This window comes from Electrophorus electricus, chromosome 15 (assembly GCF_013358815.1).
Source record: "Electrophorus electricus isolate fEleEle1 chromosome 15, fEleEle1.pri, whole genome shotgun sequence".
Taxonomy (NCBI): Eukaryota; Metazoa; Chordata; class Actinopteri; order Gymnotiformes; family Gymnotidae; genus Electrophorus; species Electrophorus electricus.
The window spans coordinates 1,512,226-1,634,121 of NC_049549.1; the positions used below are offsets into that span (position 1 = coordinate 1,512,226).

At 38.0% G+C, this 121,896-nt stretch overlaps 18 protein-coding genes and 1 pseudogene across 18 annotated transcripts in view; 5 read left to right on the top strand and 14 right to left on the bottom strand.

Moving 5' to 3' along the window:
- wdr95 (WD40 repeat domain 95) overlaps positions 1-8,794 on the bottom strand; it is a 16,742-nt gene extending 7,948 nt beyond the window's left edge. The window contains exons 1-13 of the mRNA XM_035534326.1: positions 8,727-8,794; positions 7,873-8,149; positions 4,516-4,569; positions 4,332-4,415; positions 4,050-4,115; positions 3,214-3,444; positions 2,738-2,823; positions 2,186-2,278; positions 1,903-1,948; positions 1,756-1,802; positions 1,233-1,350; positions 1,051-1,120; positions 222-465 (exon numbers count right to left, since the gene is read on the bottom strand). Of these exons, the coding sequence (XP_035390219.1) occupies positions 222-465; positions 1,051-1,120; positions 1,233-1,350; positions 1,756-1,802; positions 1,903-1,948; positions 2,186-2,278; positions 2,738-2,823; positions 3,214-3,444; positions 4,050-4,115; positions 4,332-4,415; positions 4,516-4,569; positions 7,873-8,149; positions 8,727-8,794 (1,484 nt within the window). The remainder of the gene's footprint in view (positions 1-221; positions 466-1,050; positions 1,121-1,232; positions 1,351-1,755; positions 1,803-1,902; positions 1,949-2,185; positions 2,279-2,737; positions 2,824-3,213; positions 3,445-4,049; positions 4,116-4,331; positions 4,416-4,515; positions 4,570-7,872; positions 8,150-8,726) is intronic.
- A 587-nt stretch (positions 8,795-9,381) lies between these two features.
- LOC113589273 (testis-expressed protein 26) lies at positions 9,382-11,619 on the bottom strand. The gene is made up of 7 exons (XM_027028847.2): positions 11,436-11,619; positions 11,241-11,322; positions 10,895-11,057; positions 10,477-10,609; positions 10,076-10,252; positions 9,751-9,912; positions 9,382-9,600 (listed from the first exon to the last, which is right to left on the bottom strand). Exons 1-7 carry the CDS (start codon positions 11,452-11,454, stop codon positions 9,464-9,466), a joined length of 873 nt encoding a protein of 290 aa, XP_026884648.2. The 5' UTR covers positions 11,455-11,619; the 3' UTR covers positions 9,382-9,463.
- An 866-nt stretch (positions 11,620-12,485) lies between these two features.
- hmgb1b (high mobility group box 1b) lies at positions 12,486-15,591 on the top strand. The gene is made up of 5 exons (XM_027028848.2): positions 12,486-12,596; positions 14,213-14,369; positions 14,499-14,644; positions 14,733-14,907; positions 15,010-15,591. The coding sequence occupies exons 2-5, from the start codon at positions 14,223-14,225 to the stop codon at positions 15,136-15,138; spliced, it is 597 nt and encodes a 198-aa protein (XP_026884649.1). The 5' UTR covers positions 12,486-12,596; positions 14,213-14,222; the 3' UTR covers positions 15,139-15,591.
- Positions 15,592-17,775: 2,184 nt separating this feature from the next.
- Positions 17,776-36,129, top strand: LOC113589269 (protocadherin Fat 4). Its single transcript, XM_035534098.1, has 17 exons — positions 17,776-17,979; positions 18,678-18,888; positions 19,704-20,048; positions 20,941-21,851; positions 21,974-22,148; positions 22,793-22,973; positions 23,127-23,377; positions 25,254-29,588; positions 29,688-29,789; positions 29,920-30,221; positions 30,430-30,515; positions 30,689-30,868; positions 31,514-31,641; positions 31,835-32,052; positions 32,189-32,447; positions 32,725-33,852; positions 34,124-36,129. The coding sequence occupies exons 1-17, from the start codon at positions 17,932-17,934 to the stop codon at positions 34,345-34,347; spliced, it is 9,084 nt and encodes a 3,027-aa protein (XP_035389991.1). The 5' UTR covers positions 17,776-17,931; the 3' UTR covers positions 34,348-36,129.
- Positions 36,130-37,029: 900 nt separating this feature from the next.
- Positions 37,030-37,968, bottom strand: LOC113569289 (olfactory receptor 2AT4-like). The gene has a single exon (XM_026997338.2). The coding sequence runs from the start codon at positions 37,966-37,968 to the stop codon at positions 37,030-37,032; it is 939 nt and encodes a 312-aa protein (XP_026853139.2).
- Positions 37,969-41,219: 3,251 nt separating this feature from the next.
- LOC113569454 lies at positions 41,220-42,171 on the bottom strand (annotated as a pseudogene).
- An 853-nt stretch (positions 42,172-43,024) lies between these two features.
- Positions 43,025-50,669, bottom strand: LOC118242552 (olfactory receptor 2AT4-like). The gene is made up of 3 exons (XM_035534327.1): positions 49,900-50,669; positions 43,185-43,242; positions 43,025-43,081 (listed from the first exon to the last, which is right to left on the bottom strand). Exons 1-3 carry the CDS (start codon positions 50,667-50,669, stop codon positions 43,025-43,027), a joined length of 885 nt encoding a protein of 294 aa, XP_035390220.1.
- An 8,478-nt stretch (positions 50,670-59,147) lies between these two features.
- Positions 59,148-60,095, bottom strand: LOC118242553 (olfactory receptor 2AT4-like). The gene has a single exon (XM_035534328.1). It carries the CDS (start codon positions 60,093-60,095, stop codon positions 59,148-59,150), a length of 948 nt encoding a protein of 315 aa, XP_035390221.1.
- A 3,679-nt stretch (positions 60,096-63,774) lies between these two features.
- Positions 63,775-64,767, bottom strand: LOC113569300 (olfactory receptor 2AT4-like). The gene has a single exon (XM_026997345.2). It carries the CDS (start codon positions 64,765-64,767, stop codon positions 63,775-63,777), a length of 993 nt encoding a protein of 330 aa, XP_026853146.2.
- A 2,734-nt stretch (positions 64,768-67,501) lies between these two features.
- Positions 67,502-71,619, bottom strand: LOC118242554 (olfactory receptor 2AT4-like). Its single transcript, XM_035534330.1, has 3 exons — positions 70,654-71,619; positions 67,795-67,856; positions 67,502-67,697 (listed from the first exon to the last, which is right to left on the bottom strand). Exons 1-3 carry the CDS (start codon positions 71,617-71,619, stop codon positions 67,502-67,504), a joined length of 1,224 nt encoding a protein of 407 aa, XP_035390223.1.
- A 4,662-nt stretch (positions 71,620-76,281) lies between these two features.
- Positions 76,282-77,268, bottom strand: LOC113568981 (olfactory receptor 2AT4-like). The gene has a single exon (XM_035534099.1). The coding sequence runs from the start codon at positions 77,266-77,268 to the stop codon at positions 76,282-76,284; it is 987 nt and encodes a 328-aa protein (XP_035389992.1).
- Positions 77,269-80,600: 3,332 nt separating this feature from the next.
- On the top strand, positions 80,601-81,545 carry LOC113568875 (olfactory receptor 6N2-like). Its single transcript, XM_035534102.1, has one exon. The coding sequence runs from the start codon at positions 80,601-80,603 to the stop codon at positions 81,543-81,545; it is 945 nt and encodes a 314-aa protein (XP_035389995.1).
- A 2,771-nt stretch (positions 81,546-84,316) lies between these two features.
- LOC113567721 (olfactory receptor 6N1-like) lies at positions 84,317-85,253 on the top strand. Its single transcript, XM_026995816.2, is given in 2 exon segments — positions 84,317-85,077; positions 85,079-85,253. Coding segments are annotated over 2 exon segments (936 nt in total).
- An 8,107-nt stretch (positions 85,254-93,360) lies between these two features.
- Positions 93,361-94,915, top strand: LOC118242555. The gene is made up of 2 exons (XM_035534331.1): positions 93,361-94,420; positions 94,692-94,915. Exons 1-2 carry the CDS (start codon positions 93,361-93,363, stop codon positions 94,913-94,915), a joined length of 1,284 nt encoding a protein of 427 aa, XP_035390224.1.
- A 3,536-nt stretch (positions 94,916-98,451) lies between these two features.
- Positions 98,452-99,390, bottom strand: LOC118242556 (olfactory receptor 2AT4-like). The gene has a single exon (XM_035534332.1). The coding sequence runs from the start codon at positions 99,388-99,390 to the stop codon at positions 98,452-98,454; it is 939 nt and encodes a 312-aa protein (XP_035390225.1).
- Positions 99,391-102,212: 2,822 nt separating this feature from the next.
- LOC113568942 (olfactory receptor 2AT4-like) lies at positions 102,213-103,172 on the bottom strand. Its single transcript, XM_026997085.2, has one exon. The coding sequence runs from the start codon at positions 103,170-103,172 to the stop codon at positions 102,213-102,215; it is 960 nt and encodes a 319-aa protein (XP_026852886.2).
- A 4,001-nt stretch (positions 103,173-107,173) lies between these two features.
- LOC113569115 (olfactory receptor 1-like) lies at positions 107,174-108,133 on the bottom strand. The gene has a single exon (XM_026997221.2). The coding sequence runs from the start codon at positions 108,131-108,133 to the stop codon at positions 107,174-107,176; it is 960 nt and encodes a 319-aa protein (XP_026853022.2).
- A 3,811-nt stretch (positions 108,134-111,944) lies between these two features.
- On the bottom strand, positions 111,945-112,901 carry LOC113568968 (olfactory receptor 2AT4-like). The gene has a single exon (XM_026997104.2). The coding sequence runs from the start codon at positions 112,899-112,901 to the stop codon at positions 111,945-111,947; it is 957 nt and encodes a 318-aa protein (XP_026852905.2).
- A 2,535-nt stretch (positions 112,902-115,436) lies between these two features.
- On the bottom strand, positions 115,437-116,384 carry LOC113569447 (olfactory receptor 2AT4-like). The gene has a single exon (XM_026997455.2). It carries the CDS (start codon positions 116,382-116,384, stop codon positions 115,437-115,439), a length of 948 nt encoding a protein of 315 aa, XP_026853256.2.
- Between the last annotated feature and the right edge of the window lie 5,512 nt (positions 116,385-121,896).

Sequence of the window (121,896 nt, forward strand, 5' to 3'; positions counted from 1 at the left end):
ATTGGTCTATGTATAACAAGGACTGTAATTCAAAAAGGATACATATATCCCCTCTACTTTAAACGAATCTACTGTACTTAACCTCATTGTTCTTTTCTTTTTAAATGTAATTTGCTGCAGTACATTGTGAAGACAGCACATTTCTGCCATTGTCGCTTACTTTACTCTACATATTATTAAAAGAGAGGCATTACATTCAATGAAAAAAAATTTAAAATTACCCAGGAACATGAGGATTCCACATGCGAACCAGCCTGTCCATTCCCCCAGTCACCAGCAGGTTAAGCTTCTTACAGAGGTCAAACGTCGCAGCCCCTTTATAAATAGAAAAGACGGTCTGGTCGTAGGCTGCCCTCTGCTGAGGGTTGCTGAGGCTGGCTGTTATTTTCTTGGACCTGCCATCACGACAACCCTCCTTAGTCTCCCTCATCTGCTGCTCAATGTTGGTGGATGGATGGATGCAGCCTGTAAGCATGCATCAGAGAAGAACCTTGACATACTGTTCAGGAAGTATATAAATAAATAGCTTCAATATTATAAGAATTATTAAACAGACAAATTAACCTCACACTTTTAGAAATTCTCTCTCTCTCCCTCTCTCTCTCACACACACACACACACACACACACACACACACACACACACAGGGATACACCCCCCCCACATACACCCACCCACACCACCAGCTGACAGATGACTCAGAGTTCTCCATTGCCTCTTGGATCACCGCATGGTATTCAAATCAGATTAACTGGAATTTCATTTCATTGAAGGCTTTGACAGATCCCTCCATTGGCATTAAATATGCTGGATAAATAGATGTTCTCCTCTCTATAGTCTACTACACAGATCTCTCCTCTAAAGGGAGACCAAAGATATGCACAATTTTCAGGTTTTAATGAGGGGAAAAAAGGGTGATAATTATCACTTTGCCTTGGTTTCACCATGTAGAATTTTGTGAAGAGACCTTTTGTTCTTGATAGATTATGCTAGTCCACTCAGCACAAAAGCCCCCACTATCTAATGGAGAGAGGATCATTTGTATGTTACCAATAACAAGAGCTGAGGCTTCATGGTTTGATGAGGACACAATGGCAGGAATGGTTTGGAAATATTTCACCTGAAATGACAGCATGAGGGTTTTGTGCTTCAGTATCCTTTTGTCATGTCATGCCAGTTTAGCATTTGCAAATTTAAAGCAGTAAAGGTGCTTTAAAAAAAAAAAGTTTAACCTTTGTTATCCAGTCTTGGTGTACTTTCCAACTAATGTATGTCACATTTGAGGACTGGACTGCATGATGAATGCCTATGCTGGGCACGGTCTCAACCTTTGGAAGTTTCTTCCACAATCTACAGATAAATGCATGTTAAAGAGGCTTTTAAAAGAAAGCAGGAATAAATCGTATTCTGCCTTAGTGCATCAAAACAAATATAACAGCAAGGGTTTTAATTTGTTTATCATTTGGACCCAAAGAAAACTCACTGATAGCCCATTCCACTGCTCTTGGCTGCATATATATCAGGCTGTGATTAGACTTGTCATTGTACTCCAAACACGCAGGGAAGTCGTGACTGTAATGCTTAGCTTTTCCATATGTGAATCCATGCATGTGGTGTTACTCCACTGATCTGTGTCAGTGTTAAATCTCAAATATTCATTTATGAAAATAAGAAACATATACGCATGACTTGTTTTAGTCATTTAGCTTTGAAACGAGGCAGAAGGAAAATTAAATTATTAAAAAGCTTGTTTACCTCAGTGTCTCCCCCACCGATGTCATTAATATGATATTCACACAGCCCTAGAATGCCAAAAGCCTCATAATTAATCTGACTAATGCCGTGAACTTCCCTGCTCATCCAGCATGCTGATGTAGCCTTGGAGATTGTGCTTTACATTACCTGAGCATCACCATACACGATGGCACATTCGTCAGGTCCAGTGTAGCTATGGAGAGAGAACAGCATGACCATGCTCTCAGAAAGTCAAAGTTCCCACAGAACAGTCATTGAGAAGGACAGGAGCTTCAAAGTGGGGAAACTATGTGGGAAAGTACATTATATACTTCAACATTTGGAGACCTAAAATTGCTCAGAGTTCAATGACATTTTTATCTTGGGTTCTCACTGTATTTTTCTTCTGTGAACTGACCCATGATGTGGATGGTTCTGGGCATGTTCTCACCAGTAGTCTAATTTCAGAGGCACAGTATCCAGGCCATTTATCTGACAGTAAGGCTCCAGCGAGGACACCTCATACAGCTGGATTTCTCGGTCCCTGAGAAACCGAAAAACTTACATTAATATCTAAAGAAGCACATGAAGATGAATGTATACATGGGCCTTTTCTAGGGACATCCTCAAGCAAATAGGTACATTTGATGATAGAAATGTCAAGACAGGCCAATATCACCAATCTCTTTTCAGGCACATCTAAGGCAATTAAATCTGTCCAGGGCTTGCCAGCTAACTGTTCAACAATCTCTGGAGGCACTGCTTCAAAGCAAATGTGGCATTCAGTGACAGTTTGTTAAGCCTCACTGTGAAATACACCCCAACCCCCCAACCCCCCCAATCCCAACCCCCCCCAGCTCATCTAACTACTATCAGGACTAAAATATAGAGAATCAGGACTGAGATTTACAGGGATGAACCAAAATCATGGAGGTTCAGACAAACCCCAGAACTGGAATTGGGAACAATTCCCATGCAATATTATTTTGTGAAGTCAGCTCACCCTGTTCCAATGATTAGCTTGTTATACTGGGGCATTGTGATGAAATCTGTGGCCCACTTAGGTGTTCGTCCAATGGGTCTTTCATGCTTTTTAAAAGACAAAGAATATAAAATTATATTGTAAATACATATCAAAACATATACAGCTGACAAAGGCCCTCTGTCTGAAACGCTGTTTCATTGGAAACCTTGTGTACTACTCTGGAATTTTGACTATTTCTGCAGCTTTATCTCCAGTCGATTGCAGTTACTGTCTGGAATCTCTCTCGCTTTCTCCCGCTCTATGACTATATTCTATAGCCTAGGACTTCTGCACAATAATGAACATTCCTCCTCTCTTCCTTTTCTTGTCTACTCTGTGCCTTGATCTTCTTGTACATAATCACGATCCACAATTTAAAGCCAGTGTTACATTCAACTATGTACTTCTGGACAGAGGAAGACATCCTTCATGGATTCACGGGTAGGATTACTTACAAACACACTCTTGCTTTTCCTCAGCTGCAGTTTGGAGCTCCAGTAGTTGACTGTTCCATCTTCCCTGACTGTCACGATGGTCCCATCAGGAGTTGCGTGAATCCTCAGAACAGGCTCACCATGACTCAGTGCCTTTATGGTAGCTGGCAACGCAAAGGCTACCTGCTTTCCTCGTGCCACTGACTCCTCCTTTTCAATGAACTCCAACTGCATGTATGTGCAGAACTCGTCCTGATTTTACACACCGCAAGTGTAGCTGCATTAATCAAATGTCTACAGAATTGCATTCAAGCAGATGTTTGCTAGGCATGCAAGAAAAAAAAAAATCAACATGAAGGATTTAACTGTGTGGATACAGGAGATACATACAAACCAAAAATTGGAGCATGGATCAGAAGTTAGAGTGACAGCATTGCACATGTATATTAAATATTTAGTATGGTTTACTGGGCCGTGTGTGTTTTCTTACTGTTATGTGAAATATGTAATATGTAAAATAAATGTGAATTTGTTTTTTGAAGTTCATATTAGACCAAGAAATATTTATTTATTTATATACATACATGCATACATACATACATACATACATACATACATACATACATACATACATACACTTATACTTCTAGCAGCTCTGAGGGCTTTGTGGCTGTCTGCACATTTTCACTTCAGTAGGGAATATTTGGTCTTATCAGGTCTTTTCTGCTGTGAGAGTGCTTCAGATTGAGTAATTATGAGAGTGTGTGAAGAATACGCAATACTGCATTAAATTAAATCTTCTGTGTCCTGACTGAGAAAGGAGTGATGTGTCTATAATCAGCTTTGTTTTTCTATACCCATTCAATGCAGCCTCGTCCAGAATAATCGATCTTCATGAAGAGCTCCTGAATCTGAGCATTGCACTGCAACATATAGAGAGGCACCAGAGGGAAACAGTCACTGCGTCAGCATATGCATCGCAAAGGTTATTTTTATGCAATAAACAGTGGAAGTACGAGACCTCATTCATCTGCCTACATAAACAATATGCTTTAATTCAACAAACTTGGGTAATTAAGGCAAAAATGTCTGAATGGGAGAAATCCTTTCAGCGAGGGACTGAAAGCATTATAACTTACATTATCATGTAGGCCCAAACACTTCTTAATGATTAGACTGAACTGAGGGAGGTCAACAGATCTGGTGCCAGCCTTTTCAAAATCCTGGCCAAGAGAGTTTTCATAGTTTATAAGAGACAGCAACCAGGGATCTATTACAATAAAAATTATATTAGTACAGTGTGATGATATTTTGACTGCTTACCTCAAATGCTGACTTCAGCTTGCTGAGATTTTCAAGGGACACCCTCTGCTCAATCTGTTGTAAGGAAACAAATGTTAATGTTGCACAAATTATGCAACACACATTGTAAAATCACTATGGATTGTATGGAAAACCATTAATATCACATCAGCTCATGTGGCAGCACAATTTTCATGCAGAATGTCACGTGGTTGATTCCAGCCATCGTCGTAATTCCTGTAGATTCGTGGGTTAATGATCTTATATTTATTTTGGGATATTTCGAGTCAAAGGTGAGTGGGAGCAGAGCACTGCTAAGCAAACAAGCAAACATGCACTTCAAACTGGAACACCAAACATATACCGTCTCACCAATTAATGAACTGTAAGCGCTACCAAGAAACAGGAGTAAAGGAGAGAGAGAAACATGGGACACGTTTTTAAATTGGAAGACTTCAAGGAGACTGCCGTGTGAGTGCAAATTAAGTGTGATGTGAAGTCTGCTGGTGTGGGTAGAACATGCTGCTATCTTAAACACAAAAGAAACAGGGCACAATCCTGAGACAAGACGAGCTCCCAGTGCAAGTGGGTCTTCTTGACTTGAACATGGTTTCTTAGCAACGTGGCGATCTTTTTTACCTGCGAGAAACATTTGGGCGGCATAGAAACAACTGCAGCAATGAATCCTGTGTGTCAAAATTAGTCCGTCCACATGATTATAACCCACCTGCTACTGTGGCGCTCTGTAGTGACAGAGGGTGGTGGACAGGTGGCTAGATATGCAACTGCAGCTGGATTTTCGAGTTCAGATGCTTCGGTGGCATTTGGTGAAATGACAATGCTCTGGTCTAACTGCACATGCCATTCCACATCAAACTGTCAATTACCAAGAGTTAAAGAATGGAATGAAAACAGGGTTTGTCGTTTACTTTCTAGTGACAATGTGACACTACAAGTGACACACTGTCAAATGTGTAGCGGGACGCATGCTGTTTTGCCCGTCATTGTTCTTGTTACTTAAACTCCTTGAATTGATGCAGAGGTACACTCTTACCACACTAAACCACACTGCTTCCCTGCCACATGGGTAATTTCCACATGCTAGTTTTCTCTCATGCGAGACGTTGCAGTTTCAGTATGTAGTATGTAAGTGACCAAAGTTCATGGTTCATACAATCTGATGACTACAAAGCATATTGTGGAGTGGCTAAAGCAGCTCATACTCTTTGATCCAGAAAGGACACAAAAGTCCTGGCCTTGGGGAAAGGCAACTCTCCGTCAGCCACATCCACTGAATCAAGAAGCTAATAGCTTCTTCAGTCAGTGTCACGTGGGAATTGAGAGATTACAAAATGGAAAAAAAAAAGCGCAAGATTGAGGTCAAATCCACAATGACGAACATGTTTAACCCAATCAGCTCCAGTGTGTAATAAAATATTCTCCACATAAATGCCGTTGTCACAGTGAAAATCTAAGCTTAATGTAAAGCATCTAAAAGGTTTTATTGACTTCATTAATCTGGTGTACCAGTGTATTGAAATGTACAAAGTAGTAATAAAAGGCTCTATACTGCACCTAGTCACATGTTATTCATAAATAATTCACTATAGGTCACACTGCTCATGCAATTAAAAAAAATTGAACACAGAGGAAACCAGTGCCATTTAATGACCACTTCTTAACGTTTAAGTGAAAATTATAAAAAAAAAAGAGCAAGTTAAGATTTAGCATTAAATCTTCAGTATCAACCTGGCAAATTTGGTCTCCTCAGGCAACCTTTAATACATGTGTCCCATCTGAAGAATGCCTTGGCAGTGCATAATGTCTGTGGTCTATGGCCACAGCCTATAGATATAGCCTATAAGTGGAGGTTTTCCTTACATGTACTCTATAAAGTCCTAAAAAGATGGTTGGCTATTTATAAATACAAACTATAAAATATATATGGAAAGCATATAAGGAGATATATATGAAGACCAGTGCTTCATTTGCAGTGTTAACCTACTACATAATACATATAAAAAGAAAACATAGAAATAACAGAAACACTGCAACAGTAAACAAAACAAGAACCACAGTGGCCACTTCTGATGAAATGCAAATCGACAGTCTAATTGCACTCGAAATAACATGTCACATATTATAAAGATTGCACTGGGGGCCATCGTTTAAGAGATTCTTGATGAGAAGCAAAATTCAAACATCCATAGAATACACTCAGTGTAACTTTAAACCTCATTTCAGAGTGCATTCAGGTGGCAAATTGCCTCTAGTATAAACAGCATAGCCTTTAGAAAGAAGCCAATATAGTACCAACTCAAGCACTCTCCTAAAAAAAAAGAAAAAAAAGAAAATGCTAATGTATTGTGCCAGTTGTTCCAATTAACCAACTCCAGCTGGTCAGGCTCTCCAGAGGCCTGTTAACTAATGAATTAAAGAATTCCATCCATACAAGTTCAAGATATAATTTCTGCCAGAACCCAAGAGCTGTCCTAGGATAGCCTCCCTGTTGAATTGTTGAAAGAAGTCGTTGAAGGTTGGGTAAAGGAGTGCTCCTTTGACCCACAAAACACATACCTAGCACTACAGTGACACCTTGAGGTTATAACCATTAAAAAGCATTCTAAACACTTTCTGAACAGGGGGCCAGTGGAAAACAGAAGCTCCTTTAGCCACAGGTTCCCATTACTATCAAAATACAGACATTGATATAATTTCAGGCTTGAATGAATATAATAATTACTGACTTATCATTCTAAAGGATCAATGATTACTGTTTTTATATAAATTTTTATAATAATTTATTTATTGATTATTTATTGGCTAGGAAAGGATTTTTTTTGTATCAATTTATGAAGAATCTCTAAGAAATAATACATCAGCTTTTAAGCTGCTGGTTATATTATACACAAAATAGCACATTCTCTGTTCTGCTTGGGAACAAATACGTTTATGTACTTAAACATTCAGAGGCATGGACAAATATATGAAATATATGAAATGTCCAGCTCTTGTCCTGGAAACATAAACTTACATTCATAGCAGCAGCTCTACTCTAGAACACCATCCAAATTCATCAGTATGACAGAAAACAAGCTGCCTGAGAATCAAACCCATCATATTGGTAATGTGAGCACCTTTCTCATTTTGCCCTACCAGCTGAGCTACAGGAGCACAAAAATGAAGCCTTTTAAAAGAAATCTGTTCTCCACAGTCACTCTAATCAATTCACCATAACCTAGTTTTACAAGATTCGTCACATATACATATACTGTTTAAAGAAATGGTATAGGTGAAGTTGCTTCATGGTAGTAACAAATGCTCATAGACAATCTGACTTTTTGGTCAATGTGGGTGCTATTAAAAACACAACTTTACCTTGAGCTTAGCGAGCGTGCAAGCATTTGGGACACGAATATAGAGCTGACGGCTGGTCAGTCTCGCGCTGTCCCCGAGGGCGAGCGAGTGGCGTCGGTTTTCCTGTCTCAGTAGTTCTCTCTCCAGCCACTCCGGCTTTGGGCTCTCCTCCAGACTCCCCTCACCAAAGTCCAACCCTCTGGGCTGGCCCACTTCGCCAGTGCAGAGCCCCCGACCTGCTTGCCACGGCAGGCTGTGTCCAACGGCTCCAGATGAAGGCCCCAACTCCGTCAGAATACTGCAAAGGGGGCAGATGCTAGTACTATGTGCATGTTCAGTGCTGAAGAAAGCAATAAATACCAGGACCCGAACACTTAAGGTAACTCCATTTCAGTTCATTGACGTGTGGCAGAATGACAGAGTGAACTCATGCACAGTCCAAATTAGGTTTACTTGCTGAATGATCACTGAGCTTCAAGGCTTACTGAATAAAAGTTGACAAAAATATTCCTACTCATTTGTCAAAATACAAATTAATCCGCCCTCAAGGATGCACTCTGATGCAGTTAGAGCTCACTTCACAAGCATCTTCCTGCATGGCGCCGCAGTATGCTACTGATTCCTGGCAACAGTAAACAAATCTCTTAACAACAGAGGAGAGAGTGAGCACACGAAGTGGCTGCTAATGTCTGAATGCACGTGTGCTGCTGACTCTGGTCCATTGCGCCGAGATTAAAGCAAAGGAGACATCATAGACGAACAAATTAAGATGTGCCCCAGGCGCTGCTGGGAAATGGTGCCAAAGAGCCTTACCTGCCTGAAGAAATCCTCATCTCTATACAAGCATTACAAAGGCATGTAGCAAAGTGGAATACCTGGGTACATTTTGGGTTTCAATCCTTCCTTCAGCGGAGTTGGGGCGAGCTTTCTTTCCCAGCGGCATTGCTGGGCATTGGAGTTTGGATAAGTCTTTTGCCGGGAGTGTAGGAGAATCTCGCTCTGTGCAAGTTCCTGGCTTGTGTTTAGCGAAGGCTGTGCTGACACTATGGTTGCACACAGTCCAACCCACAGCTCAACTCAGGTTCATGTTACCTGATATTCAAACCTGTCACCTGACCACCACCCCCCATGCTGAAACCTTGAGCATTGGAAACAAGTAGGGACAGCAGATGCCTAATACAGACTAATATGTTATCATACAGTACTATTTTAACCTTTATCATACAGACTAATATGTTAGTTAATATATTACAAAAGCCCTCAATGTGAAAAAGTAAACAGACCTCATGTACTGAATGTTTTTACGTGGGTTCAGTTTTCAATTATTTTTTATATCTCACATTCATGGAACAATACTGATTACCCCAAACATTTATTTCTATCATTAAATTTATGCTGAATAGGATAACCTAACTATGTCTTCTTCCAAGCCAAAAACTCTTTCCCCTTAGAAAATGTGCATCAATGTAATACCAAAGCATTATATTTCAAAATGGTTTTAATTTCTGGTATAACTTAATATTTGACTTTGTATGAATATCCACCTAAACAACAAAGTTTATTGCTTTAGGAACCTGTTTATTCATTTATGACACATTCACGAATGTTACATTCACAGAGGCCCAGGCCAGACCGACACCCTGTCCAGTAATGGGGAAGCAGGTAAGAGCACCACTGGGTCCTTCACACTCGTTCTATTACTAGTGGGAGCAGGGGATCTCTGCAAGAACATCTGCACCACCATCTTTTCTGTACAGAAAAAAAGAAAAAGAAAATCAAGCACAGGCTTTGTTATCATTTCATATATGCACTTTTCTATAACGGATCGTTAAATACCAAATGGATGGTATACTAAACAATGCCGCTCATGCACAGAGGGCTGCTTTTCCCCTTGCTCACCCTTTTCAGGTAAGTGCTTGTAGAAGTTCTGGACTTCTTCAGGCTTGAGGGAGCGGAGCAGTGATGAGAGGTCAGTGACCTGACCTCCAAAATGTCTGCTGTAGGTGGTCATCTGCTTCCTGCTCTCCTGGGTAGTGATGTGTTTCTGAACAACTGTGGGAACTAAAGCAAAACAAGAGAACATGGTGAACTTCATACCAAGATAAAACTGCATTACAATGCTTAATAATACTTTTTTTTAAAAGAACTTTCCATTTCCATGTGCAACAAATTCACCTTTGCCCAACAGTCCCTTCAGATATAAATGCAGTGACCTAAAGCTCACCTATACCCTTTGGTGCAATCCCATGCAGGACATTACACCCGTAGCGAGAAATATTCCCCTGAAATTCTGTTTTCTGAATGGGTTTGCAGTAGTTGGACCTCATCTCAGTTTGGGTGCACTGAGGGACATCAGGTCGTATCTTAAGAGGATCGAGGATTGTACGGTTCATCACAATCCCTGGAGTGAAACCAGAACAGTGAAACAGCTCCACTTGGGGTGAGATAGCAGGCTGACTCATTGAAAAACAAAACAGCCAAAACTGAAAGCACAATTCTACTATGGTACACAGATGGACTGTCACACCAGTAATCGATGACTTTCACACCATTGACCATCTGGCTTTTCCATTAATATATTTTACATGCTTGTTTTCTTGTATTTAATCCAGCGAGACCTCCCACCTTGAGGTATGCCCAGAAAGTCGGTCCTGTATGTGGATTTGTACTGAGCTGACAGCGTTTTTCGAACCTCCTCCTCCGATGGAGGGTTTTTACAAGAACTCAGACCAGGTTGACATCTCCATAGCATAAAAGCCTACAAGTGAGGAACATGAAGGAAGTGCTGGTTTGGAAAGCAGAATTACACAAATGCTCAAACTCACAAAAAATTAACTCAAGCTTATGTTAGTATCTGAGAACTAAAGAATACTGTTATGATATGCAAAAGGATATATACTCACTATGTACAATGTTTGTTTGTTAACTGTTTAGCATTGTTTTGATTACCATTTTGAAGGATTCCACAAAATTTACAGTAACTGCATGTTTCATTCAACACATGCAAGGATTCCTCCAAACAGCTAAAAAGTTCTCTTTTCACCTGGCTTGGATGTGGGTTGTTTCTTGGGTTGCCAGAGGCAGATCCAGTGCGAATGCAGGCAGGTTTAGATGGTGGCTTCCAGCAAAAGTCCTCACTATATGCACTTACACCCACGGGATCAGCCACAGCGTATGAATTTCCATACGCCTTAGATGTCAGAGGTCTTACGACAGAAGGTATAGGAAACGATTCGTGTTTTTGAGAATAAAACGCACTCCACTTTAGTTGCGTCGTTTATGGGACGTTCTTCAACAAACTACACTACGTCTACAATTAGAACATTAACAAGAGTAGCCGACCAAATCATACGTTTATAATTTCTGTTACTAGAGGGGAGGAGGCCTACCGTAAAACTGGTATCGATGAGTTGGGTCTATACACATAGTCTCTTTTCTGAGAGGTCTCATAGGGGTCCCATTTTTTCACATCTTAAAAATGATTTAGAACACCACTGTTAAGTAAGACCATTTAACACCAACCTAAGCAAACAATTAGATAAAACGCGAAAAAATCTTTTTTGAAATAGCCTAGAACGACTAACCACAGCTTGTCACGTTCATGTCTTGGTCTTAGTACTCCGGTCCTCTTGTACCAGTCAATTTATAAAATACCTCTAGTAAAACCGGCAAGTTTTGCTCGCCGTCATTCTCCCCAAACGCCCTCTCTAGCCAACTTAATTGCCAGGGAACGTATAAATTATGACGCAGTTTTATTGTGACGTTTGACGTTTCGTCCCGCCCTCCCGTAGACTCCCTCACTAACGCGTCCATGTGTGTGGCGAGCTGTTGAGAGAAGTGAGGTCGTTGTCATGGGAGATGCACAACAGTGGCGCTCCAGGTGCTGGAGCAGTGCGCAGCGTGGTGACTGGCGCCTCCTAGTGGCAAAAACGGAAAATGACAGGTCTGGTATTTACAATCACAGGGTAACGTGTGCGCATAACGTGACAGCGAGGACTATGACAGTGTTTGCTTAAGGACTGGCTAATTTCAGAATAAAACCATTTTAACCTAGTGCGTGAAATACCCATTTTTTTTAAAACATATACACATCGAAACGAATGCCATCAGAATCGGCGTTGCATGAAGCCAGTCCTAATTTAATCAACCATTTTCACAAACTTTGCCATTGCTTGTTCTGCTGTAGCAACAATAGATAGCTGGGTATGCAGCTAACTGTACTTGCTTCCTCAAACTTTTGGTGGTGAGCGATTACTTCACTTCACACACTCCCCAAAATGAAAATAAATCATTACATTCCCGCAGCACTCAAGAAGCAATATTCGGATGGCTTTTTTTCTGCAATAAATAATGGTGATGTATAATCCTATTTTTTCCTCCTTTTTCAGTGGTATATTTTCTTCAGTGCCTGCATAGTAGGCTGACCCTACTACAAATCAGTGCCTTAGCCATCATCAGACGTGTATCGCGGCAGAAGACTTTTCATATCAACGCGCCATTCAAAATATGACGTCTCCTCGAAAACTCGACCAATCCGCTTTCCTCTCCGGCATCGGCTATAGACCGCCTGGAGCCAATCGGAAGGGTTCTGGACTTGGCGGTAGCCAATGGGATTCGAGACTGAAATCTGTTTCTCTTGGACAGAAGGACGAACGCGCACTTGGAAGAGCGCGAGACGGTGTTATTGTACTTCAGTCTATTATCTATCTAGGCATCTACACAAGAGCATCGGGGGCTTTTACTTGGTGAGTTTTCAAAAATATATCTAGTGGTTTCAGTTATATGTATTTTAAAAATGCTGTATTTAAAAAAAAAAAATTCCTTTGTTACTGGATATTTGATTTTGAAATTAACCAGACCATCTTTGTCAGGTTCAATCTACTGTTAGCCAGCCAGCCAGTCAGTCAGTATTTATGCTTGTTTTGTTAATGTCGTGATCTAAAACTGTGATAAGCTTTTTCCCCCCTATGACTGTTTGTGTGGGCAGCTCAAAGTTCTTCGCTAGCTAACCCTGGCTATATGTCTTTCAATAAACTGCGCTATGCATAGCTTTGCTATGCTAGCTAAGCTAGCTGGCTAGCTGTTTCGGTTAGCCTAGCGTAGCTGGTTGTCGCGAGCGCTTTGACTTTGGGTGTTTGCTCGTGTGCTAAGCTATTGTGTGAGCCAGCGCTCGTGCAATGGCAATGGCACCGTGTTACGAGACAGTTCAAAACAGCAATGTGCAGAATTTATCGAAATTGCGTAGTATTTCAACGCGCTTTGTTTTTTTTGTTTGTTTTTTTCCTCCGTAAATGTGCTTCATAAAATGGAATGTGTGCTGTCAGTGTTGTAATATGGCTGCATAGGATATTCAGCGCATCATTGCATTTAGTGAGACTGGCGGGGGATGGGATGACGTTTTAAAGCTCCGCTCACCAAGATGTATTTTTTATCTGGCATATTTTCGCCTCTTTTTATCCCACGCATTGCACTTTAATGCCATTTTAAACTTTGCAAATGCTTTTTCAAAATTGAAAGGTTAAAATTAAAAACAGGCCAAAGTGTTACACTAGTAGCGGCCCGTATGTGGATTTGCCTTGCAGACATAAAGACAGGAAGCCATATTAGTCAGCGATGCTAGCTTGCTAATGTCGCTAGTAAAGGGCGACGGCCATTCTAAGACTGAAGGCTGCTAACTCCCATTGCAAACTGCTTATAGTACAGACACTATGTCGATACAGAGGAAGTTCTTCATAGGAAACCTGATAATATCTGCAGGGAATCATGATCACGAAAGCCACCGAAGACGATTTATTTAGGTTCCTAAAATGACTTAGGAATGTGGGAGGAGACGATTGAGGGGGACTTTCTCTCATGAAGACGGCATTTTCAAAATGGAAGAAGAAATATTATTGTTGTAGGGGTAATCATGCTTGCCCTCGCTATACGTGCCTTGACGTGTTTGATGATACTTATTCATATTTTGATATGTATTGCAAAAGAAAACCAAATATGAAATTATCCACTTTTTAATCCAGTCTTGACGTAGTTTGCGCTTTTGCGTTGGTAAAATTAGAGGTCGTCCTTGTCTTTCACCGTAGGATCAAGACGGACATTGTGCCTTGTGTATGGCTTCATGTTTGAGTTTTGTATTCTTTAATTACATTGACGTATCTGCATACATAATGTGATGAGCTAAAAATTTATTTATTTTTTACCAATAAAGGACTTAAAAATCTTTTAGGCTACAACATGAAAATTAACAATTTAGTTAAATTAGTAGCAGGAATTTACATACCTCAACTAAATTGATAAGATTAAAAATGACAGATGACTATCTGCTTATTTTTTTGTAATGTCATTAATATAACTTCTTTTAAAGACTCAGCAAGATGGTTAAAGATCCAAGGAAGCCCAGAGGAAAAATGTCCTCTTATGCCTACTTTGTGCAAACCTGTCGTGAGGAGCATAAGAAAAAGCATCCAGATGCTACTGTTAACTTCTCTGAATTCTCCAAGAAATGCTCAGAGCGATGGAAGGTATTTCTGATTTGTTATGAGGATCTTGTTTGCATACTGTCAGTTGTAGCTGAGTTTAAGTAAATTTTTCCATTCAGATGGAAGTTTTTAAAGACTTTTTCTTTTTACCACTGCACACTCTTTCCGCAGTCAATGACACCCAAAGAGAAGGGCAAGTTTGAAGATATGGCAAAACAGGATAAAGTCCGTTATGAAAGAGAAATGAAGAACTACGTCCCTCCCAAAGGTGAAAAGAAGAAACGGTTTAAGGACCCTAATGCCCCCAAGAGACCTCCGTACGTGCATATCCTAGTCACACAAACATAAGCGGTCTTGTTTTACTGTTGAATTGTCCAGGAACTTGCTTGTTGTCTTGCCATTCAGGTCGGCTTTCTTCATTTTCTGTGGTGACTACCGCCCTAAGATCAAGGGTGAAAACCCAGGCCTGTCCATTGGAGACATAGCGAAGAAGCTGGGAGAGATGTGGAACAGCTCATCAGCAGAAGTAAAGCAGCCTTATGAGAAGAAGGCAGCCAAGTTGAAGGAGAAGTATGACAAGGTGAGCCTTTCAGTGATTTTCAGAATTACCTTATGAGTTACCTTATAAGCATCTTATGAGTATAAAGTTTACAATTTTACATGCTTACTAATTCATTTGCAGGATATTGCTGTATACCGCACAAAAGGAATTGCAGGGTTATCCAAAAAGGCTCCTGGTGAGGAGGAGGATGATGGCGAAGATGATGATGAAGAAGATGATGAAGATGAGGAAGACGAAGATGATGAGTAGAGTAGCTACTGATGAAGCCTTTGTTCTTGTTCATACCATAAACCCAATTGTACACGATTTGCGTCCTGAAACCTAATACAGCAGAAACAAGAATTGTTAGGCTGTGTATATGAAACGTTTTTAAGATGTACAGTGTTATTCTCCTTTTGTAAAGTTAACACTATGTGTCTATAGTCTTTGCTCCCTCCCTCTCCCCCTTTTGGTTAGTGGTAGTTCTTGCGTGGAACAGTTTAAGGTGGAGGAGAACGGCTGTTTCTATGAAGGTGCATAGCACAATTATCTGGTTTCTGTAGATCTGTAGTACATTGTCATATTAGTTTTTAAAAATATTTTTCGTATTTGCTGTCAAGGTCCTTTTAATTGTACTTTGATTACCACTCTAATTACAAGAATGCAGCTTTGTTTGACATTCACGAATGTGTCTGAAATAAACATTTTCTTTCTTTTTTTTAAGAAATGTTTTCAATTTGTTCCTATGCTTGTTAGTATGTTAAGTAGAGAGAATATATATGAATGAAAATATATATATAAATTATATATATATATATATATATATATATATATATATATATATATATATATATATATAAATTTACATATTTTGTTATTATTTTCTTTTTTGTAATGCATAACAAGTGGCCTTAGGTTTGAGAGGTGCTAAATAAATTTTTTTTTATGCATAGTTTTGACAGTTTTACTGCATTTATGTAGTTCTTTGAGATGGATCCTGCAGTAACAGTTAAATGTTTCCCACATTAGTATTAGAGATCATTGAGTTTATTTTAAGTTTGCATGCACACAATTGAATTTAGAGGTGAGATTCCCATCTAGCTCTTTTTTTATTTTTTATTTTTATTTTTTTACAGTCACAAGCTGGTCTGTCTGTCTTTGCCTGCTGGGTCCTCATAAAGGCTTAATGCTGCCTGTCATCTACACAGCACTTACAGCCTGGCCAAGTGACACTGCAGAAGGATCTCAGAATCTACCCACTGTATACAAATATGTCACTATAACACAAATGACATTTAATGGAGCCTGTCTAAGATTAACGTGTTTGTGCTGCCCTTGTGCATTGTTAGATTACTGCTGAAGGTGGGTAATTGTTGCAGGATTGGTGTTAAAGTGGTATTGTTGCATTTGCCAGTGCATCGCAATACTGGATCTGTTGTCCACAAATGAGATCATATTCAGTCTATGGGAGTGCTTTGAGAAAATTAAAAGTGATATTTCACTCCATTAAAGTGAGTTATGTACACATTGTTTTTATTTATGAATAATTTTCTAAGTAGGTAGGCTACAAGAACAACTGCATTCTCAATCAAGAGTTAGAAAATGGTGTAGTAAAACCTAGATTTGGGGTATTGGGTTTTCATATGCACAGCGACATCTCGTGGCTGCGCTTCGTGATAACGTGAGACGCACAAAATGCAGCAATGATGTAATCACAACCGGTGTATTACAACAATGTAAGGATTGCAAGAATTTCGATGATAACTAGACTTATCAGTCTATTTAATATAATTTGTTTAAATATTCAAACACAGGAAATGGGAAAGAATAATGCAGTATCTTGTGTTGGTTTAATGGTTACATAGCACTGATTGTTGATGTGAACTGATCAGACTTCTGTTTGCCACTTTACATTTTGACCTGTTAAATGTGTATGTGCATACAGATCTGTGAGATTTTTACATTATTATCTGTGTTACTCCTAGGTCAGTAAAAGGGAATGTAGTTTTGTTTTGCTTTCAACCACATTTAATAGTAAAGATCATAAACTGGTTGTCATTTTGTCAGTTACAAGTATGCTAAGAATATATTATCTCTGTCTCGCCTATGTTTCATTGCTTCAGTTATATCAGGTTAATAGAATAAACCTTTCACTGAAGCAACCCTCACAGCGACCCTGGCTTCTATTGAGATGTCAAATTCGGAGGACGACCTCGGCAGTAAAATGCTGAAAAACCGCTCGAAAGCAGACAGCCACAGACTCATCTATTAAAGGCCCTCCGTGTTGATGCGGGACAGATTAATATTCTCTACCATTGTGCTTCTCTTTTGGAGAACTGGCCAAAGCCCATCTGCTGAGCTCTCCTTTCACACCCGGCCTCCTCATTCACCTTCTGGGTGAGTGCCATGCTGGCGAGCGTTGAACTGGAGCGCGTTAAAGGAGGGAGAAAAGGGGAAATATTTAAAGAGATCATTGTCACTTCACATTAATTTCGGACAGACACAGGAGTCTGTCTGTAGCTGAGACAACAATTAGGCAAAAGAAAGTACGCAATGCTGTGTAAAGTTTAGGTTCTGGGAAATACATGGGAGTTATAAAACGTGTAAGCTAAAAGAATAATTTTTTTTAGATTATATAATAAACGCTTTTTTTTCTTATTAAGGTGTAGTGTTAAGGTCATTTGATTTAAAGTTTGTTAGTTGAAACGCTAATTAATTTGCAAGGCGTACATTAGTTCAAACATTAATTCTCGTTGATGTCATATCACTTGCGCGCAACAGATTTGTTAGATAACACCCTGCCCACCAGGCTGGCGGGACGGATGAGGCCGAGGGGGTGGCGACCTCCAAGTCCGCTGAAGGTTAGGCGATGCCTACTTTGGAAAGGCTGCGTTCCTACATATTGTTGGTTCTGCCGGTCAGCTCCTCACATCACATCATTCGTGCGACTGAATTTCTAGGTCGGAAAGATGATAAACTCCAGGAACACAAATACATGCTTTCATATTTCACTTCGGAAAACTTTACATACCTGCGTAAAGAGGTAAATGGATACATGCGAACATGGGCTTTTTTGGATTAATGAATTTTGCGTTTCTTGTGCACTTGCCGGTGAGTATTATTATCAAGTGAAATTCAAAATCAGGTTTAATAGCATGTTGCCATTAGCTCACATGTTCAGTTTTCTAGTTTTGTATAATAGGTTGTCAAAATTATAGTATATAGGGTCATTCGTTCTGGTCTGGGACATATTTTAAAAATATTGAACCGACGTTATAAAATATCACAATTTTTAATTTTACTATTATAATATCGAAAGTGTCCTCTAGCAGTACTGTATGTGGAAACGGAGCAGCAAATTGCAGTTGCAATATATTAAATATATAATTCAATCCAAACAATTCAGAATTGACTTTAAACAAATACCTGACCATGTTTACTGAGTTCCTAAAGTACCTGGCTGTTTATGCTCCTTGGATCTCCTCGTACCTTCCAGGTAACTTGGTGATTCAAAGAACATATTCAGGTTGGTGAGGTACTCTGAAAGGGAGGAAGGAACAAGGGGCTCCCAAAGAGGAAAACTAACTAATGCAGTATAGTGTTGCTTCTTTTAGAAAAGCTCCCTCACAAAGAACCTGTTTTCTTCACGTCGCGGGGGAATTAGTGGCCACAATATTACAATGTGTTCTTTGCCACATTGCCTGGCATTCCCTTGGTTTTCTCACGGTGGTAAGGTCAGATTTAACATTTACAATAAATGGTTTTAGTATCTTAGCTCCTGCTATTTGTTTTGGTTCTTGGCTTCTTAGGTTCTCTGCATCTTGGATACACATGGGGTGAAAACCACAGATCTCTTAGATGGTTTAGGGTCTCCCATCAGTGAAAGAAACTGGTTGAACAACTCAGGGCAGCTGTCTAAGAGCAAAGCTGGCAGAGATGGACCACTGAGCAGGGGCATTGCTCCGTTCTCTTTCTCCAAGTCTGTTTATTCTTTTGAAGTAAAAGAAGATACACAGCCAGGTAGGCCATTTCATTTTTTGGTAAATAATTTCTGACAAAATGTTATTGAATATCACCTTCAGTACAGCTTCCTACCTATTCTGAACTGTTATTTGATGAGGTTGTGCTTCTTCAACATTGTACCAAGCAACATATTGGTATCCGTGGTTACTTATCAAGCACGACTAATGCTGTGTTACAGCCCTTAGTTGTATGTGATATTAGCATGAACTCAAATGATTGTTTCCCTGTGAGATGATGTGCTATCTCTTACTCAGTATTATATGCTTTCTAATTTAATTAATGTACAAACAATTGAGATATGTTCCTTTCAGAAAACAAAAGTCTAAAATTACTGTGGGACTGTTGTTGTTATCATTACTTTATTTTTTGAAATATTTGATGTATGCAGTTATATTACAGTATATGTAATAAATTACATTTGTCATTCTTGCTTTTATGGCTTGAATATATATATATATATATATATATATATATATATATATATATATATATATATATATATATATCCCTTGTTAAGTGATATAAAACAGTGCATTTTATATTACAAAATACATGTAACATAATTTATAAAATATGAATTAAGTATAAAATATATAAAACATTGTATCAAACGGAACATATGGCTAAAAAATGGCATATATAAAAATGATAAAATCTGCTTAATAATTTAAATTAATGAGACTATTAGCCAAAGAACTGGTTATTATTTTTTTACCATGATTTTAGTTGCAATTTGAAAGCTGATGAATATTACCTTTCCGCGATTATGAACGCATTCATCCTCTGTGCTCTTAATCTGTCCTCGGATGCAGGAACAATTGTTGGCCTTCTTGAAGTAACACATGGAGAACAGCACAGAAGCCTAGTGTTCTCCGTGCTGGAAGATGATGGAGATGGCCTTTTCCTCCTCAATCCACATTCTGGAGAGTTCCTTTTGTCCCGCACGCTTGATTTCGAGGCAGAGCGATTCTATGTTCTCACAGCAGCTGCTCAGCATGGGGACAGACATCCTCTCTGGGTTAGGGTGTATTTTAATGTGGTGGATGTCAACGACAACCCACCTGTTTTCAACTTGGACGTCTACTCTGTCTTCCTGCCAGAAGATGCCCCCGTAGGAGTATGTTTCCTCACCCTGATTGTCTCAGATGCGGATGATGGTTAGTACAGAGGGGTCTTTAATTATATGATATAATTATATTTTATGAATTTTTATGTTTTCTGATTTTTTTCTTTGTTTTTTTCCAGTTAATATCTTTAAGGAAATATGTTTATCCCCACTGCTCACAAAATACTGCATACCACAAGATAATCCCCTAGTCACTGGTAACACTGAGACCTGAATAACTGATTTAGATAACATTGGTAATACTCAGACCTGAATATCATTGCTAACATTTAGACCTGAAACCTGATTTAGATATTTTTGTTAACACTGAAACCTGAATAACAGATTTAGATTTGTTTTTACAAATCTAAAACTGACTAATTCTAGCTGTATCGTTAGAGAAGCCACGAGGTTCACGTGTTGGGACTGAAAGGCTTAGGCCACCCTGAATAGAAGAAGAAATCTCATTAAGTCTTACGTCACATATCCTTTGTAACCTCCCGGTGAAGCTGAATAGGAGAGCTGCCTTGGACGAACTGCCTGCTACTGCTAATAATGGAAAGGACCCTCTGCCTCCCCTGTGTTGTCTTTGCGACAGAACGAAGACACTGTAGATTTAACTCCATTTTTTTGGATGGACTGATCAGCGGCTCAGCCTGTGGAAATAAGTAATTGAGAAAAGCAGTTAGTGTGAAATGAAATTCAGAAGCCTTGTTTCAGTTGATAATGGGTTAGGAAAGACAGATGAGAGAGGGAAACCGTCCCAAGATAGTAGCTCTCAGCATTCTGTCTGGCTTGCAAGCCAAAAACTGTCAGACTAGACATGGATGCACACAGATGGTCGCTGCATCAGTGGCTGGGATTTTAAGTTTCCTAATGTTATGCATAAAATTCTGTGTCCTATTAACTTCTCTTTTTTCTTTCTTTTATCTTGTTCTTTGCAGGCATAAACGGAGACGTGGATATAGCAGTAATATCAGGAGACAACGAGGACAGGTTTTCAGTGAACCAACAGCGTGATTTATGTTTGAAAGGAGAGTTAGACAGAGAGAGGATTATAATGTACAGCCTTTTAATTCGGGCAAAAGACCGTTCTCTACCTGAAGACACACGTCTTACAGCCACTGTGCGTGTCTCTGTCCATGTGGAAGATGTTAATGACAATGCACCAGTCTTCATATCAGACAGCACTGTTACCTGTCCAGAGGATTCCCTTCTTCAGTCTGTTGTTACAACAGTGCATGCAGAAGATGCAGATTCCGGATCCAATGGAAATATTGTATACAGTCTGGTGAATTCAGGAGAGGGGGCATTCAAGATTAATCACACAACTGGAGTCATATATCTTCAGAAGCTTCTTGACAGGGAACGTGAAGATATCATCACAGTCACACTGACAGCCAGAGACAAAGGTTTACCTCAGCTGGCCAGCAGCATGAACCTCACTGTGATGGTTGAAGATGTAAATGACCATGATCCAGTGTTCTCACAGACCTTCTACAGTGTGTTTATATATGAAGACCATCCTCGTGGCATGACACTGTTGCAAGTTCAAGCACATGACGACGACACTGGGTCAAATGGAGAAGTGCAGTATCAGATCTCTGAGAGTGGCTTTGTGGTCGACTCAGTGCTTGGTATTGTTACCATAATGGACCAAGTAGATAGAGAACAGAAGTCTTTCTACTCTCTCACAGTCACAGCAGTGGACCAGGGGGATGTTCAGAGGTCTGCCACAGCCACTATTAATATCACAATCCTGGATATAAACGACTGTGTTCCTGTGTTTTCTCAAGACCTGTTGACTGTGCACATATTAGAGAATGGGGAAGACCCCACAGGGACAATTCATGAGGTGTCTGTTAATTATTTATTACAGATCCACTGCTTTCAAATATAAAATGTACATGGATATAAAACACACATTCAGAAAAACAGAAATGGCTTCACTTAACCATGCCTATAATCTTTTTACAGGTATCTGCATTTGATGAAGATCTGGGAATAAATGCTCATTTAACATACTTTAAAGAGAACAGCAGTTCAGAGAGATCGTTTTATTTACATCCAAATGGAACACTGCAGATCTTACAAAATCTTGACAGAGAGGCACAAAGTCACCACAAATTAATTATTATCGCTGTTGACTCAGGTAATTGGTTCCTTTTTGGTTGATGTAGCACAGATCATGAATAATAATTTTATAATATTCATTATTATAAATAATAGTAAATAATATCATCAATAACTAATACAAGATTTAATCACACAAACGACAAGTTTGAGCATATAACCCAGTCTATTTACCAAATAGTGCTCAGTACCAAGAATTACATGCAATATAAAGCAACAGACATCCATAGAGGCACAGCTCCAATTCAGTTTAGAATTCCTGAAGAGCTCTCAGCAGATACAGTATAAAGGAACAAGCTCACCAAAATATCAAAGAATAATCCACAGACGGAGTATGTGAGAGCTACACAATCCATGTGAGATGTTCCACCTTATCTGAAGGCATCCCTCTCAAGTTTATTTCTGAATATTGTCCACCAGTATCCAACATAAGTCCTTAGCTGAGGTCCTTTGTTCACAGAGTGTGTTACAACATCATTTATTCATATTGTAATGATTTCTTCTCATATAGTTGCCACCTCAGCTGTATCTGATGTAATTTTAATAATAACAGTTGTGTAGATTGTGTTGAGTGAGCCTGTCTTTATTAATTAAACTGGGATACATATTGCTTTTCTAAGGCTTTTTATGTATATCTTGTTCATAATAGGATTTCCTTTCTAGGTTTACCACCACTGACAGGAACTGGAACTCTGCTTGTTGTTGTTGATGATGTCAATGACAATAGGCCAGTTTTTGATGCTGATGAATTCAGCACATTTATAGCAGAAGATGCGCCAGCTGGAACTGTCTTTGCAAGAATGTTTGCCTTGGATAAAGATGTTGGTGTGAATGGAAAAGTAAGGTAAACTGGTAAACTAGTGTACTACAGACTTGGTACAGTCTACAGTGTTCTATATTAAGGGCTTTTGTTATGAATTTTTAATCCCCCTAATGTAATGTCTGCTGACACTGAATGGTGCACTTACCCTTTTTCTCAAACTGACTTTTGATATAGGTATTTTGTAAAAGCAGCTGATGTGCCATTTTCCATCAATGAAATGACTGGAGAGTTGTTCAGCATGGGTGCCCTGGACAGAGAGACAACAGAATCTTACAGTATGATAGTGATTGCCTGTGATGGGCACCCAGAACATCCACTCTCAAGCTCAGCCACTGTACTTGTGAGGGTCGGGGACGTGAACGATCACTCTCCCCGGTTTGTCAATGGACCATATGTGGCCAATGTTCCTAATGAACTGGCCAAAGGTAAGAGTCACTTATAACTTTTGCTATAATCATTTAATTGTTGTACCTATACATGGGTTGTAGTCCTGACCTGTAAGTCATTCTTAATAGAAATTTATTCAATACAAAGTTATTATTATGGAAATGGAAAAAAAGGTTTTATATAGTTGAAAACTAGGTTTAATCAGAAGAACATGCTTCGATTTGAGGCTTAAAAAACAAATGCTTTATAAAGAAATGAACAGAATGGATATCAATCATAAAACCACACATAGAATGTGAATATTGATGCTTTGCAAATTTGAAGTGTGCACAATCAATTACAATTGCCATACAATTACCATAACCCATGTCCATGAATTACAAATAACCACTATTATGAGTCCCCGGACTCCTGAAGCAGAAGCCTTCCAACATGTCTATGAAAAGCAGAAAAAATATATTTTGATGCAGAAATTTACATTTCATTGAATGAAGTCCATTCAAATCATCATACACAGTGGTGTTTCATGTCCTAAAAAGCATACACAGTGTTTCAGGTCCTAAAAAAAGGCAGCAAATTATATGTGCTATTTCAACTAAGCAGCTTTACAGGATGAGGCCGTCAGAGTTCCACCTGGCCACTGGGACACAATATTTATAACAGTTCACATTACATATCAATTTCATGTTGACTGAATGATAGTTCTTTTTATTTATATATGCAAATATATTATTAAATTATTATTAGGTGCATCATTAGGTGCTTTGAATTGAAGGCATACACAGTCGATAGCCCCATTGATGTTTGGGAAATTTGTAAAGAAATCCTGTTTAACCTCCAGCATGCTGTAGGGGAATTTGATACAGTGAGACATTAGATGAATTGTGCCATCTAGAACCCAGGTATGATGTGAATCACTGATGGCTGAGAAATTCCTGATCTGTCCGCAATCTCCCACTGGACCATTCCAGTAGCTAAGAAGCTACTGGACAGCAAGTGTACAGATACAGGAATAGCATCGGATATACTGGACTCCCTTCTCAAAGCTGCCTCTAAAATGTTGCATAAATGCGAAAGAATGAATCTTGGTAGCTGAAAGTGACTAAGCAGCCAATCATCCCTGCCAGCCAATAAATCTGGATGATCTTTAGACATGTTCTCTTCCAGAGCTCTGTCTGCGACATCCAGCAACAGCTGATCAACCATTTCCACAGTTATTGATCTAAATTATTATACTGAAAAAAATCCAGATTAATTAACTAATTACTTAGCCACATGTCAAACCAAATATTTTATATTATAGCAGATAATTGCCCTGTACAGGCTATTGAAAGTAGCTGCAAATAACAGGCTGTATTAGGGTAACAGTGCTTACTGAGTATTTCATGTAATTATTTGATGCATTATTTAAAAATGCAGTGTCAAATGTCAAATGTTATGCTCACTTATGGAGCATATGTAAAATTTGTTTGTGTGTGTGAATATTTTAAGTTCACAAAGACTTTTATAAATGTGAGCATTTTAAGTTTACAAACCAAGAAACAAATGTAAATTTGAAGGAGCAGATGTAAATTTGTTTGTGTTTATGAACATTTTGTTTACACACACTTTAATGAATGTGAGCATTTTATGTTTACGAACACTTTCATGAACACTTTAATGAACACTTTAATAAATGTGAGCATGGAGAAATAGTTTATGAACAATGTACATTCAAATTCATTCTGCTCATGTTTCATGAATGAGAGCCATTCTTTGTTTGTGCTACCATATGGTTATTGCTATAGCAATTCATATATTATTATATACATTATTAATCACATTAATTACTGTGTACTTAGGTTTTTGTACATTATATTTCATTATACTGATTATTATCTGAACCTTTATGTTTCATGAGCTCATGTCTTTCAGGATCAATAGTGAGTGCAGTGTCAGCCAAGGACCCAGATGAGGGAAAGAATGGACAATTAAAATTTTCATTGCATGGACAGTATGTCCACCTCTTCACCATCAGCCTTGACACAGGAACTGTGTACACTAGGGAGGCCCTTAGAAGAACAAGTGACATCACAGTCAATGTTCGTGTGCAAGATGGGGGAGCCTTCCCCAAAACAGACACCACCACCTTGACAGTGCGATTTCAGAATGCTTCAAACTTCCCCAGTGTTACAATGCATGTACATAAGTATTCACTCTATGAGGATACACAGCCTGGGACTCTGGTCGCTGTAGCTTCAGCAGAGACATACAGAACCAGACCTGTGTTTTTCTATCTGGCATCTGAAGACACTGGAGAAGTATTTGAGCTGCATCCAAGGACTGGTGACATGAATGTGAAAGGATCTTTGGATTTTGAGACCAACACAGAGTTCCATATTGTAGTTGAGGCTAGAGACTCAGGTCTCCCACCTTTTTCCACTTATGTGGAAATTTATTTGAATGTCAGTGATGTGAATGATAACCCACCTGTATTCACTCAAGAGGAGTATAGGTGCGAGGTGTCTGAGAACATTCCTGCAAGCTGGGTCTGTGACGTGTTAGCTACAGATGCTGACTCTGCATTATACGGACAAGTACAATATATCATTTGGTCTGGGAACATTGATGGTACATTTAGAATTGACAAAACTCATGGCACTCTTACAACAACAAAGAGCTTAGACAGAGAGGACATACCAGAGTACAGGCTTACTATTAAAGCCACAGATACAGATGACAGTGGCCATACTTCCACCGCAGTGGTCAGTGTAATTGTTTTGGACACAAATGACCATGCACCGCACTTCTCACAGATTTTCTTCACAAAAATTCCAGAGGATGCACCTGTTGGCTTTTCGGTCCTTCAGATTACTGCTTTGGATGAAGACATTGGTAATAATGCGATCATTTCATATAACATTCTGCACCAAAATGAGTCGATTCCTTTTAATATTGATAAAAATAGTGGATATATAATATTGATGGGTGCATTGGATAGAGAGCAGCAAGAACATTATATTATCAGGGTAAATGCTAATGATTCATCTTGGAGCATCAGCACAGATGTCACCATAGACATTACAGATATCAATGACAACAGACCAGTTTTTTCTCAGACAACATACTCTGTGATCAGCCCGGAGACAAAAGTTCAGGAAATTTTCCTCTTACAAGTTCAAGCCATGGACAGGGATCTTGGACAAAATGCACAAATCCTCTACTTCATAGACCCATCAAGTGAGAAGTTCATTGTAAATGCATCAACTGGAGACATTTCAACAAAACAGCCAATCACTCTCTATGAGTCTGAAACTCAGATCTTTAATATCACTGTTGTAGCAGTTGACTGTGGCACTCCCCCTTTCAACAGCTCAGTCAATGTCATAGTGATGTTTGTTCGGTACAATCATTTTCCACCCACTTTTTTACCCTTCAGGACTCTTTTGTCAGTCCCTTTTACCTTGCCTGTAGGAACAGAGCTTCTCACATTAACAGCAGTAGATGAAGATTTTCCAGCAAAGACTAACAATGTTGAATACTTCATCAGTGGAGGAAATGCATCACGTTACTTTGGGATAGAACCCCACAGTGGGAGGGTGTGGTTAAACAGAACTTTGAGGCAAAGTTTCAACAGTAGCTTAAGTCTTATAGTTACAGCAAAAGACAAAGGCTTACCTCCTCTTTCATCCCAGACTGACATTTATTTTGAAGTAACACTGGAAAATTTATTTACCCCACATTTTTCAGAAAATCATGTTACATTCTCAGTCCCTGAAGATCTACCGCTGGGCTCAGTCATTGGGAAAGTTCAAGCCAGAGATGAAGACGATGGTGTAAATGGATTAGTTTCATACTCTTTTGAAAATGGAAATGGGAATGGATTGTTTTCCATAGGGCTTTTGTCAGGATTAATCAAGATAGTCAATCCCCTTGACTTCGAGAAGGTTGCAAATGATCAATTTCTTATCATTGCTAAGGATGGAGGTTGGTATTCTAAAACTGGGAAAATCATAGTCACAATAAACATTACAGATGTCAATGATAACCCACCAGTCTTTACATCCACTGAATACCTGGGCTTTATTTTTGAAAACTCTGTGATTGGATCAACAGTAATTCAGATAAGAGCCACTGATGAGGACTCTGGAAGTCATGCTCAGATAACATATCAGCTACTGTCTGGACATACAGAGTCCTTCTCTTTGGATTCCAGAAATGGCACCATTACCACTCTGGAAATATTTGATTTTGAGCAACAGCAGAGTTTTGAATTTACTGTCAAGGCCTCTAATCCAGATAATCAGTATTTATATGACATAGCACATGTTCACATTCAAGTTACAGATGTCAACGAATACATACCTTCTTTTCAGAGACATCTTTATAACTTTTCTGTGCTTGAGACTGTACCTCTACAAACTGAGATTGGACAGGTTGTGGCTATAGACCATGATCTTGGGTGTAATGGCCAGATTCTTTACTTAATTTTTGGTCAAGGTAAAAAGGCAGGCTTTGTAGTTGATGAAAGCAGTGGGAAAATATATACTTCCAAGGATTTGAAAAATCAGGGGCAGAATCATGCAGTGCTCCACATTCTTGCCACAAACAGAGGAAGCATTACTGGCTTCAATGCTGATGAAGCTCTTGTTCACATACATGTAATCGATAAAAATGATCCTCCAGAATTTGGATCTGTTTTCTACACAGCAGCTGTACGCGAAGATACCTCAGTTGGGACCTCTGTATTCAAAGTGAGTGCTTTGGACCAGGATGTAGTATTAAAATGGAGCAGGTTCTCCTATGACATTGAAGGTGGAAATGAAAATGAGTCATTCACTATTGATCCTATCAGTGGGACTATTAGAGTAAACCATCAGCTGGACAGAGAGCTATGGTCTCTTTATAACCTCACAGTCACTGCCACTGATGAAGGCTCTCCTCCTGTAACAGGCAGTACCATTATAGCTATTACCATCATTGACATAAATGATAATGCCCCTAAGCTTACATCCACAGAGGGCTATGTTAGGGAAAACCAGCCTCATGGCACATTAGTGGCCACACTGACAGCCACAGATGATGATCTCCCTCCAAACCAAGGCCCATTCACCTACTGGCTAATGAGGCCTGCCACGGGAAACAGTTTTACCCTCACATCTGATGGGGTTCTCTTCACTTCAAGACCACTTGATCGTGAACGCAACCCTCTTTTCTATGTACATATGGTAATCCAAGATGCTGGTGAGCCTCCCTTGTCCTCCACAACTGTGTTTCATGTTAAAGTTTTAGATGAAAATGACAATCCACCAGTACAAAGAAACATCAATATTTTGGTCAAGTATTATGGCAATTCCTTCAATGGAGGGCTGATTGGTAATGTGAGACCAGACGATCTGGATGAATCGAATGTGTTCAATTGCAGTCTCATAAGCGGATCTGTGAGAATGTTTAGTTTTTCCTTTGGTATGTGTGACCTGTGGTCCTATCCATTTCAAGGCGAGGCAACATACAATATCACTGTAGAAACAAGTGACCAATTCCATCCACCAGTAAACAACAGCATCTATGTGAATTACAAAGGCTTCACTAATTTGTCATTGGACAACTGTGTCTTGTTCTATGTGCCTGTGTCAACTCCTGAGGACTTTTTGTCATTGAAGTATCTGAAGTTTGTCAAAGCACTTGATATCCTCTTTAATCTACAAGCATCTAAAACTCACGTATTTGGAATGAGGTTACAAGGAGATGAAATGCTTCTTCTAGCAGCAGTGAAAAGTTACAATGGACTATACCTGACTGGAGAAATGGCGAGTGTCATCTCGAGCATGCATAAGAAATTACTTGAAGCACAGAGCAATGTTAGCATCTCTCACATCACCAGTGACCCTTGCTCACTCAAACCCTGCAAAAATGGTGCTACTTGCAGCAAAAACATCCACATCAATCAGGATGTCACTGTGTTGGAGAGCTCGCGTCTTATATTCGTCTCCCCGCATTATGCTGAAGTGTATAACTGTACCTGCCTGATCGGATTCACTGGAACTAAGTGTGAGTCTGACATAGATGAATGTACAGAGAACCCTTGTGAAAATGGGGGAACCTGCTATAACAGCCCTGGAGGATTTTTCTGCCATTGTACGGAGGGTTTCTCAGGGCTTCGTTGCTCCACTGTTGATAACGAGTGTCAGACAGTAGTGTGTTCCAATGGTGGGACATGCTGGAACATTCAAGGAGGATTCTTCTGTGACTGCAGACCTGGTTATGAAGGTAAGTCAGTCTGTGTCTGGCTTTTTTTAGTCAAAAGTTGTTGTTTTTTAAAGCATAAAGGCGTCACAGGTTATTTAATTGTCTCTTTGAATTTTTTAGGAAGATTTTGTGACTTCATCATAGATCATTGTGCGTCATCTCCTTGTCATGTAGGCAACTGCTCAAACTTCTTAACTGGATACACTTGTCATTGTCCATTTGGTAAGATGTACCAATGTAGTTTTACATAGACAATTCACAGACAATTCATAGACGATTAATTTTCATATCTGGCACTGTTGCAGCCAAGCAGTTACACTGACCATGCACTGAACACCCTGTTCTTCCTCAGGTGTTACAGGAGTTAACTGTGAAGAGCATAGCTATGGCTTTGAGGAGTTGTCCTATATGGAGTTTCCCCCTTTAGATGCAAGATACAACTTAATCTCTCTGGAGTTTGCAACTGTGATGCAGAATTCTTTGCTTTTATACAACCCGGGAGACCCATCAACTTCAGAGTTCCTTGCACTTGAGATTGTGGATGGAAGACTTCGCCTCTCCTATGACCTTGGGTCAGGGGTAACAAGGCTTGAGACAGGAAAACCAGTGGCTGATGGGAGCTTTCATAATATTACCATTAGGAGAACTGGAAATGTAGGTCATTCATCCTCATGCCAAATATTTATTGCATTTATTTCTGTCATTAAAGTCTGCACCATTTAACTAGACGTCTCCAACCTTATCTTTATAAGGGCTTGCGTCTGACCAAGCATTACTTGTTCCCAAACCGTAACAAAGTCAGAGACTTCTGGTCTATGCCATAGATAATTTTGCTCCTCTTAAGTGTTTGCATGTTTTGCAGATTGCTGCTCTAGAGGTAGACAGCTGCTCAGCTGATGAGACCAAAAACTTTTGTTTGGCACACAATGAAGGCATAGGAAGCCAGAGGTGGGATCACATATTACACCCAAGATCAAATATCATTTAAAATTTACTTGGTATTAGTTGTTTATGATGCTTATATAGTCTTAATTCATTCATTTTCCTAACAATTTTCTGTCTCACTGTTCAACCTAATACAACTGACTAAACCTATGAAACTTTGACATTTTTGCATGTAGGACTCTGGATGTTAGGACTAATAACCTTACACTGGGAGGCGTGAAGTCTATGGATGTAGTTTTACTGAGGCCATCTCAAGTCATGACTCATGACTTTGTTGGATGTGTGAGAAATATGAAAGTAAACGATGTCCAGCTTGATGCTTCAAAAGCCCTGGCATCTAGCAATATACTTGACAGGTAGGATTTGATTATAATGAATGACCTGAATTAAAAGTGTATGTTAAAGCCCTGTTAAAAATTTCAGACAGTAAAATAAAGTAAAGTGACAGACTGCAGTGCCTTTTAGAAAATTTAGAAGCCAGCTGAAGACTGTAAGAAATTTGGCAATGCAGAGTAAGGAGACTGTTGATTCTCAGATTCTAAATATTAATTTGGAGAATCTTCAGATCATTTTTTTCCATTAAGAGATGAAAGATGAGGCTGCTTGTCTAATACAGTCAGTGTAACAACATGGGAGTGTGATGAAGCTTACGAAGTAGGGGAGAGAGGAGGAGGAGAAAAAAGAGGGATAGATCGAGAGGGATGGATAGGGAGTGCATTTGATTAGATTCCGAAAGCCTCAGCTCAAAGAATCTGGTCACCTCCTGACCCTGGTGCCTGTTACCGCCCACTGGCCCACTGAGGCACCAAGGCACAGAGATGTCCCGAAAATGTGAATTATGGAAGCACTTAATGTACACTTCAGATGTACATCTGTCAGACATAATGTAAATCAAAATCAGACACCACCAAAAATGAAGCAAGTATATTAGATATATAAGTTAAAGAAATTGGCCTTAGTCTTATTATTTTTATGTGATACCCCTTTTCTGCATTTTATAGATGTCCACGGGCAGATGCTGCTCCTTGTAGAACCAATAAATGTCTGAATGGAGGGATTTGCCAAGATCTCTGGTCCTATCACTATTGCCAATGTGCCAAGAATTTCACAGGAACCAAATGTGCTAGTTGTAATGCCAACTGTTTTTTCTCCTCTGTTTATTTTAATATAGTATAAAAAGATGTTCCAATCATTTCTTTGTATAAAAAAAATAAACCCCTTAACATGTTTTGTGTGTTAATTTAATATGATGTGAACATATAATCTACTGTAACATGCAATCCTTGTATGTGAATTAACAGATATGTGTCTGTATCTAATAGATATCGCTGAGGATCATGCATTATTTCTTAGTGAAGGGGCCTATGTTGAGTTTTTTGTCAAGGAAAGCTATATCAGAAACCAGCTGCTTCAGTTCTTTCTGGATGGAAAAAATGGAGTCATTCAAGGGTTTGTCAGTTTTGAAGTCAAATTCAGGACAATAAAAAAAACCTGTGTTTTCATTTTTTGTTGGGGCAGGACACTACAACTAAAACTTAAGGTAAGCAAATTGCCTTGGCTATAGTAATACTTCTAGGGCAAATAAACTTTTTTTTTTTTATTTCGGTAGGACTGTAACATGTAAAGCTCTGAACATGATTTGACTTTGAATGCTGTTTGGGGTTTTCCCTTCTCAGATATCTGATGGGCAACCTCGCTATGTGTTCATGAATGTCACATCTGGGCAGCAGTGGGAACTTGCTGTGGATAAAAGCGTGTCAGACGGTCGGTGGCATATCCTCCTTCTGCGCAGACACAGACAAGGTGCCAGTGTGCTTCTGGATGAGCTCCCCGTTGTGAACATCACTCACGGCATCATCAGCCAGGCTGTCTTCACAATAGAGATGATCACATTGGGATCAGCGCCATCTGGGGACCCAAGCGACTTCAGTTCAGGTTAGCACTTTCTGCTGTTGCCATTTGCCATTCATTAAACATCATAAATTATAACTTGATATGTTTATGCATCATTCAAAATGTCTTTTTAAATTGCAATCTCTGTCATGCCACTCAGAAATATGTTGCATTCTTAATTTTTTTTAGGTTAATTGTCTGAGAAATCTGCCTTACTTTGTGGATTCTGAGAATATCCAGTTGGCCAGTTGGTGGGGTTAGGTTTGTAATTGCAAGCCTGTTTATAACCATGCCTTCTGCATGCATCTTTGTTTTTCAGGATTTGTAGGGTGTGTGGAGCACATCAAACTTAATGGACATGTCTTACCATTCAGTGGACACAGTGAGATGGTGGACGCGAAGCCCAGTGCTTCTCTTTTCAAAAATGAATGTCAGACTGCAGACCACTGTGTCCTAACCCCTTGCGTTAAGGAAACCTGCCTTGCTCCATCTTGTATAGGTGGCGGTGACTGTATTTTGACACCTTCTGAAGACAGCTGGTGCATTTGTGTCAATAACGTCTCTGCTGCATCGTGTGGAGAATGCTCGCCTGCCACTGAGCACCGAGATGCTTGTGTTCAAACTTCAAAAAGTTCGCCCCTGTGGATCGTTGCTCTTGTACTTCCTGTAACCTTCATCGTGCTAATCTTGATTCTTTGCTTTGTCCTGAAGAGACAAGGGAAACACGGAAGCCACGCCTGCCGTACACCACCCACCAAACAGCTTGGCACGGACAATGTGGTTTTCAGTCTGGACCATGGTGACCGTAGTCATCAGGACATTAGCAGTGAGAGCAGCAAGCAGCCAGATCTGATAGTGGCAGGGGAACTGTTGCGGAGAGTTGAGAATTATAATCATAGCCATCGAACAGGGTTTAGAAGAAGCGAGCTGGAGTACTATGAGATTGATAGTACATACACAACCTGCTGCTCTAACATAGAGCTCCTGCAAAAAGACATAGATGGTCATTGCAATAACTCTAATAATTTACCATCATGGGGGAAAGGAAAAGCTTCACAAAAGGTGAACACTACTGGCCTTGAATCCTCTGATGTAAGACATTATAAATCTCATCTTAAGAGAAGTGTTGGTTGTAATGTGGACCGTCGGTGCAGGGACCATCGACTCCATCTCCTCTACAAGAAAAAACTTCCTGAGCTAGCCGAGGACCCTCGTTTTCTCTCGGAAGATGAGGTTAAGAGGCTGAGCAGCCTGCTAGATCAGGCCTCCTGTCCTTCCCAGGCATGCACTGGACTGCCCACTAATTTACCCAGAGCCTTCAGCTCTGCCAGGATGGCGGAGAACTCATCAGAGAGTCACAGCTCTTTCACATGCTCTGAGTATGAGTGCGAGAATGAACTCCACTTGATCAGTGCACAGGACAACAGGCGTGGCCCTGAGACTGAAGGTAGGGTGACTTTCACGTGTTATAATGTGAAAAAGATGAGCACTGTAAGAAGGGGGATCGATACTTATGGAAAAATATATCAGTCCCATTAATGTTTAGATTAGCTTTTTTGTCTTTGTTAATTAATTGTGTAATATTGTTAGCCAACAGGCTTTACCTATCAATATCAACTCAGCAGCTCATAAAGAAAGGCTACAGTTCAGTCTCTGAATTTGACCTGATCTTTGATCCAGTGCACCTCACCTCTCCTCACTTGCTTCCTGTGTTGTAGACTGGTCCAGAGGACAGCTCGTACTGGCCATCCCATCACCTTTTAGAGACATCGAGACCCCTTCAAATACAACATCCCCTGGATCTATCCAGCAGAGGAGGGGCCTCCTTAATTTAGGGGTCGGCTTTAATACCTACTCAGATGTTTTTGAGGACATAGCAAACCTACCTGTCATTCCAGATTGTGACTGCGACACTCACAGTGATGAAGAACAGATTATTTGAAAATGTATTTAGTACAATTATGTGGTTATATCAGATTATGAAGATTTGCATGCATAGAGTTTCTAATAAAGGTTAAATAAACATTTTACACTCTCTAGTTTGGAGTTAAAGGAAGATTACATGAGAGACTTTAAAAGGTTAATTGTGTTTGTCAAGGTTGTGTCAACATTTTCCACTAAATTCTCATCATGGCAGTTTTGGTCCGTTGGAGAAATCTGAGCAGATCAGATATTTTGATGTTCATTGCTGGTGGTCTAGTGCTATCTGCTGGCAGTGCTCTGAAAGTACATTTGGCGTCGAAAGAATTGTCACAGGATTCATCAAAAGTTATGCATTCTGCAAAACTATAGTTGTATATATGCTGAATGATTTGACTTATTTGCCATAAGCATGTGAGCTTTTCAGATAATGACCCATTTTTATAAAGTCATTATAGTACAAGTTAATTTTAATCTATAATCTTTAAAATATGTTTTCAGTGTCTAGAAGAGAATCTCCTGTTCATGACTTATTTCCTTTACATTTTAATAACTTTAGAACCAAAAATATGCCTAGGTGCTATATAGGCATAGAGTTTTTAGAAAATAAATCGTTAAGAATTTCCTGTAAATAAAATCTCTATATGACCTATTTTGGAGTTAAAATTATGAGAGACTTAAAAGGTGAATAGTATTGGTCAGATTGTGTGAAAATTTTCCTCAGGATTCTCATTATGCAAGTTTTTGTCATTTGGAGAAGTCTGAGCAGGTCAAAGATATTTTGATGCTCATTGCTGGTGGTGTAGTGCCATCTGCTGGCAGTGCTCTAAAAATATATGTGCCTTTGGAGGATGTTGAAATGCTGTTGTTTTATTTTTATTTTTAATCTTTTACAAATTGTACTATTTTTTAAAAATAGTTTGAACTGTCAAGGTAATATTGTACAGGAAGTAGCTGCTTGATACTCAGCCTTAATTTTTATATGGTGTAATTATGTAAAATGACCCTTACAATGTACAAAAAAAAACAACAACAAAAAAACATGCAGAGAAAAAAAAAATCTAACAATGTTAAATGCTTCATTCCCTCTACTGCTTCCCTGTAATGGTTCAGATTTAAAACACTGCTCACTTATAAAGCCATAACTGGACCAGCTGCCACATACCTAAAAGTACTAATGAATAGTTCTGCTCCACTCTGCCTTTGAGTCTCTAGTAGTGCAGCCATCATCCCTCAAAACTCAAAGAAGATGTACATCATGAGTCTTCTCTATCTTGGCCACCAGGTGGTGGAATTAACTTTTACTGGCTTTCCATACAGCTGAGTTACAGGCTGTGTTTAAATGAAGGCTGAAGATGTATCTGTTCACTGAGTCACTAAGCTTTTACAAACACCCCTTTACTGTCTTCCACTTTAGCCAGGGCGTTAATCTGTTAGTATTCTTAACATTGACCTATCTATTCTCAAAGGAGGAAATATATTTAACAGCAACTACAAAGCACTTCTGTAAGTTGATCTGGACAAGGGCATCGACTGACTGCTGTACGCGTATCAATTATCTTCAAAAGATGAATCTAAAAGTTGTAAACATTACAAAAATGTAAATGTATATATATGGTGAAAGGTTTGTTTTGCTTGCCAGAAAGATGTGACATTTTCAGATCATGACCCACTGGCCAATGGCCCAAGTTAATTCTAATGTTATTTGAATGTAATAATTATAAATATAGTTAATTGATAGTGTTTAAAAATGTGTTGTCTAAAAAATGATTTGTTCAGGACACATTTGATATAAGTTTTAATAACTTCAGAGCCAAAACGTTTGTCTAGATTAATAAAATATTTTCTGCAAATATCCAATAGAAAAACACTTAAAACACGAAGTATGAATTAGCAACAAAAGTAGCTTTCTTTATAGTTAGCTACTAATTTAAAAATAACTTTCTTTATAGTTAGTTACTAATTTAAAAGGAACTTGTACCCATTTCCAAACTTAGAATACCAATTTACTTACTTTTACACTTTTATGCCTCTTTACAATATAACATCAATGGTATTAAACAATAAGATTTTAACATGAAAAAAAAGAAATTAATATAGCACTCACATATATAGTTTGAAATAGCAAATTTAAAGATGTAAGATATAACTGATCATTTACTACAAATTATCCTGCTCCATCAATCAATCAAACAAAGAAACAAACAAAAAAACACATGAGAGAGACAGACAGAGAGAGGGATAAAGAGAGAGAGAGTGAGCACAGGAACAGATGAACAGTTAACAGATTTGCAGTATTGTCTGCAGGTCATGATTTTTTACAACACGTATGGCTTCAATAATAGTTAGGCCAAAATGTACAAATGTGTTGAAAACAAGCACTGGGACACTGGTATAGCCCTACTAAACATATACTTTCTATTTGTTCCTGTAGAAAGTACATGTCATTTTTATGTTACTGTAGGGTTCAACATGGCTTCAGTCCTTAATATTAAAAATGATTGATCATTAATTTATATCACTTAAATACTGTTTATTAAATGAATATATCTCTCACACAATATAAAATAGCATGTACAAATTTACAGATTTACTATTCACATGTTACTGATCAGTGATTATGTGCCCTCAAACTATTAAACAAGCAACCAGAAAAACATGCTACTTTAAAACAATATTCCCTGTGTTTATGTAACAGGCCCATCTACTCACAGCTGTCTTTTCTTAATTTTTTTATTAGTGTGTCTTTAATATCTTTTGTCTTAAAGCAGTATATGAATGGATTGATAAGAGCAGGGAACAGACTGTATATCATTGTCATCATAATGCGGATGTCTGTTCCAAAATCAAAGCCGATAATATATGCCAAATATGTAAAGCTTCTAGGTAGATAGTACAGGCAAATTATGAACAACTGAGGAGTACATGTTAGAAAGACTTTGTGTCTTCCCTCTTTACTTGGGATTTTCATCACTGAAATAATAATTGCCACATATGAATACATAATAAAAAATAAGGGACCCCATAGTACTGTCATAGCAATTGAAGTAGAAATGGTTTTTATGGTTGTTGTGTCTGCACAAGCCAGTCTGATTATTGAGAAATGATCACAGTAGCACTGAGCTATGATGTTTGGTCCACAATAAATCACACTAAGGGCCTGGCCAACAATTACACTTAGCTGTATGAGGTTAGCTATCCAAACCAGTAAGCAAAGTATGGCAATAGTGGAGTTATTAATTAGTGCTGTGTATCTGAGTGGTTTGCATATAGCAATCAATCTGTCAAGGGCCATTAATGCCATAAAAAATGAACTGCAAGCTCCTAGATAATGGACAAAATACATTTGTGTAAAACAAACTTTAAATGGCATGATATTATTTGACAACCAGTACTTAGAAATAATTCTTGGAAGAATTGCAGTCCCAAATCCTAAGTCTACTGCTGCAAGATTACAGAAGATAATGTACGTTGCCTTTTGAAGACTTCTTTCACATGCTACAAATACAATAATGAAAACATTCCCAGCTGCCAGTATCAGATATGTAATGAAAAAACAAACTGCTACCAGTGAATAATACTGAGCAGAGAGTCCCGGAAAGCCTTGGAGGACAAACTCATGGATGTTGATTGTGCTGTTCATCTCACAAAAAAAGGAGCAACATGAATTTTACACTTCTACATATATTCTACACAGGATATCTTATTTTCGATAAATAGTGAATTAAATGAAATACTGTCCTCATTTACAGTACAATATAACCACGATTTGTGAGATATTGAAACATACCTTGGTTAAATTATGCTCTGTGCTCTGGTAGTGTTAGCCCTGCACCTACATGGTAGGGGGTAAGCCAGGCTGCAGCTTTAAAACATGTTTTTGGGAGGAACATTAAAACATTCTTTGACGTAGGCTTGCAAATAACTCTGTCATCCAAGCAATTCTTTAGAGAGTTCAGATGACACAAAGTAAACACTCTTGCTTTGTTTATGGATACCACAGTGGTTTTTCTTTTCATAGATATTGTTTTTGTAAACATTTGGGTGCTACCGCTCTTTCAATAGCTTGGCTGTGGTTTAGCAGCATTTAATACTTAGTGCAACTAAACTGTTTAACTTCCAGATGGGATGCTAAATCAACACAAGTGGGAGCTGAGCTAGACTTTATTATGCTGGATGCGTGTAGGCATAATTTCTCAGGCCCCTGCCAGAGTAAAAATCTAAATATAATTTCTGCCTTTATATATACATAAAGTACAGAGATGTTTTAAACGTACCCTCTTCAATGACAATGACAATATTAAATAATATTAATAACAGTAAACTTTATAATAATAATAATAATAATAACACACGATATGAAATCAATACGGAATTTAACTGGTAGCCATTGCAGAGCAGAGAGAATGGGAGCAAAGTGCTCAAATGTTTTGGTTTGATCGAGAACTCTGGATGCTGCATTCTGGACCAACCGGAGCTTATTTAGTGATTTACTGGAACAGTCATCTAGAAGAGCACTGCGGTAGTCCATCCGAGAGGTTATGAAAGCATGGATGAGTATCTTTAAGGGATAATATCATTCATCGTCTGGCAATATCGCGTAGGTGGAAAAAACTTCTGATGACATTACATATGTGTGCATCAAATGAGATATTGGAATCAAAGATTTTTACTTGCCATTTCTTGCCATCCAACATTTAACTCCCTTTACACATTCTTCTATTTTGTTAAGATTGGAAGGGTCATTTGGTTTATCTGATAATAAAGCTGGATATCATCAACATAGAAATGAAAGCTGATGCCATACTTGCAGATTATGGCACCGAGCGATAGCATGTAGAGGAAGACAATGGAAGGCCACGCACTAACCTTTGTGGGACACCATATTTAACCTTAGTAAGATTGGATGATTCCTTATTCAGAAAGATAAATTGAGAGGTTAATGCCTGCAATGTTATCATAGGCACAATACTTTCTCATAGGCCCCAGTTGTAGGCTGCTCCCGTGTGCCTTCTTTTTTGCATTTCCTCACCAGCATGTAATGTAATTACAATAATGGGGATTGGGAACTTTTGGTATTCAAGATGGCCATGGAGGAATGGAGACAATGTCTGCAAGGAGTCAAACACCAAATCCACTTTTCCATTTCAGTGGAGATTGAAACTGCCATCTGGAATGCACACCAGGCATGTAGTTTGTGTGCATGGGCTACCCATAGACAAGGTGTCAGTCTGAGGTTTGTCAACCAGTTTTGTGTGGCCTTTTACTGGCTGCTGGAGGCATCAAATCAGTGAAATGACTAGACAGAGAGGGTCCACTAACACCTCAATTGGACCCTACAATGTGTGGCCTTGAGGTTTGTGCGACCAGGCGGAGGCAAAATCACATCCACAAATTCATATTGCAAGTTGGCAATCTGTGCTTTCTGGGACAGAGATTAGGATTAAGGAACCAGAGTAGGATTAAAGTTTTCTTTTAGGAATCTCTGATCCAATTTATCTCTCCCAGGAACCACCATTGCCAGAGCAACAAGGATCATCTCCCTCCATGGTTTCAGGAGGATGATGTGGTCAATTTGGATACATTTTTCCTGATGTATCTGGATGCCCTGTAGTAGCCTGCTTGTCTCATTGATAATCTTCCTGTTTTATGATTTTGCTCACTATTTTGTAGTTAACCTGCTTTATCAATAACATGCTAAATAAATAAAATTTTATTTTGCCCGTGTCCTGCCTCATTTGTAAGAGTGGCACCAATATAATGAAGGTCAGTTAAAAATTTATGATGAAGTTGGTTATATGTGGCTAATTTGCTACTGTCATTGATAACATTAATGGCTGTACAACTCTGTTGTAATTACATTGTTGTAATTGTTTTCTATAACAAAATGAATAATATGTAATATGCAATTGTAACCCACCTAAGTTTCTCATGCTAGGGAAGAGTTACATTCAGTGATCGTGTCCCCACTGTTCAGTGAGCAAAGGTTTTGCTCACCATGTAGTCTTTTTTTTCCTCACACACACGCACACACACACATATGCAAGGGAGACTGTAGTTAAAAGGGACTGAATTTAAAACGTGCACGGAAGAAAGAATACGACTACCCGGGTAGCAACTTTTATTCCCTTTTTTGGACTGAATTGTATTTGTACAGTTACTGTTGTTGTCGCAATGCATTTATTAAATGCAGAATTACGCCTTCATTGTTTAAACACTCAACTGAACCTAGGAAAGGCCCAGTGAGATTTAGTCATCTTGGTTGATGTAACTTCCATCAGCACCACACTATGGTTACACAATGTAGATAGGTGGGTAGGTAGGTAGGTCGGTAGGTAGGTAGATAGATAGATAGATAGATAGATAGATAGATAGATAGATAGATAGATAGATAGATAGATAGATAGATAGATAGATAGATAGATAGATAGATAGATAGATAGATAGATAGATAGATAGAGACACTTGAATATTGTGTACTGTATATATGCAAGCAGTGAAGATAAATGCTGTCAACACACAGCATAAAAGTAAACCAAGGCAACTGTGAACTTTTGGCTCCAGTGAGAAACTATTCAGAAGAGAATGTCATTTGGTGGTTCTACAACTACAATCTGAAATATTTTAATTGAGGAGAATTATGTTGTTTGAAGAATGTTAAAAAAGAAAAATATAAACATATAGAAATTAAAGAGCTACAGCATAGTAAATCAAAACGTATTTGTTTCACAGTTCAGTAAATAATCCATACTCTTGAAATATTAAAGCACAACTTGTAAAACATTGCTTATGGAATAAATATTGGTAAATTGACAATATTAGTCTGTTTACATAAAATAAAGTCAGGGGGAAAGAACATGTACATACTGTATCAACTGAGCAGTGCGCTGAGCTTCAGGGAGCTTTCAGTTGATCATTGTGAATTTTTCTCAGCTTCATCATGACAGATTCTCGAATTTCCTTAGTTCGAAAGCAGAATATCATTGGATTAACAAGAGGGGGAAACAGACTATACCACATAATCACCATAATGCGATTAGCAAAGTTCATTTGAACCTTTACATCAGTAATATAGACAGCACATCGTGGCAGATAGTAAAGGCATATGATAAGAAGCTGAGGACTACACGTGGAGAATGTTTTGTACTTTGCTTGAACATTGGATATTTTTAAGACAGTTAAGATGATTGCTATGTAGGAGAATATAATGAAAGCAAGGGGTCCCAAAAGCACAATCATAGCTATACTAAAAGAAAAAAATGTAATACTCTTTAAATCACCACAGGCCAGTCTAGTTATTGAAGCTAGGTCACAAAAGCATTGTGTTATTATATTGGAGTCACAATAGGGCACAGCTATGGTCTGATGAACTACCACAGGCAACCACACCACTGGAATTACCCAGAACACTGCACATGCAATTGCACTGGACTGATTTGTAATAATCGCAGGGTATCTGAGGGGGTTACATATACTAATAAATCGATCAGCAGCCATTAATAGCAAAGTGAGAGATGTCACAGTCCCAAGATAATGAATAAAAAACAAAGCAAGCATGGAATGACAGAGTTTCATCTTTTAACAGGTACTTTGCAATTATTTTAGGCATTGTGACTGTTCCAAAAATAAAGTCTACTGCAGCGAGATTACAAAAGATCAGGTAGCATGGTTTCTGAAGGCTCTTTTCATAAGACACAAATGCAATAATGAAAATGTTCCCCCCTGAAAGTGTGAGATAAATGAAGAGAAGAAGGGTTCCAACTGCTGCGTAATATTCTGGAAGAACTCCTGGAAATCCAAGGAGGAAGAATTCTGTAATTGTTGTGGAATTGGCATGTCGGTCCATGACTTTGACAGTGTTCCAAAACCACTTAATAAAACATTCACCAACTCACTGCAAGTTTAAAAAGGAAACAGTTAGGTCTAGGTTGTGTATTTTGATATAATAAACATACTGCTAAAAAAGCTGAATTTAAAAATGAGCTGTAACATGATTTAAGAATAATAATACAGTTGTAAGGATACAATAAGTTATATTTTCCAAAACATTTTGTAAATACCATTGCAATAACTATGTATTTAGTGCTAAAATGAATCAGTGTATAATTATGGTTTCTTGCCTCCATGTATGTTTAATAGTAGTTGCAGAAATGTATTCTGAAGAAAATTCTTAAGTCTACATTGACAGAACCCAACTGAAAAGAGGTCATCGCTGCATTACTTTATAAACATTTTTCCAAAACACTCGAGGCCTTTTTCTGCTTGAGGTAATAATATATGCTCTAGAGTCACATTGCCCTACTACACCAAACCAAATACCAAATCTTAGCATGCCTCAGGAGAACACTGGAGATCGGCCTCTTTGGAATATTGCTTACACCTGACTCTAATTATCCTCTTCATTTTTAAGTAAAGCTGTAACCATTCCTCAGTCTGAAGTAGTGCTATTTCATTATGCATACTTAGCATTATCTTTGGATTGCCTTTTTAGTGTTGTCTACCTGGACTGTTTTTGGATTAAGATTCTTTGGTTTTGCCCTGTCTACAGGTCGCATGTTTAGTGTTACTCTGGTTTTGACTCATGCCTGTACCTGACTTCAACTTGGAAAACCTTACCTGTTTGTGCAGCCTCTGCATCACCTCTGACTACTGCCTGTTTTTGGATCACATCTTGCCTCTTTTCCTAAGTAAATTGCTATTCAATATCCTAATCTGCGAGTGTCCTTATTATCTTCACCCGTTACTGAATACTTCGCCTAAAATGCAGAAGGCAGATTCAGACAATTTACAAGAGGCTTCACAAGGTCAGTTGTTGGTACTACACCAACTGCTACTGGAGGGTTTTACCCATTCCCTTACCTCTGCTTCCAGGAACCAAGTTGGCCAGTCAGTAAACAAGCCAAGACCGACGGTGACCCTGAGAGGTGCAGAGGTTTTTTGCACCAGTGTTCCCTTTATTTCAGGAACTGAACAGGCAGTGATGATCAAGCCAAAATAGCCTTTATGGTATCTCACCTCACTGACAAAGCATTGGAATGGGCGACAGCAGTGTGGTCACATATTCAGACATTCAGTTATGATTAGTTCACTGCAGAACGTGGTACAGTCTTTGACCATGCTCATGAGGGCAGAGCCTACAGGGAGCTATTACCCAACTTCTGTCAGGGTAATTGCTCTTTTTCAGAATATGCTAGAGAGTTTCAACCCATTGCAGCAGGTAGCAAATGCCCAACAAGTCCTTTAGGAACTACTTGTAATTCTGAGCTCATGCAATGTGAGTACTTTCATCTTCATCCTACAGATAAGGAACATAGATGACATTATGGGCTTTGTTTTGACTGTGGAAGGGCTGAATAGACAACATCTTACAGGAATGCTGGCTGTTTAACGGGTTATGCGCCAACCCCTAGAAAAATTGCGAAGGCGTGGTCTCTAGTTCTTTCCTTTTGAAGATTTGTTTATACAGTCACAGCAATGTCTCTCTGTTTCCGGCCCTGATCAAATCTGGAGTAGAGGGAAATTTCATCCACTCATCCACTTCATCCACTGGAGTACAAGAACTCCAGATTTGTGTTGAACCCTTAGATGTTCCTATAGGCATCGCAGCCTTTGACAGAGGTCCTATGGGGAATGGCCACATAAAATTCCACACACTACCAGTTAAACTTGTTGCCAGTGCTCTACACATGGGACAACTTGCCTTTTTGTGCTAGATAAATCTCAACACTCTATAGTCTTGGTGATGCCTTGGCTAGAAAAACATAACCCTGTTATTCCCTGGGCTGAGCAACAGCTGTTATCCTGGTCGCCTTTCTGTTTCCAGAACTGCTTACAAAGACCTACTGTTGCACTTTGTTCCACCTCCATTTAGAGTCCAGAGATCGATAATCCATTAAGGATACCTCCAGAATACGAAGGTCTGCAAGTGGTGTACAGTAAACAAAGGGCTTCTGAGCTTCCACCTCATTGTTCTTATGATTGTTCATTGTAGCTTTTGGTAAATGCTTCATATCAAAAGGCCAGGACCTATCCCCTTACCCAGGAGGAAGAAAAAGCCATGGAAACATATGTGCAAGAAGCCTTAAGCCAGGGTTTTATTCATCGTTCTACATCACCCTTAACTTCTGGTTAGTTTTCATCAAAAAGAAGGACGGGAGTCCTGCTGCATGTTTAGTGTTACTCTGGTTTTGACTCATGCCTGTACCTAACTTCGATTTGGAAAACCTTACCTGTTTGTTCAGCCTCTGTATCACCTTTGACTACTGCCTGTTTTCGCATCACGTCTTGCCTCTTTCCCTAAGTAAATTGCTATTCAACATCCCAATCCCCTCATTTCATGGCCAGAAAACCAGATCATCAGATTGTCCTTCTTCTATCGGGCCCATTTGCCTTAGACCTGTGGCCCTGGCTCTCTGGTCCACCTCTATTGAAAGCCACAATGTCAACTCTACCACATCTATTCCTGAACCCTATTGTGGTTTGGCTGATGTATGTATAGGTATGAAGGCCACGCAGCTTCCTCACTATTGCAGTGCAGATTGCTCCATCTGGCTCCTCGATAACAGGATGTCCTTGGAGGAAGGAGTGATGGAACAATACATTTAGGAGACCTTTGGTCCAAGGGCCACTCCACCATACCTCCCTCAGTCTGCATCTTCTTTTTGTCAAAAAACCACAATGGCTGAGGTCATGCATAAACTACGGAGGCCTTATTACCCTTCTAGTGAAATACCTGCACACTGTACCTCTGGGCCAAGCAACTTTAGAGCAGCTTAGAGATGTGCTGTACTACACAAAGTTAGATCTACGGAGTGCCTACAATCTGATTAGGATCAGAGAAGGTGACTGTGAGTACCTGGTTCTCATGTATGACATAGCCAAAGTGGCTTCCATATTTTTGTTTCAAGACAATTTTCTCAATGATTTGCTCAATGAACAGGATCTTTAACAGTCACCTCTAAATTTTTCGTTAAGAGAGGCTTTACAACTGCAGTTTTTAGTGAGTTAAGAAAAATGCCTGACAAGAGTGAAGTATTTACGATCTAAAATATTTCACCTGCAATTGTGTGAAACCGTCTCTAAGAAGCTGCTTGATTCAGTGGGCGATTTGTGGACGATTCGAGGAAACCCATTGTATCAATTGAAATAGTTAATAGCACCAAAACTGGGAGCTTTTAGTTATTTGCAGACAATATAGCTATACTGGGGGAAGGGCTGTTCCCAAACATGGACTTTCATGCAATATTCAGTGATCATTTTTAAATTGTTACCTACAAATCCTGAGGAATGTCCTTATTCAATAAATATTAATTGAAATTTTAAAAAAATATTACTCTACAATTTGAAAGATTGCTGTAGAAATGTAAATATATAATGAAATCATTAATAATCTTGTAGAAATAATAGTAGTATTTTAGAATAGTTGTAGGCATGCTCTATATAGCAGAATCTTTGTTTTAGGTGTAGTGAAAAAATCAGATGTCCAGAGAAAACATCCACTATAGAAAAAGAGAGACAGAGAACTCTCCAAACCAATGCAATCTTTAAATTGTCTTTATTGTATCAGCCAGTCATAACTACTTTTGAAAAATGCACATGTAGCACTTGCTTAGCACTTCTTCAGGGCATGTAGCCCTGATCTATATTCACATTAGTCATTTAATTTAAATCAGTTTAAATTACTGGAGAAAGCTGAGAAAACAAATATTTGTATGTAATGGGATTTTTAATTCATATATGTGAACATATAAATAAATGTAATAAAATAAATGCTATTCCTACGACTACTGACTAGGCATAAATAAATAATGGTTAGACAGATACTGTCATAAAAAGCACGTGTACATACTGTACTGACTGAGCAGTGCGCTGAGCCTCAGGGAGCTTTTAGTTGATCATTGTGAATTTTTCTCAGCTTCATCATGACAGATTCTTGAATTTCCTTAGTTCGAAAGCAGAATATCATTGGATTAACAAGAGGGGGAAACAAACTATACCACATAATCACCATAATGTGATTAGCAATGTTCATTTGAACCTTTACATCAGTAATATAGACAGCACATTGTGGCAGATAGTAAAGGCATATGATAAGAAGCTGAGGACTGTGGAGATTGTTAGTCTAGAAGGACACCCAGGGGTCTCCCTGTCAGTGCATATTTTCAGGTTTCCAGCTCTGTCTCTAGTCACCTGCATTGATGACACCCTGTCTCCAGTCTCTGGTTTTGAGCACAGTGTGGAAAACATTGCTCTGCCTAGAAGATGCTACTCTGCGTGGAAGAGGCTACCCCTGTGTCCTGTTTCTGGCAGTTCCTGTGCCTTTCTGCCTCCTAGAGGGCGCCATTGCTGTACCACAGTTCACAATGCCTTCCAACTTCTTTCATGATGTTTCTGACTGCAACGTGCCCTGATTTCATGGGGCGTTGCCTCTGTCCTGCTTGCCTGTCCTCTGCCAGGCTGGTCCCTTGGTTTGTTCCCCAGATCTTTTTTTTGTTGTTGTTTTTTTACATTTTTCAGTATCATTTATTTATGTGGATGCTAACTTGCGTTCTCAATTGCAAATACACAAAACAGTGCGTGAATGTTACATTTACACTGGCCTGCAAATGACAATAGGACAATGGAGCATGTAGCTAAAAAATACAAAAACTACTTACAATGATATGAAGCTTAACGATATTAAAAAAACATAAAGCACTTATTAGCTATCAGTCTAAATAGCTAGCTGACTATAATACTTTTTATTTGACTTTTTATGAGCCTTAACTCACGCGTCAAATCAAGAGTCAGTTAAGGAAAAGTCACCAGAGAGTTAAGCAAAACTGAGCTGAAGTGTGACTTGAGTTCAAGTCGCTGACTCAAGTTGACATCTCTGCCCTGCTGCAGATGCATTCTCCCAATTAAAACCTTCACATTAAGGAGGGTGGAAAACTCCTCATCTCAAAAGAGCTACAAGAGCTGTGGGGATAACAATGAATAATAATATAATATTTAAACTCTACTTAGTATTTTTTAATGAAATAATTTGCAGCATGTTATATCAGATGTCATGTATTTATTTATCATTCCCTCAAAATTATTTCAGTTATTTTGTGCAGCTTGAATGTTGGGGTAATCACGTGAGTTTGTCATATTTTGCAGTAAAATTGCCGTAAATATATTTCAGTGTCAACAGAAAGATATGTCTCCTCTTGTTTTCTAGTTCTTTAATGTCATCAGAATTTGTGTATATGATGGACAATACCCTAAATTCAGCAGCAATCTACAATTGCAAAGTGGGCACATTTCATTGCGGCATGGATACCACACTGTTCTTCACTCAATTGCAGTGATGCTTATATTGCTTTGTTTTGGTACAACACCACATAGTGGAAGACAAAGGTGGTTTGAGTTCTAGCGTTAATATAGAATTTTTCACCTTAAATAAAGTTTTTTGGTTTTTTTCTGTTATGTGATCAATTAACATTAAATCAAAGCAATGGACCTCAGAATCTCAATCTTAAATGCAATCTCATCTATACATTGTATTTAACTGTGTTGACTGTAATGACCTCATTTCAGTGAAGTATGAATGCCTGAAGTAGAAAGCAATATAGTTATGAAATGATTGCTTTTTAAGGCGGATTGCATTCAATTCTGACACAAATTCAGTATTTCATTTTGCAAAGCCCTACATATTGTTTTTCAATAAAGAGGTCATATGAAATGAAAACAATACATTAGAGGTTTTGCTCTTCAATCTGGCATGTATTCCACATGTTGTTACTGAAAAGTAACGTCATGTGTGTTTTGTATTTCTTAAGATTCCACTTAGCGTAGCAGTCTTAACTGCATTTTCATTTGGCAAAATTGAGTGTCAGACTGCAATATTCTTACTTTTGTGTATAGAGGGAAGACACTCAGGACATTCTATATACAGAGTAGTGTAAATATTCACATAAGCACCAGTTAAGAGACAATTTTGATGTTATTTTTGTTGTGAAGTTTAAGGTTGTCAGCATTTTTTGTGCTTTCTAGACATCTTAATGAATTATAATTATATTAACATGGGGCAAGCATTAACCCTAAGATAACCCTACCCCTACCCTACTCCCTATACATGACTCACCCACATGACACCTTCTAGAAAAAAAAGAAAAAATCAATATACAGATTGATTTGACATGCACGTTATGTAATCCTTTAATTTTTCACATAACTGCAATGGATGGAAACCCAACTTCATTTGTACTTTTGTTTTCTACTTTTCAAAATGCACATAACATTGACAAATCATCTGAAGGGTAATCCATACATTCAAGTGAGCTTTCAGTCCACCTCTTTTTGCTAATTTTATAAATCTGGATTTATAAATTTTATAAATCTGGTTATTCTCATTAGTCCTCTCAAATTCACTGTCAGTCAAGGTAAAAACCTTGGTATACTGTCAAATCAGGTGAAACCTCTGGTTAAGGACCTCAGTGTTTGACTCTGACTTCAATTTTGACCATTAATTCTGTTGTCTTGAATAGTATCTTTCGCCTTCTGTCAATAACAAAATGTAAACTATTTCAAACCAATCAGGATTTCAAAAAGGTCATACACACCCTTCTCATTTTGCTTAGATGAATGTAGTGGCTTCTACATAGGTGTTGATTAGAGCTCTTTGGCTCGTCTTCAGTCAGTACAGGATGCAGTAGTAATATTCCTCAGAGACACAAAGAAAAAGGATCAAATTACTCTGGATTATTTTATTCTCTCTGCATTGGCTCCCTGTACTTTATATGGTTCAGTTCCAGTTTCTTTTATTTGTTTTTAAGGCCCTAAATGGAGCTGCTCTGTCTTACATTATAGAACGTCTTCACCCTAATCCATATCTTACGATCAGCAGCTCCGAGCTGTTCCATGGTCTCAGCGGAAAGGAGACGGTAAAAAATATTAAGTTACCAGTAGAGATCTGCTCCCTACTAATATATGTTAAGTTGTCATAATTTACAGCATTGTAATGCCAAACACTTCCACCTGCCATCAAGGTGAGACCTGGTGTTCACATTAGTATCAATAAAACAACAACTGGTGTTGCAGTATGCCTAACAATTTTGCCTGTTTCAGTGTTTACCTTTGTTTAGATAAAGAGCAAAGAATAAAATCTGTGAAGTAATTTACCTTCTATTTTTAAGATGACCATGATTACAACTTTTACACTGTACTGAATTGGCCTACTGAAAAACTTTTGTTTCAGTAAAAATGGTTTCAGTTGATCGCTCATCTGAATATGCTTTCAGTACTGCTGCAAACCTCTGAGAACTAAGATGAAGAGTATTTAATCAGTGAACTTTCAGAAAACTTTCATGTGTATATAATGTATCTTCATTGTTGTCATATCCCAATTTTTTATCAGCCTGAAGAAACTTTTAATTGATGATTTGTCATGACCTTTCTTAACTTCATCATGAAAACATCTCGGATTTGTTTAGTTTGAAAGGAGAATATCACTGGATTGACAAGAGGTGGAAACTGACTATATAACATACAAATCATAATGCGAGCACTAATGTTCATTTGGACCTTTTGGTCAGTAATATAAGCAGCACACCGGGGCACATAATAAATGCCTATAATAAGGAGCTGAAGGCTACATGTGGAGAATGCTTTGTGCATTGCTTGAGCATTGGATATTTTTAAGACAGTTATGATGATTGCTATATAGGACAATATGATGAAAAAAAGAGGGAACAACAGGACAGACATAAATGTACAAAAGGCCAATAGCTTTGCATGCCTAAAATCACCACAGGCTATCTTAACTATAGAATTATGGTCACAAAAACACTGCTCTATTACATTGGAGTCACAGTAGTGCTCAGCTATTGTCTTTAGAACTAAAGCTGTCAGAAGTGGGATTGGAAGCACCCAGGTGAGTAGACATGCAATTGCTGTGGAATGGTTTGTAACAAGTGCAGGGTATCTGAGGGGGTTACATATGGCAATAAATCGATCAGTGGCCATTAAAAACATAATGAAAGATGTAACAGTACCACAATAATGGACAAAAAACATTTGTATAAAGCAAGCATGAAATGGCATTGTTTCATCTTTAAGCAAATATTTTGCAATTGTTTTAGGCATTGTGGTGGTTCCATAAGCAATGTCCACCAGAGCAAGAGAGCAGAAGATCAGGTAGCATGGTTTGTGAAGGCTCTTTTCATAAGACACAAATGCAATAATGAAAATGTTCCCTCCTATAATTGTGAGATACAGGAGGAGGAGAAGGGATCCAACTGCTGTGTAATATTCACGATGAACATCTGGGAATCCAAGGAGGAAGAATTCTGTAATTGCTGTGGAATTAGTATGTTGGTCCATGACTTGTCAGTACTTTAAATCCACCTGATAGACACTTGAAACACTGGAGTATCTATTCCCTGCAAATTGAAAAGGGAAACACAAGTTTACATTGTGAAGAAAGAAAACTAAACATGTAAGAAAACTAAACATGCTTATACTGAATAAAGTATTAACCCAAACATACAAACTGTAATTACTTTTTATAATACATCAAAAAAATAAATAAATTCCTAAGTCCACATCATTGTAAATCCATTTATTCTAAAAGTATGTGTCAAAAAAATATAGAACTAGGATCATTCAGAATCTAAGTACTTTCTTGCCTGTATATTCAACAGTATTTGTTGTCTCTTAGAAGTCTTAGGCATACAAAATTCTCACATCCACACTGACAATAACCCACTGAGAATGATTCCCCTACATATCAGTTTATATATGCTTTTCCAATACACCTGAGTCCACCTAGTTGATGTACTTGATGTCATATGCTCTGATGTTTACATCCAACTAAACACTGTGGCAGTATTTCGTCCTCAAGGACACTAAGAAATGCTTAAAATAATGTCACCTCATGGAAGACATTTAACCCTTTAAATGTCTTCCATGAGGTGACAAACAGTAAAAATGAGAACTACATGGCCAACATTATAACTAGATATAAAACGCAATTGGATCTTAAGTGAGTAAATCAGGGAGCATGTTTTTAAACGTGCTTTAACATATTATCTGCAAAACATTGAGGATGAATTGAGGGCAAAAGAGAAACACAATATAAGGCAAGCAATCAATTTTTTTTTCCTCTTCATTCTAAATCTTTATCAGACCTTGGGTAAACAATTATCAGACCTCAGTTTAATCCATGAACTGAGTAGCAGTTCCTAGGCATTAATGGTAGACCTGATGGCAGTGGGATAGGAGAAAGCATATTTGTTGTGTGATGTATGTTTTTTTCCTCTGGTGATTTGTCTTGGCATTTGTCTATTCCAAAGTTGTACTGTATTTTGTCTTATTGAAACTCTTATCTTTTCTTTGCCTACCCCTTTTCCTTGTTTTGTTGTTTATGTTACAATCTGATAGTTTTTCTGTTACAGACAGCCCTTGCCTTTTAACTGTGGATCATGTTCTGGATTATGATTATAGATTTGCCCTGAATAAATCCTGCTCTACTCAGCGTTTACGTTCACCCCTCAATCACGGCTCATTACAGAATGACAAGCGTTCTAAGGAGGCAGTGAGAAAGTAAGCCTTTGGTATGTGATTGTTCCATTGTGTTGAAACTTTGGATGTTTCTAGGAAGTCTGGACACCAAGCCGGAGACAGCAAATCCTCTGGCGCTGTAGGTACAAGGGCATCTCATCATTCCCAGGCTTCCAAGGAAGTTCCCCCATTCTTTAGCTATGATGATGATGAGATCCCAGGTAAGTGGCTTGGGTCTACGCATCTTGGTTCAAGTTACAGGGGGGAGCAACCTGTAGCTCAAGGCAAGGATAGACAAAAGTAACAACCAGAAAACCCATTCCAGGAGGGTTCTGTTTCTGTTTGTTCCTCCAGATTGAAGATGCATCCAGCTCCCAGCATGAAAGACACTGCCTGGTCTCCTGAAGCTGTGGCCAGTGGTGAGCCTGTTCCCATGGCTGTATCCTGCCCCACAGCACCCCTGTGACTCTAATGCACACCTCTAAATCTGCCAGACCCGCCAGCAGCTGTGTGCTCCAGACCTGCCATGATGTCACCACCTCATGGTTCCCACCCATCCTGTCCCCATCTGTGTATCCTGCGGCCTCTCCGTCTGCCTTCCTGTGTCTCCTGTGACCACTCCTTCAATCTGTTGCCCATTCCCTTTTGTTTTCCATCTCCTGTGCCTGGGTTGGTTAAGCTTCCTTTTGTTGGATCTGTCTCAGTTCCTGTTGTTGTGCCTGCTCTTGTTTCTTCCTCTGCCTCTGTTTCTGTTCCTGTGCCTGTCAGTTTTTCTTTTCCATTGCCTTTGTCCATGTTTGTTTCTGTTCCAGTGTCTGTGGTTTGGATTTGGTTGTTTCTGTTCTCGTGTCTGTGGTTTGGCCTTGGTTGCACGTTTTGTTGCTTCATCCTGTTTTGCCCTCTGTCGTCCCTCATTCAGAGTTGAAGGACTTCTTCCCCCTGTCTCCTGCTCCTGCTCTATGTCTTGCCTCATTGTCCTTGGCCCCAACTCCTGTATTGGTTTCCTCTGTTTCTGTCTTGTCTCCAGTCTTCGGTGCCTGTCCCTGTCTACTCTGGTGTTCCTTTGCTACTTTTGTTTTTTGAGCTACAGGGCCATGCATTGGGGGGGAGGGACTGTCATGCCTCTCTTCTGCTAGCATCACAATGACCTTGGCATCCTTGTCTCATGCTCTGTTGTTCTGGTTCCAGGTTTTGTTCCTTGTTTCATTTCCTCCTCCCATTTTCCTCATTTCCCTCTCATCAGTCTGTGTATTTAAACCCTGTATTGTATCTTTTAATTTGCTGGTCATTTGTCTTTCAATTTGTCTCTTCATAAATTGTACGTTTTGATATTCAAACGTGTATCTTTTCTTTGTTTACCCTGTTAATTTTGTTTTGTTCCCTGTTTTTTTTCAATGTTAGTGTTTCTATGAACTATGCTCTGGATTATGATTATCGATTTGCCCTGATTAATCTCACTCTACTCTGCATTTGTGTCTGCACCTCAATTTCTCCATGTTACAGTAATCTGATTTTACAGATGTTGAGGATTTGGCTAAAGAGATTTAGTTGCAGTAATAATGAGTGTAAAAAAAATAGGTGTACTGTTTTTAATACTTTTGGTACATGATTTCGCATCTACTAGACATTAGAATATCACTCTCAACTCACAGACATAATATCCAAGGAATGTTTATTGAGTAAGCATAGGTAGGAAAAACATGCATAACAATCATTGACTAGAATACTATTAATCACCAGGAGTATAAATTTCTTTAGAATAACCACCCTACCAGTACAGCTCGGCTTGAAATACCTTGCTTCAGGCCTCATGGATGATGAGCATCGAGACTATTTTTCATCCAGGCTCCAAGATGGTGGAATGAACTCCCACTTGCTGTCTGGACAGCAGAGTCCCTTGCAGTCTTCAAATGCAGACTGAAGACCCATCTATTTGCAGAATATTTAAAGAACAACTGACCCTGCACCCATATTGACTGACTAAATTAATACTTATTGTAGGGTACTGTTTATGTTGTTTAATAAACTCTGGCACTTTTCTAAGTCGCTCTGAATAAGAGCATCTGCTAAATGCCCTAAATGTAAATATAAATGTAACAGGCAGCCAAGCAAAATTTAATGCAAATACTTTGAGGTGGATGTGATAGCTAATTAGGATAATAGAAAAAACAAAAAACAAAAGAGAAAGGAGCATCCTCTGGGAATGACCAACTGGGTAACCTTCTTATTGACCAAACAAAACCAACAAAACGAAATTATTAATCAAACAAAATTCGTGATGCAAGACTACTAGGCTAATTGTGGTGCTGAGGAGATTGTATAACAGACAAGAGGAAAGAGGTAACGAGCCTAATTTGATTAACAATTAATTAAGTTATTATTGATACCACCTGGTAATGTAGACGGGAAATGCAAGTTTTTGTGACTCGCTGACGTTCGACCCTATCGAATCGTCTGCTGAAGCATGAGTTCCATTGAAGCTGTCTGGAGAGAGAGAGAGAGTCCCAAATGAAGAATCAATTTCCTTGGAGTGATGGCTCTGAAGGAGAATTTGCCACCAGAGTAGCTCATGAGAGTCCGTTTCCATGAAATCTTCCCAATGGCAGTGCACGAGCTATGAAATCCGATGACTGTATAAGGACCAGGATTCTTTGGATGGGGGATTGGGTCTTCAGTGCTGGCTTGAATGAGATCCATATAGACCTTTCTGAAGCAGGAGTGGGTTTGTTACCAGCAGTGTATTGGAATTCCAGTCTTCACTAGATGACTGTGCTCAATATAAGCCATGATGGGCAAATTCTGACGAATACACAATAATGATAAGAAATTAGCAAGCTACAAACAAAAAGAAACAAAAAATATCAAAATTTACATCTGGTAAAATGAGATAACCTGGATTTGAGTATTTCTAACTGTAATGTGACAAGGGAGGCCAGATGCTCGTGGATGTAGATAGATAGGTTTATTATGTTCTAACTTCGTTATGGGTGAACAAGCCAGGGTTGAAACCAGGAAAGCCAATATAGGGGTAATCCAAATCATGCAGGTAAACAGTCCAAGTCCAATAACCAGTGAGCAAAAACTAATCAGGCAAACAATACAAAAGGTGTAGGCAAAAATCAGTAGTCCGGAGAGCAAAAAACACAATTGAAACACAGGAAAGCAATCAAGAAAATAATGGTATGCACAGTCAGAACTAGTGGAAATACTTCACAGTATCCTAATGTGTGAGACAGGCTTAAATAACCAAGTACACAAGTGAAGTCAATATTCTGGTGATGATGATCTGATGTGAAGTTCAGGATTGGTGGAGTGCTGGGTTGGGTGATAAACTGCCTGCTGGGTGTTGTAGTGAGATGAGGAATCAGGTGATATGACACTAACTGCTTAGTAAGAAGTTATTGACTTTAGCAAATTAAAAATTAGAGCCTTTGTCTCTGCCAAAGTTTCATGGCAAAGTTCATTTTTTTTGTTTTAGTAAGTTTTCGCAGCTCACACCTTGCAACAGATTGAAGAGGGGGTTGAATTTGTCAGGTATATCTTGGAGGAAAAAAGGTTTTCAAGATTAGGGGAAAATAATTTAAGAGATACAGGAATACATAGGATCCACCACGAATCAACTATAAAGGAAATAAAGAAATATAGGAATACAGAAAAAAAAGAAAATCATATATTACTATCCATTTCTGCCTCCTGAACTTAGAATGAAGTATTGTAAACAAACCCTGGGAGGGGCAGAGAAATTTAATAATCAATTTATTATTTTCATAATTTCTAGAAACTATTACATTTAGAAACTACTCAATTTAATATACTGTCTAATTGGTTCATGTAGGATTTCTGGTAAACACAACTAGGAGTGAGTAACAATTTGTTTACAGTATGCAATATTATGTAAATTAATGAGGAACAAGTAATGAAGAAGTAATGAACAGTAGCAAGCTTCAGATTTTGCAGCTTAATATTAAAATAACCATACATTACTGGTTGATTGTCATTTGACATCATGGTAGATTAAATGGCAAGTTTTTACTTTGTGAATGTGTGGGCTGAGAAAAGTTACTTGCCTTGGTTGGGATTTGAGTCTAATATAACCAGGCTAGAAAGCTTTTAACCTTCCATTAGTGTATGACCCCCTCTGGGTTGAGGGTCAGAATCCAGGCCATCTTGATAGCTAGGCCATTTAAGGCTTTGTTTCTTGACCTCACAGCACCAGTGGGTCCTATGTCTAGTCTTTGGCCCGGGAATGGGAGAGAGCTCTCCTCTTTGTGTTTTATGAAAAATTATATAAATCTCAGTTTAACATAATACAATTCTATGAAACATATAAATAATTTCATACACATAGTTTATACAGATTCTAAATCACTATGTGATACAAATAGGAACTGGCTGGTCCGGAGGCGTGGCTGCGGCAATCAGCGGCGGGTCTGGGAGTTCCGGGGGTGTGGCTACTGAAACAGACAGGCCAGGCTTTCACACAGGGCACAGAATCAGGCTGGGCAGCCGGGAACAGGATCAGGATCAGACTGGATGGCCTCCTCACGCTGGAAACTGGATCAGGATCAGACTGGAATGGTGACCCTCACGCCGGGAACTGTACAAGATCAGACTGGATGGTGTCCCTCACACCGGGAACAGGAACAGACTGGGTGGCTTGCGAGATAGCCCCAGGTGCAGGTTGGGTGACCCTGGAGGAACACACAGATACAGAACCCTCTCGGCAGTTCTCAAAGTAGACACAGGCTATGGGGAGCTCGCATTTGCGCTTGAGCACACATGGATTGTCTGTGCATTCACTCCGCCTACTCACGCCTTGCGCTGCAGGCCATTCCCTCCTGCAGTGTTGGTCAAGACAGGGAGACTCTTGGCGCTTACCTGGGATCTTGTTGCCATCAAAATACATGGGATCCTGTTTTTTCTGAGAATGACGAAATGCCCGTGTACCCACAGTGCCAGGGGATTTGCTGTCTCTGGTTTGGTGGTGCTGAGACGTAACGAACCCGGACTGTATAGAAACAGCCGGGATTTCGTCGCAGCGGAACAACCACCTCCCAGAGTCTCGCTCTCTTGCTTTGTCCTTGTTTAGATGTTCATTCTGTAATGGTGAGCAGTAAGGAGGCAGATGCATGTGTGGAGAAGAGCAAGATTTCTTAGGGGCAAATCCAAAGTCTTTAGAGTAGTCTGGAATCTTTAGGGTAGTCTGGAGTCATAGAGCCAACATAGAGATAGAGAATACAGGGCAAACCAAAAACATACGAAGGCAAACAGGGGAATCAGGGTATAACAGAGGCTAAGAAACGAGAAAGCTACAATAAACATACAGACTAGGAGACACAGACTACAAACCTACAGGCATACAGATACAGGCTTGCAAAAACATACATCCATACAACCAAACAGTCAAACAATGAACAGCCAAGACAAAGGGAACCAGACAGGGTTTAAATACATGAACTTAACAAGACTAAAAACAAAGAACAGGTGAAAGTAATGACGGGTGTGGAAAACCAAACGAGGGGTGGAGAAAACGAAACTAAGGAATGGTACCAAAATAATCCACTTACACTTACAGACTTGTAGTCTGGCTGGGCTCTGCAGGACTCCACAGAGCCCGACCCTGGACCATATTCAGGGCCCCTCCAAAATCGTACAGTGGCCTCCTCTCCTGTTGTGGGCGCGTGGAGTGATGCCAGGATGATGGAAGGTCTCTCTGCAGGGTAGTAGGACTCTACAGAGTCTGATTCTGAGTACTAGACATTATTGTACCAGTTCCAGTAGCCCGACGTGGGTCCATAGAACTCTGCAGAGTCCCCACCCCGACCACACTCCCCAAATTCCCCAGTGGCACTCTCCCCTGCTGTGGGAGTCAGGAGTGTTCCCAGGAATAAGGAGGGCTTCCCTGCAAGGGCTGCTGGAGGTGTTTATGTCCCTTCTTACCCTTCCTTTTTTCCCCATTCCCAGGCATCCTTCGTTGGTCTGTGTTTCTGTGACGAGGAGGTTAAGCAGGATGCAGGAACGAGTCGCAGAAATAAGAACATATGTTTATTTTAAAACATATAAAACACAACATAGCACGCAGGATATTGGATTTAAACACCGACAACACAGACACATAAACGATAGACATTTATACACATACCAATGACACAATGAGGAGCAGGTGTGAGACATAAGGAGGGCGTGGCCACGTTGATGAATACACACACGAGGAGACATTCGGGGGAAGGGGACTGGGACAAGTACAATTTGAGCACATTAATTTGTCAGGTGTGTGTGGATATGTGAAAATGCATCACAGAATTTACCTTACATTTGTCTGATGTTACTGATAATATTAAACTTAGTGATAATAGCAGCAAAATATTTATTTAATTACATTTTCATTATGTTGCTATGAGGACATTCAATAATAGTAAAAAAAAGCCTTCATCATTTAATGACTTAATAATTTAATGATATTTAGACTGAAGCATGTACTCAGTTTGTATTGAAGTATGTACTCAGCATGTACTCAGTTGTATCATAGACAATTTCAAAGTCCTGTCCCCAGACAAGAGAAGGAAGTCTGCATACATTATATTGTCACTCTGACTGGCTGGTGCTACATTTATATATTGACAGCACATCTAGCCACCAATTAACATAATCTTGATTTATATTTATGGCATGCAGCAGACACTTTTATCCAAAGCAAATTTACAATTGTGACTGAGTACAATTGCGGGTTAAAGGCCTTGCTCAGGAGCCCAACATTGGTAGTGTGGTGGTGAGGCTTGACCAAGGAACCTTCTGATTACTAGTCTAATTGTCATGGTATGGCCCTGCCCCCTCCCCAAACATCTTGGTGCGTGTGTGTTCGTCCATGTTGCCACGCCCTCTTGTGTCATCCACCTGTTTCGCATTTTGTGTAATCATCTTTAGTGTCTATATGTCTCCTGTGTCATAATGTGTTTGTTGGTTTTTGAAAGGTGTTTAGTAAGGTGTACAGAGTGTGAGTGTTGTGTTTTATGTATCATTCGTGTGTGTAACAAACGTATGTTCAATCGTGCCTCTTCCCCACATCCTGTGTACCTCGAGGCGTTACACTAATACATTAAGTGTTGAGCCTCTGTAGTAGTGTACATACTTTCAGTTGATCACTGGACTGAAGATGCGTTCAGTACTGACTGTGCAATGATCAGAGAACTCAGAAGGAAAGTATATAACCAAGATTTTTATGAAATGTCCCTTGTGCAAATAAAGTATGTCCACTGCACTCATGTCCGAATGACTTTTTTAACCTGAAAAAGATTTCAGTTAATAATTGGTTATGATCTTTCTTAATTTCATTATGAAAACCTCACGGATTTCTTTAGTTTGAAAGCAGAATATCACTGGATTGACAAGTGGGGGAAACAGGCTATACCACATACATATCATAATGCGAGCACTGATGTTCATTTGAACCTTTATGTCAGTAATATAAGCGGCACACCGGGGCACATAGTAAATGCATATAACAAGAAGCTGAAGGCTACATGTGGAGAATGTTTTGTACATTGCTTGAACACTGGTTATTTTTAAAACCGTTACGATGATTGCTATGTAGGAGAATATGATGAAAGCGAGGGGACCCATCAGCACTGTCATAGCCACAGTAAAATTAAGCAGAATTACATGTTTAACATCACCACAGGCTATCTTAATTATAGAATTATGGTCACAAAAACACTGTGCTATTACGTTAGAGTCACAGTAGTGCTCAGCTATTGTTTTTAGAACTACGGTTGTCAGCAGTGGGATTGGAACCACCCAGGTGAGTAGACATGCAATTGCTGTGGAATGGTTTGTAACAAGTGCAGGGTATCTGAGGGGGTTACATATAGCGATTAATCGGTCAACGGCCATTAATAGCAAAGTGAAAGATGTGACAGACCCCAGATAATGGACAAAAAACATTTGTATAAAGCAAGCATGGAATGGCATTGTTTCATCTTTAAGCAAATATTTTGCAATGATTTTAGGCATTGTGGTGGTTCCAAAAGCAAAGTCCACTGCAGCAAGATTGCAGAAGATCAGGTAGCATGGTTTTTGAAGGCTCTTTTCATAAGACACAAATGCAATAATGAAAATGTTTCCCCCTACAAGTGTGAGATAAATGAAGAGGAGAAGGGTTCCAACTGCTGTGTAATATTCTGGAAGGAGTCCTGGAAATCCAAGGAGGAAGAATTCTGTAATTGTCGTGGAATTGGCATGTTGATCCATAACTTTTGTCAGTGCTTCAAATCCACCTGATAATACACCTGATGAAACAATTGAAACACTGGGGTGTTTACTCTCTGCAATATAAAGAGAAATAATATAAAGAGAAATAATATCTTCCAAGAATATTGAACATACACATACAGATGAAATTGCTAATTCAAGCATAAGAGCTAATTTATAATTACTATACATACATTATTAAATTATTATTTACAATACACAACTTTTATTTTTCAAAGCACAAATTAATCCATAGTATATGCCCAGTAATATAGAACTAAGAGTAGTCAGAAGTAATCAGATGCTAAGTATTGTCTTGCCTTTGTTTGTTCAACAGTATTTGTCATCTTTTAGAAGTCTTAGACATACAAAATTCTCAAAGCCAACCTCACAATACTCAACAAAAGATGACTCACATAAGCATCAGTTTATATATGGTTTTCCATTACACCTGAGTCCAGCTAGTTGATGTAATCTTAATATATGCTAATGCAGCAATACTTGATGTCATATGAGCTGATGTTTTTTTTTTTTTGTTTTGATTTTGTGGCTTGCCCTCATTTAAAATCAAGCATAGCAATAGTTTTTTCTTAAAGGACACTAAAGCATACATATCCAGCTATCTCCATGTCTTGGGGTGTCTGAAGTCACACTTGTGAAGACATATTAATACATCTTTTGGCTTGTCTTAAAAAATGAGTACTTGTCATTAAGGCATGTCGATAGACACACCTCTTAAGATGTCTTGTTTATAATAACCTCCCAAGATGTCTCAAAATCAAGTATGCATATCATTTAAATATTTATATAATATTCCTTTAAAGCATATACAATATAGCATTGATCAGAACAAGTTCTTCATACTGAACTTGTGGGTGGCTTGTTGGCATTTACTGCCTAAAAACATCTCTTTTGTGATAGAACATGGAAAGTTACATTTTGTTGCTCAAATATATAGGTATTTATTTCACTTATACAGCATATTTCTCCATAAATAACATGATATGTGACTGAACTCTCCAAATACATACTGGAATTGAAGGGTGTTTGTTGCTTTTTAATTTCAGAAATGTTTTAGCTGTTTTCCTAAAAACTAAAATGATATACAGTTGATTCAACTTCGCAGGCAATTGTTTAATTTTTGATTGAGATTAAGTAGCTGTTTTAAAGCATGAAAATGGCCTATGATCTGAACAAATCCTGAACATTAATAATCTAATCTGATTTCCTGTAATCTAATTATGGTAATAAAATCACAGTGATATTCCAGTTCATTTCAGCGCAGCCTCTGCACTGAGCGCTTTTTATGGCCTTTGGACTTCTTCCACAGTATTCAAGCTTATAAAATGTAAGCATAGATTTTTTAACTCTACACTGTGATCTGATCATATCACAGAGCACTTTTTAACAGGATGCATCAATTTAACTGCAATGCATATTATATATAGGATGTTTCATGTTTTGGACAGAGGTCTTTCTTCAGCTGTCCACGCGAAGTGCTTCTGAATGAGATTCCTAACTACATTTTATATTAATGGATGCAGCATTCAATGACATATCTGTTTGCAAAAATTAGGAAACTCAAAGAAAAATAACTAACTGAAAGGTTCAGAACTTGTCCAGTATGAATATTATATTTTAAATATCTTTAAAAAAAACTGCTTTATCCTATAAATATAGAAATACTTTCTTTGCACAGCTGATAAAAGACATCTGTCTGAAGCATCCTGTTTCTCTGGAAACCTGTGTACGTCGCTGCAGTTTTGAATATCTACTCCCCTTACTACAGTACACAGCAGTTACTCACATGGAATTTTCACACACACACACACACACTATATATATATATATATATATATATATATATATATATATATATATATATATATATATATATATTTAAAGATTTGTATGTTCATGATTCTTTTGGAAATTTCTTAGCAAAATTCTTTAACTTTGTTGTTCTCAAACTATAAATTATAGGAATGAACATAGGAGGTAGGAGGCTATAATACATAAAAATATAATACATAAGTTTATGGAAAGATTTTTTTTTGTTGCAAACAAAAGAACAAATATTCCATTCTGCATATATTCAGTCAGCAGGTGACTTATGCCTCAGACCTTGCTCTGTAACTTTATGTGGTCTGCCATTTCATGGATGAGTTGCCCTGGTTCCCAAAATCTTCCACTTTTCAATAATACCACTTTCAGTTAATTTTGGAATATCTAAGAGGGAAGAAATTTTACCAACTGGCTTGTAACGGTAGCATCCTGTTACAGTACCACGGTCAAATTTTGTGAGCTCTTTAGATTGACCCATTCTTTCACAAATGTTTGTAAAGTCTACGTGGCTACATGTTTTATTTTATACTACTGTTGCAATGAGCTTGAATGAAAAACACCTGAATTTAATGATTAAGATACTTTTGTCCATACAGTATGTTTCTGAGTGCAGATAATATTACTGGGATTGTGACAGGTGTGGATTGAGCTAAGATACCTTTTAACAGGGTATTGTTTATTTTAGGCAATGACCTTGCTGGTGGAGAAATGTTTACACTGCCAGACATTGTAAATGAACACACTGAATATTCTGCTCCCAATGAAGAATTACTCTGTTTCCTGCTTGTAGAGGTTTCTCATTTTATAATTAGCTCAAGAACACTGATTATATAGCCAACTAGGGATTAGACAGACACTTCAGCATGTCTTAAAACACATAATTTTGGCCTTCCAATAAGTCTGATTAAGTCTGATTTGTGTTGCATGTGTCTGCTTGTTGGAAAGGCAAACTAGGTCATTCCTTCTGCTCCTCTTTGTCCCATAGTTGCAATAAGAGAACTGTTTGAATGTCTTTGTGTTCCCATAGGAACTAAGGGTACCTTGTCCAAAGCTGTACTATACTGTTACGAATGGCCACCCTCCTGACGTCCCTGTTTCCATGTTTCCTTGTGTCTGTTTTCCTTTGGTTCCATTTTCTCCGTCCCTCATTTGGTTTTCCACACCTGTCCCTCATTTTTGGTCTTGTTAAGTTAATGTATTTAAACCCTGTCTTGCTACCTGTGTGTTTGTGGTTCATTGCATGTGAATGAATGGATGTGAGCTTTGTACTCTTAGTCTTCATGGTATGCCTAGCCTTGGTGTTTGTTAGTCTCAGAGTTCTTCCTCATGTCTGTTATAGAGCCTGTTTTCCCTGTTTGTGTTCGTGTGTTTTTGTTGATCATGTATCCCCATGCTCTCCATGTTGGCTCTATGACCCTGGACTGTAATACCAACTCTGATTTTGGATTTGCACACAATAAATCTTGCTCTTCTCTGCACGTGTCCGCTTTCTTACCGCTCAACATTACAACAACATACAAAAGTAATAATAATGAATAGAAATGTACGTCTTGCTGGATGACACATGCACTGACATATACAAACATCTGGTTGGTGTAATTATTTCTGTCTTGTCAAAACTACCACTTTAGAAAAGCTAAATGCATACAGCATACACTTACATTGTCATATATAAAATGGATGCTTAGGTTCTGCCCTGAATTTGTGAGATGAGATATAAATATAATTACATTTACTCAGGAATGATGCAGTAAAATCTCAAATTTGCCACAGCAGTTAAAAGTGCCTTTAATATCATAAGGAAAGAAAAGGATATTTAACATTATAGAAACTTTCATAACTCAGAACATATAGTACTTACATGTACTTTTTGTTTCATATATTGAAGAAATGTTGATTTGGCAAAACTCCTGCTTAAGGTTTCTTTCACTTCTTTTGTTCGTATACAGTAAATAAGTGGATTAACTAAAGGAGGCAGCAGGCTGTACAAGAGAATAACTAGTATTTGCATGTCTGCACTGAAGCTGACTCCAATATATGGGACCAAATAATTAAAAAACCTGGGAAAAAAGAAAAGGACAATTATGATCAGCTGAGAGCTGCAGGTGGACAGAGTCTTCAGCCGCCCATGAGTGGATGAGATTCGAAGAACGGCCAAAATAATAGCACCATATGAGAACAAAATGAAAGGCAACGGGAAAAGCAACACAATCATAGCAAAAACAAATGCTGGAAAACCATAAGGGGTTCTGTCAGTGCATGCAAGTTTTGTGATAGATACATGATCACAGTAGCAATTGATAATTGTGTTAGCACTACAGTAAGGAAGAGGATATGCCCTAATTACCATCATTAAAACACAAGACTGTGCCAACAACCAGGCTGTGGCACATAAGATAAAGATGGTTGAGTCTTTCACAATATTCGTATACTGGAGGGGACTGCAGACTGCCACATATCTATCGAATGCCATTACTCCCAGCACAAGTCCATTAACTAAAGCAAAATAATGCACAAAATACATTTGAATAAAGCAACCTAAAAATGAGATGCTTCCATCATTAAACCAATACCTTGCAATAATCTTTGGTAAAGTAGTGGTACTAAATAATACATCACACACAGAAAGATTCATAATTATAAAATACATGGGTTTTTGAAGACTCTTTTCTCTTGCAAGCAAGATTAGAAATAATCCATTCCCTGCCAAGATGCACACATAAACAAGAAACATAACTGTAGCTACAAGGCCATAGTAGTTAGGGTGAAGTCCAGGAAAACCTGCAATGATAAAATTCTTCACAGAGGTAATATTTCCTTCAGGCATGATGGTCAAGAGGGAAGAACAGTTGTTGAAGCCTGATGCACAGAAAGAATTAATTTAAAATAAATTAGGGACTTGTATATATTTTATAAAAATGCATATTATTTCAATTTGACAACTTTTGCATTCATATAATATAGATCATAAAACTGATTCCAAAAAGAAGAAATAAATGTTTCTATTTCACACACACAAAAATGTATTTCAATAAGGAAAATACCTCTGAACAGGAATAGCTCAAATCTAGACTAAAAAGGACTGTCAAGAAACAGGAGTCTGCAAAGACTAGGCTTAATTTGTGTCCAGGAAACTAGGCCTACCATTTTATAAGCAAGGATTTTGATGGTAAAATGTACCTCATTCTAAATAAATAAATAAATAAAGTTTGTTAATTAGGCAAATCACTTGAAATTTGAAAACAAATCACATCACATACCTCTCCAATCTAGTTCCTAACTGCAATGAACATGCTACAACACAATTATTTCCAACAACAGAGCCATTGTCTATTGAGCTTCAAGTCTTCCTTTAGTGGTAGCATGCGGTCTATATAACACCTCTTTATACCTATCAATGACGTCCTCTGTTGAAATCGTAGCGTGATACATATTCATACTTTTACTTCAGGGAGGAATAGAGGATTTTGGGCACAATCTAGAAGACTAATAAGATTGTACATACTGACTTTTTTACAGATTAAGTGATTTAATTAAGTACAATACTTGTGCAAACTACAAATTATAGGCTTTAAAGATGCCCTGTAAGGCATTTTTCAGCATTTTGAATTGTTCTCTGATGTCTACATAGAAGGTATGTGCTTTTGGTCAGGGCAAAAAAATGCACAGGTGTGATTTTACATGCCTATTTGCAACTCTGTGATTTGGTCCTAGAATAATACATGATATGTATTTAAAATTTCTTTGGTGGGCTCATGTATGATCGATAAGCCCTGCTCTGATTGGCTGGTTTACAGCAAGGCATCGTGATGACTCACACAGAATCAACAGATCAAAATCAATCGTTTGCTAACTGTGAAAAATGATCCATGGAAAGTTTAGACATTCAGCCATATGGTTGAGCCTCCTTCAGACAGTATTATATAGATAGACGAAAATATTCTATTGCATGTGTTGCTGGTGTCTGTCTCTTCAAGATAACTGTTTCCAGGTGAGGCAACCAGGCTGGCACTTAGAACAGTAATGCTGATGGTTTCTTATCTGTTGGCTTTGTGGGTCACTGTTCATGGGCAGTGTGAGTCAGGGGAGGTCATGGCATCAACTACCACCATCGGAGAATCATGCATGAGCTAACCCAGAACAGCTGGCCACTCTTCCAGGTGCTAAAACCAATGCATCAGTGCAATTTGCCTGCACCTTAGTTCCTCTCAAGGTTTCTTTCTCATGCTTTCAGGGAGTTTTCCCTTGCCACTGTTGCCTTGGCATTCTCATTAGGGCCTTGACCTGGATTCTACATAAATATATTTATCATTACAGACTGCTGAAGACATTACAACACAGCATGTCAGAAACAATTCCAGGATCATGGATATGTTTGGTCACTTCCTGTAATAACTGAAATCGATCCTATTATCTAGTCAGTAACCCTACCCCATCAAGCAGCAACACAGTGCTTTGCATCTAAGATTCTTTTAATCAAATGCATTACTAATTAGAAGAGGTAACCCTAGCACAGTGAAATCATTTACTCCACCAATTTTGTATTATTTAAACTGTGTTGTAGCAGTCTTTGATATTTATTTTAGCTGGGATTTTGAATACTCATTTCATCCCAGTTCTAACTGGGTGTCACGATTAGTCTCTCCCAGGTTCCATGTTCCATGTTTTCCCTGTCGTGTGTATTTTAGTTCCATGCCATAGTTTAGTTTTCTGTCATTTGATTTTCCACACCTGTCTCTCGTTTAGTTCATGTATTTAAACCCTGCATTGTGGTCTTGGCTGTTCATTGTTTATTTGTTTACATAGGCGTGTCTTTGAATCCGCGTGTTTATGTTTATTCGAATGGTTGCGTTTCTGTGTTTGGTGAATGTTATTGAAAGCCCATATATGTATGTATTAAGTTTGTAAACCGTGCCTTTGTGTTTATCCTAGAATTTGCGTTTCCTAGCCTTTGTTATAGCCTGCTTCCCCTGTTTGCCTTCGTGTGTTTTGTTCATTTGATAATATATCCTCCAAATAGGCTCTGTGACCTTGGACCGTTATAACAACTCTGATTTTGGATTTGCCTACAATAAATCTCGCTCTTCTCCGCACATGCGTCTGCCTCCTCACCACTCACCATTACACTGGGCAGCTGTAAAAATTTCCAAGTCTTGAGAAGCAATTCCAGGCCAAGTCTAAGAAGGCTGATGTGTCTTATTGGATCAAAATTTGATTCAGTACACTTATTTTGATTAGAAGATATTTTTTAAATTTAAAACATTTTTTAAAATTTTCATCTACAGTAACATTGAAATATCGATATATTAGCATATTGACATATTAGCACATTTAATAATAGAAATATTGAAAATATTTATGTGTAATGGAAATGTACACAAATGAAAACATATTACATGATTACATTATATTCCATATTTACTGACTGGACAAAATCTTATATATTAACAGTCAGAACAATAATTGCATATTAAAAAAAGAAAAATTCTAAAAAAAAAATAAAATACCTGCAAGTATATATCTTATGTCCACTGCAGTGGTGAACTGAAAGCATTTTATTTTCATCTTAATGGTGCTTTCAGTTGACTGAGACTAATTTTTCTTATTTTCATTATTAAAGATTCTCTAATTTGTTTGGTTTGGAAACAGAATATTATTGGATTGACAAGAGGGGGAAACAGACTATACCACATGCTCACTATAATGCGAATATCGACATTCATTTGAACTGTTAAATCGGTAACATAAGCAGTACACCTGGGCAGATAGTAAAGACATATGATAATAAGCTGGGGGCTACACGTGGGCTCTTTTCATAAGACACAAATGCAATAATGAAAATGTTTCCCCCTACAAGTGTGAGATAAATGAAGAGGAGAAGGGTTCCAACTGCTGTGTAATATTCTGGAAGGAGTCCTGGAAATCCAAGGAGGAAGAATTCTGTAATTGTCGTGGAATTTGTAAAGTGGTCCATGACTTTCAAAATGTTCCAAAACCACCTGTTAAAACACTCACTGCAATTTTAAAAGGGAAACGGAAGATTGTATCATGTTTTGATAATATAACTAATTATTACATTATTATAAAACATAGATATTACATAACCAATTAAACACAACTAAAGATTAAGTCAAATCGAAAAGCAAGTTCATATAATGCATATAAATCATATAATGCAATTGCAGAATTAATAATCTATTAAGGTTTGACTTCATGTAAAAAGCAAACTAGCCAACTGATTATAGCAAAAATATTTTTATTTTTTCTTTGTAAATACCACTTAAAACCCATTACATGTATTCCCCCATAATTAACATAAATTAGAAGTTATAGAAAGCAATGCTTCCTTGCCTCAGTGTATGCTAGAGAGTAGCTGTAAGTATGAAAGCTGTGGCCACACTAGTGGTACCCATGTGAGAACAACTCTAAAGCGTCAGTTTATAAATGCACATCGAAGACAAGAAAGGCCAACTATGCTTGATGTATGATCTGACGTGTGTCTTTGTTCCCTGCCCTCCTGTTTAGTCAACTAAACAAAAAGTGGTGGTGTTCCCTCAGGGGCACTCAGGAAGCAAAAAGATCAAATCTGTTGGTTTTCTAATACTTCTCTCAATAGCGATGACAAATAGTGAAAATGAGCTCAATATGGGCAGAAAAACAGCCAGCTGTGGAAAGCACTGAAGTAACCCTCCTCTTGTTGAATTTATACCAAAATAAACTGAGGCTAATTGAGGCCAAAAGAGAATGTATCACGACATTAAAAAATAATGCCTTATGTTTTCTACAATGATTCTGTAAAATTAGTAAATAAAATTGATTGTTGGAAATTTTGCATGTGTTAACACTATACTATGACCAAAATACATTTTTTGAGGTTACAGTGTCGCTGAAGCAGCGACAATATTGTCAGCATCTTGTTTGTTCTGGGATACCTTTGAGTTTTGATATTTTTCTAACATAATAAATAATATAATAAACATTCTAAGTAATATAATAAACATTATATCATACCACCTGTAAAAATTGCGCTGTATATTTTTTTACACACACAAAAAATATTTTGTGTCAGATAATTGCACCACAGCCCAATTTCAACTTCATTATAGTACTTTCAGTGTCAAAACCAAAAATGCCGAATTCAACATACTAGGTATTGATTGACCCATTGCAACGTCTCTCTTTTGGTTGTGCTTATGTAATTATGGATTCCCTTCCTTTGTCTTGGCCTGGTTTGCATTTCTGTGTTCTTCATTTATTTAGGTAATGTCTATTTGTGTTTCATCTGTGTTCAAGCAAAAGCTCCCATTGTTACTAATGTTAATCTATTAGGCTCCTTCATTCTTTGTTTTACTTCCATTTATAGTCACACGTATGAAACCTTGTTAGTGTTTTCTTGTTTGGCCTCCTTGTTTAGTTGTTATCCTGCAAACCATTATTCTCTTCTCTTTTGTGTTTTGTGTTTCTTATTAAACTCACTCCTTTTTATTCATTTCCTACTGTCATTTAGTCATGGCTTCATGTCATATATCGGACTCTGACTTTCTATACTTTCTCATACGAGGCGATTGTTCGCACTCAAGCTAACCTACATTATACCCTTACATCAAACCTATGCAAACTAACAAAGAGAATGCTCAAGAATAGGCTGAACTATTTCCATAATGTAGGGGCTTCTGTCTCCATGTCAAAGCAGATTTAGAAGAGGTTGTACTTTGAATACTGCCCCATGCCTGTCTGGCCCAAGTCAATAAGGCAGCACTTGTACAGAATTGTTTTGATATTGAAAATGTTTATGATATGGAAAATAAGGATAACAAGTGAAAGGACATTTTATATGTTTATCTTATTTTTATTCATGCTATTTTCATTTACATTGATATATACCCCAAAAAACTATAAAATGCCACATCCTGAGTTTGTGAACTATGCATTTGTCATTACTGGTACAGCCAGCATAGCTAGGACCCAAATTGTGATATTTATTGGACAACAGATTTATTCATCATCAATCTTTGCGCCACTAAATATGTTTATATGAATCTGTCACATACGTCCACTGACGCCTGTCTCCAATGCTTCCACTGGCTTCTCATGCCAACTGATACAGAGAGTGTGACCTGCTTCACCCCTGCAGGGTGAGGTCAAAATAAATATATAACAAAGCCATCAGTAATTACTGACAATAAGAAATATTAGCCCTAATCTACTCATATTCACTTGCTGTTGATATATTTCATTAGTCCTGAAGTGTCCTGTGATACCAACTGTGAAGACACATATTATTAGCAGAACAATCATTTGTTAAAATTCAGGGTTTGACAAAAAAATCCTAAAATTTAGACATAAAATATAAAGAAATATATAATTGCTCACTGATGAAGCAAATTGTTAAATTTTCCTGGGCTCTCCACACAAAAACATTATTCATTTTGCCCATTATATTCAGGCTATAGAGACATTTTCAGTGACATACTGAATGCAAATAATGTGTTTTGATTCAAATGATATTGCGTTCCATTGTAAAGTGGAGACAGGCTGGGGAGTATGTGATGTGTAAACAGTTTCCTAGAATATTAATGTCTCTGAGTGTATTGGAAATCTGGCTTACCAGTGTGCGTCTTGCTCTTATACATGAAAACATCTTACAACTTCCAGAGTTCTTGCAATATGTTTACAGTTATGCATCCTTGAATCATCAGTGTATAGCAGATACATGCAGGTTTGGCTTTAGAAATTGAATTAACATTGTTCTGGCTAAATGTTTGGTTAAGGCTTTTTTCACTTCTTTGGTCCTTATACAGTAGATGAATGGATTGATCATGGGTGGCACCAGGCTGTATAGTAGAATAACTAGTATTTGTATGTCAGAACTGAACATTAGACCAGTGAAGGAGGCAAAATAATTAAAACACCTGGGTAGAAAGAAGAGGGCAGTTATGATGAGCTGGGAACTGCAGGTCGACAGAGTCTTTATCCACCCTTGATTGGTTGAGATTCGAAGGTCAACCTTAACAATAGAGCCATAGGAAAACAAAATAAAAACCAAAGGTACAAGCAACACAAACATAGATGAAATTAAAGCTGCAAGGCCATAGGGCGTCCTGTCAGTGCAAGCAAGCCTTGTGATGGATACATGATCACAGTAGCAATGGATGATTGTGTTAGTACTACAGTAAGGAAGAGGATATGCTCTGATTACCATCACTAAGATACATGGCACTGCCAGCAACCAAGCTATGATACATAAAATAAAAACAGTGGAGTCTTTGACAATAATAGCATACCTGAGTGGATTGCAGACTGCTATGTATCTATCAAAGGCCATTATTCCTAGCACAAATGCAATAACTGAACCTGTATAGTGCACAAAATGCATCTGAATAAAGTAACCTAAGAATGAGATGCTGCCATCATTGAACCAATACTTTGTTATAATCTTTGGTATGGTGGTAGTGCTAAATAGTACATCACACACAGAAAGATTTATGATGATATAATACATGGGTTTTTGAAGACTTTTTTCCCATGCAAATAATGTAAGAAATGTTCCATTCCCTACCAAGATGCACATATAAACAATGAACATGACAGCAGATACAAGGCCGTAGTAGTTATGGTGAAGTCCAGGAAAACCTACAATTGTAAAATTCTTCAGAGTGGTGATGTTTCCTTCAGGCATGGTCAGGTGGAGGCACTGATTTGCTGAGAACTGATGCAAAATATTAATAATAATAATAATAATAATAACTTAAACAAGCAATAATGTTTGTGAGAAGAAGAACATAGACTTATTGAAGTTTGGACATTTTATAAAGGAGATCTTAGATATTGCAAAGATTGCAAGATATTGTTGGATATCGCAAATAGACAGTAGGTGTGTGTATTTTACAATTTAAATAAAAATATTGTATGAGGGGAAAAAAAAACCATTCCAAATAAACATTTGACAGGTGATTTTAAAATGTACACCCATTCAATTATAATCTTTGTCAGTAAAGCATATAACTTGGAGCTCTACCTTGCTTGTATAGTTTTCAGAAACATGCTGCATATTAAAACTTTAAAGGAACAAAAGGTGCCATTTGTTGGGTAGTTTCAACTCATCTTTTAGGTGCAGTCTACCCTCTTCTGGAAGACACTGTCGGCAAAAGTGAAATCATCAGTTATACCTACTCTGGACCTCCCCTATTATCATGTGACACATTACTGTTTGTGAGAGTTTTCAAAGCTCAGCTTAGGGCTTTAATGTCATAATCACTCATACCCTGACCAGCTCAAGGACCGGATACAGGTTAGTAAGTGCTGCAGGCATCACCCTTCATTGAGCAGCCCAGTATATTAATCAGTGATTGTTTGGACAGGACAGGGTTATTCCTAGCACACAGTCTGGCAGGATATACAAGGATGTTTGTTCCTGCCAGATCAAAGTAAAATACCCAGGAAGGTGTATTTTTTTTTTTTTTTTACTGACTACCAAGATAACCAGAATAATACTGAGGAAACACTAATTATAAGTAGCAGAGGTAATGAGTCCTTATATTCCACAGGTGAGCATAATTAGAATCTATGGCATTCAGTCTGTATTCTGTGGAGGATGACCTCTGGTTGTGAGAGACAAAAGAGTCTCAGCTGTTGGCATACTTGACAGAGAAGAGGCAGTTGGAGGCCTGGTGCAAGTAAAAAAAAAATCTATCTCTGAATGTCAGTAAGACAAAAGTGATGACTGTAGACATTAGCAGGACATTAGAAGTGCTTCACATCTCCCTGCACATAAGCAGTACTTACACACAGTCTCTCAAGATTCTTCAACATTTCCTTCTTAGTAAAAAAAGCTCAAAAGCATAATTAAGAGCATTCTGGCTTGTAGCATTACTGCTATGGCAACTGGTTCCTCTCAGACAAGAAACCACTGCATTGAATCATAAAGAATACTCCAGTGTTTGATTTGGTTGTCTTGCCATCAACATACTGAGCATCCAAATGCAAGTCCACTAGACTCATGAATACTTTCTTCCCACAGGCAGTAAGACTCCTGAACAGATCTGCCAAAAAGGCATTTGCAATTTTCAAACTCCTACCTCAGATCTACTCTTTTTCCACTCATAAATTTGCACCTAGTCCCTTTACATCTAAGATGGATCTTTGCTCATTTTAATCTGTACACATTGCCTGTGCCTCTGACAATGGTTAATCTGTTAAATGATTAAATTATACCAACTATCAGCACTCACTGTATAATACATAAAAAATAGCAATGCACCATCCCACTACCTATTGCCTTTTGAAGAACCCTTCTGAGATAGAGAAGTTGATCCAAGCCCAGGTTATTCATTAAGTTTATTTAGCAGACATTTACCAAGGAGACATCAACTAGTAGTGAATCTCACACTACCTGGTTGCCAACAATGAGAAAAGTTCTCATCTTTCATCTGGTGATATTAACCTACATTAATGTCACTATAATCACCAGTGTTAAACCAATTATAACAATACAATTATAACTACACATACATAAAATTTTATTAAATTGTATAACTACCAATGTGATTTGATTACCACACTCAACAAATCTTGCTGGTATGCCGGTATTACAACCCTGGCATCAGAGTACGAATTGTGGCAGAGGTCTTGTCAGGATTGCCTGGTGGAAGGTCTATCCATGAGTTGACTGTAGAGCATCACATTTGGTTTAAATATACTTAAATACATATGTTTCTTACACCATATTCTGATCAAAAATAGTGCCCTGTTATTCCACAGTGGATATACAGTAGACTGCAAATGGTGGACCTGTGATGATGGGCCACAAATGCTATTTACCCAGACCTTTGTTTGTATGAACCCATGGAGATAGCTGGCTATAATTACAATTTTAAAACCTAAAACAAATAGTTTTTCTGTTCTACCAATTGTTTTGATTTTAATTCTGTGATAAGTCAATTGTTTTTGACGTTAAATAGTAATTCACCATTCAGAATTCAGTGTGAAATGTCTAAGTGAAGAAGAGTGTAAAGAGTGTATAAGTCAAAGATGTTTTTTTCTGTGGATGCTAAATGAAAGCATCCTAAACGTTCATATCACTGAAAAGCTTTCCTAATATTTCAGCACTACTTCTTGTGGTGATGTAAATGCAAAGTATACACAGAACAAAAAATGCCCAAACATGCATATAAAAACTTATCAATGCATCAAATACTGAATGAAAGATTACAGCAATCTTCATGAAATCAATCAAATATATTAATCTATAAAAATCCTAATTTTATGGAATGGCCCTGAAACTCCTTTGTCTTAGCTAACCTTCTCATATGTTTATCACTAAATGCTTCTCTTTTCTTTTATTGTTTTAGTACCGCTTGTGCTAAATGTGTGTTCACTTTGTTTAAACTTAATACAGAAGTCAACACTAAACACCTGACCAGATGCTCTTCTCTGGCACCCAGCAGTGTCTTCCTGATGCATCTATTTGCTGCCTCCACTGGCTGAGCTATGCAGTGTGGCAGCAGACTCCCCACTGTCTACCCCAGGACTCTGGGTACCCCTCTACTGTCTACCCCAGCACTCTGGGTACCCCTCTACTGTCTACCCCAGCACTCTGGGTACCCCTCTACTGTCTACCCCAGGACTCTGGGTACCCCGCTACTGTCTACCCCAGAACTCAGACCCTTCAGCAGACATTTATGGTCTCCACAGCCCCATGTCCCAGAACTTGACTCACCTTGCCATCCCATTGTAGCATGGTGTCTTTGTACCTATTATACCTCTAAATCACATCTTCAGTCCATCTCAAACTGGACCAGAGTCAGCCTTAAAAACCAAGGTAAGGGAATCCCCTTCTCTACCTCTGAGGTAAATACCATCTGATGCATTGCTTAGGGCCACATGCCACAAGCAGCCCAGCCTGCCTGCTAGTTGCCATAGGTACATAATCCCAGCTCTTTACTCTCCCCCTTTATGGGTTGGTCTGTTCCCTGTTTACTCAACATATGCAACATTTCTATTATTTAAGCGCCTCATGTTTCTAAGACTGTTAAAGTTTGATCTGTTGTCCTTCATTGTCACAGATTGCTCTAAACGTGCATGCCCTTGGTATACTGCTTCTCCTGAGTACTACTATCTAGCACATGTTACAGCACTCGACTCCAACAACTCCAAGGCCTCACATCTGCTGTTGACACCTTGGGCCAAATTCATAATACATACTGCTAGATTTAACATGGTGTTAATGGCAAGTATGGCTGCAGTAATCCTACTATTGCAACTGCAATAGTAGGATTACACAGAAGAAGATGACTTGTTTGAGCAGAATCTCAGAATGCCACACAGTCAGAGACACTGTCATTAAATCAGTTTATAATGTTCTTTGTCCTTCCTATGAGTCACTTACTATAGTGGAACGTCAAAAACATGCCTTGTCTGACTAGCTGCACAGTAGAATGAATATATGACAAATTATGTATGCAAAAGAAAATGCAAAAAGGTGTTTTCTAGATGATTTAAAGGGTGAACTGGCAAAAATTAAAAGGATTTTTAGTCATCTTATTTATCCAAGTTCTTAAACAATCTTTTTCTGTACCCACTAAAGTTAGGTTCACCCTAAATAATTGAAAGAATGAACTTGGACCTCTGTATGTTCTAATTACAGACATTCACTCAACTGATCTATAGTGTGTCTACCTGTATAATAGTACATTAACAAATCATGGCATGGCCAAGTGTCACAGAACACTCCCCCCCCACGAGTCACGTGGTATGGCCTGCGGCGTGCAGGGGGTTTCACCATTGTTTGTAGCCACACCCTCCGTGATGGCACACACCTGTGCAGGGGTTGTTTGTCTGTCTATTTAAACCCCCACCTGTATGTGCCTCTTGGTTGGTCATTGTTACTGTTTCTGCTTCTGTTATTGTATATGTGTAGGCATTGTTACTGTTAGATGTCATTGTTCCTGGCAACACTGTTCGTCGTTATGTGTCAGTGCCACAAGTGTCATCAATGTTTTGTCTTATTAAACGTCTCACTAAATCAAGGAAGTCTGTGTGTCCTGTTCTGCGCCCTGTGGCACTCGGGCCGACGTTACACCAAGTCCCATGAATTCTGCAGTAAATGAACAACACAGTCTTATTTTACCATGGAATTGATTAGTCTGTCCATGATTGGCACTAAATAAAATGAAAAAAATTAATATAGGCCATCAGTGGAATTCTGACCCCCTCCACTGAACACAACAACTGAAGCATTGAAAGAGTTCAGTTGTTCTGTCTGTGGGCTAACTGGCTGACAAGGTTACAAATAATAAAATAATTGATAATTTTCTTCTTACAGTATAGGTGTTATCAAGAATCAATTGCATATAGTAGATATATGCACCTTTTGTTTAACAAATTGAAACAAAAATGAACTGGCTAAATTCTTGCTTAAGATTTTTTTCACTTCTTTGGTCCTTATACAGTAGATGAGTGGATTGATCATGGGTGGCAGCAGGCTGTATAACAGAATAACTAGTATTTGTATGTCAGGACTGAAGGTGATACCAATGTAAGGAGATAAATAATTAAAACACCTGGGTAGAAAGAAGAGGGCAATTATGATCAGCTGAGAGCTGCAGGTGGACAGAGTCTTCAGCCGTCCATGAGGAGTTGAGATTCGAAGGATGGCCAAAATAATAGCGCTATAGGAAAACAAAATAAAAGCCAAAGGGCAAAGCAACACAACCATCGCAAAAACAAATGCTGGAAAACCATAGGGGGTTCTGTCAGTGCATGCAAGTTTTGTGATAGATACATGATCACAGTAACAATTGATAATTGTGTTAGCACTACAGTAAGGAAGAGGGTATGTCCTAATTACCATCATTAAGACACATGGCTCAGCCAACAGCCAGGCTATTATACATAAAATAAAGATAGTGGAGTCTTTGACAATACTAGTATACCTGAGTGGATTGCAGACTGCTACATATCTATCAAATGCCATTATGCCTAGTACAAATGAGTTAACTGAACTTAAATAATGCACAAAATACATCTGAATAAAGCAGCCTAAAAACGAGATGCCTCCATCATTGAACCAATACCTAGCAATAATCTTTGGTAATGTGGTAGTGCTGAATAGTACATCACATACAACTAGATTTAAGATGATATAATACATTGGTTTTCTAAGACATTTTTCACTGGAAAATAATTTAAGAAATATTCCATTTCCTATCAAGATGCACATATAAACAAGGAACATAATGGCAGATACAATGCCGTAATAGTTGGTGTGAAGTCCAGGAAAACCTACAATTATAAAGTTCTTCACAGTGGTGATGTTTCCTTCAGACATGATGGTCAGATGACAGAAAGATTGACCTTGTACACAGAAAAAAACAAGCTCATGTTTATTCAAACTATACATTTTTATGAAGCAAACATTCTTTATGTATACTCAATATATAATGTAATTTTCTTATACTTAATTTTGGAAACTACAAAGTAATTTGTAAAATTTGAATGCTGAAAAACCTCATGAAATCTTACCTCTTTAGTTTTGTTCACAATGTAAGCAAACATGTTACTGCTGACAACATTCAGCAAACCATTTCTACTCTATATCTTTTGGATAGCTTCAGCAGTTTTTTATAGAGGCTGTAGTCTGTTTCCTTCCTTCTGACACTAACAGCCAAACTAAAATCATCCCTTTATAATCACTGTGGACTTTCCCTATTGACATTACCATGTGATACATATTCATGTTTGTAAACTTTAAATAAGTATTTCATGATAATTAAAGAAGGCATAAAGAAACAACACAGCCATGTAGAAAAGATGGGAATTTCCATAATTCCTAATAATGGGATATTACACATGGGAAACTTAGTGAGTGGTTTTAGGTGTGTTCCTTCTCCCAAACTTTATTTTTTCTTCAAAGAATTATCTATGGTAAGTAGCTGTTAATCAGGGAACTGAACATTAAAATGGATGAGAAACTCATTGGGCTCACTGGCTAAAGTCTGTGGTGACTCTTCTGTTACTCTTGCCAGCACAGCTGTGTCCAGATCTAGACCCCTGGCTCCAGACCGGGTCCAGGTTGCCAGATCTCATGGTCTGGAGGTGTTGTAAAGGAGCGTGCCTACACAATGGTGAATCAAGACCACTTGAAATGGGTGGGAGGGAGCAGGCTGGGGCCAGTGGCTATGTAAGAGGGGCCATGTGCTTGCAAGAGTGAGGAAACTCAGTCCCCATTTAGGAGGGCTGTGGAGGGGGTGGGCAAGGTTGTTGTCAAGGATGTTGCCCCCCCCACCGCCCCCACCCCGAACTACCATTTTGCTTAATTGACATCCCCAATGAGAAGCCTGAGAAGTAATGCCGTCTAAGGTGATTTATGACATGTACTGTTAATTGGAGGAGGAAGGTTAGCTAGGCCTTTATGTAATACTCGCTGTCTTAGGCCATGTGAGGAATGTCTTAACATGGATAATTGTATTATTTGAAAATCTTTGCATGGTGCCTGGTCAACATTATTCAATGGCCACTATACTGTGATTAGGCCCAATGAAATCATGAGTTTATTTTTTTCCCCATTTAGTTATGTATGTGCAAATCATTATGAACCTCTTGTCCCTCTTGCATTCAGTGCAGTCAATGGGCAATATTAGCATGGACAAATTCCCAGTCTCTTTCACCAGTGTGATTATCACCCCATTGGGATTGTGAGTGATTTTCTTCATTATTCCCCTTAGGTCAACTCTGATATTAATAAAAAAATATTCTAATCCCCAGTGCTCTGAATTAGGAATGTGTTTTCACTAAATAGCATACCCTTGTCACACATGCTATTAGGCTGGGAAAAACAGTGGAATTTTAATTATATACTGTTGCGATGGAATTCCAAATTCATAATTATCACTACAATGAGAGAAAAAAGTTTCAGTCTGAACTTTCAGTACAGCAAATTGGCAGTTCTCTGAATCCCTCTGGAAATATGATTTGCTTTGTGACTTTATGCCTCTCTGCTTGGTGTGAGACAGGGGACCAAACTAGAAATTTTAGCATGTAGGTTTCACTCTGTCAGTATCACAAACAGGTCCTAATTAGTCTGGTTCCCTGGAGTCCTCATTAGTACATGTTTATCTGTCATTATGATTCAATGCCTTTGAAACTACCTGGTACACAAAGAGACCTCTATACCTTCTCTTAGGAGAGAGCATAACATAACAAAACTCTCACAACACCCACAGACACACAAACACAAGCATAAACGCATGCAAGCGCACACACACACACACACACACACACACACACACACACACACACACACACACACACACACACACACACACACACACAGAGTAATTCTGAAACAAATGTAAGATGAAACTTTTGTATTATAATAAGGTGTATTTGAAACGTGATCCTTCAAAATCAACTGACAGATTATTGATCAGGATTAATAAAAAGGCTAACAATGACAACAACAACAACAAAACCCCTAGAAAACAAGCAAACAAACTGAAAACTAGGTGTAGCTGCGGATTGTTTGTCTGGATTTTATAAGAGATGACACAAATAATAAACCATAAAAAATTATAAACTATTTTAGCTATCTCAGCAATCCTGCAACATTTAGAATAAAAAGACCAAGCTAATGTAAAACCTGAGGAACTGCTATGGTTAGTATTTGATTTGGTACGCTAAGGCCTACAACCACGCTGATCCCACCACTCTCCTGACCTTGATTGACTCAGAGTTAGTGAAGCATGCATCAATTAAAGAGGTTAATTCTGAACAATAATGTGTTTGCACATGTTGCACATTTCAGTCTCATCACTGCTCCCAAAGTGACCATTTATTCCACAGTTTGTGTACCAGCTCTAGACTCAATACTGACATGAGTCAGAAAAGGCTTTCATAACAATTACTATAGGAGATCAAAACCTGTTTACAAAAACTATTTGAAATGAAACCAACCACACACTGAATAAATATTTTCATGAGGACTAGTGCTGGGTTATTTCTCTAACACCAGGATAGTCTTTTTGCAGACTTACTGCTCTAACATGTTGTAGCTGTCATTGAAGGAAACCCTATGCAACTCTAAACAGTGTGAAAATTGCTAATAAAGGTACTACACTGAAAGTGCAGTTCAAATATTTCCACTACTCCTGGACTATTTTCTGTGACCCCAGAACAAGAATGACACATCATTAAGCATCCATTCCTCTGCTGCCTATTGGATGGAGGTGGCTGGCATAAGATGAGTAGAAGAATGTGAATGTAACTCTTCTCCCTTGATTCCTCATGTTTTCTTCTCCTGGTGTTGTGAAGTTTTATCAGGGTCAAGCTTTTTTCTTTTTTGTTGTTGTTAAAACATACACAAGTGATAAACCAATGAGCACATTCATAGATACATACTGCTCCCTATATAAACCCAACAGTTGTACTTTTTGGCAGATTTTGAGACCTGGGACTTTGGGGATGTGACAAACCAGAGCAAATTTGCAAATTTGTTTTAAAGAAATGCATACATTTCTTTTATTGCTTTCAATATTGGATGAATTGAAAGACATGGGCACTTTTTAGATTTTTTTGTGCATTACACTGCACTGGATCACATTATAGAGAGTAGAGAAGGGTAATTACATAGAAGTTGTAATTGTTATAGGGAAAAGAAACACAATGTCATTTCAAAATATTTCTACAGGAAGCATTACTGAATTTGTAATTGGAGGATTTGACACCGTGCAAAGACCTTTAGCTGTTGGTGTTGTGCTGCTGATAATGTACATTCTTGTTATGACTGCAAACTTTGCAAACATATATTTCATTATATTAGATAAACGTCTGCACCAGCCAATGTACCTTTTTATCTGCAATTTAGCATTTGTAGATATGCTTTACTGTACAAGTTCATGTCCAACTATGATAGGTGTTCTTGTAGTTGGCTGTAAAACCATATCCTATGTGCCTTGCATTTTTCAGATGTTTGTTTTCCATTTGTGTGGCATCATGGAGACGTTTGCTATTGCTGTTATGGCTTTTGATCGTTTTATTGCAATAGGAAGCCCTTTACGATATAGGTCTATACTAACCAATTTTCGTTGTGTTTTAATCACTGTTTTACTGTGGATGGTGGCTTGTGCTGTTTTGAGTATAATTCCTGTCACTATTCTTCCTTTACCATTATGTCAGTCAACTCTGAAATATGTCTTTTGTGACTATCCGGCTATTGTTAGGGCAAGTTGTGTGGATCCTAATCCATATTTCAACACAATATCTGTCATATCCTTCTTTATCATTTTTGTAACCTTTGGGTTCATCTGCTTTTCCTATCTAAAGATAGTTATTGTTGTTGTAAAAATGTCCTCAATGAGTGACAAGAAAAAAGTGTTCAATACTTGCTTTAGTCATTTGATAGTTATAGTCTGCTACTATGCTCCTAGATTTATACTTATTGTCTTGACCAGAATTGGTGTAGTTTTATCACTGGAAGAACGGCATGGGTTGGTGGTTGGGGCCATTCTTGGACCTTCTTTAGTAAATCCTTTTATATATTGTCTTAGGACCAAGGAGATCAGAAACAAAGTGTTGAGAATTCTTTCAAAAGTTGAACCAGCATTTTGAAGAAAGCAAACATATAAGATGTAGATTAAAGTGGTTTGTTTCTTCCTATATGTTTTAAGCTTATCAGCAAAACTTGGCTTCAAGCTTTGAGCAGCGAGGATCCTTGTTTGATACAATTAATTTGTTATAATTGGAATAAAATACATTTACTAACATAATTCATCAAACTAGTCAAACTTGCTTTCTCCAGGTGAAACAATTAATTTTATAGGACTGTGGGGCACAGGTTATTTGCATGGAAGTGTTATAAGGGTGTAAGAGGTGACTTTAAAATCAGTATGTTGATGTCTGTTTATATAGGAAAATTCATTGATGAAAATAATGATTACAATTATTGACAAGATTTCTGATCATGTCATCTGATTACAACATAAAACAATTATACAGGGACAGAATAATAATCAAAATGTATTTAGCATTTAAAACTATCCAAATGTTTTCAGCATTTATGTTGTATAATTTATGTTGAAACTTAATTGTGTCAAATCTAAAATGCTACATGTATGTAAAATATATGTGGTTTGGACATTTATGTGATGCAATACATCTAAACTTGTTTGTGAATAATAGGAGCAATTATGCTAGTGGTAGGAGTAGAAATGAAAACTCAAATAAATCAGCTGATTTTCTTCCTTTGAACGTTTTATATACTTAACCCTTAGTTACAAGACTACATGTAGAGAAAATTATTTGCTAATTAGATTAATAAGACACAGTCACTTTATGCTTAGTATAAAAATTATTTGTATAAACATTTATACATACAGGCACATATTAAAGGGAAAAAAACCCAAATAACAACACAAAGTCTCTTTTTAAGGTGTTAGGCAACCTTAAGTGTCCCGAATGGCTTAATTGTATCTTGACGTGGTTTTGGAAAGTTCTAAATAACACATTAGTCCAAAACCTCCCATGTGTTGAGATCTAGTGATACCAAAAGCTATAGCATATGAATTAAATATTTTTATAGCGATCAAAGCATTTAGTAACCCCCCTTGGCCTGTGAATGGTGATAGTCATCTTGGAAGAAATCAGTCCAATCAGGACCAAAGGTGTCCAGCACAGGGCAAAGCTTATCAGTCTAAATAACTGTGTATTGATATGCATTGATTTCCCTTGTCTAAGTTTTAAGGGAACTAGTTAATCCAAATAATTCCAGCAAATACACTGCCCATCCCCCAACAAGTACCTGTACTAAGAACATGGTGATTGATGACTCATCTGGTCATGCCATATCATATTTTTCCCACACATTTGTAGATTAGTGGCAATGTTACCACTGAGCTCCCAAAAGTGCATTCATTTCACAGACACTGTTATCAAATGTGAATTACATTTATGATATAATCCACCATGAACAAATGATGATAAAGGACCTTGCCCAGGGGCCCAACAGTGAGAACTCAGCAGTGATGGGGATTGAACTGGCCATCCTACAATTACAAGTCAATACCTTAACCACTAGGCTACCACTGCAACCCAGACACAAGCTCCTTACCTGTGCAGTTTTCAACAGTCTGCTTGTGCTGTCAAGGTCTGATCATGTGCTGTATTGACATTCTCAGTCACCTGAAGAAGTTACTCTTTTGTTTTATGTTACATATCACACAAATACATGAACACCTTATTTCTAATGTATTTGTCATAGATCTATATGCAAATATCTCTATATCTCTTTAGTTTGTTTCTATGTCAACACTAGTCATATGAGTAGTCCTTATGACTGAAGAATGAACCCTCTTTCAAAGTCACTTGAATCATTTGCGATACCTTCCTTGATTCTGATGCATGCCAATATATAAACTGTATGGTGCAGCACACCTTTCTGGAAACAAATGCACTCTTTGCCAACTTATTTATTCAAGTGTTTCTTTAAATTTTTCATGTGACTATATATTAAAATCACAATAACTGAAAGATACTTTAAAATGAGGACACTTATGAAAGAGGCAAATTCACAGCATTAAGCGCTTCCATGATCCATAAATATGAATATACAACAGTTAGTCCCAACCTTACAATCTGATTGGTTGAGAAGTGTTCTAACCATACTGATATGTATGATAACAGCACAGGTTTTTCACACCATCTTTTCTTTATTTTGTAGAATTGTTGTATAAAAGAAATATGATCTATAGCACTCAATATAGGCTCATGCCCAAACCAAATAACAGCTGTGAAGTTTTTCATGACAACACACGTCCTCCTGTGTTCTGTTGTTTAAATATTACAATTATGTAAAGGTATGGCAGAAAAAGGTATAATTTATTTGAAAGAAAGTGACAGTGTGTAATGGTTTGTTAGCTATTTTAGTCATTAGTTATGGGAAATAATATGAATAAAATGTAACTGAATTTAAATTTTGTAAATATATTTTATTCTTATGGCCAAGACTAAATCAAAAATGGGTGGCAAACCTAACAAAAAATCAAAAGAGTCATTTTTTAGTATAAATGTTAAATGTAATTGCATTAATTTGTATGTCATGGGAACACATACAATGTAGGGGCATTGTAAAAGTCACATGTCTGATTAACCAATGAGCTTCTTCATTAAACATTGCTGATCTGTATAAAGATGGACTCAACAGCTTTCTTCCAAATTAGATAAAGCATTAGGTCTACTGAAAGATAGATAGATTAAACACTGCACAGACACTTGTTCAGTAATTATTGCTTATTTGACATTAGAGTTTTATTGACTTTTAGAAAAGCATGTATTAATTTATTCAATTTTAATTACTAGAACATTGCTAGTGAAGGTAAAACATCATGTCATTTCAAAATATTTCTAGAAAAGCAATCACCGAATTTGTCTTTGGTGGGTTTGACACTGTGCAAAGTCCAGTGGCTGTTGGTGTTATTTTGCTCATACTGTATATTCTTGTTATAACTGCTAACATTGCAACAATTTGCTTAATTATTACAGATAAAAAAATGCACCAGCCAATGTACCTTTTCATCTGCAATTTGGCAATTGTAGACATGCTCTACTGTACAAGTTCATGTCCAACTATGATTTGTATTCTTGTCATTGGTTATAAAACCATATCTTATGTACCATGCATTATTCAGTCGTATATTTTCCATGTGAGCAGTACGATGGAGATGTTTGGTATTTCAGCCATGGCATTTGATCGTTATATTGCTATTGGAAGACCTTTACAATACCATTCTGTTCTAACAATTTGCCGTGGTTTTCTCATAACTGTCATACTGTGGACGGGGGCTTGTGCATTTATGGCACTGTTACCTGTTACTATTGTCCCTCTACCATTTTGTTACTCAGCTGTGAAGTACATGTTTTGTGACTTTGCAACTGTTGTCAGTGCAAGTTGTGCAGATCCCGAACCATATTTTAACAATGCATCCATTTTAATAACCACTCTCATTTTTGTAACATTTAGTTTCATTTGCTTGTCTTATCTAAAGATTTTTGTTGTTGTTATAAGAATGCCTTTAAAGAGGGACAAGAAAAAAGCATTAAATACTTGTATTAGTCATTTGATAGTCATAGTCTGTTATTATGCTCCCACGTATAGTTTTGACCAGGACTGGTGTAGTATTAACAATGGAACAGCGAATTGGATTGATGGTTGGGTCAATTACTGGACCTTCTTTAGTAAATCCTTTCATTTACTGTTTTAGAACCAAGGAGATCAGAAATAAAGTATTGAGAGTTCTCTCAAAAGTTGAAGCAGCTTTATAAAGAAACATAAGAACAACTGCATTTCAAGACCTTGAAAACACAGATGCAAAAAAGGTTTATGCTCCTCCAAGCTTTTCAACAAAACCTAACATCCAACAATGAGCAGCTAGGACCCTCATAGTCAATCCAGGCTGTGTGTCATATATTGAAATTAATGTAAAAACTTTTATTTCAGGGGAGTTGATCTTCAACACTTAAAAATGCAGTGTCAAATGTCAAATGTTATGCTCACTTATGGAGCAGATGTAAAATTTGTTTGTGTGTGTGAATATTTTAATTTCACAAAGACTTTAATAAATGTGAGCATTTTAAATTTACGAACCAAGAAACAAATGTAAATTTGAAGGAGCAGATGTAAATTTGTTTGTGTTTATGAACATTTTGTTTACACACACTTTAATGAATGAGAGCATTTTATGTTTACGAACACTTTCATGAACACTTTAATGAATGTGAGCATTTTATGTTTACAAACACTTTAATGAACACTTTAGTGAACACTTTAATAAATGTGAGCATGGAGAAATAGTTTATGAACAATGTACATGCAAATTCATTCTGCTCATGTTTCATGAATGAGAGCCATTCTTTGATTGTGCTACCATATGGTTATTGCTATAGCAATGGATATATTATTATATATATTATATATTATTATATACATTATTAATCACATTAATTACTGTGTACTTAGGTTTTTGTACATTATATTTCATTATACTGATTATTATCTGAACCTTTATGTTTCATGAGCTCATGTCTTTCAGGATCAATAGTGAGTGCAGTGTCAGATGAGGGAAAGAATGGACAATTAAAATTTTAATTGCATGGACAGTATGTCCACCTCTTCACCATCAGCCTTGACACAGGAACTGTGTACACTAGGGAGGCCCTTAGAAGAACAAGTGACATCACAGTCAATGTTCGTGTGCAAGATGGGGGAGCCTTCCCCAAAACAGACACCACCACCTTGACAGTGCGATTTCAGAATGCTTCAAACTTCCCCAGTGTTACAATGCATGTACATAAGTATTCACTCTATGAGGATACACAGCCTGGGACTCTGGTTGCTGTAGCTTCAGCAGAGACATACAGAACCAGACCTGTGTTTTTCTATCTGGCATCTGAAGACACTGGAGAAGTATTTGAGCTGCATCCAAGGACTGGTGACATGAATGTGAAAGGATCTTTGGATTTTGAGACCAACACAGAGTTCCATATTGTAGTTGAGGCTAGAGACTCAGGTCTCCCACCTTTTTCCAATTATGTGGAAATTTATTTGAATATCAGTGAAGTGAATGATAACCCACCTGTATTCACTCAAGAGGAGTATAGGTGCGAGGTGTCTGAGAACATTCCTGCAAGCTGGGTCTGTGACGTGTTAGATACAGATGCTGACTCTGCATTATACGGACAAGTACAATACATCATTTTGTCTGGGAACATTGATGGTACATTTATAACTGACAAAACTCATGGCACTCTTACAACAACAAAGAGCTTAGACAGAGAGGACATACCAGAGTACAGGCTTACTATTAAAGCCACAGATACAGATGACAGTGGCCATACTTCCACCGCAGTGGTCAGTGTAATTGTTTTGGACACAAATGACCATGTACCACACTTCTCACAGATTTTCTTCACAAGAATTCCAGAGGATGCACCTGTTGGCTTTTCGGTCCTTCAGATTACTGCTTTGGATGAAGACATTGGTAATAATGCGATCATTTCATATAACATTCTGCACCAAAATGAGTCGATTCCTTTTAATATTGATATTCCTTTGAATATTGATAAAAATAGTGGATATATAATATTGATGGGTGCATTGGATAGAGAGCAGCAAGAACATTATATTATCAGCGTAAATGCTAATGGTTCATCTTGGAGCATCAGCACAGATGTCACCATAGACATTACAGATATCAATGACAACAGACCAGTTTTTTCTCAGACAACATACTCTGTGATCAGCCCAGAGACAAAAGTTCAGGAAATTTTCCTCTTACAAGTTCAAGCCATGGACAGGGATCTTGGACAAAATGCACAAATCCTCTACTTCATAGACCCATCAAGTGAGAAGTTCATTGTAAATGCATCAACTGGAGACATTTCAACAAAACAGCCAATCACTCTCTATGAGTCTGAAACTCAGATCTTTAATATCACTGTTGTAGCAGTTGACTGTGGCACTCCCCCTTTCAACAGCTCAGTCAATGTCATAGTGATGTTTGTTCTGTACAATCATTTTCCACCCACTTTTTTACCCTTCAGGACTCTTTTGTCAGTCCCTTTTACCTTGCCTGTAGGAATAGAGCTTCTCACATTAACAGCAGTAGATGAAGATTTTCCAGCAAAGACTAACAATGTTGAATACTTCATCAGTGGAGGAAATGCATCACGTTACTTTGGGATAGAAACCCACAGTGGGAGGGTGTGGTTAAACAGAACTTTGAGGCAAAGTTTCAACAGTAGCTTAAGTCTTATAGTTACAGCAAAAGACAAAGGCATACCTCCTCTTTCATCCCAGACTGACATTTATTTTGAAGTAACACTGGAAAATTGATTTACCCCACATTTTTCAGAAAATCATGTTACATTCTCAGTCCCTGAAGATCTACCGCTGGGCTCAGTCATTGGGAAAGTTCAAGCCAGAGATGAAGACGATGGTGTAAATGGATTAGTTTCATACTCTTTTGAAAATGGAAATGGGAATGGATTGTTTTCCATAGGGCTTTTGTCAGGATTAATCAAGATAGTCAATCCCCTTGACTTCGAGAAGGTTGCAAATGATCAATTTCTTATCATTGCTAAGGATGGAGGTTGGTATTCTAAAACTGGGAAAATCATAGTCACAATAAACATTACAGATGTCAATGATAACCCACCAGTCTTTACATCCACTGAATACCTGGGCTTTATTTTTGAAAACTCTGTGATTGGATCAACAGTAATTCAGATAAGAGCCACTGATGAGGACTCTGGAAGTCATGCTCAGATAACATATCAGCTACTGTCTGGACATACAGAGTCCTTCTCTTTGGATTCCAGAAATGGCACCATTACCACTCTGGAAATATTTGATTTTGAGCAACAGCAGAGTTTTGAATTTACTGTCAAGGCCTCTAATCCAGATAATCAGTATTTATATGACATAGCACATGTTCACATTCAAGTTACAGATGTCAACGAATACATACCTTCTTTTCAGAGACATCTTTATAACTTTTCTGTGCTTGAGACTGTACCTCTACAAACTGAGATTGGACAGGTTGTGGCTATAGACCATGATCTTGGGTGTAATGGCCAGATTCTTTACTTAATTTTTGGTCAAGGTAAAAAGGCAGGCTTTGTAGTTGATGAAAGCAGTGGGAAAATATATACTTCCAAGGATTTGAAAAATCAGGGGCAGAATCATGCAGTGCTCCACATTCTTGCCACAAACAGAGGAAGCATTACTGGCTTCAATGCTGATGAAGCTCTTGTTCACATACATGTAATCGATAAAAATGATCCTCCAGAATTTGGATCTGTTTTCTACACAGCAGCTGTACGCGAAGATACCTCAGTTGGGACCTCTGTATTCAAAGTGAGTGCTTTGGACCAGGATGTAGTATTAAAATGGAGCAGGTTCTCCTATGACATTGAAGGTGGAAATGAAAATGAGTCATTCACTATTGATCCTATCAGTGGGACTATTAGAGTAAACCATCAGCTGGACAGAGAGCTATGGTCTCTTTATAACCTCACAGTCACTGCCACTGATGAAGGCTCTCCTCCTGTAACAGGCAGTACCATTATAGCTATTACCATCATTGACATAAATGATAATGCCCCTAAGCTTACATCCACAGAGGGCTATGTTAGGGAAAACCAGCCTCATGGCACATTAGTGGCCACACTGACAGCCACAGATGATGATCTCCCTCCAAACCAAGGCCCATTCACCTACTGGCTAATGAGGCCTGCCACGGGAAACAGTTTTACCCTCACATCTGATGGGGTTCTCTTCACTTCAAGACCACTTGATCGTGAACGCAACCCTCTTTTCTATGTACATGTGGTAATCCAAGATGCTGGTGAGCCTCCCTTGTCCTCCACAACTGTGTTTCATGTTAAAGTTTTAGATGAAAATGACAATCCACCAGTACAAAGAAACATCAATATTTTGGTCAAGTATTATGGCAATTCCTTCAATGGAGGGCTGATTGGTAATGTGAGACCAGACGATCTGGATGAATCGAATGTGTTCAATTGCAGTCTCATAAGCGGATCTGTGAGAATGTTTAGTTTTTCCTTTGGTATGTGTGACCTGTGGTCCTATCCATTTCAAGGCGAGGCAACATACAATATCACTGTAGAAACAAGTGACCAATTCCATCCACCAGTAAACAACAGCATCTATGTGAATTACAAAGGCTTCACTAATTTGTCATTGGACAACTGTGTCTTGTTCTATGTGCCTGTGTCAACTCCTGAGGACTTTTTGTCATTGAAGTATCTGAAGTTTGTCAAAGCACTTGATATCCTCTTTAATCTACAAGCATCTAAAACTCACGTATTTGGAATGAGGTTACAAGGAGATGAAATGCTTCTTCTAGCAGCAGTGAAAAGTTACAATGGACTATACCTGACTGGAGAAATGGCGAGTGTCATCTCGAGCATGCATAAGAAATTACTTGAAGCACAGAGCAATGTTAGCATCTCTCACATCACCAGTGACCCTTGCTCACTCAAACCCTGCAAAAATGGTGCTACTTGCAGCAAAAACATCCACATCAATCAGGATGTCACTGTGTTGGAGAGCTCGCGTCTTATATTCGTCTCCCCGCATTATGCTGAAGTGTATAACTGTACCTGCCTGATCGGATTCACTGGAACTAAGTGTGAGTCTGACATAGATGAATGTACAGAGAACCCTTGTGAAAATGGGGGAACCTGCTATAACAGCCCTGGAGGATTTTTCTGCCGTTGTACGGAGGGTTTCTCAGGGCTTCGTTGCTCCACTGTTGATAACGAGTGTCAGACAGTAGTGTGTTCCAATGGTGGGACATGCTGGAACATTCAAGGAGGATTCTTCTGTGACTGCAGACCTGGTTATGAAGGTAAGTCAGTCTGTGTCTGGCTTTTTTTAGTCAAAAGTTGTTGTTTTTTAAAGCATAAAGGCGTCACAGGTTATTTAATTGTCTCTTTGAATTTTTTAGGAAGATTTTGTGACTTCATCATAGATCATTGTGCGTCATCTCCTTGTCATGTAGGCAACTGCTCAAACTTCTTAACTGGATACACTTGTCATTGTCCATTTGGTAAGATATACCAATGTAGTTTTACATAGACAATTCACAGACAATTCATAGACGATTAATTTTCATATCTGGCACTGTTGCAGCCAAGCAGTTACACTGACCATGCACTGAACACCCTGTTCTTCCTCAGGTGTTACAGGAGTTAACTGTGAAGAGCATAGCTATGGCTTTGAGGAGTTGTCCTATATGGAGTTTCCCCCTTTAGATGCAAGATACAACTTAATCTCTCTGGAGTTTGCAACTGTGATGCAGAATTCTTTGCTTTTATACAACCCGGGAGACCCATCAACTTCAGAGTTCCTTGCACTTGAGATTGTGGATGGAAGACTTCGCCTCTCCTATGACCTTGGGTCAGGGGTAACAAGGCTTGAGACAGGAAAACCAGTGGCTGATGGGAGCTTTCATAATATTACCATTAGGAGAACTGGAAATGTAGGTCATTCATCCTCATGCCAAATATTTATTGCATTTATTTCTGTCATTAAAGTCTGCACCATTTAACTAGACGTCTCCAACCTTATCTTTATAAGGGCTTGCGTCTGACCAAGCATTACTTGTTCCCAAACCGTAACAAAGTCAGAGACTTCTGGTCTATGCCATAGATAATTTTGCTCCTCTTAAGTGTTTGCATGTTTTGCAGATTGCTGCTCTAGAGGTAGACAGCTGCTCAGCTGATGAGACCAAAAACTTTTGTTTGGCACACAATGAAGGCATAGGAAGCCAGAGGTGGGATCACATATTACACCCAAGATCAAATATCATTTAAAATTTACTTGGTATTAGTTGTTTATGATGCTTATATAGTCTTAATTCATTCATTTTCCTAACAATTTTCTGTCTCACTGTTCAACCTAATACAACTGACTAAACCTATGAAACTTTGACATTTTTGCATGTAGGACTCTGGATGTTAGGACTAATAACCTTACACTGGGAGGCGTGAAGTCTATGGATGTAGTTTTACTGAGGCCATCTCAAGTCATGACTCATGACTTTGTTGGATGTGTGAGAAATATGAAAGTAAACGATGTCCAGCTTGATGCTTCAAAAGCCCTGGCATCTAGCAATATACTTGACAGGTAGGATTTGATTATAATGAATGACCTGAATTAAAAGTGTATGTTAAAGCCCTGTTAAAAATTTCAGACAGTAAAATAAAGTAAAGTGACAGACTGCAGTGCCTTTTAGAAAATTTAGAAGCCAGCTGAAGACTGTAAGAAATTTGGCAATGCAGAGTAAGGAGACTGTTGATTCTCAGATTCTAAATATTAATTTGGAGAATCTTCAGATCATTTTTTTCCATTAAGAGATGAAAGATGAGGCTGCTTGTCTAATACAGTCAGTGTAACAACATGGGAGTGTGATGAAGCTTACGAAGTAGGGGAGAGAGGAGGAGGAGAAAAAAGAGGGATAGATCGAGAGGGATGGATAGGGAGTGCATTTGATTAGATTCCGAAAGCCTCAGCTCAAAGAATCTGGTCACCTCCTGACCCTGGTGCCTGTTACCGCCCACTGGCCCACTGAGACACCAAGGCACAGAGATGTCCCGAAAATGTGAATTATGGAAGCACTTAATGTACACTTCAGATGTACATCTGTCAGACATAATGTAAATCAAAATCAGACACCACCAAAAATGAAGCAAGTATATTAGATATATATTAAAAAAATTGGCCTTAGTCTTATTATTTTTATGTGATACCCCTTTTCTGCATTTTATAGATGTCCATGGGTAGATGCTGCTCCTTGTAGAACCAATAAATGTCTGAATGGAGGGGTTTGGCAAGATCTCTGGTCCTATCACTATTGCCAGTGTGCCAAGAATTTCAGAGGAACCAAATGTGCTAGTTGTAATGCCAACTGTTTTTTCTCCTCTGTTTATTTTAATATAGTATAAAAAGATGTTCCAATCATTTCTTTGTATAAAAAAAATAAACCCCTTAACATGTTTTGTGTGTTAATTTAATATGATGTGAACATATAATCAACTGTAACATGCAATCCTTGTATGTGAATTAACAGATATGTGTCTGTGTATCTAATAGATATCGCTGAGGATCATGCATTATTTCTTAGTGAAGGGGCCTATGTTGAGTTTTTTGTCAAGGAAAGCTATATCAGAAACCAGCTGCTTCAGTTCTTTCTGGATGGAAAAAATGGAGTCATTTAAGGGTTTGTCAGTTTTGAAGTCAAATTCAGGACAATAAAAAAAACCTGTGTTTTCATTTTTTGTTGGGGCAGGACACTACAACTAAAACTTAAGGTAAGCAAATTGCCTTGGCTATAGTTGTACTTCTAGGGCAAATAAACTTTTTAAAAAAAATTTCGGTAGGACTGTAACATGTAAAGCTCTGAACATGATTTTACTTTGAATGCTGTTTGGGGTTTTCCCTTCTCAGATATCTGATGGGCAACCTCGCTATGTGTTCATGAATGTCACATCTGGGAAGCAGTGGGAACTTGCTGTGGATAAAGCGTGTCAGACGGTCGGTGGCATATCCTCCTTCTGCGCAGACACAGACAAGGTGCCAGTGTGCTTCTGGATGAGCTCCCCTTTGTGAACATCACTCACGCCATCATCAGCCAGGCTGTCTTCACAGTAGAGATGATCACATTGGGATCTGCCTTACTTTGTGGATTCTGAGAATATCCAGTTGGCCAGTTGGTGGGGTTAGGTTTGTAATTGCAAGCCTGTTTATAACCATGCCTTCTGCATGCATCTTTGTTTTTCAGGATTTGTAGGGTGTGTGGAGCACATCAAACTTAATGGACATGTCTTACATGTCTGACACAGTGAGATGGTGGACGCGAAGCCCAGTGCTTCTCTTTTCAAAAATGAATGTCAGACTGCAGACCACTGTGTCCTAACCCCTTGCGTTAAGGAAACCTGCCTTGCTCCATCTTGTATAGGTGGCGGTGACTGTATTTTGACACCTTCTGAAGACAGCTGGTGCATTTGTGTCAATAACGTCTCTGCTGCATCGTGTGGAGAATGCTCGCCTGCCACTGAGCACCGAGATGCTTGTGTTCAAACTTCAAAAAGTTCGCCCCTGTGGATCGTTGCTCTTGTACTTCCTGTAACCTTCATCGTGCTAATCTTGATTCTTTGCTTTGTCCTGAAGAGACAAGGGAAACACGGAAGCCACGCCTGCCGTACACCACCCACCAAACAGCTTGGCACGGACAATGTGGTTTTCAGTCTGGACCATGGTGACCGTAGTCATCAGGACATTAGCAGTGAGAGCAGCAAGCAGCCAGATCTGATAGTGGCAGGGGAACTGTTGCGAAGAGTTGAGAATTATAATCATAGCCATCGAACAGGGTTTAGAAGAAGCGAGCTGGAGTACTATGAGATTGATAGTACATACACAACCTGCTGCTCTAACATAGAGCTCCTGCAAAAAGACATAGATGGTCATTGCAATAACTCTAATAATTTACCATCATGGGGGAAAGGAAAAGCTTCACAAAAGGTGAACACTACTGGCCTTGAATCCTCTGATGTAAGACATTATAAATCTCATCTTAAGAGAAGTGTTGGTTGTAATGTGGACCGTCGGTGCAGGGACCATCGACTCCATCTCCTCTACAAGAAAAAACTTCCTGAGCTAGCCGAGGACCCTCGTTTTCTCTCGGAAGATGAGGTTAAGAGGCTGAGCAGCCTGCTAGATCAGGCCTCCTGTCCTTCCCAGGCATGCACTGGACTGCCCACTAATTTACCCAGAGCCTTCAGCTCTGCCAGGATGGCGGAGAACTCATCAGAGAGTCACAGCTCTTTCACATGCTCTGAGTATGAGTGCGAGAATGAACTCCACTTGATCAGTGCACAGGACAACAGGCGTGGCCCTGAGACTGAAGGTAGGGTGACTTTCACGTGTTATAATGTGAAAAAGATGAGCACTGTAAGAAGGGGGATCGATACTTATGGAAAAATATATCAGTCCCATTAATGTTTAGATTAGCTTTTTTGTCTTTGTTAATTAATTGTGTAATATTGTTAGCCAACAGGCTTTACCTATCAATATCAACTCAGCAGCTCATAAAGAAAGGCTACAGTTCAGTCTCTGAATTTGATCTGATCTTTGATCCAGTGCACCTCACCTCTCCTCACTTGCTTCCTGTGTTGTAGACTGGTCCAGAGGACAGCTCGTACTGGCCATCCCATCACCTTTTAGAGACATCGAGACCCCTTCAAATACAACATCCCCTGGATCTATCCAGCAGGGGAGGGGCCTCCTTAATTTAGGGGTCGGCTTTAATACCTACTCAGATGTTTTTGAGGACATAGCAAACCTAACTGTCATTCCAGATTGTGACTGCAACACTCACAGTGATGAAGAACAGATTATTTGAAAATGTATTTAGTACAATTATGTGGTTATATCAGATTATGAAGATTTGCATGCATAGAGTTTCTAATAAAGGTTAAACAAACATTTTACACTCTCTAATTTGGAGTTAAAGGAAGATTACATGAGAGACTCTAAAAGGTTAATTGTGTTTGTCAAGGTTGTGTCAACATTTTCCACTAAATTCTCATCATGGCAGTTTTGGTCCTTTGGAGAAATCTGAGCAGATCACATATTTTGATGTTCATTGCTGGTGGTGTAGTGCTATCTGCTGGCAGTGCTCTGAAAGTACGTTTGGCGTCGAAAGAATTGTCACAGGATTCATCAAAAGTTATGCATTCTGCAAAACTATAGTTGTATATATGCTGAATGATTTGACTTATTTGCCATAAGCATGTGAGCTTTTCAGATAATGACCCATTTTTATAAAGTCATTATAGTACAAGTTAATTTTAATCTATAATCTTTAAAATATGTTTTCAGTGTCTAGAAGAGAATCTCCTGTTCATGACTTATTTCCTTTACATTTTAATAACTTTAGAGCCAAAAATATGCCTAGGTGCTATATAGGCATAGAGTTTTTAGAAAATAAATCGTTAAGAATTTCCTGTAAATAAAATCTCTATATGACCTATTTTGGAGTTAAAATTATGAGAGACTTAAAAGGTGAATAGTATTGGTCAGATTGTGTGAAAATTTTCTTCAGGATTCTCATTGTGCAAGTTCTTGTCATTTGGAGAAGTCTGAGCAGGTCAAAGATATTTTGATGCTCATTACTGGTGGTGTAGTGCCATCTGCTGGCAGTGCTCTAAAAACATATGTGCCTTTGGAGGATGTTGAAATGCTGTTGTTTTATATTTATTTTTAATCTTTTACAAATTTTATTATTTTTTTTAAATAGTTTGAACTGTCAAGGTAATATTGTACAGGAAGTAGCTGCTTGATGCTCAGCCTTAATTTTTATATGGTGTAATTATGTAAAATGACCCTTACAATGTACAAAAAAAACCCCCAAAAAACCATACAGAGAAAAAAAAAATCTAACAATGTTAAATGCTTCATTCCCTCTACTGCTTCCCTGTAATGGTTCAGATTTAAAACACTGCTCACTTATAAAGCCATAACTGGACCAGCTGCCACATACCTAAAAGTACTAATGAATAGTTCTGCTCCACTCTGCCTTTGAGTCTCTAGTAGTGCAGCCATCATCCCTCAAAACTCAAAGAAGATGTACATCATGAGTCTTCTCTATCTTGGCCACCAGGTGGTGGAATTAACTTTTACTGGCTTTCCATACAGCTGAGTTACAGGCTGTGTTCCAATGGTGGGACATGCTGGAACATTCAAGGAGGATTCTTCTGTGACTGCAGACCTGGTTATGAAGGTAAGTCAGTCTGTGTCTGGCTTTTTTTAGTCAAAAGTTGTTGTTTTTTAAAGCATAAAGGCGTCACAGGTTATTTAATTGTCTCTTTGAATTTTTTAGGAAGATTTTGTGACTTCATCATAGATCATTGTGCGTCATCTCCTTGTCATGTAGGCAACTGCTCAAACTTCTTAACTGGATACACTTGTCATTGTCCATTTGGTAAGATATACCAATGTAGTTTTACATAGACAATTCACAGACAATTCATAGACGATTAATTTTCATATCTGGCACTGTTGCAGCCAAGCAGTTACACTGACCATGCACTGAACACCCTGTTCTTCCTCAGGTGTTACAGGAGTTAACTGTGAAGAGCATAGCTATGGCTTTGAGGAGTTGTCCTATATGGAGTTTCCCCCTTTAGATGCAAGATACAACTTAATCTCTCTGGAGTTTGCAACTGTGATGCAGAATTCTTTGCTTTTATACAAAAAAAACCCCCAAAAAACCATACAGAGAAAAAAAAAATCTAACAATGTTAAATGCTTCATTCCCTCTACTGCTTCCCTGTAATGGTTCAGATTTAAAACACTGCTCACTTATAAAGCCATAACTGGACCAGCTGCCACATACCTAAAAGTACTAATGAATAGTTCTGCTCCACTCTGCCTTTGAGTCTCTAGTAGTGCAGCCATCATCCCTCAAAACTCAAAGAAGATGTACATCATGAGTCTTCTCTATCTTGGCCACCAGGTGGTGGAATTAACTTTTACTGGCTTTCCATACAGCTGAGTTACAGGCTGTGTTTAAATGAAGGCTGAAGATGTATCTGTTCACTGAGTCACTAAGCTTTTACAAACACCCCTTTACTGTCTTCCACTTTAGCCAGGGCGTTAATCTGTTAGTATTCTTAACATTGACCTATCTATCCTCAAAGGAGGAAATATATTTAACAGCAACTACAAAGCACTTCTGTAAGTTGATCTGGACAAGGGCATCGACTGACTGCTGTACGCGTATCAATTATCTTCAAAAGATGAATCTAAAAGTTGTAAACATTACAAAAATGTAAATGTATATATATGGTGAAAGGTTTGTTTTGCTTGCCAGAAAGATGTGACATTTTCAGATCATGACCCACTGGCCAATGGCCCAAGTTAATTCTAATGTTATTTGAATGTAATAATTAAAAATATAGTTAAGTGATAGTGTTTAAAAATGTGTTGTCTAAAAAATGATTTGTTCAGGACACATTTGACATAAGTTTTAATAACTTCAGAGCCAAAACGTTTGTCTAGATTAATAAAATATTTTCTGCAAATATCCAATAGAAAAACACTTAAAACACGAAGTATGAATTAGCAACAAAAGTAGCTTTCTTTATAGTTAGCTACTAATTTAAAAATAACTTTCTTTATAGTTAGTTACTAATTTAAAAGGAACTTGCACCCATTTCCAAACTTAGAATACCAATTTACTTACTTTTACACTTTTATGCCTCTTTACAATATGACATCAATGGTATTAAACAATAAGATTTTAACGTGAAAAAAAAGAAATTAATATAGCACTCACATATATAGTTTGAAATAGCAAATTTAAAGATGTAAGATATAACTGATCATTTACTACAAATTATCCTGCTCCATCAATCAATCAATCAATCAAACAAACAAAAAAACACATGAGAGAGACAGACAGAGAGAGGGATAAAGAGAGAGAGAGAGTGAGCACAGGAACAGATGAACAGTTAACAGATTTGCAGTATTGTCTGCAGGTCATGATTTTTTACAACACGTATGGCTTCAATAATAGTTAGGCCAAAATGTACAAATGTGTTGAAAACAAGCACTGGGACACTGGTATAGCCCTACTAAACATATACTTTCTATTTGTTCCTGTAGAAAGTACATATCATTTTTATGTTACTGTAGGGTTCAACATGGCTTCAGTCCTTAATATTAAAAATGATTGATCATTAATTTATATCACTCAAATACTGTTTATTAAATGAATATATCTCTCACCCAATATAAAATAGCATGTACAAATTTACAGATTTACTATTCACATGTTACTGATCAGTGATTATGTGCCCTCAAACTATTAAACAAGCAACCAGAAAAACATGCTACTTTAAGACAATATTCCCTGTGTTTATGTAACAGGCCCATCTACTCACAGCTGTCTTTTCTTAATTTTTTTATTAGTGTGTCTTTAATATCTTTTGTCTTAAAGCAGTATATGAATGGATTGATAAGAGCAGGGAACAGACTGTATATCATTGTCATCATACTGCGGATGTCTGTTCCAAAATCAAAGCCGATAATATATGCCAAATATGCAAAGCTTCTAGGTAGATAGTACAGGCAAATTATGAACAACTGAGGAGTACATGTTAGAAAGACTTTGTGTCTTCCCTCTTTACTTGGGATTTTCATCACTGAAATAATAATTGCCACATATGAATACATAATAAAAAATAAAGGACCCCATAGTACTGTCATAGCAACTGAAGTAGAAATGGTTTTTATGGTTGTTGTGTCTGCACAAGCCAGTCTGATTATTGAGAAATGATCACAGTAGCACTGAGCTATAATGTTTGGTCCACAATAAATCACACTAAGGGCCTGGCCAACAATTACACTTAGCTGAATGAGGTTAGCTATCCAAACCAGTAAGCAAAGTATGGCAATAGTGGAGTTATTAATTAGTGCTGTGTATCTGAGTGGTTTGCATATAGCAATCAATCTGTCAAGGGCCATTAATGCCATAAAAAATGAACTGCAAGCTCCTAGATAATGGACTAAATACATTTGTGTAAAACAAACTTTAAATGGCGTGATATTATTTGACAACCAGTACTTAGAAATAATTCTTGGAAGAATTGTAGTCCCAAATCCTAAATCTACTGCTGCAAGATTACAGAAGATAATGTACGTTGCCTTTTGAAGACTTCTTTCACATGCTACAAATACAATAATGAAAACATTCCCAGCTGCCAGTATCAGATATGTAATGAAAAAACAAACTGCTACCAGTGAATAATACTGAACAGAGAGTCCTGGAAAGCCTTGGAGGACAAACTCATGGATGTTGATTGTGCTGTTCATCTCACAAAAAAAGGAGCAACATGCATTTTACACATCTACATAGAATATACACAAAATATCTTATTTTCGATAAATAGTGAATTAAGTGAAATACTGTCCTCATTTACAGTACAATATAACCACGATTTGTGAGATACTGAAACATACCTTGTTTAAATTATGCTCTGTGCTCTGGTAGTGTTAGCCCTGCACCTACATGGTAGGGGGTAAGCCAGGCTGCAGCTTTAAAACATGTTTTTTGGAGGAACATTAAAAGATTTGATATTAGATATTGTTTTTGTAAACATTTGGGTGCTACCGCTCTTTCAATAGCTTGGCTGTGGTTTAGCAGCATTTAATACTTAGTGCAACTAAACTGTTTAACTTCCAGATGGGATGCTAAATCAACACAAGTGGGAGCTGAGCTAGACTTTATTATGCTGGATGCGTGTAGGCCTAATTTCTCAGGACACTGCCAGAGTAAAAATCTAAATATAATTTCTGCCTTTATATATACATGTTACATAGCACCACACATGACTTTAAATGGACTATTACAAATAGAGATGTTTTAAACGTACCCTCTTCAATGGCAATGAAAATATTAAATAATATTAATAACAGTAAACTTTATAATAATAATAATAATAATAACACACGATATGAAATCAATACGGAATTTAACTGGTAGCCATTGCAGAGCAGAGAGAATGGGAGCAAAGTGCTCAAATGTTTTGGTTTGATCGAGAACTCTGGATGCTGCATTCTGGACCAACCGGAGCTTATTTAGTGATTTACTGGAACAGTCATCTAGAAGAGCACTGCGGTAGTCCAGCCGAGAGGTTATGAAAGCATGGATGAGTATCTTTAAGGGATAATATCATTCATCGTCTGGCAATATCGCGTAGGTGGAAAAAACTTCTGATGACATTACATATGTGTGCATCAAATGAGATATTGGAATCAAAGATTTTTACTTGCCATTTCTTGCCATCCAACATTTAACTCCCTTTACACATTCTTCTATTTTGTTAAGATTGGAAGGGTCATTTGGTTTATCTGATAATAAAGCTGGATATCATCAACATAGGAATGAAAGCTGATGCCATACTTGCAGATTATGGTACCGAGCGATAGTATGTAGAGGAAGACAATGGAAGGCCAAGCACTAACCTTTGTGGGACACCATATTTAACCTTAGTAAGATTGGATGATTCCTTATTCAGAAAGATAAATTGAGAGGTTAATGCCTGCAATGTTATCATAGGCACAATACTTTCTCATAGGCCCCAGTTGTAGGCTGCTCCCGTGTGCCTTCTTTTTTGCATTTCCTCACCAGCATGTAATGTAATTACAATAATGGGGATTGGGAACTTTTGGTATTCAAGATGGCCATGGAGGAATGGAGACAATGTCTGCAAGGAGTCAAACACCAAATCCACTTTTCCATTTCAGTGGAGATTGAAACTGCCATCTGGAATGCACACCAGGCATGTAGTTTGTGTGCATGGGCTACCCATGGACAAGGTGTCAGTCTGAGGTTTGTCAACCAGTTTTGTGTGGCCTTTTACTGGCTGCTGGAGGCATCAAATCAGTGAAATGACTAGACAGAGAGGGTCCACTAACACCTCAATTGGACCCTACAATGTGTGGCCTTGAGGTTTGTGCGACCAGGCGGAGGCAAAATCACATCCACAAATTCATATTGCAAGTTGGCAATCTGTGCTTTCTGGGACAGAGATTAGGATTAAGGAACCAGAGTAGGATTAAAGTTTTCTTTTAGGAATCTCTGATCCAATTTATCTCTCCCAGGAACCACCATTGCCAGAGCAACAAGGATCATCTCCCTCCATGGTTTCAGGAGGATGATGTGGTCAATTTGGATACATTTTTCCTGATGTATCTGGATGCCCTGTAGTAGCCTGCTTGTCTCATTGATAATCTTCCTGTTTTATGATTTTGCTCACTATTTTGTAGTTAACCTGCTTTATCAATAACATGCTAAATAAATAAAATTTTATTTTGCCCGTGTCCTGCCTCATTTGTAAGAGTGGCACCAATATAATGAAGGTCAGTTAAAAATTTATGATGAAGTTGGTTATATGTGGCTAATTTGCTACTGTCATTGGTAACATTAATGTCTGTACAACTCTGTTGTAATTACATTGTTGTAATTGTTTTCTATAACAAAATGAATAATATGTAATATGCAATTGTAACCCACCTAAGTTTCTCATGCTAGGGAAGAGTTACATTCAGTGATCGTGTCCCCACTGTTCAGTGAGCAAAGGTTTTGCTCACCATGTAGTCTTTTTTTTCCTCACACACACGCACACACACACATATGCAAGGGAGACTGTAGTTAAAAGGGACTGAATTTAAAACGTGCACGGAAGAAAGAATACGACCAGAGATAGATAGATAGAGACTGTATATATGCAAGCAGTGAAGATAAATGCTGTCAACACACAGCATAAAAGTAAACCAAGGCAACTGTGAACTTTTGGCTCCAGTGAGAAACTATTCAGAAGAGAATGTCATTTGGTGGTTCTACAACTACAATCTGAAATATTTTAATTGAGGAGAATTATGTTGTTTGAAGAATGTTAAAAAAGAAAAATATAAACATATAGAAATTAAAGAGCTACAGCATAGTAAATCAAAACGTATTTGTTTCACAGTTCAGTAAATAATCCATACTCTTGAAATATTAAAGCACAACTTGTAAAACATTGCTTATGGAATAAATATTGGTAAATTGAAAATATTAGTCTGTTTACATAAAATAAAGTCAGGGGGAAAGAACATGTACATACTGTATCAACTGAGCAGTGCGCTGAGCTTCAGGGAGCTTTCAGTTGATCATTGTGAATTTTTCTCAGCTTCATCATGACAGATTCTCGAATTTCCCTAGTTCGAAAGCAGAATATCATTGGATTAACAAGAGGGGGAAACAGACTATACCACATAATCACCATAATGCGATTAGCAAAGTTCATTTGAACCTTTACATCAGTAATATAGACAGCACATCGTGGCAGATAGTAAAGGCATATGATAAGAAGCTGAGGACTACACGTGGAGAATGTTTTGTACTTTGCTTGAACATTGGATATTTTTAAGACAGTTAAGATGATTGCTATGTAGGAGAATATAATGAAAGCAAGGGGTCCCAAAAGCACAATCATAGCTATACTAAAAGAAAAAAATGTAATACTCTTTAAATCACCACAGGCCAGTCTAGTTATTGAAGCTAGGTCACAAAAGCATTGTGTTATTATATTGGAGTCACAATAGGGCACAGCTATGGTCTGATGAACTACCACAGGCAACCACACCACTGGAATTACCCAGAACACTGCACATGCAATTGCACTGGACTGATTTGTAATAATCGCAGGGTATCTGAGGGGGTTACATATACTAATAAATCGATCAGCAGCCATTAATAGCAAAGTGAGAGATGTCACAGTCCCAAGATAATGAATAAAAAACATTTGTACAAAGCAAGCATGGAATGACAGAGTTTCATCTTTTAACAGGTACTTTGCAATTATTTTAGGCATTGTGACTGTTCCAAAAATAAAGTCTACTGCAGCGAGATTACAAAAGATCAGGTAGCATGGTTTCTGAAGGCTCTTTTCATAAGACACAAATGCAATAATGAAAATGTTCCCCCCTGAAAGTGTGAGATAAATGAAGAGAAGAAGGGTTCCAACTGCTGCGTAATATTCTGGAAGAACTCCTGGAAATCCAAGGAGGAAGAATTCTGTAATTGTTGTGGAATTGGCATGTCGGTCCATGACTTTGACAGTGTTCCAAAACCACTTAATAAAACATTCACCAACTCACTGCAAGTTTAAAAAGGAAACAGTTAGGTCTAGGTTGTGTATTTTGATATAATAAACATACTGCTAAAAAAGCTGAATTTAAAAATAAGCTGTAACATGATTTAAGAATAATAATACAGTTGTAAGGATACAATAAGTTATATTTTCCAAAACATTTTGTAAATACCATTGCAATAACTATGTATTTAGTGCTAAAATGAATCAGTGTATAATTATGGTTTCTTGCCTCCATGTATGTTTAATAGTAGTTGCAGAAATGTATTCTGAAGAAAATTCTGAAGTCTACATTGACAGAACCCAACTGAAAAGAGGTCATCGCTGCATTACTTTATAAACATTTTTCCAAAACACTCGAGGCCTTTTGCTGCTTGAGGTAATAATATATGCTCTAGAGTCACATTGCCCTACTACACCAAACCAAATACCAAATCTCAGCATGCCTCAGGAGAACACTGGAGATCGGCCTCTTTGGAATATTGCTTACACCTGACTCTAATTATCCTCTTAATTTTTAAGTAAAGCTGTAACCATTCCTCAGTGTGAAGTAGTGTTATTTTATTATGCATGCTTAGCATTATCTTTGGATTGCCTTTTTAGTGTCGTCTACCTGGACTGTTTTTGGATTAAGATTCTTTGGTTTTGCCCTGTCTACAGGTCGCATGTTTAGTGTTACTCTGGTTTTGACTCATGCCTGTACCTGACTTCGACTTGGAAAACCTTACCTGTTTGTGCAGCCTCTGCATCACCTCTGACTACTGCCTGTTTTTGGATCACATCTTGCCTCTTTTCCTAAGTAAATTGCTATTCAATATCCTAATCTGCGAGTGTCCTTATTATCTTCACCCGTTACTGAATACTTCGCCTAAAATGCAGAAGGCAGATTCAGACAATTTACAAGAGGCTTCACAAGGTCAGTTGTTGGTACTACACCAACTGCTACTGGAGGGTTTTACCCATTCCCTTACCTCTGCTTCCAGGAACCAAGTTGGCCAGTCAGTAAACAAGCCAAGACCGACGGTGACCCCGAGAGGTGCAGAGGTTTTTTGCACCAGTGTTCCCTTTATTTCAGGAACTGAACAGGCAGTGATGATCAAGCCAAAATAGCCTTTATGGTATCTCACCTCACTGACAAAGCATTGGAATTGGTGACAGCAGTGTGGTCACATATTCAGACATTCAGTTATGATTAGTTCACTGCAGAACGTGGTACAGTCTTTGACCATGCTCATGAGGGCAGAGCCTACAGGGAGCTATTACCCAACTTCTGTCAGGGGAATTGCTCTTTTTCAGAATATGCTAGAGAGTTTCAACCCATTGCAGCAGGTAGCAAATGCCCAACAAGTCCTTTAGGAACTACTTGTAATTCTGAGCTCATGCAATGTGAGTCATTTCATCTTCATCCTACAGATAAGGAACATAGATGACATTATGGGCTTTGTTTTGACTGTGGAAGGGCTGAATAGACAACATCTTACAGGAATGCTGGCTGTATAATGGGTTATGCGCCAACCCCTAGAAAAATTGCGAAGGCATGGTCTCTAGTTCTTTCCTTTTGAAGATTTGTTTATACAGTCACAGCAATGTCTCTCTGTTTCCGGCCCTGATCAATTCTGGAGTAGAGGGAAATTTCATCCACTCATCCACTTCATCCACTGGAGTACAAGTACTCCAGATTTGTGTTGAACCCTTAGATGTTCCTATAGGCATCGCAGCCTTCGACAGAGGTCCGATGGGGAATGGCCACATAAAATTCCACACACTACCAGTTAAACTTGTTGCCAGTGCTCTACACATGGGACAACTTGCCTTTTTGTGCTAGATAAATCTCAACACTCTATAGTCTTGGGGATGCCTTGGCTAGAAAAACATAACCCTGTTATTCCCTGTGCTGAGCAACAGCTGTTATCCTGGTCGCCTTTCTGTTTCCAGAACTGCTTACAAAGACCTACTGTTGCACTTTGTTCCACCTCCATTTAGAGTCCAGAGATCGATAATCCATTAAGGATACCTCCAGAATACGAAGGTCTGCAAGTGGTGTACAGTAAACAAAGGGCTTCTGAGCTTCCACCTCATTGTTCTTATGATTGTTCATTGTAGCTTTTGGTAAATGCTTCATATCAAAAGGCCAGGACCTATCCCCTTACCCAGGAGGAAGAAAAAGCCATGGAAACATATGTGCAAGAAGCCTTAAGCCAGGGTTTTATTCATCGTTCTACATCACCCTTAACTTCTGGTTAGTTTTCATCAAAAAGAAGGACGGGAGTCCTGCTGCATGTTTAGTGTTACTCTGGTTTTGACTCATGCCTATACCTAACTTCGATTTGGAAAACCTTACCTGTTTGTTCAGCCTCTGTATCACCTTTGACTACTGCCTGTTTTCGCATCATGTCTTGCCTCTTTCCCTAAGTAAATTGCTATTCAACATCCCAATCCCCTCATTTCATGGCCAGAAAACCAGATCATCAGATTGTCCTTCTTCTATCGGGCCCATTTGCCTTAGACCTGTGGCCCTGGCTCTCTGGTCCACCACAATGTCAACTCTACCACATCTATTCCTGAACCCTATTGTGATTTGGCTGATGTATGTATAGGTATGAAGGCCACGCAGCTTCCTCGCTATTGCAGTGCAGATTGCTCCATCTGGCTCCTCGATAACAGGATGTCCTTGGAGGAAGGAGTGATGGAACAATACATTTAGGAGACCTTTGGTCCAAGGGCCACTCCACCATACCTCCCTCAGTCTGCATCTTCTTTTAGTCAAAAAACCACAGTGGCTGAGGTTATGCCTTATTACCCTTCTAGTGAAATACCTGCACACTGTACCTCTGGGCCAAGCAACTTTAGAGCAGCTTAGAGATGTGCTGTACTACACAAAGTTAGATCTACGGAGTGCCTACAATCTGATTAGGATCAGAGAAGGTGACTGTGAGTACCTGGTTCTCATGTATGGCATAGCCACAGTGGCTTCCATATTTTTGTTTCAAGACAATTTTCTCAATGATTTGCTCAATGAACAGGATCTTTAACAGTCACCTCTAAATTTTTCGTTAAGAGAGGCTTTACAACTGCAGTTTTTAGTGAGTTAAGAAAAATGCCTGACAAGAGTGAAGTATTTACTATCTAAAATATTTCACCTGCAATTGTGTGAAACCGTCTCTAAGAAGCTGCTTGATTCAGTGGGCGATTTGTGGACGATTCGAGGAAACCCATTGTATCAATTGAAATAGTTAATAGCACCAAAACTGGGAGCTTTTAGTTATTTGCAGACAATATAGCTATACTGGGGGAAGGGCTGTTCCCAAACATGGACTTTCATGCAATATTCAGTGATCATTTTTAAATTGTTACATACAAATCCTGAGGAATGTCCTTGTTCAATAAATATTAATTGAAATTTAAAAAAAATATTACTCTACAATTTGAAAGATTGCTGTAGAAATGTAAATATATAATGAAATCATTAATAATCTTGTAGAAATAATAGTAGTATTTTAGAATAGTTGTAGGCATGCTCTATATAGCAGAATCCTTGTTTTAGGTGTAGTGAAAAAATCAGATGTCCAGAGAAAACATCCACTATAGAAAAAGAGAGACAGAGAACTCTCCAAACCAATGCAATCTTTAAATTGTCTTTATTGTATCAGCCAGTCATAACTACTTTTGAAAAATGCACATGTAGCACTTGCTTAGCACTTCTTCAGGGCATGTGGCCCTGATCTATATTCACATTAGTCATTTAATTTAAATCAGTTTAAATTACTGGAGAAAGCTGAGAAAACAAATATTTGTATGTAATGGGATTTTTAATTCATATATGTGAACATATAAATAAATGTAATAAAATAAATGCTATTCCTATGACTACTGACTAGACAAAAATAGATAATGGATAGACAGAGACTGTTATAAAAAGCATGTGTACATACTGTACTGACTGAGCAGTGCGCTGAGCCTCAGGGAGCTTTTAGTTGATCATTATGAATTTTTCTCAGCTTCATCATGACAGATTCTCGAATTTCCTTAGTTCGAAAGCAGAATATCATTGGATTAACAAGAGGGGGAAACAAACTATACCACATAATCACCATAATGCGATTAGCAATGTTCATTTGAACCTTTACATCAGTAATATAGACAGCACATCGTGGCAGATAGTAAAGGCATATGATAAGAAGCTGAGGGCTACACGTGGAGAATGTTTTGTACATTGCTTGAACATTGGATATTTTTAAGACAGTTAAGATGATTGCTATGTAGGAGAATATGATGAAAGCAAGGGGGCCCAACAGCACAGTCAAAGCCACAATCAAGGAAAAAAATGTAAGACTCCTTAAATCACCACAGGCCAATCTAGTTATTGAAACTAGGTCACAAAAGCATTGTGTTATTATATTGGAGTCACAATAAGATGCGGCTGTGGTCTGGTGAACTATCACTGTCAGAAATGAGATTGGAAAAACCCAAAAGAAAACACAAGCGATTGCCATGGAATGGTTTGTAACAAGAGCTGGGTATCTGAGCGGGTTACATATGGCAATAAATCGATCAATTGCCATCAATAGTAAAAGGAAAGAAGTGACAGTGCCAAAATAATGGACAAAAAACATTTGTGCAATGCAACTATGAAATGTCAAAGTTTCATCTTTTAACAGGTACTTTGCAATTATTTTAGGCATTGTGGTGCTTCCAAAAGCAAAGTCAACAACAGCGAGATTACAGAAGACAAGGTAGCATGGCTTTTGAAGACTCTTTTCATAAGACACAAATGCAATAATGAAAATGTTTCCCCCTACAAGTGTGAGATAAATGAAGAGGAGAAGGGTTCCAACTGCTGCGTAATATTCTGGAAGGACTCCTGGAAATCCAAGGAGGAAGAATTCTGTCATTGTTGTGGAATTGTCATGTTGGTCCATGACTTTCTTGTTGTTCCAAAATCACCTAATAAAACACCAGTCTACTCACTGCATGTTTAAAAAAGGCAACAGAAGGTTAGATTCTGATATGATTAAACATTCTGCTAAAATCATTAAGCCAAATTTAAAACATATCTGTTACATGATTAAAAATGTAGAAATACAGTTTAATGAGGATTTTCTCCTAATAATTATAGGAAACAATTACAGGTGAAATACTTCTATCACATTTTATAAATACCACACTATGTATTAAATAATATAGACTTACTATCAGCAGCTATCCAAATATTGCTCTCTTGCCTCTGCCAAATGAGTTAAACTGTAAATGTAAATGCCTCCCTTATGTAAAATAGTAGCTATAGAAATGTTGGAACTGATAAAACCCAACTGAAATAAGTCACTAAAGTACCACCTTATAAACATTTTTTTTCAGACACTGGAGGCATGCTACTACCTGATGTAATAATAATGCATGTTGTGATGTTTGTGTTTACTCTGTGCTCATGAGGTCAGCAGAGAATAGTGTGGAACTTCAAATAAACTGCTGTTCTTCAGTCAAAATGACTGCCACTTCTGTTTTTCTTCAATCTGAGAAACACATCACGACACAAACATATCTCTGGGAATGAAAATAAACACTGATCATACATAGTTGGGGGTACATTCTGTGGTTTCCTGAACTGACAACAAGACAGTAAATTAAAACTGGATTTATATTATTTAGCCATTCTATGACTGGTTTGGTGCAATAGCATGTTTATAAACAATTTTAAAGCTAACCCTTAATGTTAATTATTATTGTTATTAAAAATAAAATAATAATAATAATAATAATAATAATAATAATAATAATAATAATAATAATAATAATAATAATATTGCATTTTATTTACAATGCACCTTTTATTTAGGTGAAGATCTCAATGTGCTACAAAGATAAATTGAATACCATGGTAAAACTATTATATAAAAGAAACAAGATTAAAACATTTTAATAATACTAAACAACAAATCACTATAATATTTAATATAAATGAAATACATCAACCTCAGACTTTCAGTAAGACAGTAAAGCATTTAAAATCAGACCTACCCAGCCTGCATTTGGCTGTGGAAAGTACCAGAGAAAACATGTGTCATGGTTTCCCACTAAGGTGTTGTGGTTCCTATGGCACTGAGAACCATGTACTTTTGTTTTGTTTGTTTAAGGCTATTTGCCCCTAAATCCGAATCTTCTGTGGTCATCTAGTGCTCATCTGGCATGGGGGAGATTGTTAGTCTAGAAGGACACCCAGGGGTCTCCCTCTCAGTGCATATTTTCAGGTGTCCAGCTCTGTCTCTAGTCACCTGCATTGATGACACCCTGTCTCCAGTCTCTGGTTTTGAGCACAGTGTGGAAAACATTGCTCTGCCTAGAAGATGCTACTCTGCGTGGAAGAGGCTACCCCTGTGTCCTGTTTCTGGCAGTTCCTGTGCCTTTCTGCCTCCTAGAGGGCGCCATTGCTGTACCACAGTTCACAACGCCTTCCAGCTTCTTTCATGATGTTTCTGACTGCAGCGTGCCCTGATTTCATGGGGCGTTGCCTCTGTCCTGCTTGCCTGTCCTCTGCCAGGCTGGTCCCTTGGTTTGTTCCCCAGATTTTTTTTTTGTTGTTGTTTTTTTACATTTTTCAGTATCATTTATTTATGTGGATGCTAACTTGCGTTCTCAATTGCAAATACACCAAACAGTGCGTGAATGTTACATTTACACTGGCCTGCAAATGACAATAGGACAATGGAGCATGTAGCTAAAAAATACAAAAACTACTTACAATGATATGAAGCTTAACGATATTAAAAAAACATAAAGCACTTATTAGCTATCAGTCTAAATAGCTAGCTGACTAGAATACTTTTTATTTGACTTTTTATGAGGCTTAACTCACGAGTCAAATCAAGAGTCAGTTAAGGAAAAGTCACCAGAGAGTTAAGCAAAACTGAGCTGAAGTCTGACTTGAGTTCAAGTCGCTGACTCAAGTTGACATCTCTGCCCTGCTGCAGATGCATTCTCCCAATTAAAACCTTCACATTAAGGAGGGTGGAAAACTCCTCATCTCAAAAGAGCTACAAGAGCTGTGGGGATAGCAATGAATAATAATATAATATTTAAACTCTACTTAGTATTTTTTAATGAAATAATTTGCAGCATGTTATATCAGATGTCATGTATTTATTTATCATTCCCTCAAAATTATTTCAGTTATTTTGTGCAGCTTGAATGTTGGGGTAATCACGTGAGTTTGTCATATTTTGCAGGAAAATTGCAGTAAATATATTTCAGTGTCAACAGAAAGATATGTCTCCTCTTGTTTTCTAGTTCTTTAATGTTATCAGAATTTGTGTATATGATGAACAATACCCTAAATTCAGCAGCAATCTACAATTGCAAAGTGGGCACATTTCATTGCGGCATGGATACCACACTGTTCTTCACTCAATTGCAGTGATGCTTATATTGCTTTGTTTTGGTACAACACCACACAGTGGAAGACAAAGGTGGTTTGAGTTCTAGCATTAATATAGAATTTTTCACCTTAAATAAAGTTTTTTGGTTTTTTTCTGTTATGTGATCAAATAACATTAAATCAAAGCAATGGACCTCAGAATCTCAATCTTAAATGCAATCTCATCTATACATTGTATTTAACTGTGTTGACTGTAATGACCTCATTTCAGTGAAGTATGAATGCCTGAAGTAGAAAGAAATATAGTTATGACATGATTGCTTTTTAAGGCGGATTGCATTCAATTCTGACACAAATTCAGTATTTCATTTTGCAAAGCCCTACATATTGTTTTTCAATAAAGAGGTCATATGAAATGAAAACAATACATTAGAGGTTTTGCTTTTCAATCTGGCATGTATTCCACATGTTGTTACGTCATGTGTGTTTTGTATTTCTTGAGATTCCACTTAGCGTAGCAGTCTTAACTGCATTTTCATTTGGCAAAATTGAGTGTCAGACTGCAATATTCTTACTTTTGTGTATAGAGGGAAGACACTCAGGACATTCTATATACAGAGTAGTGTAAATATTCACATAAGCACCAGTTAAGAGACAATTTTGACTTGAAGTTATTTTTGTTGTGAAGTTTAAGGTTGTCAGCATTTTTTTGTGCTTTCTAGACAGCTTAATGAATTATAATTATATTAACATGGGGCAAGCATTAACCCCAAGCTAACCCTACCCCTACCCTACTCCCTATACATGACTCACCCACATGACACCTTCTAGAAAAAAAAGAAAAAATCAATATACAGATTGATTTGACATACACGTTATGTAATCCTTTAATTTTTCACATAACTGCAATGGATGGAAACCCAACTTCATTTGTACTTTTGTTTTCTACTTTTCAAAATGCACATAACATTGACAAATCATCTGAAGGGTAATCCATACATTCAAGTGAACTTTCAGTCCACCTCTTTTTGCTAATTTTATAAATCTGGATTCAAATATCTAAGTGGAAGGGTCAGAAATTAGAGGACATGTGAACTCTGAGGCCTTCAAACTGTTAACACAAAATGCTGTAATTTGTCTTCTAAGTTTTATTTTTTTAAAGTGGAGAGTGAGGTACTGAAAACATTACTGTTTTTTAAGTCTAAAGGTGCTCTTATTTGATCACTGGTCTGAAGATGCTTTCAGTACTGACTGGATAAAAGAATTATTTAATCAAGATTTTTATGAATTACTAAAAAATGAACACATAATATATGTACACAGCTAATCATGTCCCAAAAACATTTTTTAGCCTAAAGCTTTCAGTTGATCACTTTCTGAATTTCAAGTTTTCTTAATTTCATCACAACAGCTTCTCGAATTTCCTTAGTTCGAAAGCAGAATATCATTGGATTGACAAGAGGGGGAAACAGACTATACCACATGCTTACCAAAATGCGAGGACTAATGTTCATTTGGACCTTAAGGTCAGTAATATAAGCAGCACATCGGGGCAAATAATAAATGCATGTAACAAGAAGCTGAGGGCTACACGTGGAGAATGTTTTGTACTTTGCTTGAACACTGGATATTTTTAAGACAGTTAAGATGATTGCTATGTAGGAGAATATGATGAACATAAAGAGGCCCAACAGCACAATCATTGCCACACAAATGGAAAATAGCATTACCTGCCTATAATCACTACAGGCTAGCTTACCTATAGAATTTTGATCACAGAAACACTGTGCTATAACGTTGGAGACACAATAGTGTTCGGCTATGGTTTTTACTACTATCACTGTCATCAGTGGGATTGAAAACACCCAAATAATTACACAGGCAACTGATGCAGTATGGTTTGTAACAAGTGCAGGGTATCTGAGCGGGTTACAAATAGCGATAAATCGATCAGCAGCCATTAAGAGCAAAAGGAAAGAAGTGACAGTCCCAAGATAATGAATAAAAAACATTTGTACAAAGCAAGCATGGAATGACAGAGTTTCATATTTAAGCAAATATTTTGCAATTACTTTAGGCATTGTGGTGGTTCCAAAAGCAAAGTCCACTGCAGCAAGATTACAGAAGATCAGGTAGCATGGTTTTTGAAGGCTCTTTTCATAAGACACAAATGCAATAATGAAAATGTTTCCCACTACAAGTGTGAGATAAATGAAGAGGAGAAGGGTTCCAACTGCTGTGTAATATTCTGGAAGGACTCCTGGAAATCCAAGGAGGAAGAATTCTGTAATTGTTGTGGAATTGGCATGTTGGTCCATGATTTTTATCAGTGTTCAAAATCTACCTGGTAATACACTTTAGGAAACAAATAATACACTGAAGTGTCTACTCCCTGCAATTTTAAAAGGGAGACAGAATATTAGGTTGAACACTAAACATACGTGTACTGATGTAATTATTAATTTAAGAACTGTGATCACTATTTTATAATACATGTTTTCTTTTTCTAAGAACATATTAATAAAATCATTCTAAATCTCTTTTGAGATGAGTCCTGTAATATATATTTTGGATCATTTTGAAGCTAAGTGCCTTGCCTTTATGTATGTATGTAGACATACAAAATTTCCAATTCCACACTGACAATATCCAACAGAGATTGATTCACCCACTTTATATGTGCTTTTCAATACACTTGAGTCCAACTAGTTGATGCAAAAATAAAATATGCTAATGTAATAATACTTGATGTCACATGTCCTGATCATTGTTTTTGTTTTTGTTGCTTGTCCTCATGTACCACCAATTAAACAGTTCTTTCTCAAAGAAACCAAAGCACATTTAAAGCAGCAAAGGACTAAAAAGCCTTCCATTCATATTATGGTTTTCAAAAAGTCTGCAACTTTACTAATAGTGAAAATGAAATCTACAATCAGTGTAATAACCAGATAAGCCACTATGGCATCTTCTTTTTTGTATCTTGTAAACCTGATATATATATATATATATATATATATATATATATATATATATATATATATATATATATATATATATATATATATATATATATATATATATATATGATCTTTCTCCAATTGAGTGGCTTAACAGTAGGGTTCAGCCCTCCTAAAGATAGCTAATGACCTGCTTTGTGCTGTAGGTCATTGTACAGCTCATTTACTCTCGTTAGAGCTTAGTGATGTAATTGATCAGGGCATTTCTATTGATCCTCTTGAGCACTTGCTGGGTCTCATTGGGGTACTAAACTGGTTCAGATTTTAACCTTCCCACAGAGCAGTTGTAGTTTATGTCGGGAATTACTTCTCTCCTGCTACTAGCATCATGCATGCAGGACTGCTGGGGTCTATACGATGGACAATACGCTTCTCCATATATGTGCTTCAACTGGCCAGTATCAATGGACACAACATTCTATTCCATTTTTATGCACATGACACCCAGGTTTTTCACCTACTGATTTGTGCTCATTTGGGAGTCTTGATGAAATCAATCTCTGAATGGCAAATAATTTTCATCAATTAAACGAAAATAGATAGGAGGTTATTGTCATTAGTCCTCTCAAATTCACTGTCAGTCAAGGTAAAAACCTTGGTATACTGTCAAATCAGGTGAAACCTCTGGTTAAGGACCTCAGTGTTTGACTCTGACTTCAATTTTGACCATTAATTCTGTTGTCTTGAATAGTATCTTTCACCTTCTGTCAATAACAAAATGTAAACTTTTTCAAACCAATCAGGATTTCAAAAAGGTCATACACACCCTTCTCATTTTGCCTAGATGAATGTAGTGGCTTTTACATAGGTGTTGATTACAGCTCTTTGGCTCGTCTTCAGTCAGTACAGGATGCAGTAGTAATATTCCTCAGAGACACAAAGAAAAAGGATCAAATTACTCTGGATTATTTTATTCTCTCTGCATTGGCTCCCTGTACTTTATATGGTTCAGTTCCAGTTTCTTTTATTTGTTTTTAAGGCCCTAAATGGAGCTGCTCTGTCTTACATTATAGAACGTCTTCACCCTAATCCATATCTTACGATCAGCAGCTCCGAGCTGTTCCATGGTCTCAGCGGAAAGGAGACGGTAAAAAATATTAAGTTACCAGTAGAGATCTGCTCCCTACTAATATATGTTAAGTTGTCATAATTTACAGCATTGTAATGCCAAACACTTCCACCTGACATCAAGGAGAGACCTGGTGTTCACATTAGTATCAATAAAACAATAACTGGTGTTTCCGGCTAACAATTTTGCTTATTTTCAGTATTTACCTTTGTTTAGATAAACAGCAAAGAGTTGGTAATTTAAGCTTGCATTATTATTTAAATCATGTGGCAATTTGGTTTTAAAGGTGTTATATGAATAAATACTTACTAGAAACAATCAACAAAAATATAAATGATGCTGCAGTGAATTGCAATCAGCATACCTAACAAATCTGCCTGTTTTCAATGAAGACATTGTTTGCATTGTTAGTTCAGTTTTATTTTAAAAGTACAATAAGTTTTCAAACTTACTTGGATATTTGATATAGACATTTGTGTCATGTTATCTTATATTGATGATGAAATGATATTCACCTTTAATACTACAAGTCCTTGCACTTAATTTTGTCTAATTAAGTCTAATTAAAGTTTGTGAAGTAACTCACCTTCTAATTTTAAGATGACCATGATTATAACTTTACATTGTACTGAATTGGCCTACTGAGAAACCTTTGTTTCAGTAAAGGTGGTTTCAGTTGATCGCTCATCTGAATATGCTTTCAGTACTGCTGCAAACATCTGAGAACTAAGATGAAGAGTATTTCATCAGCCTGAAGAAGCTTTTTGTTAATAATTTGACATGACCTTTCTTAATTTCATCATGAAAACATCTCGGATTTGTTTAGTTTGAAAGGAGAATATCACTGGATTGACAAGAGGGGGAAACTGACTATATAACATACAAATCATAATGCGAGCACTAATGTTCATTTGGACCTTTTGGTCAGTAATATAAGCGGCACACCGGGGCACATAATAAATGCCTATAATAAGGAGCTGAAGGCTACATGTGGAGAATGCTTTCTGCATTGCTTGAGCATTGGATATTTTTAAGACAGTTATGATGATTGCTATATAGGACAACACGATGAAAGCAAGAGGGCACAACAGAACAGTCATAAATATACAAAAGGTCAATAGCTTTACATGCCTAAAATCACTACAGGCTATTTTACCTAGAGAATTATGGTCACAAAAACACTGCTCTATTACATTGGAGTCACAGTAGTGCTCAGCTATTGTCTTTAGAACTACAGCTGTCATCAGTGGGATTGGAAGCACCCAGGTCAGTAGACATGCAATTGCTGTGGAATGGTTTGTAACAAGTGCAGGGTATCTGAGGGGGTTACATATGGCAATAAATCGATCAGCAGCCATTAATAGCAAAATGAAAGATGTAACATTTCCACAATAATGGACAAAAAACATTTGTATAAAGCAAGCATGAAATGGTATTGTTTCATCTTTAAGCAAATATTTTGCAATTGTTTTAGGCATTGTGATGGTTCCAAAAGCAATGTCCACCACAGCAAGATTGCAGAAGATCAGGTAGCATGGTTTTTGAAGGCTCTTTTCATAGGACACAAATGCAATAATGAAAATGTTCCCTCCTATAATTGTGAGATACAGGAGGAGGAGAAGGGATCCAACTGCTGTGTAATATTCACGATGAACATCTGGAAATCCAAGGAGGAAGAATTCTGTAATTGCTGTGGAATTAGCATGTTGGTCCATGACTTGTCAGTACTTTATATCCACCTGATAGACACTTGAAACACTGGAGTATCTACTCCCTGCCAATTGAAAAGGGAAACACAAGTTTACATTGTAAAGAAAGAAAACTAAACATGTAAGAAAACTAAACATGCTTATACTGAATAAAGTATTAACCCAAACATACAAACTGTAATGACTTTTCATAATACATCAAAAAAATAAATAAATTCCTAAGTCCACATCATTGTAAATCCATTTATTCTAAAAGTATGTGTCAAAAAAATATAGAACTAGGATCACTCAGAATCTAAGTACTTTCTTGCCTGTATATTCAACAGTATTTGTTGTCTCTTAGAAGTCTTAGGCATACAAAATTCTCACATCCACACTGACAATAACCAACTGAGAATGATTCCCTTACATATCAATTTATATATGCTTTTCCAATACACCTGAGTCCACCTAGTTGATGTACTTGATGTCATATGCTCTGATGTTTACATCCAACTAAACACTGTGGCAGTATTTCGTCCTCAAGGACACTAAGAAATGCTTAAAATAATGTCACCTCATGGAAGACATTTAACCCTTTAAATGTCTTCCATGAGGTGACAAACAGTAAAAATGAGAACTACATGGCCAACATTATAACTAGATATAAAACGCAATTGGATCTTAAGTGAGTAAATCAGGGAGCATGTTTTTAAATGTGCTTTAACATATTATCTGCAAAACATTGAGGATGAATTGAGGGCAAAAGAGAAACACAATATAAGGCAAGCAATCAATTTTTTTTCCCCTTCATTCTAAATCTTTATCAGACCTTGGGTAAACAATTATCAGACCTCAGTTTAATCCATGAACTGAGTAGCAGTTCCTAGGCATTAATGGTAGACCTGATGGCAGTGGGATAGGAGAAAGCATATTTGTTGTGTGATGTATGTTTTTTTCCTCTGGTGATTTGTCTTGGCATTTGTCTATTCCAAAGTTGTACTGTATTTTGTCTTATTGAAACTCTTATCTTTTCTTTGCCTACCCCTTTTCCTTGTTTTGTTGTTTATGTTACAATCTGATAGTTTTTCTGTTACAGACAGCCCTTGCCTTTTAACTGTGGATCATGTTCTGGATTATGATTATAGATTTGCCCTGAATAAATCCTGCTCTACTCAGCATTTACATTCACCCCTCAATCATGGCTCATTACAGAATGACAAGCCTTCTAAGGAGGCAGTGAGAAAGTAAGCCTCTGGTATGTGCTTGTTCCATTGTGATGAAACTCTGGATGTTTCTAGGAAGTCTGGACACCAAGCCGGAGACGGCAAATCCTCTGGCGTTGTAGGTACAAGGGCATCTCATCATTCCCAGACTTCCAAGGAAGTTCCCCCATTCTTGAGCTATGATGATGATGATGAGATCCCAGGTAAGTGGCTTGGGTCTACGCATCTTGGTCCAAGTTACAGGGGGGAGCAACCTGTAGCTCAACGCAAGGGTAGACAAAAGTAACAACCAGAAAACCCATTCCAGGAGGGTTCTGTTTCTGTTTGTTCCTCCAGATTGAAGATGCATCCAGCTCCCAGCATGAAAGACACTGCCTGGTCTCCTGAAGCTGTGGCCAGTGGTGAGCCTGTTCCCATGGCTGTATCCTGCCCCACAGCACCCCTGTGACTCTAATGCACACCTCTAAATCTGCCAGACCCGCCAGCAGCTGTGTGCTCCAGACCTGCCATGATGTCACCACCTCATGGTTCCCACCCATCCTGTCCCCATCTGTGTATCCTGCGGCCTCTCCGTCTGCCTTCCTGTGTCTCCTGTGACCACTCCTTCAATCTGTTGCCCATTCCCTTTTGTTTTCCATCTCCTGTGCCTGGGTTGGTTAAGCTTCCTTTTGTTGGATCTGTCTCAGTTCCTGTTGTTGTGCCTGCTCTTGTTTCTTCCTCTGCCTCTGTTTCTGTTCCTGTGCCTGTCAGTTTTTCTTTTCCATTGCCTTTGTCCATGTTTGTTTCTGTTCCGGTGTCTGTGGTTTGGATTTGGTTGTTTCTGTTCTCGTGTCTGTGGTTTGGCCTTGGTTGCACGTTTTGTTGCTTCATCCTGTTTTGCCCTCTGTCGTCCCTCATTCAGAGTTGAAGGACTTCTTCCCCCTGTCTCCTGCTCCTGCTCCATGTCTTGCCTCATTGTCCTTGGCCCCAACTCCTGTATTGGTTTCCTCTGTTTCTGTCTTGTCTCCTGTCTTTGCACAGTCTTCGGTGCCTGTCCCTGTCTACTCTGGTGTTCCTTTGCTACTTTTGTTTTTTGCGCTACAGGGCCATGCATTGGGGGGGGAGGGACTATCATGCCTCTCTTCTGCTAGCATCACAATGACCTTGGCATCCTTGTCTCATGCTCTGTTGTTCTGGTTCCAGGTTTTGTTCCTTGTTTCATTTCCTCCTCCCATTTTCCTCATTTCCCTCTCATCAGTCTGTGTATTTAAACCCTGTATTGTATCTTTTAATTTGCTGGTCATTTGTCTTTCAATTTGTCTCTTCATAAATTGTACGTTTTGATATTCAAACGTGTATCTTTTCTTTGTTTACCCTGTTAATTTTGTTTTGTTCCCTGTTTTTTTTCAATGTTAGTGTTTCTATGAACTATGCTCTGGATTATGATTATCGATTTGCCCTGATTAATCTCACTCTACTCTGCATTTGTGTCTGCACCTCAATTTCTCCATATTACAGTAATCTGATTTTACAGATGTTGAGGATTTGGCTAAAGAGATTTAGTTGCAGTAATAATGAGTGTAAAAAAAATAGGTATAGTGTTTTTAGTACTTTTGGTACATGATTTCGCATCTACTAGACATTAGAATATCTCTCTCAACTCACAGACATAATATCCAAGGAATGTTTATTGAGTAAGCATAGGTAGGAAAAACATGCATAACAATCATTGACTAGAATACTATTAATCACCAGGAGTATAAATTTCTTTAGAATAACCACCCTACCAGTACAGCTCGGCTTGAAATACCTTGCTTCAGGTCTCATGGACGACAGGCATCGAGACTATTTTTCATCCAGGCTCCAAGATGGTGGAATGAACTCCCACTTGCTGTCTGGACAGCAGAGTCCCTTGCAGTCTTCAAATGCAGACTGAAGACCCATCTATTTGCAGAATATTTAAAGAACAACTGACCCTGCACCCATATTGACTGACTAAATTAATACTTATTGTAGGGTACTGTTTATGTTGTTTAATAAACTCTGGCACTTTTCTAAGTCACTCTGAATAAGAGCATCTGCTAAATGCCCTAAATGTAAATATAAATGTAACAGGCAGCCAAGCAAAATTTAATGCAAATACTTTGAGGTGGATGTGATAGCTAATTAGGATAATAGAAAACACAAAAAACAAAAGAGAAAGGAGCATCCTCTGGGAATGACCAACTGGGTAACCTTCTTATTGACCAAACAAAACCAACAAAACGAAATTATTAATCAAACAAAATTTGTGATGCAAGACTACTAGGCTAATTGTGGTGCTGAGGAGATTGTATAACAGACAAGAGGAAAGAGGTAACGAGCCTAATTTGATTAACAATTAATTATTATTGATACCACCTGGTAATGTAGACGGGAAATGCAAGTTTTTGTGACTCGCTGACGTTCGACCCTATCGAATCGTCTGCTGAAGCATGAGTTCCATTGAAGCTGTCTGGAGAGAGAGAGAGTCCCAAATGAAGAATCAATTTCCTTGGAGTGATGGCTCTGAAGGAGAATTTGTCACCAGAGTAGCTCATGAGAGTCCGTTTCCATGAAATCTTCCCAATGGCAGTGCACGAGCTATGAAATCCGATGACTGTATAAGGACCAGGATTCTTTGGATGGGGGATTGGGTCTTCAGTGCTGGCTTGAATGAGATCCATATAGACCTTTCTGAAGCAGGAGTGGGTTTGTTACCAGCAGTGTATTGGAATTCCAGTCTTCACTAGATGACTGTGCTCAATATAAGCCATGATGGGCAAATTCTGACGAATACACAATAATGATAAGAAATTAGCAAGCTACAAACAAAAAGAAACAAAAAATATCAAAATTTACATCTGGTAAAATGAGATAACCTGGATTTGAGTATTTCTAACTGTAACGTGACAAGGGAGGCCAGATGCTCGTGGATGTAGATAGATAGGTTTATTATGTTCTAACTTCGTTATGGGTGAACAAGCCAGGGTTGAAACCAGGAAAGCCAATATAGGGGTAATCCAAATCATGCAGGTAAACAGTCCAAGTCCAATAACCAGCGAGCAAAAACTAATCAGGCAAACAATACAAAAGGTGTAGGCAAAAATCAGTAGTCCGGAGAGCAAAAAACGCAATTGAAACACAGGAAAGCAATCAAGAAAATAATGGTATGCACAGTCAGAACTAGTGGAAATACTTCACAGTATCCTAATGTGTGAGACAGGCTTAAATAACCAACTACACAGGTGAAGTCAATATTCTGGTGATGATGATCTGATGTGAAGTTCAGGATTGGTGGAGTGCTGGGTTGGGTGATAAACTGCCTGCTGGGTGTTGTAGTGAGATGAGGAATCAGGTGATATGACACTAACTGCTTAGTAAGAAGTTATTGACTTTAGCAAATTAAAAATTAGAGCCTTTGTCTCTGCCAAAGTTTCATGGCAAAGTTCATTTTTTTTGTTTTAGTAAGTTTTCGCAGCTCACACCTTGCAACAGATTGAAGAGGGGGTTGAATTTGTCAGGTATATCTTGGAGGAAAAAAAGTTTTCAAGATTAGGGGAAAATAATTTAAGAGATACAGGAATACATAGGATCCACCACGAATCAACTATAAAGGAAATAAAGAAATATAGGAATACAGAAAAATAAAGAAAATCATATATTACTATCCATTTCTGCCTCCTGAACTTAGAATGAAGTATTGTAAACAAACCCTGGGAGGGGTAGAGAAATTTAATAATCAATTTATTATTTTCATAATTTCTAGAAACTATTACATTTAGAAACTACTCAATTTAATATACTGTCTAATTGGTTCATGTAGGATTTCTGGTAAACACAACTAGGAGTGAGTAACAATTTGTTTACAGTATGCAATATTATGTAAATTAATGAGGAACAAGTAATGAAGAAGTAATGAACAGTAGCAAGCTTCAGATTTTGCAGCTTAATATTAAAATAACCATACATTACTGGTTGATTGTCATTTGACATCATGGTAGATTAAATGGCAAGTTTTTACTTTGTGAATGTGTGGGCTGAGAAAAGTTACTTGCCTTGGTTGGGATTTGAGTCTAATATAACCAGGCTAGAAAGCTTTTAACCTTCCATGAGTGTATGACCCCCTCTGGGTTGAGGGTCAGAATCCAGGCCATCTTGATAGCTCGGCAATTTAAGGCTTTGTTTCTTGACCTCACAGCACCAGTGGGTCCTATGTCTAGTCTTTGGCCTGGGAATGGGAGAGAGCTCTCCTCTTTGTGTTTTATGAAAAAATTATATAAATCTCAGTTTAACATAATACAATTCTATGAAAC

Coding starts and splice junctions, on each gene's coding strand:
- LOC118242554 (XM_035534330.1), bottom strand. CDS start 71,619: ATGCCTGAAGGAAACATCACCACTCTGAAGAATTTTACAATTGTAGGT. Junction 67,857..70,653: donor TTCTAAAGCCAAACCTGCAT/GTATCTGCTATA, acceptor TTGGATTTCCAG/GACTCCTTCCAGAATATTAC. Junction 67,698..67,794: donor TCTTCATTTATCTCACACTT/GTAGGGGGAAAC, acceptor CTATCTGCCCAG/GTGTACTGCTTATGTTACCG.
- LOC113589273 (XM_027028847.2), bottom strand. Junction 11,058..11,240: donor TCATCGATACCAGTTTTACG/GTAGGCCTCCTC, acceptor TTCTGTCGTAAG/ACCTCTGACATCTAAGGCGT. Junction 9,601..9,750: donor CAAGCACTTACCTGAAAAGG/GTGAGCAAGGGG, acceptor TTTTCTGTACAG/AAAAGATGGTGGTGCAGATG.
- LOC118242553 (XM_035534328.1), bottom strand. CDS start 60,095: ATGGATCAACATGCCAATTCCACGACAATTACAGAATTCTTCCTCCTT.
- hmgb1b (XM_027028848.2), top strand. CDS start 14,223: ATGGTTAAAGATCCAAGGAAGCCCAGAGGAAAAATGTCCTCTTATGCC. Junction 14,370..14,498: donor AATGCTCAGAGCGATGGAAG/GTATTTCTGATT, acceptor CTCTTTCCGCAG/TCAATGACACCCAAAGAGAA. Junction 14,645..14,732: donor AATGCCCCCAAGAGACCTCC/GTACGTGCATAT, acceptor CTTGCCATTCAG/GTCGGCTTTCTTCATTTTCT.
- LOC113569115 (XM_026997221.2), bottom strand. CDS start 108,133: ATGGACCAACATGACAATTCCACAACAATGACAGAATTCTTCCTCCTT.
- LOC113568968 (XM_026997104.2), bottom strand. CDS start 112,901: ATGGACCAACATGCCAATTCCACAACAATTACAGAATTCTTCCTCCTT.
- LOC113569447 (XM_026997455.2), bottom strand. CDS start 116,384: ATGGACCAACATGCTAATTCCACAGCAATTACAGAATTCTTCCTCCTT.
- LOC113568942 (XM_026997085.2), bottom strand. CDS start 103,172: ATGGACCGACATGCCAATTCCACAACAATTACAGAATTCTTCCTCCTT.
- LOC113568875 (XM_035534102.1), top strand. CDS start 80,601: ATGTCATTTCAAAATATTTCTACAGGAAGCATTACTGAATTTGTAATT.
- LOC118242556 (XM_035534332.1), bottom strand. CDS start 99,390: ATGAACAGCACAATCAACATCCATGAGTTTGTCCTCCAAGGCTTTCCA.
- LOC113569300 (XM_026997345.2), bottom strand. CDS start 64,767: ATGCCTGAAGGAAATATTACCTCTGTGAAGAATTTTATCATTGCAGGT.
- LOC113569289 (XM_026997338.2), bottom strand. CDS start 37,968: ATGAACAGCACAATCAACATCCATGAGTTTGTCCTCCAAGGCTTTCCG.
- LOC118242555 (XM_035534331.1), top strand. CDS start 93,361: ATGGTGGACGCGAAGCCCAGTGCTTCTCTTTTCAAAAATGAATGTCAG. Junction 94,421..94,691: donor GCGTGGCCCTGAGACTGAAG/GTAGGGTGACTT, acceptor CCTGTGTTGTAG/ACTGGTCCAGAGGACAGCTC.
- LOC113589269 (XM_035534098.1), top strand. CDS start 17,932: ATGGGCTTTTTTGGATTAATGAATTTTGCGTTTCTTGTGCACTTGCCG. Junction 21,852..21,973: donor CCACAGGGACAATTCATGAG/GTGTCTGTTAAT, acceptor ATCTTTTTACAG/GTATCTGCATTTGATGAAGA. Junction 33,853..34,123: donor GCGTGGCCCTGAGACTGAAG/GTAGGGTGACTT, acceptor CCTGTGTTGTAG/ACTGGTCCAGAGGACAGCTC.
- LOC113568981 (XM_035534099.1), bottom strand. CDS start 77,268: ATGTCTGAAGGAAACATCACCACTGTGAAGAACTTTATAATTGTAGGT.
- LOC118242552 (XM_035534327.1), bottom strand. CDS start 50,669: ATGGACCAACATACTAATTCCACAGCAATTACAGAATTCTTCCTCCTT. Junction 43,243..49,899: donor GGCATTTATTATGTGCCCCG/GTGTGCTGCTTA, acceptor TGCACCTCTCAG/GGTCACCGTCGGTCTTGGCT. Junction 43,082..43,184: donor CTTGGTTCCTGGAAGCAGAG/GTAAGGGAATGG, acceptor TCTGCATTTTAG/GCGAAGTATTCAGTAACGGG.